General features: G+C 37.0%; 5 protein-coding genes across 11 annotated transcripts; 3 read left to right on the top strand and 2 right to left on the bottom strand.

Annotated features, from left to right (window-relative positions):
- Positions 1–8,315: 8,315 nt before the first annotated feature.
- On the bottom strand, positions 8,316–9,609 carry LOC306855792 (POU domain, class 4, transcription factor 3-like; the record flags this gene model as incomplete). Its single annotated transcript, XM_079394668.1, has 2 exons — positions 8,316–9,227; positions 9,514–9,609. 2 exons carry the CDS (start codon positions 9,607–9,609, stop codon positions 8,316–8,318), a joined length of 1,008 nt encoding a protein of 335 aa, XP_079250794.1.
- Positions 9,610–17,231: 7,622 nt separating this feature from the next.
- On the bottom strand, positions 17,232–31,433 carry rbm27 (RNA binding motif protein 27). Of its 4 annotated transcripts, none has more exons than XM_079395048.1 (21): positions 31,228–31,433; positions 30,553–30,671; positions 30,250–30,368; positions 29,805–29,884; positions 29,160–29,356; positions 27,900–28,205; positions 26,517–26,738; positions 25,574–25,747; positions 24,879–25,025; positions 24,640–24,781; positions 24,229–24,382; positions 23,837–24,040; positions 23,452–23,592; positions 22,824–22,949; positions 22,625–22,699; positions 22,203–22,370; positions 21,926–22,030; positions 19,824–20,021; positions 19,640–19,723; positions 19,400–19,540; positions 17,232–19,280 (listed from the first exon to the last, which is right to left on the bottom strand). In XM_079395048.1, the coding sequence occupies exons 1-21, from the start codon at positions 31,284–31,286 to the stop codon at positions 19,191–19,193; spliced, it is 3,051 nt and encodes a 1,016-aa protein (XP_079251174.1). In that variant the 5' UTR covers positions 31,287–31,433; the 3' UTR covers positions 17,232–19,190. The 4 variants fall into 4 exon arrangements, with proteins under 4 accessions (XP_079251174.1, XP_079251173.1, XP_079251176.1 ...); XM_079395047.1 differs by having other exon boundaries at positions 24,870–25,025; positions 31,228–31,428; XM_079395050.1 differs by lacking the exon at positions 25,574–25,747 and having other exon boundaries at positions 31,228–31,414.
- A 3,312-nt stretch (positions 31,434–34,745) lies between these two features.
- lars1b (leucyl-tRNA synthetase 1b) lies at positions 34,746–61,047 on the top strand. Its single transcript, XM_079394600.1, has 32 exons — positions 34,746–34,840; positions 35,199–35,320; positions 35,401–35,488; positions 35,575–35,655; positions 36,755–36,892; positions 37,040–37,201; positions 37,306–37,418; positions 37,926–37,989; positions 38,076–38,143; positions 38,303–38,528; positions 38,879–38,966; positions 39,407–39,483; positions 39,648–39,701; positions 40,719–40,859; positions 41,078–41,155; positions 42,162–42,247; positions 42,460–42,525; positions 42,650–42,732; positions 43,089–43,227; positions 44,859–45,071; positions 45,386–45,443; positions 45,929–45,992; positions 46,224–46,407; positions 47,863–47,953; positions 48,193–48,333; positions 49,125–49,265; positions 54,289–54,399; positions 54,742–54,852; positions 58,031–58,135; positions 58,616–58,711; positions 59,692–59,824; positions 60,319–61,047. The coding sequence occupies exons 1-32, from the start codon at positions 34,835–34,837 to the stop codon at positions 60,522–60,524; spliced, it is 3,534 nt and encodes a 1,177-aa protein (XP_079250726.1). The 5' UTR covers positions 34,746–34,834; the 3' UTR covers positions 60,525–61,047.
- Positions 61,048–62,026: 979 nt separating this feature from the next.
- LOC306855645 (PLAC8-like protein 1) lies at positions 62,027–70,961 on the top strand. Of its 4 annotated transcripts, none has more exons than XM_079394435.1 (5): positions 62,027–62,343; positions 62,631–62,787; positions 62,945–63,128; positions 64,198–64,334; positions 70,405–70,954. In XM_079394435.1, the coding sequence occupies exons 3-5, from the start codon at positions 62,951–62,953 to the stop codon at positions 70,534–70,536; spliced, it is 447 nt and encodes a 148-aa protein (XP_079250561.1). In that variant the 5' UTR covers positions 62,027–62,343; positions 62,631–62,787; positions 62,945–62,950; the 3' UTR covers positions 70,537–70,954. The 4 variants fall into 4 exon arrangements, with proteins under 4 accessions (XP_079250561.1, XP_079250559.1, XP_079250560.1 ...); XM_079394434.1 differs by having other exon boundaries at positions 62,062–62,343; positions 62,739–62,858; XM_079394432.1 differs by having other exon boundaries at positions 62,063–62,343; positions 62,739–62,787; positions 70,405–70,961.
- Positions 70,962–89,354: 18,393 nt separating this feature from the next.
- Positions 89,355–99,908, top strand: LOC306856298 (glutaredoxin domain-containing cysteine-rich protein 2-like; the record flags this gene model as incomplete). The annotated part of the gene is made up of 3 exons (XM_079395477.1): positions 89,355–89,678; positions 97,283–97,492; positions 99,735–99,908. The coding sequence occupies 3 exons, from the start codon at positions 89,355–89,357 to the stop codon at positions 99,906–99,908; spliced, it is 708 nt and encodes a 235-aa protein (XP_079251603.1).
- Positions 99,909–113,613: the final 13,705 nt, after the last annotated feature.

Here is a 113,613-nt window from a genome sequence, read left to right as displayed (position 1 = left end):
AAACTTGTTTACACAAGTGGGTGGTGATGGCGCAGTGGATAAGACACATGCCTTTGGTGCCTTTGGTGTGAGAGACCCGGGTTCGAATCCACTGTGAGACACCAATGTGTCCCTGAGCAAGACACTTAACCCCCTAGTTGCTCCAGAGGCGTGCGACCTCTGACATATATAGCAATTGTAAGTCGCTTTGGATAAAAGCTTCAGCTAAATGAATAAATGTAAATGTAATGTAAATGCAAACATGGTCAAGATGTGGCCTTCAACACCTCGTAACATCCTGTTACTCAAAATCATTATGGTTATTTTTTATGATCAGTTTGTCAGTTCTCAGGAAATCAGGACAATATGATTTCAAAATGATCTTAATTTATCTTATCTTAAGATATTCAGTGAGCGCATCATTGCAAATGATGCCAAATTGAAGCTTCGTAACCAACCGAGTATACAGTGCTGTGCAGATGTTTTAGGCCACTAGTATTTGCACCAGCTAAAAAATGGTTTTAAGTCCGTCATTTCTATCTTCTGCTGTAGTCTGTCAGTAGGAAATATCAGTATACATTTCCAAACATTCATTTTGCCATTAGTTTTAATAATCCAGTGAGATTTTTATTTGCACAGCAGCCAGTGCTGATATCTGATTCCATCATCATGCTGGAATGACATGACGAAACGGAACAGACTAAATCCAGAAGAACATCTCCAAGATGAAAAATCGACCTGAAAAACTCCGCTCAAGCGCAACGAGGGCAAAAGCTGCTTTAAACGCAAAGGATGGTCATACCAAATGTTGATATAATTGAATTAATAGAAGTTAAATGATAAAGAAAATCTATTTATATTAGTTTTGACAGCATCCTCATTTTACAGCATTTTTACACACGTGCCTAAATCTTTTAACAATACTGGAGCTTTGCAGGTAGGTTTCTTGAAGCGTCTTGGAGACGTTGCCACAGTTCTTCTGGATTTAGTCTGTCTCAGTTTGTTTCTTCGTGTCATTCCAGACAGACTAGATCAGGGATGGGCAACTTCGGTCCTGGAGGGCCACTGTCCTACAGAGTTTAGCTCCAACCCTAATCAAACAGACCTAAACCAGCTAATCAAGGTCTTCAAGATCACTAGAAAGCTACAAGCAGGTGTGCTTGATTAGGGTTGGAGCTAAACTCTGTAGGACAGTGGCCCTCCAGGACCGAAGTTGCCCATCCCTGGACTAGATGATGATCAGATCAGATCTCTGTGTGGAGCACTGGCTCTTCTCAGACTTCTGCAAACAAAAATCTCACTGGATTATTACAATTAATGGCACAATGAATGTTTGGAAATGTAAACTGATATTTCTTACTGACACACTACAGCAAAAGATAGAAATAACTGATTTAAAACTATTTTGTAGCTGGTGAAAATACTAGTGGCCTAAAACGTTTGCACAGTGTATATGCATAGCATTCAGCAGTCGTGAAATCAGGTACCTCTGGCCTTCAAACAACCAAAGTCTTGAGAAACCCGAGCAGACAGACAAAATGATGAAGACTATACTTCTGCTCACATTAGCTGTATTTGCCCCCAGCATTCCTGCGAAACACAGCGAAATTACTTTACTGGGAGAGCTTGATGATGAGCTGGACATGGCAATGAAAAATGTCCCAAAGATGACTGAGGTAAGATTTAACTAAAAGATACTAACTAGTATAGTAACTGTAGTAAGCTAAAACTGTCTATACTTTAATATACAGAGCAGAACGTGATTGCAATGTTCATTTTACCTGTTATTTCTAGGAAAAGAAAATCTTTCAAGGAAAGTGAAAAGACTTTACCAGGAGAGCTTGATGATAAGCTGGATATTGCAATGAAAAATGTCTCAAGGAAATTAACTAACTAGTAGGCTATAGTAAGCCTAAACTGTCTACCTTAAAGGGGTCATATGATGCTATTTTAAAGATCATTATTGTATTTGGTGTAACAGAATATGTTGACATGCTTTAATGTTAAAAAAAAACATTATTTTTCAAATACTGTACATTATTGTAGTTCCTCTATGACCTGCCTCTCTCAAACGCTTTGTTTTCTACAAACGCTCTCCTTCCGACGAGCACAGTCTGCTCTGATTGGCCAACTGACCGTCAACTGACCTATACGACACATTTGTAAAATGGTGCTGTAGAACCATACGAGGAACCCTATTCTCCTCAGGCTTTAGACAGGTTGCTCCACTCTTATATGTTTGCTATGAATAGGAATTTACTACAATGGCAAAAGCTGTTTTGAATCAGTGCATGCTTTTCTGAGGTCAAAAAGTCTCATGTGGGGACCCTGGAATATTTCCTTATAGGGAGGCCTTGGGGGCAAAAAGGATGAGAATCACGTTATCTTCAGGAAATACACTCTTTTCTAAAGTCGTTTTTGATCCTTTCCCCAGCTAGACTAAGAGACTAAGAGAGAGTTACAGAACCTTACACGGGGCTAACAGGTTCTTTGTATGGCAGTGGTGCTATATAACACCTTAACCACGCTGAAGAAGCACTGCTTAACAGGTTTATTACAGTATAGGGGTGCTATAGCACCTCAACCACCCCAAAGAACCGCTGAAGAACCAATTTTATGTGTGTGTGTGTGTGTGTGTTTGCGCACGCGCTTTATGCAGCTCCTGTTTAAATTCACAGTGTTTTCTGGGAATCGATCCCTTGGTGATCTGTGTGTTACAGCACTGTGCTCTACCAGTTGCACTACTTTTGGGAGGAAATACAACAACAACAAAAAACTTTGTGGTCTTATAGTGGACCCAGAACATTTGGCAACCTCGTCAACAACATTATTGCACCAACTTCTACATCAGAAAGCACCTCACATTCTTCAGAAAATATTAAATCTAGTGCAAATGGTCTTTCTGCTTCTATTTAAGATACACCTCCTGCTTTCACTTGTGCTTATAGCAGTGACATGTACACCAGTGCCCCGTAGTGGGAGCTCATGAGAAGATGTGGAGTGATATAACCACACTGCATGGGTGTATGTATTATTCAAAGGCAATTCAAGAGCCAAGTGTGCACACGTCCCACAATCTGGCACGCTTTTAAAGGGGTGCGAATGATCAGATACCCGTGCCTATCAGCCACAGGGTCAACTCTATTACAGTTTTCTGGTGTCATGTAGCCTGGACTTACTCTTCTCTGGTACCTGGGTTAAGTTAGTGTATATAGTGGGTATGTTAATGCAGTTCCCCTGACTCCTCACCAGTACGGTGTGACTGTAAGTGATTCAGGTTTGCAAAGCAATAAAAGGTACAACTGAACTCAAAAGATTTTCTTTTTGTCACTTCTTGTCCTAAAGAGCTTCAGTTTTAGGTATTTCTGTGTATTTTTGGACTCCATTAAAATGTGTACTAGAGTTTTAAAATCTTTGCCCATGATATTTTCAGCATTAAAATCTGATAGGGATGATGCTATTTTAATATATATTTATAATTATAATATCCACTATAAGTAGCATGGGTATATTTGTAGCAATAGCCAACAATACATATGGGTCAAAACTATCGACTTTTCTTTTATGCCAAAAATCATTAGGATATTAAGTAAAGATCAGGTTCCATGAAGATGTTTTGTCAATTTCCTACCGTAATTATATCAAAACTTGATTTCTGATTAGTAATATGCATTGCTAAGAACTTCAAAGGTGATTTTCTCAATATTTTGATTTTGTTTTTGCACCCTCAGATTCCAGATTTTCATCTCGGCCAAATATTGTCCTATCCTAACAAACCATACATCAATGGAAAGCTTATTCAGCTTTCAGATTACATAGGTCTAAATCTCATTTTCAAAAAAAAAAAATGTGTGTGTGTATATATATATATATATATATATATATATATATATATATATATATATATATAAACATAACTTTTTTTTTTTGCTGTTGTTTTTTTTTCAGAAATCATGTTTTTTTTATTGTTACTATTGTGTTTTATTTTGTTAGTTAGCTGTTTTTTTATTTAATTTAATTTTTATTTTATTATTGTTTATCATTTTAGTTATTTAACCTAATCAAAATAACCCAACTGCAGTTTGATTGAGATTAATTGGAATGCACAATTAAAAAAAACAAGAATTTTGAAAATTTTTAAAAACTTTAGTTATCTATTTTTGCAAATGAACTCTCCATATATATATATATATGTGTGTGTGTGTGTGTGTGTGTGTGTGTGTGTGTGTGTGTGTGAGTGTGCATGTTTATGTGGTTTATGAGGACACAAATTTATATAATGACATGGGTATGACAGAGGTATTACAATATGAAGGTGGTTTATGAGGACACTGCCTATGTCCCCGTAATTCAAAAGGCTTAAAAAACATACTAAATTATGTTTTTTTGAAAATCTAAAAATGCACAAAGTCTCCTGTGAGGGCTAAGTTTAGGTGTAGGGTTGGTGTAGGGCAATAGCACACACAGTTTGTTCAGTATAAAAACCATTACGCCTATGGAAAGTCCCCATAAACCACAAAAACCAACGTGTGTGTGTGTGTGTGTGTGTGTCTGTGTGTGTGTGTGTGTGTGTGTCTGTGTGTGTGTGTGTGTGTGTGTGTGTGTGTGTGTGTGTGTGTGTGTGTGTGTGTGTGTGTGTGTGTGTGTGTGTGTGTGTGTGTGAAACAAACAGGTAAAAAGTAGGCTAAGTCTTAGTGTTTAATGTCCTCATTCCATATTAGGCTATGACTTACGTGGTTTGTAATAATTTTTAATTATTGTGTTGGCATTCACTAGCCTTTATGCGTAAACTGCAGCTATTTATTTATTTACTTACAAATAAATTACAATATTAGGCTACTTAGGTTCACCACAATAAAAAGTTTGGCAAAATCAGACCGGCTACGAAAAATGAGCCACCAATAGGCTACGCCAAAATGTCAAATAGTTACGCATTGTCTGTAAGACTGATAGATACTCGAGTAGGCTACAAAGACATACTAACACAACGGAGTCCGTTTAAGACACGCCCAAAATTCACCTTTGAAGGACAGCCTCAAGTTTCCCGGTAACAGTATCTCCTCGGATAACCCCGTGAGTTATCTCTCTGAGACACCGCGGGTAAACGCGTAAGGTGGCTCGGCGTGTGATGATGATAGGAACGGACTAATAAAGCACACCGGGCTCGCTGTCTGCCTCTGGCTGCATTCTCATGTGTTGCTGCCGGCGCTGTATGAATAATTGAAGCCCCGGTGTCTTAACTCTGCCGGTCCCGTTCACAGAGAGAGAGAGAGGAGACATCTTCCAAGAGACCTCCACCCTCATTCTGTCACATCTTCTTTACTCTGAAATAAAAACATGAATTCACTTTCCTCTGCCAGACACGCATGACTACAGCAACCTCTAGTTCAAGTCTTATAAAAATAAAGTTAGTTCTTTAAATAGACTTTTTAACTGTGTTAGGAGCTGGATATAAAGGGGACGTTAAAATATGATTCATCCATTATTATTCTTTATTTCTTTAGATCTTCTTAAGGATTTCTGTTATAGCCTATTCATTTTTTTTTTTTTTTTAAATAAGTAGCCTATTGTTTTTTAAAAAGCATTCTTTAAAATCGTTTGTGCTTATTTGATTTATTTATTATGTTTAATGCAAGTCATCGGAAAATAAATGCTTCCGTCTGAATTCTAGTTCATTTTGAATATGATTTTTGTTTCGTACACAACATGGCCCCAAAAAAATGCCTTTGTAGGACATAAAATAAGGAAATTAATTAAACTCTTTCATATAGTATAATTTCATTGAATTGCCCAGTAAGAGTTTATTCCAATTGGCTACACTTATAGAGTTCTTATGAGGACTGAAATATCCAATACCAATAAAAAAAAAAGTGTTTTAATCTGATTATTGTAAAGATGAGTATTTCATTGGTTCTATATTATTCCATATTATAAGAGGAATCGGTGATGAAAACTCCAATATAACCGAAGTTAAGGCACATTATCTGCAACATGCACAGATGTTCCTTATGACACATGAGTTACTGACCCATAGGCCTCTAGCTTTCAATAGATCATCAATAATTGAGCTGCCAGCACTGGCCACATGCCCCTGCTCTGTGCTCAATTTAGATTGCTTTACACCATTGTTTGAGGATTATGATATAAAACCAAACAAAAAAAGTTCTTAATAATTAATGGTCTGATTTATCTAATGAATTTAACTCTTCTTCATAATCCCATATTTTAAATTTAAATTTGGAGGGCAATTAGGAAAGATTATAATTTAGGCTAGAAAAAATTAATAAATCCGTACATTAGTTCTTTGTTATTCATAAGTATTTTAATCGCTTAAATTGGCATTTCTTTCGTCCGTAAAAGAAAAAAACGCTAAAAAAAACTTGTGAATATTGAATAGGCTTAGATCGTAATATTATGCTTAAAAGCGTAATATTTAATACATTCTGAAACGAATTTGCAAATAATGAAAATATCTAGTTATCGCACAAAACAGAGTAGAACATTATCGACATTAACTCATTAAGGTTCCATTTTTTAATTCACGCAATATTCATAGAGGAAAATAATTAAAACATTTATAGATATCAAGCAAAAACACTTACGGATATCAACCTTGTAAAAAAAAAAGAATAGGCTTGTTATTTCATGCGAACTGTTCAGCTCTAAAAAATCAAACAAGCTCAAATCAAGCGAATTTATCACTTTTAACCTTTTTTAAAAATATAATATACGTATATTTTTATGTAGAATAATACATCACTTCACAATTAGTTCTTGAAACCTGACAGTGAGGCTCTTACCTGAACAGCATCTCTTCCTCCTTCCCTTGAGCCTGAACTAACAACTCTCCCTTCAGCTCTCTGCCTGTTTTATACCAATATACAATTAATATTGCATCGTCATTACTTAATAATTTCAACCCCCTCTGCACAAAGCCGTGACAGACATTTATTATTCAGCAGTGTCTGCTTAAACAAGTCGGAAACCCGAATTAGAAAAGAGGAAAACACGCTTTTCTTTTTGTTCTCTCTATAAATTTCTTTAAATTTGGTGGTGATTATAGTCTATATTATTTCATTAATGTTTAATTGAGCTCAAGAGGCTAATTAATAAAACATCACCAGTTTTAAAAATTAATGCTATCACAATGTTTTTTATGCGAGTAGCTTTCTTTATATAGTTTATGCACATATGCACATATTTAATTTCATCTCCTATATATTGAAATGGGAATCAGACACATTGGTATATTTTTTCATATGTGTAATTAAAACAATACAACATTACACATAGGCCTAAATAAAACTCCCACAAAGGCTTTGCAAAAAAATCAACAATTTATTAAATAACATTCAAAGTCACACATTTTGTAAAGTGAAGTTTAAGAGTGTTTGCAGTGGCTGCATCAAATAGCAGCATTCTTCATTACATCACCAGTTTTTTTGCATATTAATATCACTTCAACTGATGAAAAAAATCGTGACAGTTTGTGAGAATATGTGATTTCCACCATAAATGCATTCACATCAAGACATTCAAACTAGTACACATATTTCATAAGGTAGACCTTGTGCGCAAATTGTATAATATAAATGTTTAAAACACACGTATGCACACTTCAAAATATAATTTCACGTGTGATAATACTGAAACAAAGTTTTTAATCTCCTGGAAATGTATTTAAAGTTTTATCATTTCGAATGAAAGCTTAAATTAATCATCTGTTTTGTTAAATAGTCAATAATAATTTACATTACGATGTCCATGTTAAACAGTGCATGTTGTTGTGATTATTTTATAACCGCGATCTGCTAAAATAATTACTGTTTTTTTCAGCGGCTCGCGCAAATACATTGTAACATGAACACTGTAATGTAAATTAATCTTTTTTTTCAAGTTTGTTTAAAATGTTATTACAGTGTGCGAATTATTCGGCCTTCGGTGGTTTGAGAAAATCCTGTCTGCAATTTTCGGACATTTGAGGTTTGTCGATCTCGCGCAAACCGAAATTATTTTTGCGTTATTGTTTTATGTAAACTTCGATATTAATACTTACTGATTGTTACCCACGGCCACGACTTTATGAACTTTTACTGTAACTTTTGTCATTACTGAAACGCTGCTAAAATATCCAAATGCATATTTTAGCACCATTTGACTTGTTCCTGAGAGAGGTCAAGCCTTTATTAGGGGCCCCGAGACCCTGGAGTAATTCGCACACTGATCCCATCATTTGGAGGCGATATGAAATGTACTTGGAGACTTTATAGGCTTCTAACGATTAAAAGAAAAGATTTAGATCCCTGTGGTGTTCCTAAAATGTCTACTTTGCTCTACTAGTGCACTGCCGAGTACTTCATCCTTTTCTGTTTTTGCCGCTGATTACAGAACCAAACCCGAACCACGTTCTTCTTTAGATCCAACTTCTCCGCGATTGCCGCGATTTTCTCCGACGACGGTCGCGGCTGGATGGAGAAATACGCCTCGAGCGATCGCTTCTCCGGAGCCGCGATGGACGTGCGCTTTCGTTTCCTCTCGTTCCCGTTAAAAAGCTCCGGTTTTCCGTTCTTCTCCCGGTAAGCCGCTTCAGCCTCCTCCAGCCAGGCTTGGAGGACGGGTTTGAGCGCGATCATGTTGTTGTGGGACAGGGTTAGGGACTCGAACCTGCAGATGGTGCTTTGGCTCAGCGATCCGACCCCCGGGATCTTCAGGTTGGCCAGGGCAGACCCCACATCCGCCTGGGTCACTCCGAGCTTTATCCTCCGCTGCTTGAACCTCTCCGCGAACGCCTCCAGCTCTCTGGGATCAGACTCCACGTCGTTGACGCACGCCATCCCGTTGTGGACCGACAGGGTGTGCGGGTGGCCCATGGCCATGGCTTGGTGCAAGTGACCCATTTGCAGGTGGTGCTGGTGGGCTTGAGTGGTCATCACCGACGGATCCGGCGGCGCACCCATGCCGCTGACCGATAAACTGGAGGAAATGTGGTCGAGCAGATCCCCCTCCAGAGTCTGGTGGCTGAGGTGGCTGAGGTGGTGGTGGTGGTGGTGCGAGGGCAGGTTGGATGAAGGGTGGGATATGGGCACTGTGGACGAAGAGGAGGTGCAGGGCACGCTGCTCATGGTATGGTAGGTGACGTCCGTCTTGAAAGGGTGGCTCTTGCCGTGAGACGCGATGTCAGCCGCCGCCAGAGCTTCAGCGCGGGCCAGCAGACTCTCATCAAAGCCGCTGAATATATTGCCCTGGAGCTGCAAGCAAGAGCGCGCATATGGAAGTCAGTGGGGAATTGTGTCAACTCCAGATTAAAGAACATTCCCAAGCACCCTCCTCAAAGCACAGGTCATAAAAATTTATATGAAAGCGGCAGCTTTGCTTGGATAGGCATGTGGGGGAGAGAGAGAGAGAGCGCGCGCGTGAGCTCAGAGGAAAGATAGGAGAGGCTGGGGAGGGATGGATGGATGGATGCCGGAGCAACTCAAAACACCTCAAAGTGACAGAACGAAGACAATACGAGGAGTTTAGCGTGAGACGTACCTGCGGGGCAGGCAGGCACACCCGCCGCATGCCCTCGGAGCTCGGGTGCAGCGCAGGGTGCATGGAGAAGTGCTGCTTGCCGTTCATGGCCATCATCTTCGTTGCGCACCTTGCAGGTGAGTGGACCTGACATGGAGGCGACGCGGCGCTCTGGCTCGACGCTCCTCGTGTGTGCTGTTTCCATTGGCAGCGCCTCCAGGGCTCTCCCCCCACCACCTCCAACCTCACACCGCCCTCCCGCCTCCACCTGCTCCTCTATTCAACTTACAGGTGGTCAGACGCGCAAGCCTACTGCACCACAGGACGAAATAGTTTGACAGTATTTCCAATACTTTATACTTCATCAGTGAAGTGATTGTTTTAAATGGTGATACTACTATTAACTACACACTGTTTAAAAAAAAAGAAGCCTAGTGGCTTATTTGTTTGCTGGTTATTTTACGGACATTTCCGTTAATCCTAAAACACAACGCAGTGTACTGCATGTTGGCTATTTATTAGTAGCCTACTTAAAAAGCAGATGTTAATGCCTTATCCCGCATGATCATATTCCAGATCTCTTTATCCTCCTCAATTAAACGTAACTACCTCAGGCTACTATCAGCGAGCAGTAAGTATGAGTTTACTGAGGGGAACATTTTAGTTATGTGTTCCCTAATCTAAAGTATTACCTTTAAATGACACTTAACAATTAATATATTTTTTTCATTATTTTAAATTAAATAATATGTAATTTTAGTTTCAGATTAATGTCTTAAATGTTAATTAAATTGATAATATAATGATATTGCTAATAGTCAAGTCACCGTTATTTATAGCGCTTTTAACAATACAGATTTATATCAATACAGATCCAATATCAAAATAGGAAAATAGTTTGTCGATCATGTAAATAATTATTATTTTATTTTCATATCGAAAAACAGACTAGGCTATAATAATAATAAACAGATTATAATAATAATGTTAAATGCGTTAATTATATTAATATATATTACTATAATAAAAACAAGTGCTAAAATGAAAAATCAAATGGAAAATCATGTTTGTTCTTAATTGTATTCTACAAATTATATCAGTATATTACATGAAGGCGGTATTAATGATACGTAATAATTGGCTATTTATTTTTTTTATTCGTATAGTCAGTATATCCAGAACTATATTATCTCACAGTTAGCTCAAGGAATAAATCAAATGTGTAATAAAAAAAGGGTTTTGTGTGTTTTCAATATTAGTCCAAGCATTTATACCTTATTATCCATTTATTGTACATCATTAAAAATATGCAGTGGCCCATGTCGCGTAAAATGTTTAAGGTATTATTTAAAGTAAACACAAAATATATGACTTTTTTTTTTTTTGAAAAAACTAAATCTATTTTTACAGGAAATCTTCTTGGCAAATACTGATCACCCATAGTATCTTGTTGAGGCTCACAATGAATGGCACAAACTTTCACCTTGGCTGACCCCCGGTCTTCACTGACAGACTTGCTCTCATCTAACCTGCTAACAGCTTGAGCATGAAAAGTAAGCCCTCAAAAACACTTTGACAGCTCTATGAAATTTCATAAAGATTCATGAAGCTCTTGTCCTTTGGTACGAAAGTCAAAAGAATGATTTGTAACTCTATGTTAGAAAGAATCATACACAAGAGTTGAACTAGCAAAACAAAGTCATTATATAATATCAGATACATAATATACATCAATTTTAGTGTGATGGAGCATTTTATACAAACACCACTGAACCTCCCAAGCAAGACTCCTCCAACTCAGTGTGGTTTGGTCAGTAAATGAATGGCATTGCTGTTGGCCACTGGAAGTAAACACCTGTTCTCCCTCCATGGCTGGTTGATGTGGTGACCATGCTGGTGGCTGCAGAAAGAGAAGCCAGGCAATGCAGTGACACAGATGCAGCATCCGATCCCATCCACCTCTCCTGTTCCCCCAGACGCTCAATTATTCATCTGCTATGTGGCGGGCATCCATTACCTCTCTGGCATATTCTCATTCATTACGCAGATTAACAATGTGTACTTTTTTTTAAGTATTGGCAAAATTGTAAACAGTCTTGTTGTGCCAACTGTGTCATGATATTCCCTAATCTTGTTTATGATGCCTTTTATATGATAAAGTCACGTCCCTATCCTTGTCAAGATAAAGTTTCAACTCATGAATATTTTAAAAACATAACCTAAAAATGCCCCATTCATAGCTCATCGGTTCATCTTGATTTACATGAACGCTTACTTTTCCGTACTGTGAGTGTAATCTTGAGTTGAGCTTCTAAATAAATTGCATGTTTTGTTAATTGTGTTACTTTTTATTTCTCGGTTTTAACAGTCATAGTCAAAAGTTTCTTTGAGACTGAATAAAAAAAAAAACTGCATACCATTTGAACTAACTTTAAAAAAAGTACCTGTTTTAAAATATGGCGTAACAATTTATAAGATATATAAACAAAAATACATAGATAGCAATGGGTCAGTGACATGGTGCATCTTTCTCCTTCGTTGGGACAACAAACTTTTAGCTTCTCAGAAGCTGGAGCTACTTTTCACTGTGTATGGATTTCACATGATCAAATGACCAATGTATTCAATTTGCCATGTAATTTGTTTGTGTAATATTTAGGTAAATAAACAACAAGTTAATATTAAATAACTTTTTTTAACTTTAAAATATAAATATTTTGTCAGCAAAAATAATTCACAGCATGATTGTGTTTTTTTAAACAAAAAGGTTGAGTAAATGATTCAATGACTTATTCATACAGACAGTGGCTGCACCCAAATCGCTAGGGACCCTTAAAAAATGTAGTATCCATGTGTACAGTATATAATTCGGACATACTTAATTCCTCATATTGTCATGTGACCTACCAGCCTCAGTTGCATCTCTTCACTGTCATTCACAAATCCTCTGCCATGGCCTCATGGGAAAGTAAAGTGAACTCTTCAGAATCACACTGGATGTGCTAAAACATCCAGGTAATTTGTGTCTACTGTTTTATGAATACTCGTGAATTAGATTTATAGGCCTACTCTTAATCTATTTTCACATACTGTTTTTTGTCTGCTATATAGTAGCAATTCTGTACACAGTCAGTCTCTTTTTTATTCCTGAATGAATCAGCATTTGTGAATGAACTGGTTAGTGAATGATTAAGATGACTCATAAAGTACTCACTTGTTGATTTGAGGTTTACAGATTTCTCATGACTCATAAAGTACTCGTTTGCAGAATCGAGGACTGGAACTGCAGCCATAGGAGCACTCAGAAAATTCAGTAATTCTTAAGTTTCAATGATACAACCTAAATTAATAAGTTTCAATGGTAAAAGTGAATGTTTTTTACAAGCCAACCCTATGTTTATGGTGATTTCCAACATAAGGTAAAAGCAACTAAATTGTTGTATAATAACAATTCAAAAATTAATGCTATTTGTAAAAATGCTTCTTACATTTAAAAGTAATAATTAGATTATTTAACTAAATAAATAGATTACTTAACTTGAGTTACTTGTGATGCACACTGGTTGTTTTTTAATTGATGGTTACATGCATAACCACCCAATGTTGTCATCTGTAAGCAAAACTTTTCGGGTCGGGTCGGGTCGGGTCGGGAAGGGAAGGGAAGGGAAGGGAAGGGAAGGGGAAGGGAAAGGGAAAGGGAAAGGGAAAGGGAAAGGGAAAGGGAAAGGGAAAGGGAAGGGGAAAGGGAAAGGGAAGGGGAAAGGAAAGGCTTGTTGAAAAAAAACAGCATATGCTGGTTAGGTATGTTTTGAAGCTTGACTGCTGGTTTGAGCTGGTTAAGCTGCTTCTTAGCTGGTCATGAGCTGGTTTAAGCTAGTCATGTGCTGGTTTAAGCTAGTCATGTGCTGGTCCTGACCAGGAGCTAGTTGCTTATGACCAGCTAAGGACCAGCTCAAATCAGCAGTCAAGCTTAAAAACATACCTAACCAGCATATGCTGGTGGACAGGACAGGACAGGACAGGACAGGTAAAATTAAGTAATTGTTTAAAAAAAAACAGAAGCAAATGCTTCTGTGTTAAAAGGAACAATCAGGTCATGATGACATGTACTGCAGACGAACTAAACAAACAAATTATCAGACGGGTTGAATGGTGACCATGTGTCACTGGGCTTCTGTAGCATCTGGTCTCACATTGCATGCATGGAAAGATCAACCTCACCGTGACTTCACAAGTCTCTCACTCTGATAGCCGTGCATCTGGCCACATCATCTCAAAACCTCCCATTGTCATCTAAAAAACCGATCCATTATTTAAGGGTTGCGATGTTATTTGTGGGCTTGTCATCAGCCGGTGACAACATAGCACTGATTTCAGGTGACATGTTTTATTGATTTGGTTTTGGTGAGATGTGACAGGAGTTTGCTCTTCTGCAGGCATTATAGCTCTGATCCACAGAACGACCTCGCCGTCGTCGTCGGTGTGTTTGCTCCATCCATTTCCATTCATATCCAGGCTCCAAGCGCGCTCTGAGTGCTTGTCGCTCCAGCAGCAAGGGATGAGAGAATAACGAGTGGGTAAAGCTGGTGGTTGACGTGCTGTCCCATGGGGCAATCAACACTGCTTGCATTAAATCAAATCGACTCTGAGTGTTTTTCACTTGGCTTCCCAAAGTAAGGGACGGCTGTGCATTATTCATAAGCATTTGAATATGTCAAAGCCACTGAAGCCAAATGAACTTTTACATTGTGATGAAAGTTTGGGTAAGATGGGTGGGATATGTTGAACAAATATAAGGCCGCAAGACACAATGTCATGAGCAGCAGCCAGCCGGAAGTTGAAAGAAACATATTTGAATTATTTAGAATCCTGAACAATATGACAAATCTGAATGCGACTGTGATTTTGCTGTGTAGAATGTAAACAACATTTCTATCAACCAATCAGCTCTGTTTGTTTCTTCTTTCAAGCTGCATAATAGCCTGTTGAAAATCCCTCAGATTTCTGCTTCTTCGTTTTATTTTGAATATATGTAATGGTTTATTATATTTAATAATCATAAATTGTGCATAAGTCAATATTATATAAACTTTTTCATGTCTCCAGTTTGTTGTCAAACATTGGCTGTAATAATAATAAAAAAAATAATAATAAAATAAAAAAATTCAAGTAAAAAAATAATGAATGTGTAATAGTGCATATTTAGCAACATTTATTTATAGCTCAAACGGTAAATTAAATAATAAAAAAAAAAGTGATTTTCAAAAGGAAAAAATATAGAGGGATGATTTTTGTACAAACTATCACAGAACAGTAATTTGAAGTAGTCAGTAAAGTTGCATCAAGAATAGTAAATTAATAATAATAATTAAATAAACACACAAAAAAACTATACCAGCTCAACTGCTTTCACTAATTAGTCAACTACTATTCCTGTTCAGCAGCTAGTTAATGCAATTATCTAATCAGCCAATCACATGGCAGCAACTTAATGCCTTTAGGCATGTATGGTCAACAGATCTGTTTTGAGCTGATAGAAAGACAACAGTAACTCAAATAGCCACTTGTTACAACCGAGGCATGCAGAAGAACGTTTCTGACACAGAGATGGGGTGAGCAGCAGAAGACCCCCCCGGGTGCCACTGCTGTCAGATAAGAACAGGAATCTTACATGGACTCACCGAAATTGGACAATAGAAGATTGTTAAAAGTTTGCTTGGTTTGACGAGTCTTGATTTCTGCTGAGACGTTTGGATGGAAGAGTCAGATTTTGGTATGAACAACATGAAAGCCTGGATCCATCCTGCCTTGATTCAAAGGTTGAGAATCATTAAAAAACCACAGCCTTCCTGAGTATTGTTGCTGACTGTATGGCTACATTGTACCCATTTTGTGATGGCTACACTTTCAGCAGGATAATGACTGTCACAAAGTTCAAATGATCCCGCACTGGTCACCAGATTTCAGTCCAATAGAGCACCTTGTAGGATGTGGTGCAACGCGAAACATCCACCATCTCATCAGGAGCATGCTTAGACATTGTGTAATTTGTACTGCCCTAACGTGCCTGTATACATACCTGACAGTGTATATACTGTAAGTAAAGATTTTAATATTTCATTCCAGATCCAATACATCCGATACATCACTGTTATAATGCAATTAAGCTGCTGAGAGGAAATGGTGCAAGTCTAAACACTGCTGACCTTAGAAAGTACCATTCTCTCTTGTCCACTTTATCCTCTAGAGTTTCCGCTGCCAAGACTACTAATCAAAACAAAATCAGCAACACCTCTGATACCCAGAGACTCTTCTCCATCATTCTCTTTCTTATCTTCCAGAGAATGAGTTCTCCAAATTGCTCTTTGCTAGCCATCCAACAACCTGCCCCTTAGACCTCTTTGCCCCTCCCACCTACTTTAGGAGATCTCAACAATATTGTTACCCTCAACATGTCCTTCACTACTGAAAAAAATATTTTCCTTCATAGAACAACCTACGTGACAATAACCAGTCTGGCTTCAAATGCATACACTCCACGGAGATTGCATTGCTGAAAGTCTTCGGCTTGCTCCAAATCATCTGTTCTTAGTCTGCTGGACCTTTGTGTGACCTTTGACACTGTTAACCACCGGATCCTCCTGGTGGTTTCAGTCATATCTCACTGGCAGATCTTTCAAAGTCGCATGGAGAGGAAGGGTGTCTAAGTCACATCAGCTAATCACAGGGGTGCCTCAAGTTTTAGGTGACATAAAAGGGTGTTTGCTCCTTTTATTTTCTCCATTTATATCCTCACTGGGCACGATCATAAAGGCACATGGCTTCTCCTACCACTGCTATGCAGATGATATGGAACTCCATCCTTCATTTAAAGCTGATGATCACACTGTCTTAGCTCATTTCTCCGCCTTCCTTTCAGACATCTCTGCTTAGATGGAGCTCAATCTTGCATAGACAGAGCTCCTTGTAATCCCTGCAAACCCATCAGTTGACCACAACATCATTGTGCAAGTGGGATGTATAACACTAACACCAACCAGGACAGCAACGAACTTGGGGGTAGTGTTTGATGACCAGCTGAGCTTTTCACCCATAACTCAACGTCCCGGTTGTGCAGGTTAGTGCTCTACAACAAGAAATCAAGAAAATCAGACCCTTCCTGTCAGAATGTGTCAGTTATAACTACCAACCCTAACCCTAATTTAAAGACTGGACTACTGTAATGCTCTATGGGTGGGCCTTCCAACCAACTTACATAAGCCTTTGCAGATAATTGTCTAGTGTTCAATCAACCGAACAGCTCCCATGTCAGTTCTGTCGCTGGCTTTCAGGTCCACCACTGGAACAGCTCCTACCTACTACAAATGTATCCCACCAGCTAAGGTCACTAAATAAGTGCCTTGTTGTTCCCTTGCCTCAATGAGGCAAAATGTCACTTTCCATAACTTTCACCCTTTCAGTTCCTCTCTGGTACAACTGCTGTGACCATCACATCTTTCCAGAACCAGCTGAAGACACACCTCTAGCTGGTTTCCTAATCTAGTCGTCTCATAAATCTTGCATTGTGTTGGCTCTTTGATGAATTGCTTTGTTCCTCTTTTCTCAACTTTTCAGTCGAAATGGATAAGTGTCTGTTTACGTCTTAAGAATTTCATAAAAACACACTATAAGGTGTTTTTCTTTAAATGTAGTATAATCATTCACTCAGAGCACACAAAGAAAAACACACACAACTGTTTCAGAGGGGAATAATTCTTGGAATGGATCATGGAATTTTTCTCATTTTTTTCTCTCTTTTAGCAGAGATTTCTCTTTTTCTTTTCTTTTTGTTTGTTGCAAATCGTTTTATTTTAGGCCAATTGGAACTTAATCTTTTTTTCTTTATATTCCTCTTGCTCACCCCCATTCCAATATCTTTATTGATTAGCAAACATGCAGCTGTTAGAAATCCATTTTACAAACAAAGAACTGAAAAATACATCCATAGATTTTTCAATTTACAAACAGTAATAAAGTCAAAATCTATTTACGCTAAATGTATGACATTGTACTAATGTGGTGTAGTAAAACTGTTGTACAAATGATCAAAATCCATTCTTTAGATTCACACACAGTCCAGAGTCGTCCTATTACACTCGTGTACAAAACCAACATTAAGACCTGCCAGATCTTATATGAGTTACTGAGAAACTGAACCATTGTGGATATTGAGAACATATTGTACAATCAATCGGAAAGAGTGGGGCAAACAGGTATATCACTGAATGTTTAGATTCAAACGGGATAGTAACGTGCTATTAAATGTCACATCAACAGTATATTTAATAAAGTCTCAAAGTTTTACACTGGTCCTTCTTTAAAAGGAACTATAAACTTATATCTTAATCATTTTAGCAAAGTATGTAAATATGATTATTAAAAAAATATATATGCATTCGTACATATATTTTCTTTTTTCCAAATGAGCACACGCATACAGATGCCAGCATGCTATTGGATAATATTTAAGGTTACAGAAACGGTATTTAATTTTTTTTACCCAATTCTGGAGGACCAGGCTTTTGAAACGAGTGGAGCGTCAAATATGACCAAAAAAAAATCTTCAAAGTATGGTGTAATCATAAGATTGCTTTAAAACACAAAAAACAACATGATGTTTAGTTTGTAACACGGTCACTTAAATAAGCCTCTAAGAGTCATGAATGTGATTCGTTCAGAAATTCATTAATTCTAATGGCTAAAATAACAAACAGAACAGTCATTACTACTGCAACCATTTACAAAATATACACAAAAAAATACAAATCTCATAAAACGTCAGCTGCACACTGACAATATAAGGCGTAAATGAAGTGTAAATCAACTCGGAATACATTCACAACACCTCTGTTCATATGTTACCTAAATTAATCATTTTCTCCGACTCTCATCCAAAGCTCTTTTTGGTTTTGGAACATCACATAGAAGTGAGAAATATGAACAGTCGGACACACTGACCAAAATGAGGTATGCCACATATCTTGCCACATATAGAGTATATATTTACAGAATGTGGCACATTAATCTTGAGGAGGAAAAATAATCCACCAGGGGATATATATATTGCCTAAACTTTAGAGAGCAGATACAAAAGTGTTTTGAAAGGGTTTGACATCGTTAGGGCATATTGTTTCTTAACAACTGAAAGAGATGCCTTTAATGGGAGCGATGCCAAATGAGTGCGTCCATTGGGAGAAATTCTACCACAGGCCAAAATGGCACAAAGTGCAGATGAAGTTTCATGTTAAATCATACGTTGAACTGGGAAAATGCGAAAAACAATTTAGGTATAAAAAAAAAAAAAAAAATTCAACAGTAGTCACAAATGTTGTGAATTACTGATATCTGGTCATGCACAGTGAAACAAAATGTTTCCTAGTTGAAACATTTTGCATTCACTCTCAGCAAAAGTGAGAGTTTGATATAGAATGCAGATTTCAGAGTGACAGAAACACTGCAAGTCCCCACAGATGTCTCACATTCTCGCATATTCTCCCGTATGGAGAATGCTGTTAGCGGTTTCATTTTTTCCACTTCTCCAAATACTGAAAACCGTCCTAAAAAGACTCTGTCTTAATCAAATATGCTTAAATTAGAATTCACAAACAGAAACTAAAAATGAGAGTCCTTGAACAAAAAGTAGTCCCGTTTCCCCTTCCTCATCGCCTCCATGAGCGGCTCTCATATTCATCATCTTCGTCATCATCTTCTTCCTCTTCCTCTGGAAGCAGAAAGGGGCTGACTGGCTCCTAGAAGTATGAGTAAATATAAGAAAAAACATGCGGTATGAACAAAGTAATAACATACACTGAATACATAACACTGCTAATCATATATTTAAAAATGTGTAATCTGGCTGTCTAATTACCGTCATTACATGAATTCCTGCAGCGTTGACTTCTTCCTTTGACTCTTCCTCTTCTGGTTCAGTGGACACGGATGGAGTTTTAGGTTTGTACCATGAGATCTGTAAAATTCGACCTTTGAACTTCGCCCCTTGGTTTGCAGCCTGAATAAAAGATGATTTAGTGCCGTTAATTTTAACTAACATCATAAAACAGTTTACATTTAAAACTAAAGAAATCAAACATTAAAAAAGCCACAGTACGTTTTCTGCTTCGCTTCGGGTTTTGAAGGTCATCACGACACTGGTAGCATCGTGGTCATGAAGTTCCTCGATCTCGCCAAATTTCTACACAAGCCATATGGGTTGATCATAAATTTGGTGATATACAAATACAATTACATACAAATGCAGATACAATCCCGCACTATTGAAACTCAAGTCTTACCAAAAAATGCGGCAGGAGCTCCTCCTTCTCTTCCTGTGTGAAGCCAATGATAGTGAGGGCTCGAGGCCGGTGGTCTACTACCATGTGATTGCCTCCTCCACGCCCCCTCAGGCTCCGCCCCCTGCCCCTCCCTCTGCCTCGACTTGGTGCTGCTGGTGGCTTGCCCCGCCCAGCCGGGATCAATCCCAACCATGTTGCCTATGCGATTTTAATACAAAGGGAGGATGACTGGATGTGTTAACAAAACGTACGACAAAAAAAATATATAAATACTATCATGATATAAAAGTGAACAATGGTAAAACATAACTACATATGCATACATGGGTTTCAGCAGGTTTTATGAAAGTGAATAAGATTTTTAAACACCTTTTTAAGACCAAGAAAATGGTAACTTTTACTGTATAGTCTCACAAGACAGCAAAAAAAAGTAACGTCCTTCAGAAGGTCATGTTTTTCAATGCAAATGTCTAAAAATGTATCAATTTTGTTTTTGAGAAATTGATCAAAACGAAGCGAGTTTGATTAAATACAGAACCGATATCTGCCAATGGATTCAGAAAATTCAACTTCAAATCAAATTCAAAGGAAAAGCACGTTTTCATACCCCATTGACAGATTGCTCTTGTTTTAAGCCAAAACTCTATTTTGTTCAATTTTTTCATTTTGAATCTCAAGTAAATTATTCTTGATTTAGGGGTGCTCAGATATTTGTATTGGAAAGCCACAAAAATAATTAGAACAATATACATTTTTGCAGTGAATGCAATATTTAATGTCATTGCTTCATGAGTTTCATGATTGCATCTTTTTTTTTTTTTTTTGCCTTAATTTGTGGAAGGGCGAACAGACTTTTAAAGACCCACAGGAACCCTGTATAAACACTTAATCGAAGTACATTTTCATGCATGTTTGTATGCATGTACATACGTGGTCAGAATTGTTGGTACACTTGGTAAATATGAGCAAAGGCGGCTGTGAAAATAATGTGCATTGTTAATCCTTTTGATCTTTTATTCAAAATAAAAATAAAAACCTAACCTTTCATTGGAGAATAATTCTGACCACGTCTGTGTATATACACACACACATATACACATACATAACTCTTTTGCATTTTGATATATTTAATATATTATAATTATACCCAACAACATACATTTCAGATATACTACCAGTCAAGAAGTTTATACACACCTACTCATTTTATATTATTACTATCGTTCACATTTTAAAAGAACAAGGTAACAAAGCTATGGAGGAATGGGAATGGTGTAGTGAGAGCTTCTAAACTTCCAAAAAGTACTAGACTTTGAAACTTGCCTAAACTTTACCCTGACTGCAAATTAAAAAATGATAAGCCACGGAGTGACAAAAGACACACCAAATGCTGGTCATTTCTCTTTCATGCCCTGACTGAACAGTCTTTCAGCTGGTGCAGTTTCTTCCATTCACTCTCTTCCCTCAGTCTTTCGCTCATTTCTTACATGGGAGCAGATCAAACTTTAATGGAATGAGAAGCATCAGCGTGCGGAGAAGGATGTGTGTTGTTGAGGAACGGGTCCTTGGGGTTTGGGAAGTGCTCAAGAGTTAAATGTGCAGGAGATGAAGTGTAATGACATGCATATTTCACACCAGCTAATTTAAGCCCAGTGCCAGCAGTGCTGTTTCTGTTGTCACTCTTGTTTTAGGGACGCTTATGTTTGGACTGAGAGTGAGACTGTGTTTGAGTGAAATGGATTATGCTGGCTCTGGGTGTGCACATCTGTCTCTCGTTTAGGCTAAAATCTAAATATTCTGACTGACTGAGTTAGGACTCTAATCTTATTCAAATTAACCACTTCTAGTATCACACATTTGTAGATCATGATAACCACAGGTAAATCCATGCATCACTAACACAGTAAAAAGTAACTATATGGTTTCTACTGTTCTGTAAAGTATAAACACACAACAACTGCTAATAGCAGCGTTTTAACAACACTATAACAGGCTTAATTTTCTTCCCAAAAAATATGATTTCTTATTTTTTTCTCCCTGTATATCAGCATCGACCACTGAAAAACCCTTATCAGATGTCATAGATCAGAGTGGCCACTTACCTCCACCTGCAACTGACCCAACCTCCTCTTCAGGTCTGTGGTGTCTTCTCCTGACGTCAACTTCTTATGGAAATCCAACTCTGCGTCAAGCAACTCTTTCTGTGCCTACAGATGAAATAACAGTTATACTTGAATTCAGTAAGATCTTATAAAACAAAGGTGGCAATCTATGCAACTAGAGATGATGACAATAAACAGATCTCCTAGACTATGATCTGTGCTATGCCACCAGAAGCTTCTTTCAGCAGTAACACCAGGTCTATAAGAGTTGTCTTACATCTGTTTTTGACTTTGTTTGTGTGGTGTTGGCAGTAGCTTGTGAGGCCGGGCTGATCTCATTCTTCAGCTGAGAGATCTTGTCTGTCAGTTCTTTGAGAGTCTTCATGATGTTGGCTCTCTCTTCTGGCTTCATCCCTCTGTTCTTTTCCAGGCGGTTTATCAGCACCTGCAGAAGACGTTTCAGGTTTAGCGTTACATCAAACTGCATGTACGAAGCCTCTAGTTCAGTTCTTGTGTATTATATTCATTAAACTAAAACTGAATCAGGACAAGCCCAACTTAAAATGTGGAAAACAATAATTAGTAATAATAAGAAAAAAATAAGCAAAATAAATGCATGAATAAATGAGTTGGTGCATTCAAGATTTCAGCTTTTTGTATATAAACATGTTTTGTTAAACTTTAGTTATTTCTTCATACCTTCTGACATTCAATCTGTTTTTCAAGCATTTCTTGTTTCTTCTTCCTCATGTCTTGCTGCAGTTTCAGCGCCTCCTGAAGGCCAGAGGTCAGAGGTCACGTTAGCTCACTCATAAATACAATCCAGACTGTGCAATCCAAGCAGGTGGAGCAGCTGCTATCGGCTTACAGAGGTGAGAAGGAGAAAGGAAATACTTACATGCTTCTTTTTCAAAACCTCCTGAGCTTCAAGCGCTTTGCCTGTTTTTCCCAATGATTTTGATGCGGTTTTCAACACCATGCGTGAGAACGGACCCTTCGGTAAACTTGAAGGTGGTGTCAAACCCTTGTTTAACAGAGAAATTACAGTAAGTGTTGACTGATTATGAATACATTGTGTATAAAAAATGATAAATAAAATGGTTCCTAATTAATAACTGCGCAGTTCTATTAATTTCTAATACTTGAGCAGCAAATAAGCATATTAGAATGATTTCTAAAGGATCATGGGACACCGAAGACTGGAGTAATGATGCTTAATTTAATTTTGGTATCACATGAATGAATGACATTCTAAAACATTCAAATAGAAAAAAAAAAAAAAAAAAGTGTCTTTTAAATTCACAATATTACTGTTTTTTTGATCAAATAAATGCGGCCCTGGTGAGACTTCTGACAAAAAAAAAAAAAAAATTCTTAATTATACCATACTTTGGTAGTGTATATACACATACAACTATTAGTTGACCTTCAGGAAGAAATTAAAATGCTCTTCAGGATAAGAACGTCACATTCTAGCATGTATTCTCTCAGTCAGATGTGTGCAAACATTCATGTGCTTTCTTTACCGCTGAAGGCTCCTGGCTAGGGCTGGTAGGTTCAGTGCCGCCTGTGGTGCCCGTTGTGCCTGCGGCTCCTGTGGCAATCTGCTGTTTTGGGAAGGTATTATTCAGCACGTAAGATCCTGCTATGTGCTGCTTATTAATGATCTGTGAAAAAAAAAAAAAAGAAATTCAGTCAAGGAATGTAGACAAATGGCAAACAAACTCTCATCCATGGATAAAAAATAACATGATACTAATTATTCATTTTTGGGTGTACTCTGACACAAATGTTTCAGTCAGGGCTGGTCAGTAAAGAATCTGTTTCCCAAATATTAGAACACAATGAAATGTAGGAATATAAATTTACAGCACATTCCAGTTTGAATTTTCTCACACACTTCTGACAGACCTTGTGTGTTGTGGGATGTTGTTGTCCGTGGTTTGTGCTCTGACTGGGTCCCTGTTCCTGTGTGTTAAATGTGTCCTCTCTATGCCAGTAGACTCTGATGAAGCGGTTATTCAGAACGGCTTCGGTGCTGGAGATGGCCCTCCGAGCCTCATCATTAGCTGTGTACTGGATCAATGCTGCCTCAGGGTCGCCCCCAAACACCACCTGTAGAAATCGCAGGACAGGATGCAGCTTTACTTCACAATCTGCACAATTACTACAACAGTATTAGGTGATCAAAAGCATTAAATGACCACAATGACATACATTAATTAAAAATTACACTTTTGAGAGTGTACTGAGCATAAAATGTATGCAGTTGATATCCAAGCTAATCTATATAGAATGTGTACCTGGATGTTGACTATCGTTCCAAACTTGCTGAAGTGCTCATTGAGTTTGGTGATGTTGTTGAGCTCCCGGGGGATTTTGCGGACCTCTAGTTTGGTGTTTACATAATGGTTCTTTTTCGGGAAGGTGGGTTTATGCTGGTTATTGAAATTTGGTCTGTAAAACAGAAAAAAAAAACATTACACCACAAAAACAGGGCATCCTCCTCCGTTATCATTAGCGTTTTCTTCACGCTCCAGGATTTCATTACATATTTTAATGTAACACACACTACACGTCAAAAGTTTGAACTCCTGTAAATTTATATATGTATATAAATATGCATACATTTGATATGATTAGCATATTTTAAAAAAAAGGGTACACTAGAATGTGTGTCTGAGGACACTGATCTCAGCTCACTCATCACTCACTTTTCCATCCAGGGTTTTTTGGCCTGTGGTCCATCTGTAGATGGCAGACATCTCTTTCTGTTCTCCTGCTCAGAGTTGTACCTCACCTCGCTACTTGACACACTCTTGACGGATGGCTCTGTCTGGATTACTATGTTAGCCGCTAAAAACACAAATAAACCAAAGTTCAGTTACATGTTGCCAATGTGAACGAGTTTAAAACTTTGATGTGTGTGGGACTGATCTCTCACATCTGATACCTCGTGAGTTTTGTCCATCCCCAGAGGTGAGGCCGATGAGATTAGGTCTCTGCGTCTGGATGCGAGGGATGAAATGGCGGTACTGAGCTCTGCCTGGCCCAGTCAGTCCCGGAGACTCTGGGTTATAGGCCTCAGGATCAAAGCTGTCTGTATGAGACACAAAACAGACGTGTTAAACTATATGCACTGCATGCAGGGAAAAAATAAGTAATAGATGTGGCTAACAAACCATGTAGCTTATTTCCCTTTATTTAATAATAAAAAGTCTGCAAGCACTGCCTCAAAATTGAAAAAAAAATTATAAGCTCAAAAGCTGCAAGAAGTAAAATGCAGCAACAGCACAACTACATGGTCAGAATCTGTTACTGCAGCCTTCAGGAAAAAATAAATAAATAGTACACACAAGACCAGAACCACCACCAACAGAAAGAGGCTCATTTTTCTTTAAAGGGGTCATACTTTCGTCCCTGAAATCCAATTAAAATGTCAGAGATGCTGATAATAATAATAAAAAAGATTTCAGATGGATGGGAAAAACTGAGTAACAGGAGTATCTTTGCAGTGCATCAAAACCAGACATTTTCTTCCAAAAGAACATGTTTTCCATGATGTGACCGCTTTAAAACACACTTATAGACAGTAAGCTCTAGAAGCACCATTGCTCAAGCTGAGAACAGAAAAGCGCAGTGGCTTACATTCAGAGAGAGTGTACTGAGGGTGGAGAGAGGCAGAAGTGGAGGAAGAAGAGGAAGGAGGTGGTGGTGGTGGTGGAGGAGGAGGTCCCACTGGAGGCAGGGCCAAAGGGGAAGAGGTGTTGGTTCTGGAGTGAGGTGGAGTGTCTATCCCAGTAGCTGGGATTAGACGAGGCCCTAGAACAAGACAAGAGCAAACTGAACCACACTCTCTACAGCTAACTTTAGGACAATCAATTCAAATTCATAAAAATTAACAATTGAGAAATGCATTTACCGTATTAGCCAGAATGTAAGTAACATTTTTTTAATAATCTGAAACATGTTGCAGTTTAAATTCCAAAGCGACTTGTATAATGCAATTAATGTCAAAAATGCAAAACATGTACAGTGCATTTCCCACACGCAGGTAGTATCAATTTTGCTTTAAATAAATTAGTTTAGGCTTGGCGTTTATTATAAAAGTTGCTGCTTATGATGAAAGCCACTATAATTTATGTATGTTTTACAGTTTACACTTTTATATTTTTTCATTCATGTTTTGTTCTGAATACTGTTAAATTCAAAAGGACTTGTTGTAGAATGAGGGAAACTAAAAAAAAAATAAACATCCCATAAGTGTACACGTGTAAAATATCAGAATCTGTGACTAAAACTGAAGCATGTTTATAGTGTTTTTAATGTTTGGTTTTTGTTTACTGGTGTGTTGGATTATTTCTGAATGTAATAAAATTGTTATGTGTGTGTGTTTATGTTTTTTGGTTTCTTCTCTCAAAAATGCAATTTTGACCTTGCATGCTTTTTATTTCAGGTGCGACTTATTTTCTGGAAAATTCTATTCTGATACCTACTGTTGTAAGATTTTAATTGATGAGCAATAAAAAAATACTTAAATGAAACTGAGGAAAAAGCTAGTCTAGCATGCTGAAATCAAAACGACACTTACCTGGCATGGGGTAGATGCCTGGAGGCGGAGGCTGTCCGTGGGGAGGGGGCAGCGGCATGGGCATGCCAGGAGGAGGTTCTGTCATAGGCGGCATGGGCATCCGGGGCAGGCTTGGTGGGGGTGGAAACGGGATCATGGTAGGAAGTGTGACGTCATCCACGATCAGAGGGTCATTACCGTGGTCAAAAGGACAGAGATCGCCTCGTATGCAAAATCCTTTCTCTGCCAACAAAAAGAAACCCACATTAAAAATCAACAATACCACCGTTTTTCTAAAGCACTTTGACGTTTGAGCCTGATACAAGTATTTCATACAAATACTTGTCAAGGTGGATGAACTTTTGGTCATTCTTCTGTGGAGTTTGCTCCATGTAAACAGTGCTGTATGGATCGTCACATCTCTTTCCTGTCAACTTGTCAAATCACAGCTTGTATAATAAGATCAGGGCTAATCGAGCTAACCATCCATCCTTCAGGCATCCCTGTGGACGTTCTCCTGCCTCTCCCAGCAGTGTGACAAATACCCTCGCTCCAGAAAGACGGGGTAGTAAATATAGTCACTGCCGGTTTAACACAGCTCCCAGAAGGCCATGCAGTGAGACTGCAACACCATAGTCATTAGCGATGCTTTAGAAACAGACACCCCGAAGAGTAAAATGTGTCCTTAGAGATCAAGACACATGAGTGTTTCTGATGTGTTATACATCATTGGACTTAGATTTGAGACATCCAATGGCTCCAAAATGTATTTGGACCTTAATTATGGAAATATCAAACTAAGTCACATTTCTTGAAGAAAATTAGTACAAGTGCACCAAGTTTTTTCACAAAATGTTTGTTAGGTGCTTATTTTGTCTTAATTTTGAACAGTAAATATATTATTTTAATCGAGCAAAAATGCTTTTTGTACACTTTCTGGATGTCAAAGATTAGTCGAACATGTTCGTATTTAATGTAATGAACTACACCTGTGGTTATTCTAGAACACCAGTGTGTTCAGGTTTTCACCAAAAAAAAAAAAAAAGAAGAATTCACTGCATTACTAGTTAAAGGAAAAAGCTCATAAGACAGTTTTTATCTAATAACCTCGAGAGAGAAAGAGAGAGAGAGAGAGAGATTACAGATAGACACGCATTAGTCTTTTTTTAACTTTATCTAATCGGATTTATTTTTATTTCAATTGTCATAATTTTAGTGCTTAAGCTTATTTAAGATCTAATTTTCATTAAGTTTTTCATCAAAAATTCATCATATATAACATTTTATTTTAGCTTTATTTCAGTTAACAAAAACAAATTTTAATAGCTTTAATTAACAACACTGATTAGAAAAGTCAGGGCAAAGTCACTCAAGCACCATAATCCCACCAAACACGTGTCTTACCGTCGTAGTCTCTGCAGCGATGTTTAAGCGCGCTGCTCTTGTTGAACGTCTTGCCGTCTGTGTGGTTGGTGAAGTATGTAGACCAGCTCTCTGTAGTGCTGTCAGGCAGGTGAGCCGGTGGTACCACGGTTACGGCGTTGGGGACGGCAGGGCTCCCTGGGGGGGGGAACTGGTGCTGAGGAAGTGGCAGAGGGAGCAGGGGGGGTGGATGGTTTTGCTGGTGGTGTGGGTTACCCATGTGGGCAGAGGATGGGTTGTAAGGCTCTGTGTCTTTCCGCTCCTGCTCAAATTTGGATCTGTGCTCAACTGAAATAAAAGCACATTTAAAATCAAGACTTGTGTGTTGAATATTCGCTTGCAAAGAAAGAAATCTTGACAGTTTAATGTTACAGTCAATGGCATAAAAAAGTATTTAAATATATATATACTTAAAACTACTTAAAAATAAAGGTGCCAATTCAAAGCATTTATGTTGGTTTCAAACAGCTTTGTACTATTTTTAAGAAAAAATAAATAAGTTTAATAACTCTTAAAAAAAAAAGTCAAGTATTTTTTGCTTGCTTACAAGCATTTCCATATTCACCTTGCATACATACTAGTCTTATATTCTTTTGATATATTTACTTATTTATTTTAAGGTAAAATACATAAACAAAATAATAATAATAATAATAATGTGTATATATATAAATAATCAATTATTAAATAATAAACACATTTTACAAGAAACAAAGCCTCAAAAGCATTAAGCTCTTTGGGGCTTCTCTCTATATTCCTCCTCAAAAATGGCTAATTTTCTTCGAATATTAATATGCAGTTTTGTTTCCTATGAAATAATAAACAAAAAATTATGCCAAAGTACTTCCTTTTCTTTTCAAAAATTGTATTCTTTTAATAATATCAGTTATATCGCCCTAACATTTTTATACCAATTAAAAATATATTTTATTTTATTGGTTTATTTAATAGGGACCATGCATATTCATGAACATTGTTGTATAAAAATACACCATGTAAATATGCCAGAATTAGTAACAATAACTACATTAGAAAAGATGTGTATTTAAGTCCTTCCATGTTTGAATTTCATTTGTTTATGTGTTTAAGAATTAAATAATAAATCTGGCCAAAAAGTGAGCATATTATGGAACGATTACCCATTTCAATGAAATACATTTGTAAGGACTCCTCTGCTGCACACAAATGAACTTAAGTTTAGGGAAAAGTAAAGTGACAGAAGTGATTTGGGACGGTCCTCACCTCTCCTCTGATTGTGCTCTCTTTCTCGGCTCTTTCCACGGCTGCTACTGCGGCTACGACTCCTGCTTCGACTGTAGCTTCTCCCCCGTGAGCTTCCTCCTCGCCGCTCATGACGATCTCGGTATGATTCTCCGCTCTTTCCGTGACGGTCCAGTTCCCGCCGCTTACGGTCGTCTCTCCTGCGGTCATCTCTAGCCCTGAGTTTAGACGTATAGATACAGTGCGTCACTGATGTGTGTCTGAATGATATATATTTGACTGCCTCATGTCCAGTGTGAAAGGGTTTTGAACACATATCATGAAAGTTCCATGGAATAATCTGAGGTTCCATATTTGAACTTTTTTTTTTTAAGAAATTAATACTTTGAATGAGCAAGGATACATTATATTGATTAAACTCAAAAGGTGACTACAAAGAATTCTCAACTTTCTATTCATCCTGGAAAAAAATATATCAAGGTTTCTGGAAGAATTCTTTTCAACATTGATAAGAAGAAGAAATGTTTCTTGAGCAGCAAATCACCATATTAGAATGATTTCTGAAGGATCATGTGACACTGAAGAATAAAAAAAACAACTGTAAACTTTAGATGTACACAAGACCCAACACAATCAGAAGGAAAACAAACACTTTTGAAGACCAACCTTGATTCATTGAAGTCAGAACGATTCCTTAATGGGCTTCTTCTTCTTCTGTTATCCCGATCATCTTCAACATGACTAGTCTGAAAACAAATGTAAATGTGTTAATAACACAATTGATTTATTTACACTATCGAGGAGTGTAGTGCACCACTATACATGTCAAATCAAGTCAATTTTATTTTTATGCGCCTTTAACAATACTGTCATATAATGGCATATCATCACGCCTTATAGTTGCATCTTATAATGCTGGGAGATAATACAGTTGACATTTTTCAATGCTATAAACAAGCATTTTGCTTCATGCGATTATACAGGAGAATTTGAATACACTTATGTATCCAGCTTTATATTTAGAGGGTTGTAAGAATACCATTTACATTTCACAACGTTATAAACAATAAGAAATATCTTATGCTGTTATTTTATATTACTGATTATTTACCTCGTCCTTCTCCTCAAGCTTCTGCACTGGGATTTTACTCTCTTCTTTAGCAGCTGGATTTCCCAAATAATTTTTGGTGGATAGACATTCAAAGAGTTTATCGACAAACCCTGTAGTCTCTGTGAAACGAAGAGAGCAATGAATCAATTCAGCAAATATCCAACGCGCATAATAATCTATTTAGATCATTCATATCCGACAAAGGGCCTGAATTCACTAATAATTGCATACTTATGTGCACAGCTATTCACAAGAGTTTCTAAATTTAAAATAAACAGCTATGTGAAGACTTTATACCGATACCTTTCTGAAGGAAAACATCCAACTGATCCGCACACAACGCTCGGAGTTCTTTCTCTGGTTTATCCTTCTTTACTAACGCCACAACGTAGTTTGCCAGTGCAGATGGGTCAGCATCACATCTGTAAAAAAATCTCAGGTTAATCTCATGTAAATCCACACATGCAAGAGACAAGAAGTCTCTTGTGTAACTCAAAAGTCAAGTGTATCCATGCAGGTCTTCTAAAACAACAATTCACAACCTAAGTGCTGTTTACTAGTAGCTTTTCCAAGAGGATGCATGGAAATCAAACACATGACAAGCTATCATCTAGTGCAACAACCACCAAACACACTACTGACTTCAAAAATAAACTGTCTGCCTGCTGATCACACATGCCAAGGCTTTAAAACTAAAATAACTTGTGTCCTGATCCGGTTTTGGCCCAGTCTATGAAAACTATCAGGCTGTTTTGATGACCACCAGCAGACCCTCTTACCTTAGCTTCCAGTTTCATGTTTTTTATCTGGAAGGCGTGTTAGAATTCTAAACAATATGATCTTAAGTATGAATACAACTGTTAATTAAACACCAAATCAAAGGAAACGGTATCTATTCGCTGAAAGCCAGCTAAGCTGTTAGCATGTTAGCGGCGCCAGTTAGCTTCACTGTTTCAAATGTCACTGTTCATCACTTACATGGGTTCAAGAAGTTTAGCCAGCCAGGATTTCAGACCGTCAACATTTTCTATAATCATCCTGACGCGCAACTGATTAATACTGATAAAAGGCTGGGTGTTTATGCGTAACTCCTACTAGCATCGTCTAAACACACTCTGGGCCTTCTGTAGTCACTAGCGCGTCGGAGGAGCTGCTGGAGGTTCTGAGCAACGTCACAACGCAGCGGCGGCAGCCAATCACAGAGCTGCTTTAACCTTGGTGACCCCCAGTCCTTCACTTTTCACTTTTTTTTTTCAGCACTTTTTTTCCCCAACTCTAAATGCATAAAAAAAATAAGACAGTAATGTAACAGTGTTTAATGTTGTCATTTATTCAACAAAAATACAAAACACCCCTTCCAACTATTATATTATTATATTTCATTTATTTTATGTTACCTTTCTGTTGTCTCACTTATTATATACTTTAAGTAATTTTATTCTTGAGAGTTTTACATCATAGCTAGCCTATTTGTGACCACAAAACCAGTCTTAAGTGTCAATTTTTCCAAATTGAGATTTATGCATCATCTGAAAGCTGATCTTTCCATTGATGTATGGTTTGTTAGGATTGGATAATATTTGTCTGAGATACAACTATTTTAAAATCTGGAATCTTAAGGTGAAAATTCTAAATATTGAGAAATCACCTTTAAAGTTGTCCAAATGAAGTTCTTAGCAATGCATATTACTAATCAAAAATAAGTTTTGATATATTTACGGTAGGACATTTACAACATATCTTCATGGAACATGATCTTTACTTAATATTCTAATGATTTTTTTGCATAGCCAAAAATACATCAAAATTATAGATTTTTCTTTTATTGCACCAGAAATATACCAGTTCTTAAGACAGGTTTTGTGCTCCAGGGTCACATTTGATATTGAACTCTCTTTGTACCATGTTTGGATGTTCATAATATTTCTGAGAAGAAGAAGAAGAAGAAGAAGAAGAAGAAAAACTACACACCCCAACAACAACAATAACATGGCAAATTAAAATTAAATTACAAAATTATTATTATTATTGTGGCTTTTTGAGGATAGTTGTGCTATGACTTCTACAAGTGATCAGTTAACTGGGAAAGTGTACTGTACTGTGCATAAATATACAGTCATGGCCAAAAATATTGGCACCCTTGGTAAATATGGTCAAAGAAGGCTGTGAAAATGAATCTGCATTGTTAATCCTTTTGAGCCTTTATTTTTTTAAAAATCACAAAAATCTAACCTTTCATTGGATAATAAGAATTTTAAATGGGGGAATATCATTATGAAATAAATGTTTTTTTCTCAAATACACGTTGGACACAATTATTGGCACCCCTAGCAATTCTTATGAGTAAAATATCTCTGAAGTATATTCCCATTCATATTCACAATTTTGAGCACTCCAGGGTGATTATGAACATGAAATTATCCAGCCATGGCTTCCTGTTTCACAGAAATATAAATACAAAGCCCAAATTCCCTTAATCATCCACCACTATGAGAAAAACCAAAGAATATATTTCTTATGTGTACTTGTACTTTATCGAGGTTCTGTTGCTTGGAATATGGTTCCCATAAGAAAGAGTAACTGTACATATGTATTTCAAAGAAAATGTGAAGATATGCTTATAAATATGTAGATATTTTATGAGATGTATAGTTTGTGATGTTATAAGTGAATTTGTGTGTGTGTTTTTTTATCTATTTGTACAATTGTCTGCTTTGGATTGAGTTGTGGACCCCTGGAAGACTAGTAACCACTCTGTGGAAGCTAATGGGGATCCAAATAAACAATAAGGGAAAGGGGGAAAGGGAAGTGGTGTGTGGCCAAGTATAGTGACCCATACTTGGAATTTGTGCTCTGCATTTAACCCATCCAAGTGTACACACAGTACACGACCACGACCTTCAGGTTACAAGTCCAACTCTCTATCCATTGGGCCACGACAATAAACAATAAACAATAAGCAACAATGTGCAGCAAAAGATAATTCAGCTTCACAAATTAGTGAAGTGGCTTTAAGAAAAGCGCTAGAGCAGTGAAAATTCTCATTTCCACCATCAGGACAATATTTAAGAATTTCCAATCAACAGAAAAATGTTACGAAACTGCCTGGAAGAGGACATGTGTCTATATCGTCCTAATGCACGGTGAGAAGGAGAGTTTGAGTGGCTAAAGACTCTTCAAGGACCACAGCTGGAGAATTGCAGAAAATAGTTGAGTCTCGGGGTCAGAAAACCTTTAAAAAAAAATGTCAAACCGCACCTACATCACCAGCATATTCAGTTGTTAGACACGACTGGAGCTTCAAATGGGACTGGCTTCTATGGTCAGATGAAACAAAAAAATGAGCTTTTTAGCAGCAAACACTCAAGATGGGTTTGGTGAACACAGGGATAAAAAGTACCCCATGTGTACAATGAAATATACTGCTGTATTTTTGATGTTGAGGGCCTATATTTCTGCTGGAGGTCCTGGACATCTTGTTTAGACACATGGCATCATGGGTTCTATCAAATACCAACAGATAAATAAATCAACAAGTGACTGACTCTGTTAGAAATCGTATAATGGGCCAAGTTTGGATCTTCCAGCTGTACAATAATCCAAACACAAACCTCAAAAACAACACAAAATGGGTTACTGAGCATAAAACCAAGCTTCTGCTATGGTCATTCCAGTCCTCTGACCTGAACCCTGTAGAAAATGAGTGAACTGAAGAGAAGAAGCACCGTCATGGAGCTGGGAATCTAAAGGGTCTGGAGTGATTCTGGATGAAGGAATGGTCTCTGATCTCTTGTCAGGTGTTCTCTAACCTCATCAGGCATTAAAGGAGAAAATTTAGAGCTGTTAAACTGGCAAATGGAGGTTTCAAAAAGTATTGAATAAAAGGGTGCCGTTAATTGTGGCCAATGTGTATTAGAGAAAATTCTTATTCTCCAATGAAAGGTTAGATTTTTGGGAATTTTGAAAATAATAGATCAAAAGGATTAACAATGCAAATTAATTTCCACAGCTTCTTTGATCATATTTACCAAGGGTGCCTATGCAAATTAAAAAGATACAAATAAGCAGTTAAAACATATTAAAACTTTGAATATGATTATTGAGTCATCTGTAAACAGAGATTCAGGGTGATTTTTTCCCCAATCCCCTCACTTGAGTCAAAACGAAATGTAAAACATGTATCATTATTATTATTATTAACATGTATTATTATTATTATTAATTTTTACTTTCTATTATTATTATTAATTATTTTACTTTAATTTATTTTTCTTTGTTTATACTCTAAATCCCTCGCTGTATGTATATGTTGATTGTTTTTACTCACTGTTAAGTCCAGTGGTCAAAATGCTTTAACAGTATGTTTTTCAATGTCAAATGTTACTTGCAAAATGTTAATAAAAATAACTAATGAGAGAGAGAGAGAGAGAGAAAAGATATCTATAGTACTGTGGCCCTACGAACTACATTACCCATGATACAAAGCGTCATCCGGCGGCGACGTTTGCGTAAGGTGTCATCAGCCGGTTGCGCGTGGGTTTTATTCTTCGACAAATCCTGCTGAAGTTACAGCTAGTAAATCAGAATGACGGTAAATTTCATTTATACTAAGCCGTTTTAATGGTTTACACTCTTTACCTCATGCGGTTTAGAATATTGCCTGCTTCATGATCTCAAACAGCAAAAAATTAAATAAACCGGTCCATTGAGCAGCATGGCTTATCTTTAGCAGCTAGCTTCTAGCTTTTTACTCTGAACAGATGTCTAGATGTATATTAAAGTTGTTAACTAATTACATATAATTTGAATGTACTAATAGCTAATATACCCAATATGTAGTATGGTAATATATTAATGAAATTATATAGATATGTGTTTATTTAATATTTTGTATATGCAAGTTTAATGAACTGATTTATATTTTGATCTGGTGTTATGTCTCATTCCAGGAACGCAAAGGAACAGCAAAACTTGACTTCTTGAGGAAGATTGAGGAGGAGGTTCAACAGAAATGGGAGCAGGAAAAGATTTTTGAGATTGATGCTCCAACCTCCATTGGGGAAAGTACAAAGTGAGCCTGCGTTTATATGTTTTCCGAAGGTTTACATATTATATTCATGACTAATTATGTGTTCTTATCTGTTTACCCAGTAAGAACAAGTATTTTGTTACGTTTCCTTACCCATACATGAATGGGAGACTTCACCTTGGACATACGTTCTGCCTGTCGAAGTGCGAGGTGAGTCCGAAATCAAATTAAAGAAGCTATCCAAGATGAAATGCCATAGCATTTATGACTCAATTATAATCTCCAATGTCTTGTAGTTTGCAATAGGTTACCAGCGGCTGAAAGGAAAGCATTGTCTTTTCCCATTTGGACTTCATTGCACTGGGATGCCCATCAAAGTGAGCAGATTAAAAGTTCTGCACCTCAGATCTGTACACGTTTGTCATCAGCAAATATGTTTTATGTTTAAAGGTCATTGCACACGGAGTCTGTCCATGTGCAGTCTATCCAAATGCATGCTACGGATGCAAAAACGCAGAAAATCAAACCTGATCCAAATTTTTTTTATGACGGATGAACGTTTCGGAGGCAGTGTGTAAAGGTCATTGCACACTGAGTTTGAAATTTTCGCATGTTAAAAAATAAATACGACCTCATGTTATATCAATCAGGTTTACACACTGCCTCCGAAACTTTCGTCCGTCATAAAAAAAATTTGGATCAGGTTTGATTTTCTGCGTTTTTGCATCCGCAGCATGCATTTGGATAGGAAAGGATGAGGAATGCGAAAAAACGGAAAAACGCACGTGAAAATTCAGACTCGGTGTGCAATGACCTTACTCCACTTTTTATTGAAAATAGGCTCATTTTCCAAAACCGTTATCATCTCGCTCAAAAATGACCAAAGAGTTTCGATATTTTTCCTATTTAAAGCTTGACTCTTGTGTAGTTACATCATGTACCAAGACTGACGGAAAATGAAAAGTTACGATTTTATAAAAATAGTCCCCAGCTATATCATAACTAGTTATATCATTGCGCCTGCTGCACCCATGGTACGGCAGCAAATTTCCTTGATTATTATTACGCCGTAATGAGAGTATAGTTCCTAGCCATATCGGCCTAGAAAATCGCAACTTTTAATTTTCTGTCAGTCTTAGTGCACGATGTAACTACACAAGAGTAAAGTTTTAAATAGGAAAAATATCGAAACTCTTTGGTCATTTTTGAGCGAGATGCTAACGGTCTAATCCGATTCAATGATCTATGCTAAGCTACGTTAAACGTGCTACCGCCAGACCCGGAGATCGGCTGAATGGATTCAAAAACGGTAAAACTCACTTGTTTAACTCTTGGGGAGTTGGAAAATGAGCCTATTTTCCAAAAAAATAAGTGTTCCTTTAAACATGATTGACACAACGTGACGTCGTATTTATTTTTTAACGTGCAAAACTTTGGGATGAACATTTCAGACTCTGTGTGCAATGACCTTGACAGGCATGTGCAGACAAGCTGAAGAGAGAAATGGAGCTGTATGGAAACCCGCCGCAATTCCCTGAGGAAGGTGAAGAGGAGGAAGAGCAGAAGATCATCACCGATGAGGTCATCATCAAGGACAAGTCGAAGGGCAAGAAGGTAAATGTGTGCTATGAGGAAATAATAACCTAAATGTTGTAGAACTGAATCCCCACAAGGGTTGATCCAAGAGCTGTGTACGGCGTATTAACATATAATAATTAAAGCTAATAAAGTGTACTTGTTTGAATGTGATGGTCTTGGCAGAGCAAAGCTGTAGCAAAGTCTGGAAGCTCCAAGTTCCAGTGGGACATCATGAAATCTCTGGGGCTGCGGGACGAAGAAATCGTGAAGTTTGCTGAAGCTGAACATTGGCTGGATTATTTCCCCCCTCTTGCTGTAGAAGACCTGAAGAAGATGGGCCTGAAGGTAGTGAAAGTTCACCTGAATAATAGTAATTCTGGCTGTTACTTTGTAGTTTAAAGATTTGACATTTGTGTCTGTAAATGAAGTTTTTCTCACTGATGTTGTAGGCTGATTGGCGGCGTTCCTTCATCACGACCGATGTAAACCCTTTCTACGACTCTTTTGTGAAGTGGCAGTACGTCATTCTGAAAGAGAGAAAAAAGATCAAGTTTGGGAAGAGGTATGGTTGCAATATTGAAATACATTTTTACATATCAATCGATAGTTACAACACCGAAGTTTAATAATCTTTGCAGAAATGTAAGACTTCGTCAGAGAAAAGCAAAATTTGTGCACAGTACACATTATTGCCAAAAATGAAAACTAAAATTAGCTGTTCTATGCAAGTTATTTTTAGGTTATCTCGAAAAAAAAAAAAACTGACTGCCACACATTCACCTCAAAACATTAGATTCATCCGCGCTGCAAGCAAGATAATTCTGCACAAAACTGCAATTCCAGGTTTTCAAACAGAGATGGAGACAAAGAGGCAAAACTTACGGACTGCAGCTTTAATTAGTTTACACTTCTCAGACATCTACTTAAACATATTCATAAAATATAAATGTTTAACTATTTATTACATTTGTTTTATTTAATAATTGTAACTTTATCACATTTGTTTTGTTATCATAGTTTTATTTTTAAATTCTAAAATGTTTAGTTGAAACCTTTCTTGCTCTTTCAGATACACCATTTACTCTCCCAAAGATGGTCAGCCCTGCATGGACCATGACAGACAGACAGGAGAGGTGGGCACTGTTTTTAATCAAGAAATTCCCTATGTGCTGTACAATAAGATGGCTGTTTGTATCTTTAGTAATGTTCTGTGTCGCAGGGAGTTGGTCCTCAAGAGTACACCCTGATTAAGATGAAGATTGTGGAACCTTACCCAGCAAAATTGAGGTACAATTCATAATATGATAATGAATAATTGTCATATTCGTGTATCATGGTACTCTAAAGATGGTCATGCTATGAGCATGGTGCCAAAAACATGGTGTTTGTATGTCATTTTGTTTGAACTCTGTTTAAAGAAGGTTTTTGTTTTCTAAATGTGTACAGTGGCCTTAAAGGCAAGAAAGTTTTTCTGGTGGCTGCGACTCTGAGGCCTGAAACCATGTTTGGTCAGACGAATTGCTGGATTCGGCCAGATATGAAGTACATTATATTTGAGACGGCCAGCGGTGACCTGTTCATCAGCACGCAGCGGTCAGCCAGGAACATGTCCTTCCAGGGCTTTACCAAAGAGAATGGAGTGGTTCCTGTCATCATGAACGTCATGGGCCAGGTTTGTGTCTTTTTCTATGTTTGTGTATTTTTTTTTATTCATTCATTCATTTGGAGGTGAGATTTTTATAACATTCACTCAGTGAAAGTGTGATTTGTTTCATATGTTATTATATTCAATTTCAATATGTTTTGGTGTATTATAAAATAACAGTACTTTTTAAATTACATTTTTATTACTTTTAAGAAAAACTTTACAAATTTTAATCTTGACAATGCAATGCATGTTGTACCCAAACTTGTCAAGTATTCTCAATACTTTTAGTGAAATTACACAATTTAATTCACAAACTGAATCAAGTTTATGCACACTGACTGCTCATTCACAGATTCCCTCTCCCATTTTTTCAGGATATCCTCGGCTGTGCGTTGAGTGCCCCCCTCACCTCATACAAGACCATTTATGCCTTGCCAATGCTCACCATTAAAGAAGACAAAGGTACCTGACACCAGCCCACAGTATCGTCGCATCACATTACCCCTGCACAGACAAGATACATCTCTGAACGGGCCCGCAGGGCAATGCCGCGTGGTTTCAATAGTCGAAGTGAGAGCGGTGTTACTCATTGTGAAGCTAGGAGAAATGGAATATGGAAATGTCCATAATGGATGTTCCCGCAGGCTGCACGGACCACATTACTCCAAACACAACCTGCTCCTCACCTAATATGATTCGTCAGTTATTCTTCTTATACCCAGGGCTCCTGTTTTCATCCTGAAAAGGCCGTGCCCAAATTGATATGTCAGATATTTCAGTATCGATCACTGGTTGTCTTGACTGTGGGGGAAAAAAATTGTTTTTGGAAAAATTGTGAGGTGGAGCATTTAAAGTGCGTTACCTTATTATGGAGTTTGTTGAAATCTAATTTGTCATGACAGGAACTGGAGTTGTCACCAGCGTTCCGTCAGATGCTCCTGATGATATCGCCGCTCTGAGGGACATTAAAAAGAAACAGGTGTTGTATTTGTTTTATGGCATTTCATTTTCTATTCTTGATTCGATTTTGAGTTCTTTCAATGAGGGAAATTCCCAGAAAAATAACTGTAGTTCAGATAAGGTGAATGTTTCTGTTGCAAAAATGCCTGAACGTTTTTTTTTTTGTTTGTTTTGTTTTTTTAGGCTTTGAGAGAGAAGTATGGAATTCAAGATTATATGGTTCTACCATTTGAGCCGGTAAGAAGCACCTTTAAAGCCTTCATCCAAGGCTCAACTATAAGAAAAGCCCAGTGGCGGTTTGACAGTTCCAGGGCTACATTTAATAATAAAAATTATTTATATACAATACATGTACTGCAGTACTTCCATAGTGTTGAGTAGTGCTGCACAGTTTGGGAAGAATGTAATGTGATTTTTCTGACTAATAAATAAAAACATGGCATTCTTGCACAATAGCAACATTAATATTAACAGTACGCAAAATCAATTGACAGTCTAATGTTTTCAATTGGAGAATGTAAATCAAAAGGGAGTCTATTAACTTTTGTATAAATGTAATAATTTTTTTTTTAAATTAGGGTCCCACTTTATATTAGGTGGTCTTAACGAATATGTACTTTTAAATGAATAATTTAGTACAATGCACTTATTGTGTACGTTTTTACTTTGTACTTATATTTTAAAAATACCTGGATGTAATTACATCTGTAATTAATTTCTGTAATTACATTTATAATTTCACTGTTGACCCATCCCTTACACCTTAACCCACCCTTAAACTTACCCATACCACCAAACCTGTCCCTAACCTTACCCGTATCCCACCTCGATAGCAGCAAAAGTGTTTTGCAATACAATATGAACACAGTTAGTATATTGTACTTATGTTTTGATGCAAGTACATAATCATTAAGGCCACTTAATATAAAGTGAGACCAAAATTAGTTTAAGAATTACTTTTTTTAATTTATGCATTGTTGGGAAAGTAGCAAACAAATCAGTAAAGTTAATTTCAAATGGCTTGTTATTAAAATTATTAATGTTGTGGTCAGATTAGAAAACATCGGTTGCCAAGATGTTTCAAGAAAGTGGCTATATATATATATTTTTATCTTCATAGCTAACAAGTCTGGGTTTGCAGCTTTATAAAAATGACTCGCTATGCTTGTCAGATTACTTCATGGATTGAGTTATTTTTCAAAACATCCTAGATTCTGTGCGTCTGAAGTGGCTTATGGTTTTCTGTTCTACCAGGTACCTATCATTGAGATTCCAGGTTATGGGAACCTGTCGGCTCCTCTGGTTTGTGATGAACTAAAGATCCAAAGCCAGAATGACAGAGAGAAACTGGCTGAGGCCAAAGAGAAGGTCTACCTCAAGGGCTTTTATGAGGGCGTAAGACAATCTGAACACCAACATCACTTCAATTCATAATTTTCTTCCCTAATATACAGTAGTACCATAGATGAATGCATATAGTGGCACTTCATGACATATGCTTATTTTAGATGCTCATGTTGGTGGTTAGAGTACTGTGTGTTTGCTTTAGATACCTGCTAAATGACAGCTTATTCCTAAGATCTGAACAACTTTCCTGAACTTTGTTTTGCAAGATCATGTTAGTGGAGAGTTTCAAGGGACAGAAGGTCCAGGATGTTAAGAAGCCCATTCAGAAGATGATGGTGGAGAAGGTTGGTGGACCATGTGTAATACATGACATGAAATAATGAACTTGTTTTAAATGGGACGGTTTAGATGGCCCATATTATAGGACGATATGGACCTCATACTCAAGGAAAAACAAAAAAAAACACCCCAGTATTATTTCAGGGGCCCAAACTGAGCTGAAATATTTAATTTGGTGCAGTTGTTGATGTGTATATGGCCAAACATAAGATGATATTCTGATTGTAGCATTGCAATCACTTGCTGAGATGCCAAATTAGTTTCCACAGATGTATAAATGCGTACATAAATGATGATTAATAGTGAAATAAATAGTAAATGTTAACAGAATTTAAAAAATATATTTGCAATCCATTTACAGTTCAGTATTACAAACCCGATATCCAATTAAGGCAAAATGCTTAAGTATAGGAAAATATATACCATTTTCTCAATTTGTAGTTGTCCCAATAATAACTTTGTAAGATGGTTTTTAAATGCTCTTTTTTTTTTTTTTTAAATATCATATCTCTGCAGATTTTAATATGGGGGCAAAAAAATATAATGCAATGCAACAACGATTGATTTGAGAGATGAACATAAAAGTAAATATTCCTCTAAAGCCTGATCTATTTGATACTCATATTTTAACATGATTTTTCTAAACAATTTTCTTTGGATAATCAAGTAAACCTCAGTTGCTTTAGTCCGGTAAATGTTCATCTTAAAATATTGCTGTAAAAAAATTTCTACATTTGCTTTATAAAAATCATTAATGTTGAAAAAGACACAATCTGTATCGCAACCTGAAGGTGGATGTTTTTAAAATTATGCTAAAAGCCCTTTTACTTCCTAAAAAGGTAGATTGTGTACAACAAGATTTTGATTATGCTAATCATTTAGAGGCCTTAGAAGTTTGTGTATTTTATATATATATATATATGATACAGTAGACTTTGTATGGTTTCAACATTAAATTGAGTTGTGAATCAAATTTTTTGAAGTCTAACCCCATTTTATTTCTTTTGTTAGGATGAGGCGATGATTTACATGGAGCCGGAGAAGCAGGTGTTATCTCGGTCTGCAGACGAGTGTGTTGTGGCATTGTGTGATCAATGGTCAGTGCAGAAAACTCTCTCTTACAGATGCTACATGCTATTTTATCTCAGAACGCATGATAACATCCACTACCATCTTAGTAGTATATTCGCTTCCTCTTTAATCAAATCATTCCCTATCCCTGTGATCTTATGGGATTTTAGTGCTTTCCTAACGTGGCGTCCCTGCTTGATTTGACTTGTCAGACAGTGACTGGCTCTTTATCTGTCAGGTATCTGGATTATGGCAATGAGGAATGGAAAAAGCAAGCTACGGGTGTCCTGGAGGCTCTGGAGACGTAAGTCTCACACTTTGTGGCATTGGGAGATTACAGTGGAAATTGTCAAGTTGCTGTGTGGCACAGTTGTTGCTGGAGAGGCTGTATGAATGTGTGAATACTGACTCTATGCTTTGCTCTTCAGGTTCTGCGACGAAACCAGGAAGAACTTTGAAGCAACATTGGCTTGGCTTCAGGAACATGCCTGCTCCAGAACGTATGGGCTAGGTAAAACCAGATTATCTGTGTCACTGTAGTTAACCAGCTTTGTTGCCAGCTTTTCCTGCATCCTGTTGGATTTTTCTTTTAAAATAAATTGCTTGTAATCGTTTGGCAAACTGCACAAAGTTTTCTTTGCGCAAATCCTTTTGAAATCACCTTAGATGGCCGCCTTTGTGTGAAGCTTATCTTAATCAAAGTGGATTTGTAAGGACAAGGCCCATCTATATTTCTTTTGTAATACTCTTTTTCCTCGTTCCTCCCTTGCTTCCAAACCACTCAGCGATTACCATCAGCAATTTTCATTCTATTCCTTAGAGAGAACCTTTGATTTTGTACTTCTTTTATGTGTTTGGTTCCCATAGGAACCCGGTTGCCATGGGATGAACAATGGCTCATTGAGTCCCTGTCGGACTCTACCATTTATATGGCTTACTACACTGTGGCACATCTCCTCCAGGGAGGGGTCCTCAACGGACAAGCGCCCTCGCCACTGGGAATCAGGTATTATCTACTTTTCCAGAAAAAGTAGGACAGTTCAAAAATGCAAAACGATGTGAATTATAGAATAAACAAGACTATTCTAATTAACAAATTCACATAATGCAAAGTCTGTAGGATGAATATGGAAGCAGAATAATGACAATAGTTTTTGAAACAAAGCATGCTGAATTCCACAAATCGGAAAACAAGATGCATTGCAATTAAGTGCTTGCATTTTAATGCATTGCATTTTTAGGTCCTGAAATGTAACATTATTTAAGCTGTGAATATTTTCGATTCAAAATATTTCACACACATTTTCATAATTTAAAAATTCAATAATTCATTTTCACCTTCCAGAATTCACTTCCAAAATATTCAGTCTGTTTAAAAATACGATGTATAATATTCGACAGGCAAATTTCAGTCATTTATTTAGAATATTATGCGTCGTATTTTTAAACGGATTGAATATTTTGGAAGTGAATTCTGGGGTGGGCTATATGACCAAAATGTTATGTCATGATGCGAGTAATTTTATTTCACAGTAATGATATATATAAAAAATAGAAAAAAGATCTGCACATTGTTAATCTCCCTTTATTCAAAAATTTAAAAGTAGAAAAGATTCGGTCCTAGACCTTCGTCAGGCAAGCACACATACATACAAAGGCAACAGCTCAATAAGTACTCAGATTCAAACAGAGTTCCAATTGATAACACCTGTTTGCAATCAAAGTCAATCATGTGAACAGATACAGTATCCCTGCGTTCCATTCGGAAGGACTCATCCCTATGCCAAACAACTGTTTCTTGAAGTGCCCGTCTGCGTCATCATCCGTCATCATGCAAAGGATCATGGGAGCCCGAAGTGTCCATCAGTTGTACCCTTCGAAATCCTTCATTCTGAAGGGCCCTTTGAAGTGGCCAGTTTTGTGCACTGCGGTTTGGAACGACCCTTCAATATGGCGGCCATGATTGTTTTCACTCCGAAGTGCCCTTTTAGAGGGCGATTATATCCCGTTTGGAATGCACCGTATATCACAACTAAAACAAAACAACCACATTGAGGCAAAAATTTAAATACAAATATCAAAAAAATTCCCTAACCATCATAGGACAACACGTACAGTACAGTAAATATCCACACCGGTGCGGTGACTGACCACCACACATTCACCTCAAACCATTAGATTCCGCCGAGCCGGAGCACACCCCACGCAAGGGCGATAATTCCGCAAGCAGCTGTAATTCCAGGTTTTCAAACAGATGGCGACAAAGAGGCAAAACTTATGGACTGCAGCTTTAATTTAAAATTAATTTAACAAGTAATTAAAGTAAAATTTACATGTACGTGTACCCTAATATCTGCTTGCATTTAACAACCCCACAGTGTTCGGATGATAAATCCAGCAAAAATATAATGGAAAATATGCTATTAAATTGAGTAAAATAGAAATTTAGTGAGAATTGAAAGATAAAGTTTATGTAAAATGTGTCGGACTCACTGTGAGTCAAAGTGAGAACAAAAATAACATGGGAAATGTCGTTACTGACCATCTGAATATACTGCCACACATATTCATTGTTACTTGAATAAAAAAGGTAATCCACAAAAAAGTGATAGAGAAAAACACATTTCCTCCCGTTAGAGCCGAGCAGATGACGAGGGAGGTGTGGGATTACATCTTCTTCAAAACAGCATCTTTTCCAAAGACGGACATCCCAAAGGAGAAGCTGCAGAAGCTCAGGAGGGAGTTTGAGTTCTGGTACCCTGTAGATGTGAGAGTATCAGGGAAAGATCTGGTGCCAAACCACCTCTCCTATTACCTCTACAATCATGTAGCCATGTGGCCCAATGACAGGTACGCTGCACTTTACTTATTTTCAAGAAAATGCAGTTTACATTACAAAAAGTAATGTATTGCAATAAAAGTACATTTTTCTTCTGTATCTCAGCTTCCCCTACATTTTATTATTGTTGTATTTCCTACATCACAACTATTACTACTTAATTTAAAGGTGATGGCAATATTTTTACATTAACCAGATAAGAGAAAGTAATATTCTAATAGTAATATAACTGGCTAATTTCAATTTGTCACCCTGATGGATATTTGCATTGCTACACTTTTTCAGGCTTTGTGCTATTTTATTTATTTATTTTCTTTCACGATAGTGGCAAATGGCCAAAAGCAGTACGTGCCAATGGTCATCTTTTGCTAAACTCTGAAAAGGTGAGATGATATTCCTCTTCCGTCTTTCTTGTTAGGAAAGACATGCAATGAGTTTGCGCTAACCTTAGCTACATTCAATAAATTGTGCTCCAGTGTAATTGTGAGGACCACATTTCTGAGAGTTTCTTTACAAATCTCTCAACAAAAAGTCCATAAATGACCATACTATTATAGTATTTATTAAAATTTTGATTTGGCTTTTATTTTATATTTTCAGCTTTTAATTTGTTTTAGTAACGTTATGGACTTTTGTTGTTTTAAATATTTCTTTTTGCCTATTTTTTTATTTTATTTCAGTTTTGGTCATTGTAGTGCTTAAACTTATTTTATTTCAGTTAGTTGGCAAGGCAACATTTCTAAATGTGAAGTTTTTTTTTTTTTTCAGTGGTATTTCAATTAACAAAATAGTTTGTTCCTCTGTGTTTCTGAACACATGTTGTGGATGGCCCTCTTCAGTCGTCTAATTAGGTGTTTATATCCACCAGATGTCCAAGTCCACTGGTAACTTTCTCACTTTGAGTCAAGCCATTGCCAAGTTTTCAGCAGATGGTAAGCCCTTCCTAAATACTGGTTCTTTTGAAGGCCAAACACTTTACATGCGGTCAGACTCTTACTGCAGCAGGAGTAGGTTTAATCCCGAAGCATGTAAAGTATAACTTTGTGATCCCCTCGAAGAAGATATGTCTGTTTATGTGACCTGTTATGAATGTAAATGCCATAAACCTCATTCAACCCATGCCAACCTGTCTGTCTCTGTCTGTCTGTCTGTATGTGTTGTAGGTATGCGTTTGGCTCTGGCTGATGCGGGAGACACAGTGGAGGATGCTAACTTTGTCGAGGCCATGGCAGATGCAGGAATATTGCGTCTCTTTACATGGGTGGAATGGGTGAAAGAGATGATCGCCAATCAGAACAACCTGAGGACCGGACCAGCGGACACGTGTAACGACAGAGTATTTATTAGGTAACACAAAGTGCTGATAGAAGTCTGGAAAAAAAAGGCTTTCATGTAAAATTAATTTGTTTCCATGCAGTAATATAGTGAATATATTATATTGTGGTATAATAACAATAATAAAAGTGTACTGTTAAGTAGAGAAAATGAAAAAAAAAAAGAAATGGGAATAGGTACACTACCATTCAAAGGTTTGGGTTCTGTAAAATTATTTTATTATTATTTTATTTTATTAATTTTTTTCCTGAAAGAAATCAATGCTTTCATTCAGAATGACAAGTTAAAAATCAAATTACAAATCAAAAAGTAACAGTAAGGACATTTATCATTTTACAAAAGATTTATGTTTCAAATAAATGCTGTTGTTTTGAACTTTCCATTGATCCTGAAAAAAATGTATCATGGTTTTTATACAATATTAAGCAGCACACTGTTTTCAACATTGTAATAATAATAAATGTTTCTTGAGCAGCAAATCACAGGGTTTCCGCGAAGTCATAAAAAGTCATAATACGTCTTAAATTTAATAAGAATTTTAGGCCATAAAAAGTCATAAAAACGTCTGGATTTTCCATACAAGGTCATAAATTACATTTAGCCACGTCTTAAATTGATATGCTTGTTCATTCATTGGTTCTACCATCGCCTTTTCCCCCCTGAAAATGCGCAGGCGGCATTCATTCGTTTCGCCTGTTGTAGTTCTGTCTGAGCGTTCCAGAACTACAAGGTCCATGTGGCAGTGCAGCAAATAGACTTGTCATAAGGACTTTCACAGAAACCCGAGCGAACTCCCAACTGCCAATGTTCTAATGTAGCCTAGGCCTACAGTCTATGTTCGCACAGTGTTGCCAACTTAGCGACTTTGTCGCTAGATTTAGCGACTTTTCAGACCCCCCTAGCGACTTCTCCAAAAAAGCGACTAGCGACAAATCTAGCGACTTCTTTGACAAACCTTAGCGAGTCTATGTGAATGCTGGTACTGCCGCAACGGCGCGAGGTCAGCGCGCACGCACGTCTTTCTCTGCATCTGGTCATAAAAAGGTCTTAAGTCTTAAATTTGACTGACTAAACTCTGCAGAAACCCTGAAATCAGAGTGATTTCTGAAGGATCGTGAGACACTGAAGACTGCAGTAATGATGCTGAAAATACAGCTTTGCCATCACTGGAATAAATTGCACTTTAAAATGGTCAAAAAGTAAAGGCTCTCAAAAATTTTTATTTACTAAATAAATAAAGCCTTGGTGAGCTTCTTTTAAAAACAATAAAAAAAAATAAAAAAAGTCTTACCAACCACAAACTTAGTGTATATATATAGAACAGTCAGTCAGTTACTCGTTCATCAGTCATTCATTCCTAACGGTTTAGAATTGTTGACTGCTAAATTAAGGCACAGTTTTAATCTGTAAAAGGGTCTTTATATTTTATCTATTTATTTCCACCTGATTATCTATGTCTGTCTGCAGTGAAATGAATTCCAGCATCATTAAAACAGAGCAGCACTTTGAGAGAATGATGTACAAAGAGGCGTTGAAGAGCGGTTTCTTTGAGTTCCAGGTAACTCATACACCATTACATTCACCATCCTTCACATCAACATCCGTTGGCTAAATAATCGTGGTGTGGAGTCACATGGAGCGATTATATTTACATTAGTAATATTGATTAAAAAGGACAATAACACACCACGTCACTTCAAGAGGCTGCATGTGTCATTCCATGATATGTCAGGAAATTTTCAGCAGTGTAAACTATGGCAGCGAGGCTATGTATAACAAGTTTTTGATTCTTTGAAGGCCACCAAGGATAAATACAGGGAGTTGGCCATCGAGGGCATGCACAGGGATCTTGTGTTCCAGTTTATAGAGAACCAAACACTCCTGCTGGCTCCCATCTGCCCCCACCTGTGTGAACACACCTGGTCCCTGCTGGGGAAGGTGAGACCCCCTCTACGCTGCAGGACAGGTTTCCACTAAGGAATTGCCTGCTTACTCCTAAACCATAACATTTCACAGCCAATCATAGTATTGAGGAACTACAGTAAATAGCATTCTCCACACATACAGTACACCTTGCAGTTGTTTGTTTCAAAGACACAAATAAACTATATGCAACAGATACAATCATGCAACGATGTCATACTTTTGACAATATTGTGAACTGACATTCAATTAATTATAGTTAGAAAAATATCCTTATTAGCTAGTTTTGGTTATCATTATTTTTGAGGATTTCTTTTTCCAGAATATAAATGGGTAGTTGACACATCGATGTGTCCCATGGTGTGACGGAAAAATAATAAAAAAAACCTAACATTGAAGATTAACCTCTTTCATGTTATTTGTAACTAAGAATGAAGATACATTTTTCTCATGTTATTTATTTATTTATTTTTTCTACATTTTTGCTATGTCACACAATATGACACAGTCCAATTTTAATTTGTCAACTATCCAAATAAGAAATGTTAAAAAAAAAATATGGAACCTATTTAGACTAAAATTGCATTCCGTGGTATATCCATTCTTGCGTTTTGTCCACTCAATTTTTACATTTTAATTTCAATGCTCGAAGATTATATTCCTTTAAACAGCTGATAACAACTGGCTGACTAAACATTATTCCTTATGTTAATTTTTTTTTTTAAAACATTTAGTAGAAACAGAAATTAAACAAATCTTTAACTGAGCTGCACAGTTAAGACTCTATTTATTTTCTCTCCTTACAGAGCAGTTCTATAATGAAGGCTCACTGGCCTACAGCCGGTCCAGTGGATGAGATCTTGATTCGATCCTCGCAGTATCTGATGGACACTGCCCATGACCTCCGTCTTCGCCTGAAAGCTTACACACAACCGGCCAAGGGCAAGGTATGGACTGACCACACTTTTATGGATTTTGAAATATGTCTAAATTTAATTCGGCAGACCAAAAACCCAATTTAAAATAAAACAATGTCTTCAGGAAAATGGAACGAAAGTGCTAAAATGCTGACTTGTTTCTAGGTTTTGGCCTACAAAAATGCATCATCTCTCATCTAGGGCTGCGACGATAAATTGATGCAGAATCGATTCGTGGATCGATTCTGAGATCTTCCGAATGCATCGCCATTCTCTTCTGAAATCGATTCTTAGCATAGATTTTAACAGCAGATGGCGCTCTAATCTAGTTTTTATCCGCACACTCAAATGCTCATGAAGAAGAGCGCTGCAGAGCGCTTGTGCTTTCAGCTGAGTCATGGAATTTCACCTCTGCTCAGAATGCTTTTATGACGCGAGATTAATGTAAACAGCCCACTGTGAACACCCTTGTAATTCACTTCAATCTTTTAGAATTTTATGAATGATTATTTCAGGTTCAAGTGTGTGTAAGGATTTGGAAACTAGCAGAGTACGGCTGTTTGTAAAGCATGCAGCGCCATCTGCTGTTCAAAACTAAGCTAGAATCGTGATTCATTTGGAATCAACGCTGAATCATTTCTCGATTCGCGATGCATCGATTTATTTTCCCAGCCCTACCCTCATCACTTTATTAGAAATTAAAACCACTAGAGTTCAATGTAAAAAGTATTTATTTTTAAAGTTTTCTTCTATTTGACGTCGACTTGTTTTCTTTCTTTGTCATTATATTAAGAAAGTCAAGTGTATGTTCTCTTAAGTTTTCCTGGGCCATGCGGAGTAAAATGTTCATAACAGGGTAAAACTACCCATGCGACATTCATGGGATCCTTACCAAATTCACATGTAACATACCAGCTTATTGAGAGTGAGGGAACCTGTCAGGAAATTAAACTGTTTTGGCAAAGCTTTGCATATTATAGTGAAACGGCACACCAAGCCAACATCAAAGAACTAGCAATGATGAAATCCGACTGTGTTGCTGTCACCACATGTCCTCTGTGTCTGGGCCAAAAAGTTGTGTTTGAACAAACAAAAGCTACAGCCGACTGACAATTAGCATGTACATTCTGGGCCTGCGTGAGCAGTAATAACGCTCCGCACCAGCAGATGGCAGTAGTCTCTATTCGTCATTAAAGAAGGGAAACCAAAACTAGGACTGAGCATTTTTGTAAGTGCAATAGGGCGATATGACCACAATAAAAGTTTTCATATAAAGATATTAAAAAAAATTTTCTCTTAGAAATGCATATTTGACTAGCTTAAGTTGACCGTAGTAGTAGTAGCTTGAATTTGGATGCCGATGTAAATTTGTTGATTATCAAAAACAGTAACATCTGTGTAAAAAAATTAACCGTTTTTATATGGTGAAATTTAATTATTCTGAGTTTTATTACGATTAACCATTGATCTTCCATAGTAGAATAAATTTAGATCATGATAACCACAGTTAAAACCACACATATGGCACCTCAATACCATGGTAAAAATCTAACTATATGGTTTCTAGGTATTTGTGTGAAAAACAGTAATCTACATACATTTAGTATAAATACACAAACACTATGCTTAATCACAAAAAATACTGTAATTGTATTCCATTACTCCTTTAATACATTTAATGCATGTATACATTAATATAATAAAATTCAATATGAATATCCCACATTTCCGACACAGTACCATGGTGCAGTAAATCCATTGTAAATGATGTTGATTTGTAAATTGAAAAGCCTTCTGACTGTATTGTTGCACAGTGTTTCTCCTGTTTGTCATTTGTATGGAGTGAAAACCATATCAAATCCTCCCACAAATGCACGTGAGATCCACATGCGCGCACACAATCCACAAATGCGCGTGAGAGATCTACACGCGCGCACACAATCCAGAAATGCACGTGAGATCCACATGCGCGCACACAATCCACAAATGCACGTGAGATCCACATGCGCGCACACAATCCACAAATGCACGTGAGATCCACATGCGCGCACACAATCCACAAATGCACGTGAGATCCACATGCGCGCACACAATCCACAAATGCACGTGAGATCCACATGCGCGCACACAATCCACAAATGCACGTGAGAGATCTACACGCGCGCACACAATCCAGAAATGCACGCGAGAGATACTATACAAAACCCCTGAAAAACAAAAGAACAAAAACACATTGTTTTTAACAGGCATTGTTTGCACAAAAAAATTATCGGAACATCGACATAATCATATTGCTTATGTAGGCTACGTGCATGCATGTTAGGATAATAACAAAGCAGAGGAAATGTAACTGTACAGGAAAAGGCCAGCATTTGACCTTTTTTTATTATTATTATTATTATTATTATTATTATTATTTGTCAGAAACTTACCTATATTGTTTAAGGCATACAGCAAGTATAGCCTATATGTAAAGAAGCAAAACAAGCGCGTTCATATGGGAAATCAGTAGTACAGCCACTGCTCAGTTCAGCTGATACGGCTTACACCAGTTCACCGGTTAATGAATCACTATATAAATAAAGCATTTCCTGTTATTCGTGTTATTTGCAGAAATGGTAGTTTCTCCAACATTTAAAAGATAGACTAATACATAACAAATGGAAAGAAGAGAGAGGAATATGATCGGACCTGGGACTCAAACTCCTGTCACTAAAAGCAACACCATATAGTCGCAACGAGTGCAGACCAGGGCACTACAGAAACGTGATATTTGCAACAAACAGCTCACTGCATTTCACAAAGACAAAGGATAATAAAATTGTACAATTTGTGCACATAAGACAAAGATGAAGATACATGTGTTACCAATGAAAAAAAAAAAAATCTTAATATCACATGATGAAATTCCAAATATTGGTCGCAATGTTTGAAAAAAAACAGGGCCCTTAAAGTGGATCGCCATTCAGATCGACATTCAATTACACATGTCTGACCGTCTACTTCATTCTTTCCATAGGTCAAGTGTACAGATAGGCTTGTGCGCATGCGAGTTAAGGCCACGGAATGACAGTCTCAAAAGAATCCTCAAATACAAAAGCACGTATTCTTAAGGCAGAACACTCATTCAAAGGACTCGCGATTTGTTGTGCATGAAATAATGGGTACAACCGTATTTGAGGATCATTCTGTGAGCAAAGAAACAATAGTGCACTTGCCTTTGCTTGGATTGCATGCGCGCGCGTGTGGATCTCTCGCGTGCATTTGTGTATCGCCCTGTGGATCCTTCGCGTGCATTTGTGGATTGTGTGCGTGAGTGTGGATTTTCATGCATTTGTGGGAGGATTTGATACCGTTTTCACTCCATACATTTGCCTTTAAACTAGAGTTATTTGTGTTCTTTGCTGAATTCAAGCACTTCACACTGGATCTCACAGTGCTGTTTAGTGCTCGCGCGACCGAGACTCACTCATCAGCGAGTAACGCATCTACTGTAGTGAGCTGTGCTGCGCTGCTTTGAGCCGATAACTTTGAGCGGATAACTGTCCATATGGCACGGTTCAAATGAGCGCATAAACATTATATCAAATATTTATCAAACTCTTCATATCGTTTTTATCGAGGAAATGTTGTGTAACAGTCTTTAGGTACCTCTGAACTTTAGGAACTGCACCTCCTAGTGGCCAAAATTGCCTATGTTTGCCCATTTCTGTTGAAATGTTTATTCTAAAATCTTATTTCTGGTCACTCTTTTAATAATGCGCAAGTCGCAGCAATATCGGAGTCTGCTGTGCTTGGTCCTGTAATAGCTGCCTGCAGCTATATTTATAATAATTATGATAATACACAATTAGAATTCACCAAACTTTGCACTCAGGAAAGGTCAGTGGCTAATTTCTCGGATTGAATGCATGGTTGCATAGCAACTAGTTTTAAATGTGATGTTCAAAACCTCAACCCTGCTAACGCAACATTAAAGTTTGAGTAATTTATGAAGATTTTCAGTTAGGTTACTTTATGGTAGCTACCTGTTGGGTTTGTACATGAAATTAGTAGCACTATTCATAAAATCCTTGTAACGTTAAACTATTAGAGATCTTGCACCTCCAGACCCCAGCAGTCCAGCATGCTGCCCAACCCCACCCAAACATAATTGACATTAAGAATGAATCAAGTTGACAGCTGTCATGTAGAGTGAGTTCAGTGTCCCAGACCTCCCCTGACAGAGGAGTAGTGCATTATCCCTCGCTTTTAACATGGGACGGTTTCCCTACAGTCTGTTTCTAGCTTTGCTGAGCCTTATGTAAGCGTTATGAGTCAAGGCTCCAAGGAGGGAGGCTTTTCTCAGTCCTGTTGTTGGGACCATGTGGTAATGGATGTCGCTTTGAATAAGGAATTGTTGTGCTGATGTGTTTTAGAGGGTTTTGGATTCTGAAGGAAACTGTACTGGTGGTAACTGGATATAAAAATAAGAATCTAAAACTGGATATAAAAGTAGGGCTAGAGTTATTAAAAGTATACTTTTGAAAACTTATTTTATTAAATAAAATGTTCAAATGTTTTATAAGCTCTGGGTAAAAGATGTCAAGATTTTATATGCAGTAGTAGTAATAATAATACTAATAATAGTAATAATAATAATAATAATAGTAGTAATAATAATATATGACTACCCATTTATGTAAAAATGACTAATAGTAAATAAATGGTTAACAGCAGTGTTACATTCATAGATTTTAAGTGTATTTTTGAGAACATTTTCAAAAAAATATTTTTTTTTTTTATAAAATCTGAAAATAATTATAAAAAATTATTTCTACTACTACTACTAATAATAATAAATCACTACCAGTAGTAGTGATAATAATTTACAATTATATAATTATGAATACATTCATATATCACAACCCCTTTAAATAAACCCATTGACATTATAAAGAACAAATGTTTAGTGTATAGAATTCTTGACATTAAAAATAATACTTTATGATGTTGCTGCACTTATACCATCTTATTTCTAGTTTTAAGTTTTGCTTTCCTTTGTCTATCACAGAAGGGAGACAGCAAACCACCAGCTAAGCCCACACACTGCACCATCTACGTAGCAAAGACCTACCCGCCATGGCAGCACAGCGCCCTCTCTCTGCTGGGCAAACATTACAAGGTATAAACAACCTAATCACCTCTCTCATATCAAAGTGTACAAACTGAGATAATCTTCACATATACATAATTTAATATATACATATACAAATTCACATAATTTGTTGATTCCAATTTCTTTTTGATATAATTTTTTTTTTACACTATCAACTAATGCTGTAAAATACACCTGTCGGTTGATGCATTACTATGATATTAAAGGTTCAAATTAACAATAGTCCAAATTCAATTGCTGTTCATTTTTCAACACACAGACTTCTTGGAATGTCATTTTTGAATTCGGAGGGTTAAGTTTTGATAGGCTGTCAATCAAACAGCAGTTTTTTCCCATCGTCATTTCTAGAGCAACAATGGAGCTCTACCTGACAATAAGGTCATCGCCATGGAGCTGGGTGCCATGCCGGAGCTGAAGAAATACATGAAGAGAGTGATGCCCTTTGTAGCCATGATAAAGGTAGAAGAGTTTGGTCCTTCAGTATGATCTTTTAAAAACTGGGTCTTAGATTTACGAGCATGGTCAAAGGCTAGCATCAACAAAGACTGTGCCCAAAAGAGCATAGTCCTGGGCAACGATTAATCGATTAATGTCACACCTTGCATAAAAATGTTGTTTATATATTAAATATATTTATATATTATATAAATCATGATTATAAATATATTCATGTAAATATTTTCAAAAATATATACTGCATGTGTCTTTTTATATACATAGGCCTAATAAATATATACAGCGCATACACATATATTTTATAAACAAAAACTTAAAACTTATTTTGAATGCAATTAATCATTGCCCAGCACTACAGTAGCTTACTACCAGACTATTTCTGCTGTATGTATATTAATTTGACTATATGCACAGAATACTGTGATCGTTGCTAAAATATGCAATTTATAGCTTACTACTTGGAATATTGTATTCCACAATGCGATGTACTCAGACCTTCTATTTATGTGACAAATATTTTTAAACTGAAATTTCCTGTCTTTTTTCATTATAACAGAGATCTAGGGGCTATGTAACTACCATATAAGTTTCAACACAGTCAGTCCACTGTAAAGTGCACACAGCCTGCATAAAGTTGCTGTGTTTTTTCACGAGCCGCTGTGATTTCCGTAAAAATATGACTTCCGAACAATTCAGTCACCGCCTTCAGTCACCATCCCGAGCACCGCCTTCCGTCCTTTTGCCGAACCTCCAGACAGCATGGCGTCCATGAGCAGCAACAACATGGAAACATGTCGAAAAGGTTCACTTTAACAGACGAAACCAGATCTGCCGACCTGTAACGTTACACTCTTCACTCAAAGGATGGACGATCTGACAGGACTGTTACTATGAGGTGGATCACGTCTAACATGTATAGTAAAGACAAGCTCACCGTGTCTATCTAGTCATGATGTAAATACATTTCAATTTCAGCAGGCAACTATTTTTACTGCTACAATATTATTCCAGCCACAATTAATCACAATGTATACAATTACAAATGATTATAAATGAATCGTTAGTTTGTTTTACACGCATGCACACAGACATTATTTCATACACAACAGTCGTGAGATGCAAGAAATCTTCAGATGCACCCATAACAGCAAAAGAATACTTTATTGAACCTTTTCTGATAAGAAGTGTGCGCTGCAAACACGAGCTTTTATGACGATCGTTTCTGTCCAGTCCGCTCGTTTTATCGTATTTAACCACAGCTGTCGTCGGTTTTTGTCTGGCAGTGGCAGTAGGTATGCAATCACATTTCTAATTTGAGGCTTTATTACGTCAATTCTGGCACCCAACATCACAAGAAGATGATATTAGCTCCTTATGTAGCCGAATATGCTTTGGTTTGAATGGGCCACCTCCAGGGCAATTTTCCCTTTGTTTTGCTTACAGCTTAGCGCGGTGACGTAATTGTGACGTCGGTGCTACATGACCCTAGTTACCTGTGGTTGGCCTAGCGGTGCGTCACTCAGAAAACAACAGGCCAATCAGAAGATGGGCTCATGAATATTAATTAGACAGGCCAAATCGACCTGTTTTTACCAGAGATCATGAGGAAGGAGCTGTAAAAATATATTGAGATTGTTTCTGGTACTTGTACCGCGAATATATATTCTTAAGGACATCAAAACCTAAAATAAAACTTCAGAAAGGTGTACAATATGGGACCTTTAACATTTTATTCTGCAGTAATTGGGAGAGTAGTATGCAAGTATGCTTCAGAATTTTTTGTTTCCACAGTATTTGTGGCATATATTTGTGTAAAAAAAAAAAAAAGCAATAAGTGAAATAAACACTATATACACAAAACTGTATATAAATTGTTTTTCTAAATGTTAATGAACACAATTTATACCAGCAAGGAGCAAAGACAATTTTAATATTACAAAAGATTTCTTTTGTCAAAGTAAAGGCCCTGATATACTTCAGACGAAATCGAAGAACGAACTGATATGATGTCATTTCGAACACAATCAGGCCGAAACGAAGTTCGTTTTGAGTTTGTTTCGGCAGTTCGAAACCGCTCACCAAAGCGAACTTTCTGGGGAGTTCTTTTTGGCTCCTAAACACCTTTGAGCTACCATTGGTCCGTGGCGATTACGCAATCAGTGGGTGTGTTCTGTGGAACCCCCCCCCCCCCCCCATTCAACAAAGGTCAGGCAGGGGAAACATCTCCAAGTCACTAGCAACATAAGTACACTGTGTCGAATAGCTGAGCTGCCACAAATATATCCGCACCTGTACGATCGCTCGAGGAGAGAAAGATTCAGAGAAAGCATTTAATTCCTAGAAAGCAATTGCAACGAAGCTTGGTGTCGATTACCCGGAGTTATGCAAAAAGCGATGTAGAGAAACATCAGATGCAAGTTTTCCAAAGCCACGAAAAGAATGAAACGAAAGAGTAAAGATATAAGGTAGCAAGTACCAAATACATGCGTTTCAAATAAATGTTACACCATACTGCTGCTGTTCTTCTTTCAATAAGCAAATTTAAAAGGTATACCGTAAATGAAATGCTAAAAGAACATACAATAATAAACCTTTGTTTTTATCAAATTATGACAACACATAAAATATAAAAACGTGTAATAATTTATCCAGTTTAATAAAAGACCTAGATACACATTGCATCGTTGTTGTGCTTGGGGGGCATACGCGCGAGCGTCGCAACATGTTTACATTAATCTAAACCCCGCCTCCAGCAGTGCGGGGGGTGTTGGAATGTTCGAAAACAGTATGCCGTCGCTCAGCCTTTTCGAACTTCTTTCTGCCCTCAAACGAAGAACGAAAACGAATTTCGTTTGAAGTATATCAGGGCCGTAATACTGCCTTTTTTTTTTTCCTGAAAAAAAAAAAATCACAGTTCAAAGTTTTATAAAAATATTAAGCATCTCAACTATTTTCAAAATTAATGATGATAAAAAATGTTTCTTGAGCCCTAAATCAGCATGTTCAAATGGTTTCTGATTTTTGTCACACTGAAGGCTGGATTTCAGTAATGCAAACTATATAAATAAATATTTATTTATTTTTTAAACTTAGTTGAATTGCTTAGCAACATTATTGAATGAAATGTGTCATTTATATGCATTTAAACTGGTCCTGTTTCTCTCTTGCGGTGTGTTTCCAGGACAGTCTAGAGAAAAACGGGCCCAGAGTTCTTGATCTAGAGCTGGAGTTTGACGAGCGTGCTGTCCTACTGGAGAACATCGTTTATTTGACTAATTCACTTGAGGTAATAGCGCATAACTACATGAAAAGCAAACTAAATGTTCAGTTCTACAAAACCAAAGGACAGAAAACAGGAAAGACCCTAACTTTCATAACACTTAAAATCGAAATTGACCATGTATGGCTTAATTAATGTCCCTGGTCTTTATTGTACATGACTCATCAGTACACAATACTGTAAAGAAAAATAAGTCAATTCATTTGAATAATTAATGCAAGTAAATAAAATAAAGCCACTTCTTCAAAACAAGCAGATTATTTTCATTTGAGTATTGTTTTACTCTAAAATACAGTGCAAAGGTTTCTTTTTTCCCCCTCATTTTAGCCACTTTTCTTTTGTAATAACTGAGCTGCGGTGGTGAAAGCACTATTATTAGCGGACTCTTGGTCTGACCTCATTGTTAGTTGTTTCAGGCAACAGCTAAATGATAACCAGTGTCATTCTTTCTCTGACCCTGCTTCCCTCTCTGTCTCCTCCCATCAGTTGGATCAGATAGACGTTGTGTTTGCCTCTGAAGCGGATGACAAAGTAAAGGAGGACTGTTGCCCTGGGAAACCGTTCTGTGTCTTCAGATACGAGGTGATGATGAGAGCCCACTGAGGCCCCGTCATAGCTGCTGTGCCATCTATTGTTTCTGTTTTTTTTAATGTTGATCTGGCCTGTGCTGCATGCAGCTAGAGACAGACTCATTTTAGAAGCATGCTGCACATCGCTAATGCTTCTTAGATGCATCTCAATATGGTGTAGTGTACAGTGTTCATTCAGACATAAAATGTTTTTGCCAGGCTTTTGGAAATATGTTTAAAATTGTAATGTCCAGACCTGGAAAGATATGGAAATTTAATAGAATAAAATAAAGACTTTGTTTACAGCTAATTGGATTTAAACTGAAAACAGTTGTGCTTAAAAAAAAAAAAAAAAAAATATATATATATATTGAATGTAAAATGGTATTGTATCAAAGTTTCTGTAACTGTTTTCATTATTGACAATAATCAGAAATGTTTCTTGAGCAGCGAATCAGCGTATTAGAATGATTTCTGAAGGATCATGTGACACTGAAGACTGGAGTAATGATGCTGAAAATTCTATTGTTTTCTGTTTTAACATAATTTAGAATGTAATATATTCCTGGGATGGCAAAGCTCAGTTTTCAGCAGCCATTATTCCAGTCTTCAGTGTTGATTGTTGATACAGAATTGATTTTAAATGGGACTTTTTGTAACAATGTGAAATACTTCTGATCAATTGCAATGATCAATGCATACTTGTTGAATTTATATATATATGCATACACGCATGCATGCATACAGATATTACATATAATTTATATTTGTCAGAAGCACAACCTATATAGGTTGTGCTTCTGACAAATTTAAGTCTGTATTTTATATCTGTATTAATCTAATAATCATAGACCACTGAAAATATATTGGTCAAATGGCTTGGGGAATCCTGTATATGGGGCAGAAAGTGTCTCATAAACCATGTCTCATTATCTGTATGATGTAGCATCCATAAATGTCCTCTTCAGCTGTGACCTCTGTTTTCTTCTATAGCCTGGAGTGTTAGTCTCGCTTGTGAACCCTCAGCCTGCCAACGGTCTGTTCTCCACCAGGATTGACATCCGACAGGGAGACAGCAAAGACAGCATCATCCGCAGACTATCCCGAGTCAACAGAGGCATCAAGGGTAAAGAGTAAACTTTAGCCAAGTTGAAACTGTTACAAGGTTTTCACAAAAGTGTTAAAGGGATAGTTCACCCAAAAATGAAAATTCTGTCATCATTTACTCACCCTCAAGTAAACCTGTATGAATGTCATTGTTCTTCTGAACACAAAGGAAGCTATTCTGAAGAATGTGGGAAACAGAGCAGTTCTGGGGCACCATTGACTTCCATAGTATTTATTTATTTTTTTTCCTACTATGGAAGTCAATGGTGCCCCAAAACAGCCTGGTTACAAACTTTCTTCAAAATATCATCTTTTGTGTTCGGCAGAACAAAGACGTTCATACAATGATGACACAATTTTCATTTTTGGGTGAACTATCCCTTTGAGATATTTAATTCAAGGCAATAAGCTAAAAACACATTTGAAAGTATAACTGAAGTATCCAAATCTTTTGATGCTACCGTATGCTAATGTTGCCATTGTTTTTAAATAACACTGTTGTAAAATTTGTAGATTTATCCAAAGTGAAGCTGATGCGTTTTGAGGACCCACTCCTCGGACCTCGGAGAATCCCAGTTTTGGGGAAGGAAGAGGAGGGTAAGATCCCCATCTCAAACAGTTCAGTCTTCCACATCAGCCTGCAAGAAAACAAAGTTCATATGAGTGATAACGGCCTGAAAATGGACATCGGGGACACTTTAATATACCTGGTCCAGTGATGTCTGACAATTTGTTACTCCCCCCCCCTCATATGATTATCATGACATACATCTGCAAACAGTATTGATTTTATTGACTGCTTAATTTAGCTCGCATTTAGTCTCGGTGCATGTAGTGAACTCCTCTCTCTGCATTTGGTAAGTGTTGAGTTTAAGGGTCTGAAGTTTCTGTATAACATCAATATATTCATATCCATTTTCTAGCTTTTTAAATGGTAAAAGAACTTTACACTCCATTCATACACATACATGGCATTGGAAATATTCATATTTTGTGGACTCTACATATGACATTTGAAGGTCTTATGTACTTTCATAATGTTTATACCAGTCTATTGCTTTTCAATTGAATTTATTTTAATCCGTCCGCTGTTTTAAATAGTTTGCATACAGCTACAGTTGACCAATTGAGGATGTTATCTTTTGAGTGTAAAACCTTAAAAGCTTTGTTTTCTTCCTTGCTTCCCCCTGTTAAAATATATGTATTCAGTGAACACTTAATAAATTAATGCAAGTAAAATTTATGTTTGTTTCCTTTTTTTAACTGCATAAATGCCAGTCTGGATCATTATCAAGAATTGCTGGCATTTTCATCCTCATTACTTGGTTCTGATATAATTAATAAGAAAAATGCCACATACTGAAATGAATCTGTTTTATTTAGATATAATAAACTATCACTTGAATAAAATAGCTAGCCATTCATTCATCACTATTACACTTTAATTGTTTATATTTATAAGAATATAGGCAAAAACAAATGATCTTTTTTAAAATTAATTCAAAATAAGTTTTTTTCTACAGTGCTTCATGTACTTTATGATAAAATATAGAATGTTTGTTTATCTCTGCACTTTCTATTCAACCCTGTAATGCTGTGACATTTCCTTTAAAAATCATGGTTTGATCTGTGACAATTTTACTTTTGTGTGACATTGCAACAAAATTATTACTGAAAGTTTTTATATTTTTTTCCTCCCTCAGTTTTAGGAGTATGGGGTATGGTTTTAATACTTTTATTCAGCAAGGATGCATTAATTTGATCACATATAATAGTAAAACGTGCAATGTAACAAAGTATCTAAATTTCAAATAAATGGCATTCTTATAAAGTTTCGATAAATTAAACAACCCCCCCAAAATATGAAGCAATAAGAAGAAATGTTTCTTGAGCAGCATATTAGAATGATACTGGAATAATGATACTAAAATGTAATCTTTGCATCAAAGAAATCTATATATATATATACATGCATATAACAGTTTTTTTTAATTGTAATAATATTTCACAATATTAATGTTTTAGTGTATTTTTGATCCAAAAAAACTAAAACTTAAACTTACTAATCTGGTAGTCGCCCAATGTCTTTGGTTGTTACGGCTATGGCATTTTGACACTGAGGTAAGAAAATACAAATGTACTTTAAAGGTCATACGTTTAAAAAAAAAAAAAGTTCAGACACAAATAGCACTGAAAATGTGCCAACTAGGAAGTGCTATGAGGGATGTAACTCTATTTTCTGGCCAAGCAAGCCGTAGCAGATATGAAGCCGGCTCATTTTTTACAGTCGGATGCAAGTGGAGACCAGATCAGCCACAAAGAAACACGTTCAGATGGACGCTTACATGCACTTGAACAGACTTGGGTGACATATAAGCGAGCCGTTCTACATATGACAGCTACATGCAATGTTTCATTAGTGGATGTGACCCAGTTTGATGTGCGTTAGCTTCGGTGCAGAAGGAAGTGATGCGAGACATTAACCTCAAGAGAACGTGCAATTCTGCACTGTATCATCTCTCACAGGCTGTATCGCTGGTAAGCTCTTGTTTGCGTGTTTGAAGTGTCATTTGCAAGCTTTTGTTTAATATTGTTGTGTATGAATTGTACAAACCAGTGGGATACATGTAAGTAGGCCTGCAGTCCCAAAAATGCTTGATTGTGTGTTTTATACTTGTATTTGAGTTGAATTCTGAATTGTATCTGCTATTGTGTGTGATGAATTTCTGCTTGTGACTTGAGAGTTAGTATTTGAATGCACTTGAGAGGTGTTTTCATTTGTGTGGGGCTCTCCTGTGTGTGTGTGTGTGTGTGTGTATATGAAGGCTTATCAGCTCACAGCAGCTTTCTGTCAGGGCTTCTTGGCCAAGCGGCTATCAGAAAAAAACACACTACTGTCACCATAGGAAACTCACCCCTGTCTCTTCCTTTAGTCTGTTGTCATTGTGAGGGATTGTTCTGAGCCACTTTGACATTCACCATGTAAGTGTTCACCTCATTAGTATGCATTTCATTTGTTTAATGCCACAGTACTGTCAAAACTTTCAGGGCAGGTAAGGACTTCCTTTTTACTTGCCTTTTTATAGGATTGTACGTCTGTGTTTTTGTTCTGAAGCTGCTTTTTGTGTATCGCCTTCAGAACCAAATGGACGGTTCTGGTGGAAAAGATATTGAAGCAAATCCAGCAGGTAATGAGAAGATGGAACTTCCTGTTCTGACTCAACCTGGCCTCGGAGTGACCACGTCAACAGTGACCACCATCACTCAAACAGGAGGAGACTGGAGTACAGGACTGTTGGACGTGTGCGGTGACACCAGCACGTGTAAGAGGATGTGCTTGAGAGAGAGGATTGATAATGCCATTGAGTCATATGAGTTACAAGTCGCTTCTTCAAGAAATAAAGTTGCAAATACAACATTTAAACTCGCTTTTACAAGATATGCAGTCGCATTGTGATGTATAAAGCAACCTTTAGAGGTTTAAAATCGGAAATTGGGAGCGATATAAGGTTGCAGTTGTGAGAACCAGGGACTTTGTGAGATATAAAGTCACAGCTATGGAAAAAAGTCACATTGAGAAATTTTGAAATCAAAATTGGGTTTCAAAATAAAGTTTGCAATGATAAGAATCTAAGTCACGGTTACAATAAAGAAAACCAGTCACACTGAGAGTTAAGAAGTCGCAACTATGAGAAACAAAGTTGTACCTCAAGACTTAAACTCACTTTGCAGGACTCGTGAAAGACATGCTTTTTTGGGCTTTAAACAATGATACAAATACCAGTAAACTGGCTACCACAAACCTTGCATGATTCATTTCACTGCATGTTAATAAATGCATGCTAAAAAGCAACTAGTTAATACTGAGAATTGGTCCCTAAACTGAAGTGTTACCCTTATTATTTTATTAGATTTCTGAATTACATTAATTATAAAATGTAAATCACAGTTAAACGTGACTACAATTCTCCAAAAGATATAGAGTATCCTGCTTCCTCAGATGAAATACTTTACAAATCGCATAAATTACTTTTTAAATTACAGCTATACAGTGGCTTAGTCCTCGAACATGTGTTACTATTCATTATATATTCATATATAATTATGGTTATTTCCCTAATCCAGTAGCTTGTGTACCGTTTCACATTCATTAAAAGTTGACATTCCTTAATGATTATAAATTGTTAATGATTTTCCATTAATTTATTGTAAACCTGGGCATTAATCAAAATTCAGCTTTTTCCAAGGACATTTATCTTTCAAAGCCATATTTATCAGAATTTGATCCTCTTTGCAGTCAATCAATATAAGCAGTGTTAAACTAATTTCAGATAAGCTCATGCTACAGATCCCAACCCGTGTTTCACAGCATCTCTCTTCTCTTCTGTGCAGGTTTGATGGGTGCATTTGTGCCGTGCTGTTTGGACCTGAGTCTGGCTCATCAGTATGGAGAATGCATGTGTCTGCCTCTGCTGCCTGGCTCCACGTTCGCCATGAGGGTGGGCATTCGAGAGCGCTTTAAAATCAGAGTAAGGATTCAGCAGTAATTGGGAAAAAAGTGAATCAGTTCTGGATATTGTAAATGCTATATACACTCGCCTAAAGGATTATTAGGAACACCTGTTAAATTTCTCACTAATGCAATTATCTAATCAACCAATCACATGGCAGTTGCTTCAATGCATTTAGGGGTGTGGTCCTGGTCAAGACAATCTCCTGAACTCCAAACTGAATGTCAGAATGGGAAAGAAAGGTGATTTAAGCAATTTTGAGCATGGTTGTTGGTGCCAGACGGGCCGGTCTGAGTATTTCACAATCTGCTCAGTTACTGGGATTTTCACGCACAACCATTTCTAGGGTTTACAAAGAATGGTGTGAAAAGGGAAAAACATCCAGTATGCGGCAGTCCTGTGGGTGAAAATGCCTTGTTGATGCTAGAGGTCAGAGGAGAATGGGCCGACTGATTCAAGCTGATAGAAGAGCAACTTTGACTGAAATAACCACTCGTTACAACCGAGGTATGCAGCAAAGCATTTGTGAAGCCACAACACGCACAACCTTGAGGCGGATGGGCTACAACAGCAGAAGACCCCACCGGGTACCACTCATCTCCACTACAAATAGGAAAAAGACGCTACAATTTGCACAAGCTCACCAAAATTGGACGGTTGAAGACTGGAAAAATGTTGCCTGGTCTGATGAGTCTCGATTTCTGTTGAGACATTCAGATGGTAGAGTCAGAATTTGGCGTAAACAGAATGAGAACATGGATCCATCATGCCTTGTTACCACTGTGCAGGCTGGTGGTGGTGTAATGGTGTGGGGGATGTTTTCTTGGCACACTTTAGGCCCCTTAGTGCCAATTGGGCATCGTTTAAATGCCACGGCCTACCTGAGCATTGTTTCTGACCATGTCCATCCCTTTATGACCACCATGTACCCATCCTCTGATGGCTACTTCCAGCAGGATAATGCACCATGTCACAAAGCTCGAATCATTTCAAATTGGTTTCTTGAACATGACAATGAGTTCACTGTACTAAAATGGCCCCCACAGTCACCAGATCTCAACCCAATAGAGCATCTTTGGGATGTGGTGGAACGGGAGATTCGTGCCCTGGATGTGCATCCCACAAATCTCCATCAACTGCAAGATGCTATCCTATCAATATGGGCCAACATTTCTAAAGAATGCTTTCAGCACCTTGTTGAATCAATGCCACGTAGAATTAAGGCAGTTCTGAAGGCGAAAGGGGGTCAAACACAGTATTAGTATGGTGTTCCTAATAATCCTTTAGGTGAGTGTATGTCTTTTTGGAATTTTCAGTTCAATTGAAAATAGTGCTAGTTTACTTCTGCCAAAATTAGCAGGATTCTGAAATTGATTTGATTGGTTTAGTAGTGGGTTTTTTTTTTTTAGCAAAGTGCACACTAATGTACATATATACATACAGTAATAAAATACAAAATCAAAGTATTTAAGGACACATTTTATAATTAACAATGTAATCAAGAAACCTAATATAACCTGAATTCCAGGAAATGTTTGGATATTTTTTAAATTTGAATAAAATGAAAACTAAAAGACTTTCAAATCACATGAGCCAATATTTTGTTCACAATAGAACATAGAGAACATAAATGTTTAAACGGAGAAATTTTACACTTTTATCCACTAAATGAGCTCATTTCAAATTTGATGCCTGCTACAGGTCTCAAAAAAGTTGGCACGGGGGCAACAAAGGGCTGAAAAAGCAAGACATTTTGAAAAGATTCAGCTGGGAGAACATCTAGAAACTAATTCAGTTAATTAACATCAGGTCTGTAGCATGATTAGTTATAAAAGAGATGTCTTAGAGAGGCAGAGTCTCTCAGAAGTAAAGATGGGCAGAGGCTCTCCAAACTGTGAAAGAGTGCGTAAAAAGATTGTGGAATACTTTAAAACCAACGTTCCTCAACGTCAAATTGCAAAGGCTTTGTAAATCTCATCAACTACAGTGCATAACATCATCAAAAGATTCAGAGAAACTGGAGAAATCTCTGAGCGTAAGGGACAAGGCCGAAGACCTTTGTTGGATGCCCATGGTCTTCGGGCCCTCAGACGACACTGCATCGCTCATCGGCATGATTCTGTCATTGACATTACTAAATGGGCCCAGGAATATTCGAGAAACCACTGTCGGTAAACACAATCCGCCGTGCCATCTGCAGATGCCAACTAAAGCTCTATTATGCAAAAAGGAAGACATATGTCAACATGGTCCAGAAGCGCCGTTGTGTCCTGTGGGCCAAGGCTTATTTAAAATGGACTGTTTTCAAAGTGGAAAAGGGTTCTATGGTCAGACGAGTCCAAATTTGACATTCTTGTTGGAAATCATGGACGCCGTGTCCTCCAGGCTAAAGAGGAGGGAGACCTTCCAGCGTGTCATCAGTGTTCAGTTCAAAAGCCAGCATCTCTGATGGTATGAGGGTGCATAAGTGCATACGGTATGGGAAGCATGTTTGCATGTTTTGGAAGGCACTATGAATGCTGAAAGGTATATAAAGGTTTTAGAGCAACATATGCTCCCCTCCAGACCATGTGTATGTGCAGGACAATGCAAAACCACATACTACAGCTATTATAACAGCATGGCTTCGTAGTAGAAGAGTCCGGGTGCTCAATTGGGTCCAGATCTTTCACCTATAAAGAACATTTGGCACATCATTAAACGAACTCTTCAGCAGCTGGAAATCTATATCAGACAAGAATGGGACCAAATTCCAACACCAATACTCCAGAAACTCAGAACCTCGATGCCCAGACGTCTTCAAACTGTTTTGAAAAGAAGAGGAGATGCTACACCATGGTAAACATGCCCCCGTCCCAACTATTTTGAGACCTGTAGCAGGCATCAAATTTTAAATGAGCTCTTTTTTGTGCATAAAATTGTAAAATTTCTAAGTTTAAACATTTATGTTATCTATGTTCTATTGTGAATAAAATATTGGCTCTTGTGATTTGAAAGTCTTTTAGTTTTCATTTCATTAAAATTTAAAAAAACGTCCCAACATTTCCAGAATTCGGGGTGTTGTAGTAATTTTATTTGTCACATACACAATTATACAGAGTATAACCAGCAGTGAAATGTAGGTATTGAGGAAGAAATGCAGCATAACATGAGGAAGGGGGGGGGGAATAACCCCCAAACTATGCTCCTTTGGGAGTACAGTGTGAGAACAGGAAAAACACCCCAGCAACAAAAGCACATAATCAATACAACATAGACACACGGCTTTGCAACAAGGGAGGTAATCCAGCTCCGGCAAGCAGCCATCCGGTCCTGCAGCCATTCTCAGCGAGGTATTAGACAATAGATGAGACGAGACGAGAGAGCAAATGATGAGGCGCACCTGATGTGAATAGAGTCTCATCACCGCCGATGTTTAAATGCTGAGCGCGCCTCTCCTCGAGAGACCGGTCTCTTCCCTGTGTATGCACGCTGGTGTCCTCGTGGGTCCAGGAAGGGAGCGTCGAGAGTGGATGGACCACCGCACACGTGAGATGGCTGACGGGCCAGGATGCCGGGCCGTCGAATCCCCCGGAAGTGCCGCGGACAGAAGATGGATGAAGCCGCTGATAAGAAGCCGCCGCCACTCGCGCCCCGGCCCTGAGAGGGGAGCGCGTGCGGCCACCGGACTCCGCCCCTTACCTGGACCCTTCCTTTCCGAACACTGCCCTCCTGCACGAACCCCGCAGCACGACGAGGACACCAGACTCCCTGTTTATTTTGGACATTTTTACCCCCTTTGGACACTTCATTTGATTATTTTGTTTAATAAAAACCTCTCCGAGGCCTGACGCCACACCCACTGTGTCTGTCGTTTGCTCCTCCCGCCACAATATATGTGTGTATACAGTATCTCACAGAAGTGAGTACACCCCTCACATTTTTGTAAATATTTTCTTTTCATGTGACAACACTGAAGAAATGACACTTTGCTACAATGTAAAGTAGTGAGTGTACAGCTTGTATAACAGTGTAAATTTGCTGTCCCCTCAAAATAACTCAACACACAGCCATTAATGTCTAAACCGCTGGTCACAAAAGTGAGTACACCCCTGAATGAAAATGTCCAAATTGGGCCCAAAGTGCCAATATTTTGTGTGGCCACCATTATTTTCCAGCATTGCCTTAACCCTCTTGGGCATGGAGTTCACCAGAGCTTCACACGTTGCCACTGGAGTCCTCTTCCACTCCTCCAGGACGACATCACGGAGCTGGTGGATGCTAGAGACCTTGCGCTTCTCCACCTTCCGTCTGAGGATGCCCCACAGAGGCTCAATAGGATTTTAGTCTGGAGACGTGCTTGGCCAGTCCATCACCTTTACCGTCAGCTTCTTTAGCAAGGCAGTGTTCGTCTTGGAGTTGAGTTTGGGGTCGTTATCATGTTGGAATACTGCCCTGCGGCCCAGTCTCTGCTTCAGTATGTCACAGTACATGTTGGCATTCATGGTTCCCTCAATGAACTGTAGCTCCCTAGTGCCGGCAGCACTCATGCAACCCCAGACCATGACACTCCCACCACCATGCTTGACTGTAGGCAAGACACGCTTGTCTTTGTACTCCTCACCTGGTTGCCGCCATAGACGCTTGACACCATCTGAACCAAATAAGTTTATCTTGGTCTCATCAGACCACAGGACATGGTTCCAGTAATCTATGTCCTTAGTCTGCTTGTCTTCAGCAAACTGTTTGCGGGCTTTCTTGTGGATCATCTTTAGAAGAGGCTTCCTTCTGGGATGACAGCCATGCAGACCAATTTGATGCAGTGTGCGGCGTATGGTCTGAGCACTCACAGGCTGACCCCCCCTACCCCTTCAACCTCTGCAGCAATGCTAGCAGCACTCATACGTCTATTTCCCAAACACAACCTCTGGATATGTGGATATGACGCTGAGCACGCGCACTCAAGTTCTTTGGTCGACCATGGAGAGGCCTCTTCTGAGTGGAACCTGTCCTGTTAAACCGCTGTATGGTCTTGGCCACCGTGCTGCAGCTCAGTTTCAGGGTCTTGGCAATCTTCTTATAGCCTACGCCATCTTTATGTAGAGCAACAATTTTTTTTTTTTTCAGATCCTCAGAGTTCCTTGCCATGAGGTGCCATGTTGAACTTCCAGTGACCAGTATGAGAGAGTGAGAGCGATAACACCAAATTTAACACACCTGCTCCCCATTCACACGAGACCTTGTAACACTAACGAGTCACATGACACCGGGGAGAGAAAATGGCTAATTGTGCCCAATTTGGACATTTTCACTTAGAGGTTTACTCACTTTTGTGGCCAGTGGTTTAGACATTAATGGCTGTGTTGTTATTTTGAGGGGACAGCAAATTTACACTGCTATACAAGCTGTACACTCACTACTTAACACTGAAGAAATGACACTTTGCTACAATGTAGTCACATGAAAAGATATAAAATATTTACAAAAATGTGAGGGGTGTACTCACTTATGTGAGATACTGTATGTGTATGTATATGTATTTATGTATGTATATATATATATATATGTATGTATTATATATGTATATGTATGTTTGTATATGTACAATAATTAAGTGCTTGAAATAATGTAGTGCTAGCAGTAACCTTTTCAATTAAAAACAAATTAAAACAGCATAGAATGAGCATTAGCATAAATGGCAACGTTTCCTGTGAATGTGCCAGCTATGCTCAATCTAAGATGGATGTGCATACCAAAAAAATCACCCTAATGTGAGAACCAACAGCTCAAGTCAGATATTCCTGTAGCCTGGAGTTTCTGCTGAACAGTGGATTATAGTGACCTGAAAAAGAAGTGTTTTACAGTATTTCCTTTAGGTGTAGAGATTTATCTTTGAATTATCTTGTCATAAGCTTCTCATGTTAAGAAGTAAAACACGTCCAGTATTTGACAGAAGATTCCTTAAATGAAATTATGTAACTAGATTCCTTGACTTGGGTGGGGTGTTAAATCAATATCAGGGAAACGTATCCTTAGAAATCTACAAACTCTAATTTGTCTTGCTATATTACATTAAGAATACATTAGAGTGTCATGTGTGTGTCTCTAGGGCAGTGTGTGTGAGGACTGGACTACGGTATACTGCTGCTACCCTCTGGCCCTCTGTCAGATGATCAGAGAGATGAAGAAGAGGCTGAAGACACAGATCTACACCATTTCTACCGCACTGGAGAGCTCCTGAGACACTGTGTGTGTACACAGCTCAGATTTTCTTCTCATCCGTGTTTTTGCCAATGCTAAAAGACTGAAGGGCCGTCTCAGCTGTCAGGATGTTTATTACCTGGGGTCCTGAACTTCACGCAGGGTTAGACATATCAGTAACTCTCTGCTTGAAGATTGATGCCACTGACATTTCAAACTGACGGAGAGATGGAGTGACAGATGGATGGAGAGACGGATGAGTGGAGAAGAGGTTTCTAATGGCTTCTGGGACTGTGTATGCTTTGATTTCAGATTGCTCTCTCACGGCACATATACATATATAGATTTCTCTACATGAATTCAGTCTGGACTGTGTCTCTTTTTAAATTGTGTTTCAAAGTCAGTTAAAACTGATGTGACGTCTCATCTCTCATTTTATCTCAAATAAAGTGTATTATAAAAATCAGCCAAATCTGGTCAGATTTACTTAACTTCATATGAAATTTTACATTATTATATATATATATATGTATATATGTATGTATGATCAACCTGGGCTTAACAATTAAACAATAAATAAATGATGCTAGTAATATTACATTATATAATATATATTATATGCATAATGTAAGTTTAGAGCATTATAAATATAAAATAACATTTTGAACGTAAAAAGCAGTAAATTGTTTTCTAAAATGCCTAGTTTTGACACATTTACAAGTATAAGCTTTTTTTTTTGTCACAAATCCCTTTTTTTTTTTTTTTGGACGTGTTGCCTTATAATTGACCTTTTTCTATGTAGTACAGATTGGGGCTAGTTGTCACAAGGGCAATATTTCAGTAACTATCCATCCATCCATCCACACGGATCTAAACTGTTTCTTCACCATTTCATCCCTCACAACCAAGACTTTAAAGTATGTGTCTACTTTGAGACATATTCACTGCAGTAAAAAAAAGTCTAGCAACCTCCCCTATAAATAATTTAAATCATCCATCATGGTTCTCAAGGATTGTATGTCATCTAAAAGCCCTGGATTCTCCCTGTTCTCCTTGTCCAAAAAGTGTGTGTGTGTGCATTTCTGTAGAGGGCACTGTTGTCACACACACTGTCCTCGGGTGAAGTAAAGCCAGTGTGTGTCTGTGTGTGAGACGACAGGGTTGCCGTCAAGGGTTTCCTGTGAGGCCCCTGGGGGACATGAGGCCACTGGAGCCTTAAGCACTGCAGATACAATACCAGAAAAGTGAAAAATGAGGACAGGACAGGAGCAACTGCGAGGAAGGAGCATTCATTTGTTTTCCTCAAAAATCACTGAGATCCTATAAGCTGCTTTTTTGGAATATAAGGAGTTTTAATCACATTTTATTTCTCTTGAATGCTGTCAAGATCACATCCGATCATGAAATATAACATTGGTATTAAATTAAAGAGATGCTTCTTTCAAGTCATGTCGGAATGATCATGTTTACAAGATGAATGATTTTTATCTTATTTAGTGGAACTGGGTTAAAGAAACAGTTTAATTTATTTGAAAATACATAAAAATGAAATTCATACATGTGAGTTGAATGCACTCTCTATGATAACCTGGTTTTTCATTTCAATTCAAAGTCATTGATATTTTTTCATCAAGTCATAAATATCATAATGAAAAAAGCCTAATGAAAATTATGAAATTCTTGAGGGGAATTTTTTTTTTGAATAATCTTGTATTATTATTATTATTAGTAGTATAACAAAGTCCATTAAACAAAACTGCACTGATTATTAAAATTTGAAAAAAACGTGTGTCCATCAAATTAAAGCTGTCATGTCTTTATCTTTTTTTACAAACATTATTTTTATTCATCATTTACAAAACAAAAAAAATTACCTTGAAAAAAATGTATTAACTTTTTTTTGTTTTTTGTAATAAAAAATGCACTCAGATGGGTCATAAAGTGTATACGAGAATGAAAACCATATAAAATCCATATCAATTCAACATTAATACAAATTTTCTTTCTTTACTGTAGACACTCATTTATCAAATAATAAATTATGAGTATCGCATCAATTACACACCTAATGTGCTCTTCATTTTAATGTAATAACGGTTAAAACCCAACTTTGAAATATTAAAATGACAGATATGCTTATTTTATTCTGACTAAAATCAGAATAAGGGTCTAGGAGCATCCATGGCACTTTGTGGAGCATATGTGCCCCAGAGAGATGTGACGTCTCTCAGTGTTTATGTGTGTATCTCCTTAGCAGCCACGTGTCCCGTGCTAACAGCCCCATCCACAGCAACAGCTCGGGCACCTGGGGTAGAAACCATCCCATCCAGTCCAGCACGCAGCTGATGGACGGCCAACTACTGTAGATGTTTGAGTGCCTGAAGCTTGGATCTGTTCAGCAAAAAACAAACATGTTTTTATCTTGTTCAGCATAGATGTGTAGTCTCACTGCAGAAGGAGATGTAGAAGGATCAGTCAACCATTCCTTTAAACTGGGCTTTGGACCAGAAATACTGTATATTCTGCATGGTGGCATGTTGTGGGTTTTATCTCTTGCTCCTCTGAAGTCTCGTCTTGACTCATGTTGTAAGTCTTTGAAATCCCAGCGCTGATGTGTTTGGGTGTCTTTTAGAGCATGGTGACATACAGGTCACGTGGAATATTTTATCTCCTCATAATGCCTCTGTTTTGAAGTCTACTATATCGGCCCACTCAATAATGATTAGTGGTTTGTATCTGTAAGGTTCGGACAGTCAGAGTTTGACAAGTTTGTGTTGTCCACAGAGTTCGAATAGCCTGTTAAACATAGAGAAACATGCATCGACCTACATTTGTGCAAAACTCAGTAAAACATCAACTTTTATTTCATTGACTAATAAAGACTTACACACTACTGTATGTTATGACCACAAGAGACTTTTACCATAGTGCAGGTCCAGTTCTCGCTTATACCTAAGTATTAACTATGACTTCTGCCTCAATAAACTCCTAATTTGTTGCTTATTAATAGTTGGTAAGGTAGTTGTTAAGTTAGGTATGGGGTAGGATTAGGAGATCTAAAATATGGTCATGCAGAATAAGGCATTAATATGTGCTTTGGGTACTGTTAAACAATCAATTTGCTAGTAATATGCATGTAGTTATTAGTGAGAATTGGTCCAGTTTCTGTGAACTAATACATTATGACGAATTATTTTCTGACATAGTAAACTTGCTCAGAAGCCCACCTGGTACAGCACTTTTGCTGAGCTACAGATCCCGCAAATCACGATCTGTGATAAAGACTTGTTTAAGCAAGCTAAAATTATGTGATATTATGTATTATGCTTTTAGTGCACTGGACATTTCACTTTGAAAATGTGACGTAATATCATTGAAGTGAGTTTGTGGTTGAACTAGCCGTTTGTCCTACCAATGGAAAATTAGGAAAATAAAGTCATAATTAAAATCTAGTTCCAAAACAACTTTGGACCCTGTTGACTTCCATTGTAAGGATTATATAGTTTTCCATTATAATGAAAACGTTGATTTGTTTAGAGCTCTAAAACAAACCAGTTAGGTACTTGTTATTCAGTCAAGGTCGTCAGTGATAAGGATGCTGTCTCCGTGAGCTGTCCCCAGTGCTGTCTCTTCACTGCTCATCTTGATAAGCAACGATTTCCGATAAAACTCAGTGAAGCTGCCGTGAAAGATGATCATATCTTAAACACTGTATGATATGAATTGTTTTTATTTTTGTACCTGATAATTTTCTTAACTAGATTTTAAGTTAACAAGTTAATACTGGAGTATTCTAGGAAAATGATTCCAAATGCAGCTGATGAGCTTGTGAAGTGAATTATGGGTATTATTTCTCTGCATCACAGTGCCCTAGTAACCTTCCTTTGGACGCTATGCATCAAGCTCACTGAAAGTAGAGCACTGAAAGAAAAAGTGGTTAGTGACAGAACAAGACAAACAATGATAGCATATAATACATCATGAGGAAACACACACACACACACACACACAAATGGGGAAACAGGAGAATATTTTTCAGCCACTTAACACAAGGAATCTGGGTTCAGCACTATAATGTGCTCAATACAATACACAAACTGTTTACATTGAACAGTGAAAATAATATAAATCTTTTGTGACTTGTTTATGTGGCATTGTTAATTAATTATGCAATATGTAGGATACACTGTATACTAAGCATGCTACGCACATTTTCTGAATGCGCAGAGTAGCTAGGTAATCTGCAACATTTTTCCATATGCAGTATACAGTACAACAGAACATGTTGTAATGAAATGTGCTTGACCTTTCCATTTTCAATCAATGAGATGACTGATTTTATAAATATAACTACAGGAATGTGTGTAGATCCTATCCTATCCTGAGCTGTGACATGAAGAGGAGCAGAGAGGAAAAATAGAAGTCCTAAAATATCTACTGTAATATGATGAAATACTTGCCATAGTACACTTGACTCTGCCAATAGAGTAAAATGACTCTTGTGATTTTGTAATTATACAGCATTCTCCAGCAGGGACTAAAACAAAATCACTGCTATAACTACCTAGACCTGTGATTTGATGTGATTTGTACACATTTAGATGTCAACTGCTGTCAATGATGATAGAGCTCTGCATTTTCAGTCTGATTTCTGCATTTTCAGTCTGATCTTAAAAGATTGCATGGCACATTTTATAATGTAGCATGTTTTGTGACTATCACAATGTGATTCAGGCTATGAGAAGAGACACTTAGTGGAGGATCGATTCTAAAGGCACAGATTTAAAAGCATTGTTGCAAAATAAATAAAAGTCATGAAAATGGTCATGAAAAACCGTGGTGAACAAATGTATGATATGAGCCCTTTAAAATACAGTATATGTCAATGTTATTTAAAGGTTCACAGTATTGAAGAGGTGAGCTTATCATGTCATCCACCTTTAGGACTGGATGACTAGAGGAATCTCCTTACAGGTCGGTGGTCCTTTTGAAGCTCTCCTCTCCTGTGAAAGCAAGACTTGCTTTGAAGTTTACTCAACGTGACATCAACCTAGTATCTCAATTCTCGCACCATGGGTGATCCAGTGAATATTTCTGCAGATATCAGTTGCTTCTCTTCCCGATATGCTCCAAACACCAAGGTGGAACATCCCTCTGAAGTGAAATGGGGACTTTTAGGATTTTTCAAGTCCTTATAGAAAGAGGTTGAAGTTAACTCTAAAGGTCAAGGAACATTCATATCACCCTGATAGGTTTTCAAGGCTCGAGTTACTTTCCCTGGAAATGACTTTTAATATGCTACGATAAGCACAGCCTATTAAATCCCATGGCCACATCACATAATATGCATTAAAAAGAGAGATAGTAGTGAAACGCAGTGTGACGTTATTAATTCTTTCCTGGAAGTAGTTCTCTGAAATGCACACAACACTTGCCTGAGCCTCGTAAAAAAAAGTGCATGTCAAAAAAGGCATAAACCTGAAAGTGCACTGGTCTAAAACTAGGGTGATGCTTTAGGGGTGCATACGAGAGAAATTAAAATATTTTACAGATGACATGAGAGTCAGGGTACAATAGAAGGTCCTGAGACATGAGCGAGTGGCCGTCAGTCAGCTCTCCAGCACTGATGTGAAAACAGAAATGGGTTAGCAAAGAAGACAGACAGAGAGAGAACGTGATAAAACTGACAGTGAAGTGAATCAAAAGGAGTGCGGTTGGAATAATAAAGAGAGAAAAAAATACCAGTCAGCAAGAAATGGAGAAACATGGTCTTTATAAGAACCTCAAGAGGGGAGAAAGCAAGGTTGAGATAAACTTTAGAACAAAAGACGAGTAAGCAAAAGAGTGCTTGCCCAAACAAAACTCACGCCATGATGCTTTAGGGTGTTGTGGGTGGATGTCAGGGTGTTACTATGCTATCGTTAAAATGTTCTGAGGGTTCGTTTCAATAAGCTGTGTGCACGTTTCAATAAATTGTGTACACGAATCCAGGCACTGGTAACGACCCTGGATCACTACACATTGGGACAATAATTACTCAGTTTTCAGGCAACGTCGCTCCTGGAGTGCCGATGTCCTGCAGAGTTTAGCTCCAACCCTGAAAAAACTTTCACCTGCCTGTAGCCCTAGTTATTCTGAAGACCTTGATTAGCTTGGTCAGGTGTGTTTGATTAGGGTTGGAGCTAAACACTCCAGGACGGACGTTGCTTACCCCTGGTGTAAAACATCGCTGGGATAAATATACCTTTACCTTTTTGATATTATTGTTGAAGCTCTTTAAGCATAGTTCTATTACATATCCTTACATGACATTTCAGGCGAATATTAATTATAAAGAGCTGACAATGCTTGCCTAAGAGATCAACAAGTGGGCTTTCGAAGTAGATGATCCTGCATTGAGCAGATTTTTGTTCTGCGACAAGTGATTGAACAATTGCTGGAATACCAACGGATCTCACTAAACTTGTCAAAGCCTTTGACTCAGTGCACTGAGAAATCCTATGGAAGATAGCCCGGGTTTACGGAATTCCATCTCCATTTGTTGAAATATTTTGCAAAATTTACCCGGGCTCTTATTGCTGTGTAAAGATGCAAGAAGCGGTAACTGATTTCTTCATGATCAAAACTGGTGTACAACAAGGTTCCGTGCTTTCACCGATGTTATCCCTCTTCATCATAGACTTCATCGCCCGCCACTCCATCAGCCGCCTACACATCGGCATACCTTGGACAGTTGGAAACCCCTTCCTTGAAATTATCGTCGTTTTCTGCCTGACCCAAACTGCCCTATGAGATCTCATTATGCCCCTAGAAAATCAAGCAGCCAGGGCTCGACTCTGAATTAGTGGACAAAAGATCATAGTTGTTCGAATCAGTTATGTAAACTCGAGAGTACCGATTATAATTGATGGAAAACAAGTGGAGGAAGTTGCAAACTTCACTTATCTGGGTTGTGTTATCTCCTCAAATGGGGACGCAGAGCGAGATGTCATCTGCCGCATCGACAAGTCATCTCTCGTGTTCCAACGACTTTGTCCAATCTGGAATTCGCCTTCACTCTCTCTGCAGATTAAACTGTGGCTCCTGTCCACGATCGTTGTGCCGATGGTGACCTATGCGTGCGAGACCTGGAAGATGACAGAAACTCTTGAAAGTTGGACATTTTCCACCTCTGATGTTTGCAACACGTCTTCAAGATCACTTACCAGGACCATGTTACGAACATGGAAGTATACTGATGCACCAACGCACACCATCTCCGCGACCATCCCTGAACGCTGTTTTCGTTTCGCTGGACACGGCTTACGCCTTCCTAACCATCGGATAATTACGATGGCCATATCCTGGTGGCATGCACAAGGCAAACGAAAACAAGGAAGCCCAAAAATCTTTTATGGAAAGAACTTTTATGGAAGACCTGCAAGCATTAGCCATTCCATACGAGGCTGAAGTTACGGCCGCGGATCGAAGCCATTGGAGAATGTTGCCGTCCTATTCGCTGAACAGCCCCGGTGGAATTAAGGTAATTAATTATAAATGGTAACTAGATGTGTTCACCACCTGTCTAGCTAGTGATGTGTGTTTAGGGTTGTTGCTCAGTTGTTTATGTAAAGTTGCTAGGGGGATAGGGGCTGTTGCTTGGTCATTGCTTTGCAGTTGTAGGGTAACAGTTAGTAGGCATTGCTATGCATTAACTAAAGTGTTCTTGGTGGTTGTTAAGTCATTGCAATGCAGTTGCTAAGGCATTCTGCGTGGTTATAGGTTATGGATATCAATGGATATATATGAATGGATGTCAATGGAGGAGAGGCTTGACTATGATTTAAGGTCCAACTCTCTCTATTAAGAAACCATTAACTATGACTTTTGCCTCAATATACTCCTAATTTGCTGCTTATTAATAGTTAGTAAAGTAGTTAAGTTTAGGTATTGGGTAGGATTAGGGATGTAGAATATGGTCATGCAGAATATGTGCGTTCAGTACTAATAAACAGCCAATATGTTAATAATAGGCATGCTAATAAGCAACTAGTTAATAGTAATAATTGGTCCCTATACTAAAGTGTTACAACAAAAATAAATAAGAAAATATAAGTAAATAAGTGAACAAATCAATGAATAAATGAAGAAGGGAATCAACCACCTTATACCTGCCTCAAACTGTCCAGTTTTCCAAAGTACTGATGTGAAAGGCTATGGACCAAAAATTAATAATATAAAGGGGTTATATTAAAAAAAATCACCTCATGAAAGAATATCAAGAAAGAATAACATGAAGTCTGTAGGTCCACATCTATTCCGGCGTTTAAGTAACTTCTCCCTTTTTCGGTTACTGTCCTCATACTGTAATTACTGCAATGGTTTCGGGGGTTTTGGTCATGTGCTTCTTTTTATAATGTCTTTCATTTTGTACTTTTCTTTTCATTGTCTATTATTGGTTTGTCAATCGTTTCCAGGTGCTTATTGTTAGTCTCATGTAACAATTTAGTCTGGTAAATTTAAAGCCCAATCCCTTGTCAGGTTCTTATTAGGCTGTGATTGTCGTGAGACAGGCCAAAGGAAACCCCAAACTGATCAAACAAACTGCTATAACTCCTGACCAAAGTCAAGACACCTGCCTTGAATCCGTAACAACCTACAAGCATCTCTGAAGTAAATATTCAAAGTTTAGGCCAAAAAAGTACCTGCTCTCTTCTACATTTTCTGGTTTGTTATTAGGATGCAGTGTAAATAGTATTTTCAGAAAACTGTTCAAAGTCATATGAAGAATATGATTAAAATGAACGGCTGCAGTTCGAAAATGCAAATAACTTGTCACGCTGTTTTAAAATAAATCTCACGAAACCCAACCTTTTTAGTGCCTGTGTGATGTATCCAAAGCATTCTACAAAGAAAAGTTCAGTAATTACTACTTTTGGGGGGCTTTTAGTCTCACTGTATCAAACACACCAAAAATTAACAATGCGTTTACCTTTTGTCATTCTTCTTGTTTCCTTTTTTTTTTTAAAAAAGAGCAATTTCTTGACAATAATAGGTTCATTACAGCAAATTTAGGATACGTCCTCTCTCACATATAATTGTTGTATTAAAATAACAAACCCCAAGCACTATCGTGACATAATATTAGTTCAAAAGAAAGTCACCCCATCCAAAAACAGCCAAAATAAATGTATTTATTATATTTGTAACTGGCCGTTGAGCAGGTCAGGCCTTTCTAAGAGAGTTGGATCCAGGCTTCAAGAGCACATGGAAATCGGGTTTACAGCCTTTTGTAATTGAAGCTGCTTTTTAGAGGAGTGAACAGCCAACTACTCGCTCACATTAAATTAGCTTCAGTGCCGCAGTTACACAACCTCACAACATGGTCACTAGCAGACGTTTTTTGTGTAATGATTTATGACTGAGATTCTCGTTACCTGTACGGACACCAATGAGGTGGAAAATTGCTGTGCCAATTTTTTTTTTTTTTTTTTAAGATTGATGCATAGCAACTAATGCATTCTTACAACGGAGCACTGAAGTAATATGCCAAAGTTGACTAAGTTTACTTCAGACAAACTTTAAGATCTGCAAATATACAGTACGTCTTTATTTGCAGCTTTATGGCACATAATGGGGATTTAAGTCTCTATTTGTGTTTAATAATTACAGGAATTGCCAGGGTTTTTTTTTTTTTTTTTGTGTTGTTTTAAGCATGTTGCTAGATGGTTGAGTTTTATTATTTTTAAAGAACATCCCGAACTTTACACACACTACATACTGTATATAAAATGAAGCACCTACTATAGCAGATGTAAAAAATCAAGCACTTAGCAATGAAGTCTGCATTTACAAGCATGCCATCTTTGCAATAAGTCAGTTTGTGAAATTTAAATATATTCGATTTTTTGTGAATGTATCTGTTTACCAGGCAAAAAGTCTAAATGCTTAAAAAATAAATATGACAAGTAAGTACTATATTTCACACTTTACTTTAAGGTCCAATTAACAAACTATTAAATATGAATTTTGCCTCAATAACTCCTAATTTGCTGCTTATTAATAGTTAGTAAGGTAGTTGTTAAATTTGGGTATTGGGTAGGATTAGGGATGTAGAATATGGTCATGCAGAATATGTATGCTTTACAAGCACTATCATAAACAGCCAATGTGTTAATAATATTCATGCTAATAAGCAACTAGTTAATAGTGAGAATTGGTCCCTATACTAAAGTTGTTACCATACTATAATACTTAACACTTAACTTTAACATTCAGCATCTCTGCCACTCAAGACTTTCAATTGTTTTGTCCAGAGCACTTTTCTACAAAACCCTCTCCATCTGTGTTAGCCAGACGCTTGTGAATAATTCAGTGTAATGCATGAGTCCTTGCCAGTGTGTAAATGTGCTTTTCTCCCCATCGCAGTCTCCATCTTTAGCCTTCCCAGGCCCGGCACTGCAGGACGTCTCTACAACACGGGTAGCAACCAATGAGCTCGCAGTGTGTAGGCGACAACCGTGCTTTTAATAAGCATAGCCGTCTGAACCAATTGCCAGAGACCTTGGCTATAGCAAGTTCACAAGGTGTAAAATATGTTAAAATTACAGTCCAAGTATAGACCTTCTTCAGCATAAATGCTATACCATAAGCAGATAGTCTCACAAAGGCTTGAGACATGATTGGTTGGCGAGGCCCTACTACAAAGCAAAGTTTTCTACAAAGGCCTACTACAAATCAAATATTCTTTCTGACTGTTGGTCAGGTACTATTAATGAATAACTCACAGAGCAAGTTTCTGTGTTGAATCTTTTAGGTGCTGCCACAATCAATGAGTAACTTAGAAAGAACATGTAAGGTGGAGAGAAAGGCCATGGTGTTTAAAGCAGAACTCAGTTTTTGGGCCTGTCCCAATACCCAAACTTGAGGTTTTGCACTTTGCACTCTACTTGCCATGCCATGTTTTTAGTATTTGGCCTAGGAGTTCAAGTAGGTGTGTTGAACTTTTGGGACACACTTACAGTTTTTCAAAAATGCAAGTAGTTTTTACAGAGCTTTTTTTCTGATTGATTTAGATTCGTAAATAGTTTTCACTATATAATAATAATAATAATATAGAATAGTTTTCAATGGCTACACTCAGAATTTTATGAAAAATCTACTTTTTCAAACGGGTCCTAGATGGGTAGTCAGATTTTCACCAAAATTGGCCCAGATAATTTTCAGACAATGCTGGAAAAAATTAATCAAAAGATTTCCATTAGAACAAACCGTTTTCGTAAAGCGAGCTAAAGAATTTGACGTAAATTTGCACAAAAATGGACATGAGGCTAAATCTTCGCAAAGCTTTAGCGGATTCTTACCAAACTTGGTATGTGTTATAACAAGCATGACCTGAGGGCACATGAGTAGTTTCGGCACAGTGCCACCTCCTGGTCAAAATATATAAAAATCGAATTTTTGTTTATAATTTCAGAACAATTTCAAATGACCAAAAATCATAAGATCGATCTAGTTAGATTCAGAGCAGCATGCCGAATTAACGATACCCAATTTTCCTTTGTCAGCCATTTTTATTGAGTATTTTACAAATGCTTTCATATAGAATCATATAGATTTTCATAGTATCATATAGAACCACTTGTAACATGGGAAAATCATATTTCCCATGTCACAAAAACAGCATTCTTCCATCTTAGAAACATTGCCAAGCTTCGAAACATTGTTTCTGATGCAGAAAAGCTAGTTCATGCATTCATGACCTCTAGACTGGACTATTGTAATGCACTGCTAGGTGGTTGTCCTGCATCTTCAATAAACAAGCTACAGATAGTCCAAAATGCAGCGGCTAGAGTACTTACCAGGTCAAGAAAATATGATCATATTACCCCAATTTTACAGTCTCTGCACTGGCTACCTATTAAGTTCCGTATCATTTACAAAATATTATTACTTGCCTATAAGGCCCTAAATGGTTTAGCTCCTGCGTACCTAACTTGTCTTCTACCACGCTACAATCCAACCCGCTCCCTAAGGTCGCAAAACTCTGGACTTTTGGTCTTACCTAGGATAGCAAAGTCCACTAAAGGAGGAAGAGCTTTATCACATTTGGCTCCCAAGCTCTGGAATAGCCTTCCTGATAACGATCGGGGTTCAGACACACTCTCTCTGTTTAAATCTAGATTAAAGACACATCTCTTTAGCCAAACATTCACATAATGCATCTTATAATCTTGTACTGCAGTTATATCTGATCAAATGTACATTATTATTATTATTCTTTAGCTTGGGTTGAACAAATCATTTTTGCTTAGATGGAACAGCAGCTACGTTAATTATGTCTCTATTTGTTTCTCTGTTTCTGTTAAACTAGGAATTACAGAAGCTTCAGTCTGGATCCAACCCTTAAATGATCTGAGATGACCGAACACCTGAGAAAAGATAATGCCAACCCCCCAGAGGACTTCGGAGGATGCCAATGCTCAGACAACATACAGAATTACCAAATTTTGCCGTAAGTCAAACATATTAAGGTTCTGCAATATATAAATATATTGTGGAAACTTAAATTCCTGTAGAGCTGCTTTGCAACGATTTGTATCATAAAAAGCGCTATACAAATAAACTTGAATTGAATTGAACTTGTGGGAAAGTTATGAAAATGTAAAAATTTGGCACACAGATAGAGGACAGTCTCATCATTAACCACAGCAAATTTGGAGTCTTTAACTTGAACTCTCTAGTGCAAGCAACAGGCCAAATTTGCACTCATGTTTCTGCTAATTACTTTTGAACTGTAAGGTCTAAAAGCAAAATTCAGTAACGCTTTACAATAAGGTTCATTAGTTAACATTTGTTCACTACTTTAGTTAGCATGAAATACGAATGAACAATACTTCTACAGCATTTATTAATCTATTTAATTGATTGCTAATTAATGTTATTTTCAACATTTACTAATGCATTAAAATCAAAAGTTGTGCTTGTTAACATTAGTTAATGCACTGTGAATTAACATGAACTAACAATGAATGACTGTATTTTCATTAACTGAGATTAACAAAGATTAGTAAATACTGTAATAAACACATTGTTCATTGTTTGTTCATATTAGTTAATACATTAACATTAAATAATGTAACCTTATTTGTACAGTGTTACCCAAAATAACTTTTTTCCTCTCATTCCTTGGCTCCTGCCATGTTGAACGCATAGTGGAATGCATTTCAAATTTCTGTAGTCAAGATTTTTCAAATTTTCCTACAAAATTATAAATGTTAAAGACTTCTAAAATAACAGAAATCTTATCCCAGTACTGGGGTGAGATAGGCTCTTTGAATAATTTTAAGTTTTGTGCAAAGACAATACATTTGTTTTTCTGCTCTTCCTGCACATATATCTAAATACTAAATACTTAAATTCTACTATTAGCAGTATTAGTGACAATTAGTGATTAGGTGGCTCATTAGTGTCAGACCTGTGTCCCCATGTCTTGTGTTTCCCTCCCTCTTGTGCCCATATTTGATTAGTTCCTGTTCCTGTCCCCGTCTAGGTTCATTATTAGTTTATTTGTCCCCAGCCGTGTTTCATTAATTATCTAGTTTTCCCCAGTGTTTATAAGTCCTGTGCTTCCCTGCCTCTGTGTCCGGTCTTAATCATCATTCGGTGTTTGTCTGATCCCTGTGCTGCATGTTTCCTGGTATCTTCATTAAAAGTAATGTTAATTGTTCTCCTCGTCTCCTGCGTTCTCCTTGCTCCCAGCAAAACGTGACAATTAGGTGGCTCATTGCTTTGTTACGATTTATTTTGTAGAATCCAGATTCTATTCTATTCTACATTCCTGTTGTCTCTGCTTTCACATTGAGACCGCCTTAGAAAAAATTGGCCACTCTCTGTTACACTGTTAGCTGAGAGCTCCAGCAACGACCGTTTGCATCAGTTGTAACTGCCTACTGCACACTGTACTAATCTGAATGTCATTAAGCAGATTCCCCATGTCTTTATTCTTATCTCAGGAAACACATGAGGCAGAGAAGTAAATCTGCTTGTTTAGGGGAAGAATGGCCTGACGGCCAGCCAAATGGAAGAGCTTATGGGCTACAATCCCATAATGGACTAGCGACGAATTGAGGGGAGTAACGAAGCTGCTATGTGTAAATGCTTGGTTGCCCAAGTGCAGCCAAGCATTGTGATCTCACAGAGTCACAAACTTGTGTGGCAGACCAGGATTCATACTGACGAAGTCTAACGTTGGCAGCTGACCTGCCATTATCCATTCAGTCACAGCCAGCTTGCTGCAGGTGCAGTGGTGCTATAAGGCCGGAGCATTAAGGTGTTGTGAATGTTGCAGAAAAACCAGGGCAAATGAAGATGATGTTGAAGATCATTGTGTAAAAGGTGAAGCTTTTTTTATTTTTTTTATTTTTTTACCAAAAGCTTTTGGACTGCTTGACTAACTGAGGGTTTCATCCTGAGCAGGGGTGAGCAAAGGGGAAAAAACCCAAAATGCTGTGATCCCTCTTCAAGTTAATGAATTGTGGGTTGAGAGGAAAAGACTTGCAGGATGGCAATTTCATCTCCTAATAAAATATACATATAACAGTCAGGTGCTTGAAATAAAAATTATAATTTGACATGGTCTGTATTCACAAATATGTTTTTGTTAATTGTTCATCAAGTTCTGAGATCTATAATTACTTTAAAGTTTTTTTTCTTCTGTTATTTTTTTTTTTTAAATTGCTGAAATATTTAATTTTGCCATTTTTAAAATATCAGAACAGACATCTGGTAGTGCTTGAATACTACTACTACTACTACTACTACTAATTATTATTATAATAACCATATACCTTTTATTAATGGGTAATTAACAAACATTACATATTTGTTAATCCATGTGTTAATAGAAAAGTCAAGAAACTTTCAATCATTCAAATGTATACAGTGAAACATTAAACTTTACACTTTAAACACATCTCATCCCCTGTGATTACCAGTGCAAAATCATAGTGTACCATCTCAGTTTACTCTGACAGAGTCATGAATATTTTGTATCTCTTGCAGCTGCTTTGCCTTCTTCATCGCTGCAGGCAGAGCAGTGAGTTAAGAGCCGCCTCTGGTTTGTTGGATGGTGCGAGCGCACTAATGCCAGCTTCAAACAAATCAGCTGTCATATGTAATGCATCAGCCTGTAGAACACAAAATACCATCACTCTGATTTCTAGCAGAATCCCCAATGTTCGGGCCAAACATACATTTTTAAATTATGAGAAAGCACACTTTGTGCTTGAAAGTCTGAAATTTTCGTATGCGTTTTTTCGTATTCATAATCCTAAAAATTTGTCACGCGCAGAAACCTTGCACACTGAGTCCGATGCGTGGTATCCGTTGCGAAACTAGCCTACTAAATGGAGTCTTCAGGCATTGAGGATGATTTTGTTGTCCTCTCGCTTCCTAAAAAGAGAAAAAGAAAGGAAATATTGGGTCCATCCAATCCTAAAATATAGTGACGACAGATAGTTCAAGTTCAAGGTCATTGCACACTAAGTCCGAAATTTTCAATACCAGATACTCTAGCCTGCATCGAAAATAATTAACTCTTTCCCTGAGATGAAAGGTTATGCCATCACATATTTTTGCCCAGCGGCGTGTGCTTTTATGACCATCTGGAAAATAAGGGACTGATGACATATCATCAGAGGCATCATTAAGACAACATCTAAAGCACAAAGAAAAATGATGTCCCAATGGAGGTACCCCGCAGGAAAATACAGTCTCTTGTGACAGCTGAAAATAAGCATGCATGCAGATTAATAATCATTTAGTACAGCCTAGTTGGAGACTTGACACCTTCAATGAGTCTTTTACTGAGAGGCACACAAAACAATTTCTCACATGAATGATTTCATAGTAATAGCAGATATGAATACAGGGAGGAAAAAGAGGCAAACCATCTTAGCAGTTGGTTAGAATGCAATAACAGTCAACTAGGAGGATAATTGCAAGATGGATGTTAGAATGCACAAGGGTTAATGTCAGCCATTTGTTAGATAGCCTACTGTCTCAGTAAAATGGCTCCCTGATCTCAGGGATTTCTGCTGTTTTACACACTGAAATCTGCCCAGAAAGAAATAGAAATGATGCTAATAGCATTTAACTATTAAAAACAATGCCATCAAATCTTTGTAGGAATTTGACCAATCTGTTGAAAATTAATTTCAATTCCAAGATTGTATAATCATAACTTTATTGATTTGTTTTTGAGTTTTAGTGTGTGAGTTTTATTCTTCTATCATCGTAATAAATGTTAAGAGATTTCCATACCAAAAAAAAGAAAAGAAAAATAAATAAAGTGATTAGTCAATCAATCAATCATTACATAATTAAAAAAGAGAATATTATTAAATAGTTACTATAGTAATTTTTTGGAAATATTTTTTACATACCTTTTTAACCTGCTTTTTAATTAATTAATTATTTTTTTATTATTAAAAATATATATTTATTTACTTATTTTTTATTTTTTAAATACAGAGCGTAATTATAGCAATTTAACAATTTAATTCATCAATCAGGCCTAAACTGCAAACGATTTCTAACATATAATACATCATATATGCATAATTTTTACATGCAGAAAAAAACAAAAACAAAAAAATGTTACATCAGTTACATTGTTGAAACAATTTATGGCACAATTCCTTTATTACACAGTTCAAGCTAATCATAATTTGAAATTTGGAACTACAAGTAGTTAGCTATATCTTAATTAGGGTGACCGTATCAAAACTGAATGAGGAAATTTATTTTAAATACAGCAAAAACAACATATATATGTTGTTTTTCCCGCTTTTTCGTATTCCCCATCCTTTCCTATCAAAATGCATGCTATGGAGTATATATAAGGAGTATATATATAACAGAAGCTGAATATATAATACATGGTACAGGGAATCGAATCATTGAATGTTTTTTTTTTTTTTTTTCTCCTCAATGAACCAATTCACTAGAATGAATCAGACTCACATAAAGTATGTCCCAATTTGCATACTTCAGCACTATTCTATGTTGTTTTGTAGTATAAATAGTGCAAGTATAGTGTGTTCACACTAAAAAGTCCCAAAAAAGTGCACTATACCCAGATGATGCACTTAAAAACCAAAAAACAAAGTGTGAAATAATGGATACTTCATGCACTCAACTGTCACAGCTTAAATCAGTGGAGGGGAGAGGCTTTCATACTCTGGTTATGAATGTGCATTAGTGCATACACTCACCGGCCACTTTATTAGGTACACCTGTTCAATTGCTTGGTAACACAAACTGCTAATCAGCCAATCACATGGCAGCAACTTGCATTTAGGCATCTAGATGTGGTGAAGACGACTTGCTGAAGTTCAACTCGAGCATCAGAATGGGGAAGAAAGGGGATTTAAGTGACTTTGAATGTGGAATGGTTGTTGGTGCCAGACGGGCTGGTCTGAGTATCTCAAAAACTGCTGATCTACTGGGATTTTCACGCACAACCATCTCTAGGGTTTACAGAGAATGGTCCGAAAAAGAGAAAATATCCAGTGAGCGGCAGTTGTGTGGATGAAAATGCCTTGTTGATGTCAGAGGAGAATGGGCAGACTGGTTAGAGATTATAGAAAGGCAACAGTAACTCAAATAACCACTCGTTACAACCAAGGTATGCAGAATACCATCTCTGAATGCACAACACGTCAAACCCTGAAGCAGATGGGCTACAGCAGCAGAAGACCACACCGGGTGCCACTCCTGTCAGCTAAGAACAGGAAACGGAGGCTAATCGCACAGGCTCTCCAAAATTGGACAATAGAAGATTGGAAAAACATTGCCTGGTCTGATGAGTCTCGATTTCTGCTGCGACATTCAGATGGTAGGGTCAGAATTTGGCATAAAGAACATGAAAGCATGGATCTCATCTTCTGATGGCTACTTCCAGCACGATAATGCACCATGTCACAAAGCTCAAATCATCTCAGACTGGTTTCTTGAACATGACAATGAGTTCACTTTACTCAAATGGCCTCCACAGTCACCAGATCTCAATCCAATAGAGCACCTTTGGGATGTGGTGGAACGGATGTGCAACCGACAAATCTACATCAACTGCGTGATGCTATCATGCCAATATGGACCAAAATCTCTGAGGGATGTTTCCAACACCTTGTTGAATCTATGCTATGAAGAATTAAGGCAGTTCTGAAGGCAAAAGGGGGTCCAACCCGGTACTAGCAAGGTGTTCCTAATAAAGTGGCCAGTGAGTGTAAGTGTGTAAGTGTGTAAGTGCATAGTGTATAGTGAGTCATTTGGGACACAGCTATAGGAGTGTAGGAGTGATGAGCATTTAGGATGAACCAAATCACTAGAATGAATCAGACATTGAAAACATGACTTAGCATGAGTAGCATGCATCTGTGATCTCTACATTTCTGTCCTCATGATCCAACAACTTGCATTTAAAACAAAAGAGATATTGACTTCATTTCATACAAGTATATACAGTACTTTTTATTTCAATCTTTACACTGGGAAAAAAAAAAAAAAAAATACTGAGCGCACCCATAACGATATTACACTCAACATAACAGTAATAGTAAGGAACTAACATAAATTACAGGTAATGCATAAGCAATATAGAGGCACACCTGCTTCTCTCCTTCAACCATCATTATTTGATGAAACTGTGAGGTCTCAATTTCCAACTCTCCTGTTGTGCACAAGATCCCCTGCTCAATAATTCATCAGGGCTATGGAAAGCAGCTGGACTGCCTGAGTCTCTCCTCAATACTTATCTTCCACAGTTCTTCCTCCTAATCGTTACAAGACCATTGGGAATTTCAGCTGCAAGAGACCATGGAGGAGCTTCAGAGGCACCCAGACAACTTGATCGAGGGCAAGCCCAGGAAGGTGAGGTTCAAGCTGGCCTCGTCGTACAGCGGCCGGGTGCTGAAGCACGTGTATGAAGATGGACAGGAGCTGGACAGTCCAGAAGAGCAGTACCCTCACAGCTTCATCCACACCAAGATGGAGATGGGACATCTGTGTGGCATAGAAGACATGCAGGACCAGAGTTTTTACCCCCCGACAGGCCTGATCGCCCAGAGGATAAACGTCTATCGAGGAGTGACAGGATGCAACTCCCTGGCGTGTGGAGATCTCACAGAAGGGGATAATAAAGTAAGAACGCACTGCAATGAAAATTAGATTGCTCTCTTTGGACTGAACTTTGTTGCTTATTTTAGAAAAAAACATTCAAAAGATTAATACCGTACATAAATTCATACAGTACTTATATTAACTGAAGTAAATTGACTGTTCTCTTCTGTGATATATATATTTAATTCCTGTATTGAAACTGTCTATATATAATGAGAGAAAAAAAAAACTCATAAAAACAACATTCTTGAAAATAAAACTATGTAGTGTATTATAATAATATTAATTCAAATAATAAAAACTGCATTCTGCTTATTAATATGGGGCGGGGGGTGTGTGGAAAATCTAAAGCCACATGTTCTGATCAAGACGTTGAGATGCAACCAACATGCAGAATAAGCAGGTAAAGAATAATAAAATAAAAATAGCAATATAAAATTATATCATACAGTTTATGATATAAGAGGCCTGTCAAGGTTAGAGTCCATAATCTTATATCAGATGTATTGAGCTTTTTTTTTTTTTTTTTTTTTTTTACAAGGCAAGGTTAATTCAGCTTAAGTGCAATGGCATTTATGAATAAATAATTTTAATAATATTCTACTTAAAAATATATATATTCAAAAACATAGGTACCCTCACATGAATGGAAAATGTAAGAAGATATGTTATTAGTTTTTAATTGAAAATTACACCACATGACATTTTGAGAGTCATTAATTTAAATGTTTCTTAAAAATAGTTCTAAAATATAATGTCCTACCAACATGAATTTAAAGGATATTTCTAAGAACAACTTTAATTAATATTAACAATCTTCTTTGTCACTGATACTTTTACTATTGTTCATAATTAGATTTATGGATTTAAACAACCCCTCCCCCCAACTTACCCATAACCGACCAGCTAAGTATTAAATTTGTGTAACCCACCTTTGTTCCCACTACGGATATGAAATATGAGCAAAACCTCAATTCGCTCTTATTGCGGAACGCTGCAATTTCTACTTCTCTGATTCTTGCCTGAGAGACATATAATAATTCCAAAACTTATACTGAAGAGGTCTGAATATCATATGGTTTGGGGCTCTTTTGACTTGAGCGAGTCAGCAACCATGCAACAACCACCGAGAACACACTAGCAACCATCTAGACCATGCTAACAGGACCCTATGAAAGACTTCAAGATTTACCAAGACGGTGCACTCCTATTACTTATGAATAGAAGAAAGTGCAACGTGCAATACAACAGATTCGTCCCACTTTCTCAAATAAAAGAGCCAATCGCTAATTGGTAAAGTCATCGTGTCACTGCAGCTACCTTTAGATTTCAATGGTGATTTCAAATATGAAACTTATACAAAAGCTTGGCCAACAGCTTTGGAGAATTTGATGTTTCCCCATTGAAATGACTTGTCTTAAAGGGACTTTGGTTCTATAAACCAATAAGAAGTTTAAAAATGTCACTGAACAATCAATTATTATTACTGATGTTCTCTTCACTAATGTTATAATCATCACTTTCAAAAGACGCTTCTGTTTTTTCAGTTGAATTTGATTCTGATCTGCAGTGTCTGCTGATTTTATCATGGTAGCCTACTGCTTAAAAGTTTCATTATATTTAATAATGCTTTGCAGTGTCAAACATCATTCCAGCCCACATAAGTATAATATCTATTAATTTCCCCCACTTTATGAGCACACTGGAATGAAAATTGCCCGGTTCACAGTCATTTCATTCCTGTGGGACATTTTGCAAATCTTGCAACAGTAACTAAGGTGGGCGAAGTTTAGAAAATGGTCATTTGATGTAGGCGAAACACAATGTGTGTTTTGTAAGGATTCCTTATTGTCCTCCTCATTAGGTTTTGTTCTGGCATTGAAAAGTAAAACATTTCTTGCCAGATTTTCTCTTGTTTTGTCTTAGTCTGTGGTCACAGAGATATTTATGAAGTCTCAGTTTTTATGCCACATTGTTACTAATTCATAGTTCCCAGATCTAATAATAGACCCACACTCCAACACAGCTTCTAAACATAGGCATGCAATTATATCTCATCCGCATAGAAATTCTCAGCTTTCCTTTCCATTGTGAACTGTGTTGTGCTTCTCTGCCTCAAATCTGAAAAAGAAAAGAAAAGAAATATCACTCAAATATATAGACTGAACAAACATAATCAAACAAGTTGGATCTTTAAATAAGACTGAAGGCTAATTTGCTTCGTTGTGTTGTATTAAGCTTACATTTTCATTAAAATTTCACCTGACATGCTGTTGAAAGACTAAACTGTCAAAGATTCTCTGTTTTGCATATCAGCATGTCAATAAAAAATTTACAGGATATTTATCACATTTTTCAGCATCAGATCCCCGACATTTAATCTAATCAAATTTATCAATGTCTCAGAATTGTAAAAGCCAGCCATGGGACAGTGGGTAATGAACAGGCTCATGACGCATAAAGGGCATTTGGCTCATGGGGATTTAGGCTTCAGTCTGGCCTGCGTCATGTCCTAATCCTGTTTCCCATCTCTTGCCCCAGTGGTTTCCTTTTTCTCTTGACTTGTGCTGTCCTTAAAAGACTTAAACATTCCAGTAAAATAGATCCAGAGTAAATACGATTAACATTTTATATTGTTTTACCTGCACTATGCATATTACAGGATATTACAATGTTATTTAACATAATGCAATGGTGGGCTCATCAACAACAATAACAAACATTAAAATACAAACATAAATACATACATACATACATACATACACTGCTATATATGTCCCATCAATTATAAGGAGTGAAATACAGATGCATAGACACCAGAGGAACTAAGAGCATGAACAATCCTACAATAAGTGCTGTTCAAAAAACCTGTAGACTTAGTTTTAATTGCTCTAAGGCGTCTGCCTGAAGGAAGAGGCATAAAAAGGTGTCTGGTTGGATCTAAAGGATCATTTTTAAGCAAACGTGAGACATAAATATCATCAATAGTGGGAAGATCATAACCAATAATTTTCGAAGCAACCCGAGTTATATTATTAATCTGACTTCTCTGCTGAGCTGTGGAGTTACCAAACCACACTATAAGTGAAAAAGTCAGCATGCTTTCAATGACAGCTCTATAAAAATTGAACGTGCCAACTTTAGATATGCCACACTTTTTAAGCTGTTTTAAGAAAAAAAAAGCCTTTGATGAGATTTTTTGATAATGCCTCTTAGGTTGTCATCCCACTTTAACGTTGCTGAGATGGTAGTCCCGAGAAACTTAAAACATTGAACATTTTCAATGTCCTGACCATTAATAGTCAATGGCAAAACAGTATTTGTCCTCCATCTGAAATCAAACACCATTTCCTTTGTTTTTAGGACATTCAACTTCAAATTATGAGTGCAACTCCAATCAAACAGTGTAGAAACCTTCTATAGTCCAATTCGTTATCATTTGTTATTAAAACAATCAATATAGTGTCATCAGCAAACTTAAAAATGTACACTGAATTACAATGTGAAAAAGAATCATTAGTGTAGACAGAGTACAATAATGGTGACAATACACATCCTTGTGGGGCCCCCACACTTATTGTCTTGAGACTTGAAAGTATATTATTAATTTTAACTACTTGGGTTCTATCCAAAATGCAGAAAGCAAGGGAGTGTTGAATCCCCAATTGCTTTAACTTATAAAAAAGTTTAACTGGAATTATTGTATTAAATGCCGATTTATAGTCCACAAAAAGGACTCTGGCATAAGTATTGGGGGCTTCAAGATGTTGCAGAATTGAGTGGATACACAGAGCCACAGCATCATCAACTGACCTATTAGCCTTATAGGTGAATTGGTGAGAATCCAAACAGATTTTAGAAATTAGATACCTAAGCACCAATCGCTCAAAGATTTTCATAGTAACTGAAGTTAGGGCCACTGGTCTGTAATCATCTAAGCAACTAATATTTGACTTTTTGGCACTGGAAATATAACCGCTGCTTTAAAACATGCTGGGACTCTGCATACTCTTAATGACCAGTTGAATATATCAGTGAATACTGGGGCAAGGATGAACGCACACCACTTCAATGTTGCAAATGATATGGAGTCAGGGCCTGCTGCCTTTCTGCTGTTCTGCCTCTGCAGCAGATTCCTGACTTCATATTCCTCTATTTTAAAAGAAGGACTCATAGTACAGAGCCAGGAGAGCACCATCGGCTGAGCAGCCTGTGCCTCCATTGTGTTTTCAAAGCGACTGTAGAACACATTAAGTTCATCAGGCAATGTAATGTCATCAAAGGTAACTTGAGAGATTTTATCTTATAGCCTGTGATCTGCTCTAAACGTTTCCATACACCATAGGTGGCATTGATCTTCAACTTATTTTCTAACGTACACTTATATTACTTATATTAATATTACTTTCAGTAAAACATTTGCATTGGGTTTGTAAATGCTGTGTTTATGCAAGTTTTGGCTTTAGTTTTTGTTACATCTACACCATACTGTCCAGCAGGGGCGTCATGCACTCATTATTTTTGAGGGGGCACAAGAGAGGGGGGGTTGTTGTCATGTGACACACAGCAGCCACAATAGCACTTATTTTTATTAAAAAAAATATTTTTTCTTCAAAATATTCCCAAACGCATGAACTATATCATGAAATATCTTGATTGTCACCTAGATTTTGATGGTCAAAGTAGCCAAATGCAGTCTATTAACTATGCATAAAAACTTGTCTGTTTACTTAAGTGACAGATATGGGTGATGCCATTACATACTTTTAATACGACTGACTTTATATTTAATGTGAATATCGAAAACGTAAGTTTGGCTACTTATCATAACACTTTCATTGTACAGAAAGAGAGCAAAGAACATTACATTATCAAAGAAAATTTTCACTGACAGTCTAGAGTGCAAGCACTCTCAAAAACTCCCATTAAAATCACTGAAGCTGTTTACACTATGAAATTAATATTTTACTTACAGATTCATACACACATCTGCACTTTGTTGTTTATAAGAGAGAATTCGCCAGAAAGAGGTATTCAGTCAGCGAGCGAGTGAAGAAAACACCGGCATTTTAGCGATGACTCATCTGAATGCCTCTGATTGGCCATTGCATTCATAAACTCAACAGAATCGTGTGTGATTGGTTATAATGCACAGTCTGTCTCTGGCTCAGCACCAGCCAGCGAACGCAGATTTGAATTTAACAGCTGATGATATGACGTGCTGAACAATTTAATCACACTGGTATTATTTATATTATCATATTATTCGGCTATTTTTTTGTCTTTTGGAAGCTGCATTCATAATACACTTGGCTCAAAAATCTGAGGGGGCACGTGCCCCCTCACTTTGAATGGGCATGACGATTATAAACAGTCATTTTGCAAAGCAAATGGTTCTGTTGATCCAAAGCTTCAAAAAGGTTTGTTTTTTTCTCTTCAGTACAGCATCAAAGTATAACAATTTATGAAAATAACAACATATTTTACTCCAAACTTGCATTATAGCATCAATCGAATTTTCTGTGCGAGAGCACTTTCTGGCATTGAGTATGAATGAAACAGATTACGTGTAATAGTTTAGCACTGTGGACTTTTCATGTCATTGTTATCGCCAGTACCGATATACAGTATCTTACAGAAGTGAGTACACCCCTCACATTTTGTAAATATTTTATTATATCTTTTCATGTGACAACACTGAAGAAATTACACTTTGCTAAAATGTAAAGTAGTGAGTGTACAGCTTGTATAACAGTGTACATTTGCTGTCCCCTCAAAATAACTCAACACACAGCCATTAATGTATAAACCTCTGGCCACAAAAGTGAGTACACCCCTAAGTGAAAATGTCCAAATTGAGCCCAATTAGCCATTTGCTCTCCCCGGTGTCATGCGACTCATTAGTGTTACGATGTCTCAGGTGTGAATGGGGAGCAGGTGTGTTAAATTTGGTGTTATCGCTCTCACTCTTTCATACTGGTCACTGGAAGTTCAACATGGCATCTCATGGCAAAGAACTCTCTGAAGATCTGAAAAAAAGAATTGTTGCTCTACATAAAGATGGCATAGGCTATAAGAAGACCCTAAAACTGAGCTGCAGCATGGTGGCAAAGACCATACAGTGGTTTAACAGGACAGGTTCCCCTCAGAACAGGCCTCGCCATGGTCGACCAAAGAAGTTGAGTGCACGTGCTCAGCGTCATATCCACATATCCAGAGGTTGTGTTTGGGATAGACATATGAGTGCTACCAGCATTGCTGCAGGGTGGGAGGTCAGCCTGTCAGTGCTCAGACCATACGCCGCACACTGCATCAAATTGGTCTGCATCATTGTCATCCTAGAAGGAAGCCTCTTCTAAAGATGATGCACAAGAAAGCCCGCAAACAGTTTGCTGAAGACAAGCAGACTAAGGACATGGATTACTGGGACAATGTCCTGTGGTCTGATAAGACCAAGATAAACTTATTTGGTGGTGTCAAGCGTGTATGGCGGCAACCAGGTGAGGAGTACAAAGACAAGTTTGTCTTGTCTACAGTCAAGCATGGTGGTGGGAGTGTGATGGTCTGGGGCTGCATGAGTGCTGCCGGCACTGGGAAGCTACAGTTCATTGAGGGAACCATGAATGCCAACATGTACTGTGACATACTGAAGCAGAGACTGGGCCGCAGGGCAATATTCCAACATGATAACGACCCCAAACACACCTTCAAAGTCGACTACTGCCTTGCTAAAGAAGCTGAGGGTAAAGGTGATGGACTGACCAAGCATGTCTCCAGACCTAGACCCTATTGAGCATCTGTGGGGCATCCTCAAATGGAAGGTGGAGGAGCGCAAGGTCTCTAACATCCACCAGCTCCATGATGTCGTCATGGAGGAGTGGAAGAGGACCTCAGTGGCAACCTGTGAAGCTCTGGTGAACTCCATGCCGAAGAGGGTTAAGGCAGTGCTGGAAAATGATGGTGGCCACACAAAATATTGACACTTTGGCCCAATTTGGATATTTTTACTTAGGGGTGTACTCACTTTTGTGGCCAGTAGTTTAGACATTAATGGCTGTGTGTTGAGTTATTTTGAGGGGACAGCAAATTTACACTGTTATACAAGCTGTACACTCACTACTTTACATTGTAGCAAAGTGTAATTTCTTCAGTGTTGTCACATGAAAAGATAAAATAAAATATTTACAAAAATGTGAGGGGTGTACTCACTTCTGTGAGATACTGTACCACAACACCCCTATTTAACACAAAAACATTTTTAATTATATTACAATTATTGTTAATACCAATATATCAAAACACTCCTAAATTGCTGTGACAAAATAGCATTTTAAAAGCAGATACACAAAATAATAACATAGTAAGTTCATTAGTATTATACATTACTTACAATGTGATTACATAACAACAATGAATCTATGAACCGTGTGAGACTGCATGAACTATATTCTATGAAAACGTACTGTGGGGTACATGGTACTGTGAGAATGTCTTTGCACTTTGGTACTAAGTGACTACTATGTTCTAGTACCACATCATTAAAATGCCTTGGATTACCATATCAAAGACAGTAATGGTACAAACTTTGAATATTTTGCTTAGCGATTCTGTGTTTGTTCACATAGGCACCAGTATTAGATTTTGGAAAGATTATTATCTACACCAGCAACCTGAAGATTATTCGAGCTCCTCACAGAAGAGGAGAATCCGGAAGGAGTCCTCACCGCAGCCGGGACAGGAAAGAAAGTTCACCAGGACGGGAGTCCCGGAGCAAAGGGAAACATAGAACAGAACATTCCCGCACAGAGGAACCAGACGCAATGACTGAACAAAAGGTATAAACAGTCTGAAGTTCAGTAGACTGTAAATACTCTGTCTCAATGCTCTTTACTTCTGTTCTACTAGACCGACTTTAATTAGTCTGCTCAAACCATGCGTACGGTTAGGAATCTGAACAAACTTTGACATGTAACTTGTAATGCTAAAGACATGTATTATATCTCAAATCTTTGGACTTTTGGAAAAGCATGCTGTTTCAAGTGATCAGACAACAAAACAAACAATCCCATAGATCCTGGTGACATGCTCTTTTCATTCGGTACCACTGAAATAGCTATTTTGATTAATCCATATGCCATTCTCAAAGAAGATAACATTGGTTTTATCACTGTTCATTTATCTGTATGGCTGTGGTACAGTATATTTTGTAGTTTGTCAGAGCTCCATTCTACTTATAACTTATAACATTCACAAAGCAATGATTAAGACATTTGCAGAATGTTGTGTAGTGCTGAAATACAATTCGTCATGAATAATGACTCTTTTCTGAAACCCCACTGAAAATAATGAACCATGTCATGAATCCTTGTACTGCACATTTCACTTCCATAAATCTTTTACTCTAATCAATCTTTCTGTTCTGTCTTTTACGAAAGAAACACCCATTGAAACATTATGTAAATATGTACATTAAGACCAGAAACAAGTGGTAATAAACCTCAATGAAGCAATAGAGTTTTCTCCAAACAATTCTGTTATTCAGCTTTAATAAGGTCAAAAGATTAACTCGTTTTATCTAACTTGCATGCAGGATTCTCTTCAAACTATAACTGACCATACAGAAAGAGTTTATGATAATGACTCTATAGCATGCACTTTAGCATAATTTTAAATACAGTAGTTATTATGGAAGTAATACAATATAAAACGTGCAAATCGAATGTAATATTTTCAGAAAATGAATTGCATTATTTACAGTGAAATAAAAATGTGGTCCAACTTTAAATGAGGTGTCTTTAACTATTGTGTACTTACTTAAAAATAAATAAATAGGGTAACACTTTATTTCAAGGTGTCCTTGTTACACGTTACATGTACTTACTATTATAATAACAATAATTTACTCATAATTACATGCAAATAACCCAAAGCCAAATCCTAACCGTGTAGTAAGTACATGTAGTTAATTAATATTACTCAGTACTTAAATGTATAATTACACTGTAACAAGGACACCTTGAAATAAAGTGTAACCATGAATAGTATAATTCTGCTCATCTCATTCCCCTCTGTTGCTACGCAATAAACCTGTTGATTGTATTGCACTTGCCTCTGTGTCCTGTGTTTATCTGCTCACAAAAGTACTGTTAAATGTACTGACAAGCATTTGTTTTATTTTATTGTTTTATTTAAAGTATTATATCGGCACTTGTAAGTCATGTAATGTAGACCTAATTACACATTTGAATAAAATATTTCAAACGTGCTTAAAAAAAAATAACTAGGCATTATTAGATTAGATTAGATATAATGCACTTTAAGAGGACCTTTATTTTATTAATATTATACAGTAACTGAGTGTTACTGTTTAAACATGTAAGAATTAAAGTACACTGCAAGTGTACATTCAATACAATTAAGCAAGTAAATAGTAATTATTCTGTCCAAACCTGTTTGACTTTTATGAAAGGACATATTATGAAAATTAAATTAATGCTGTTTTTTTTTTTTTTACTATACAATAAGTAAATCGACCCTTCAAACATAAGAGTCAATTGTGACAGATTGCAATAGCTCCTCAGTTTTAGTGGCACATGGACCAATCATCTCTTCTGCTTTACTAGTTATAGCACGAAATAAACATGAAAGAACCTCAGAAGGTGTCTCGTTTCAACCGTGGAATGACGTCAATACATACCATACCACATACATACCATTTTTCAAGTTCAAATCCATCGAAAATAATCTACTCTGAATTGTTTGTTGGAAAAAATGGCAGATTTGCTGTTATGATTGGTCAGATTTGCTGTCAATCAAGTTCCTGGCAAAGGGTGAATTGTGTCCAATTCACCCTTCTTCAAATATTCTTTAAAATATTTGCTTTTGTGTTCCACAGAAGAAGGAAATACAAACAGGTTTGGAACATTAGGGTGAATAAATGATGAGCGAATTGCCATATTTGGCTGAACTTTACCTTTAAAACATGAAAGGGCAACAAGCTGCAGGCTTGTAGTGTGCACTTGGCTTCATCATTTTGCTTGTTTGTTTGCTGTTTGTTTACTTGTTTTGTTTGTGCAGCAGGAAGCAGGCTCCTGTGGACAGTGCGGAGGTTCAGGTTGTGCGCCGTGCTCCCTCTGTCATGGCAGCAAACTGTCCATGCTGGCCAACCGCTTCAACGAGTCAATCAGAGAGCTGCGCTGTCCAGCGTGCAACCCCCACGGCCTAGAGCGCTGCCAGTCCTGCACACACTAACACATCTACTGCTGGCAAGCTGTGTCGGATGGAGATCAGATCCTTTGAGGTGTGCATGAAAGTGCATTTTGGATTAGTGCTTAAATATGAGAGCTTGAGGGCGGAATGTGCTTCTGGAATGTACTGCGATGAAAGTTAATACAGATTCACCAGACAACCGGTTAACGATTGATATGAAATCAGGAAGGAACTGGAAACTCAAACTGAGGAAAGGAACAGCTGAGGAATGGGAGAAAAAGTTTTAATTACTTTATGAGGGATATACATTGCACATGATACTGCATATGAGACATGGATATTTTTTTTGAATATGAACAAATTAAACACTATGGAAGCTTGTTTCCGCCACTGAATATGAATAAAAAAGGTAATTTGGACTTTCATCTTAATTCTGACTTTTGCTCACAATTTCAAGTTGACATCTTGCCATTCTTGATTTTTTCTCAGAATTGCGAGATATAAAGACATAAATTCAGAATTGCTTGTTCCCACCACTGAAAAAAAGGTAATTGCGTAATAATTGCGTAATTGCTGGTAATAATTCTGACCATATAACTCACAATTGCATGTTTGTATCATGTAATTCTGAGAAAAAAAGTCAGAATTGCAAGATGTAAACTCACAATTGTGAGATAAAGTGTCATAATTACCTTTTTATATTTTTTATCATGGCGGAAAAGGCCTTTCATAAACAAAACTACAACTTTGGTGCAAATAAACTGATAGCACATTTGAAATGTTGTTTAATGACTATCATAATCATAACCTTTTTTTTTTTTTTGACAAAATGATGATTCTTCATTAAGTGGAAATTTTTCTATACTCCTATGCTGATTTTAAATGGGTTGGGGGTGGGTGAAAATTAAACTCTTTTCCATATTTTCCTAAAGTAGAATTTTAAATTAATTTGATATTTATGTATACACACACACACACACACACACACACACACACACACACACACACATAAGACATAAATATAACTCCAAGCTTTTAAAAGAACAATTGAATTTCCAAAATATATCACATCATGAATCAAATAGTAGCTTTGTTATGTATAATTACCAAACATCAGTCAAAAGTCTCCTTTTTTGAAGAATCACCCAAAAAACATATATGTTTTATGCATTTAAATGCAGAAACAACTGGAACAGTCATGACTACATGCATTGCTGGTGTGTTTTTGTATCACTGCTTGTCATTTGCCATGTATAGCAATTAAAGACTTTGCTGTAAATCTGATTAAGAACACGTCTTGTTCATACTGTAGTCATTATTGTTGTCTCTATTGTTGTAATTCAATACTGCAAAAGAATGAATTGATATCAAGGTTTTTAGTGCATTTTATAGTACTAAACTGCACATCTCTGTGATTTTTCATGCATTATGAAACTTAATTTCAGTAACTCCTAGGACTAATTTTAATGCTGTCTTGTCAGATTTCTTAGTATACAAATTAAAAATAACTGAACATTGAAAAAAATGCAATACTTGAGGGCCATTATTGTTTTTTATTGCTTTTAAATCTGAAATGGATTCAAAGGTTTCAGCTTTTGTTTTTGAGAGAGATTTCATGCTGCACAGCACAGAGCCATAATCAATAAAGTTTCTGACCTTCAATTCTAATAACAACACAGATATTGGCAGATTTCACATCGATGAATAAAGCTGCATACTGTAGGAGCTTGCAGGACGAGCTTCTTAATAAATTTCATTTGCAATAAATACACATCTTTAATTAGCCAGGCAATCAGAAACTAATGACAAAAATATGGATTTTTTTTTTTTCAGACTTGATGTCTTTTTATATTCTCACATTATATATGCAAGGTAACAGGCAGCATACCCCCCTATTATCTGTGGGGGGACAGCCAGGGGTCCCACTTAGGTTCTCTAGGGTATAATCTATTCATTAGCCCTATCCATAATTTTTTTTTCCCTGGGTCCAGTGAATTTAAATGACAGCACTGGTAATGGGGACTGCATTTCGGCTCATCCAGGAACTAATGCTATGTGCCAAAAATGGGTACAACCACATGAAATTACCAGACAACTAATTGTAGTTTTAGTTAATTTTGGCTTGAAGAAGATATTCATAATTGCCCTAAATTATTTGGCTACTGTATTGAGCAGTGCAGAGGCAAAGCTATAATTATTGTTCCATTCTGCAAAAACTATTTTTCTGACATGATGGATGTAAGAGCTTCCAGTGCAAGCTTCTAGAATGAGAAATCAATGTCATAAAGTTTCAGCGCCTGACTCAGTTTAATAGTGTTTGTTTTCTGTTTTTATTAAGTATCTTTATTTTCTAAAAGCAACTTTTATTCTAAGAAACTTCTAATCAAAATACTGTGAAACATACCCAGTGCCAGTGTTATGCAACCACTGCATTTTATAAGCTGAGAAAGTAATTTGTGTGTGTGCGTGTGTGTGTGTTAGTTTTCAGTTAGTAAGATTTAAGTACTGAGTAATATTAATGAACTACATGTACTTACTATGTGGTTAGGTGTTTATTGGATTAGGGTTACTTGCATGTAATTATGCATAATTAATTGTTATTATAACAGTCAGTACATGTGTAAAAAAGACACAAGTGTTACTTGCCAGTGTTAATTGTATGCCATGTATTTAAACATATTTGTAATCACAAATTTGTAATGATGAGTTTGAATTTAAAACATTTAAAATATATGATTAATGTAATATCAATTGGCACACTACAGCTTCAACCCAAATTCCAGAAATGTTGGGACGTTTTTTTTAAATTTGAATGAAATGAAAACTAAAAGACTTTCAAATCACATGAGCCAATATTTTATTCACAATAGAACATAGAGAACATAACAAATGTTTAAACTGAGAAATTTTACACTTTTATCCACTAAATGAGCTCATTTCAAATTTGATGCCTGCTACAGGTCTCAAAAAAGTTGGCACGTGGGTAACAAAGGGCTGAAAGAGCAAGATATTTGGCAAAGAATCAAGTACTGTACATGTGCTTTCGTATGTTCAACACATCAAAATTTTCATGTAATATTTTTAATGCACAGTTTTTACATGCACTTATTAAAGTGTAATTTAGTGTGTTGAGAAACATAGTCATGAACCTGTACTATCTTTAAAAACTTTTAAGTGGCCTTTTATTTCATTAATGTATTATCTGCAAGTTTTTAAATATACTTTTAAAATTTGACGCATATTACAAGTCCACATTCAATAAAGTGAAGTGCACTTCTGCAGAATACTGTATGGATCTTGCTAACACCAGTTTTGAAGTTTAGCCAAAACTCATTAATGTTTGCTACGTTTCATTTATAGCCAGATTTGAGATATTCCCACTTCATAAGGTAGCTTGATTGCTCAGTAGATGATAAAGGCCTGAGGAAACAAAATTGCAGCAGTACCAACCAATGGATTTACCCAGTAGTTAAAATGACATCCCAGTGCACTGTAGGAAATTTTGACTTTCTGAATAGAATGGAATGCATTAGACCCATAACATTTCAGCTTATTAGCCTGATCTGGCATCTTCAAACAAACAAATCTCTTGGAATTCCACTTCTCATATCAAAAGAGTCAACATGTCAATGAAACGCAAGGTTTGTTCAACATCATTCTTCCCTCACACACAAAAACAAAGAGAGATAGATGAATGTAAGGCTGTCAGGTTGCTCTTTGCTTTGAAAAAGTGGATTTTCTCAACCTAACCAAGCCAAACTTCGTCTAGTTAGGCAGCAGCAGAGTGTACAGAATGACAACAGTCTGGAGCGGGGGTGAGCAAGACTGCGGCTAATGTTTTGACAGGTCTCTGTGATGTCAGAAAGTCGTACTGTGTCAAGGATCAGAGATGCTTAATTGTTTGTGCTTGACAGGGTAGAGGTGGTCAGATGTATGTGGTGGTTGATTTGTTGGTTAAACACCTCCGGTCTAGTACTCCCCAGAGGAGACATCATGTTGTTCATTATATGAAAGCATTTTAAGGAAATATTAGAGGTGACCTGGTCACAGAAATGCACAGTTGAACAGCAGCTCTCTGTTAAATGTGTAGGTCATAAAATTTGACTATTACAGAGAAACAATAATAACTGTTCATCAAGTGAAATGGTCCATATCTCAATTTTGTAATATTGTAAATAGTCAAATGACTAAATGGAAAAACATTGAATATCATTAATGGGTTATTTTAGCGTTTCACTCAGGTCTGTATGAAATGAGACAGATCTTGGTTTGTTTGACAGAAAGATCTTTGGCTAAACAGACAGAACTGGAGAACACTGAAGCAATGTGGTCCAGACAAAAGGAGACATCGAAAATTATTTATTTGTACTTACTGTTTAAGAACGTGTTTATCTGATATTCCCCCCAAAAATCCACCCCTTTTTAGACGGCATCCACATGAATATGACATTTCGGAAAACTTGAGTTTTATCTGCAGAAAACAAACCCCCCCCAAAAAAACTTCAAAGCATTTTTCAAAACTCTGTTTTCTGTGATATGATGTGAAGATTGTTCAAATTTAGCGTTTTTTTTGTTTGTTTTTTACAGTGACATCATGAACAGTCAGGCATGATCTGAAATTTGATGGGCAGCAATTTGAGAGCAAACACTGATTTATTTTATCTTGGTTGGCTCTAAGTTTGATGACGTTTACATGTCAGATAACAAAAGCCATCTCTCCACCAAGTGTAATTACCAACACTCTTCTCCACAACTAATCAGTTGATCTTGCTTTGGTGAAAAAGACAATTGCTTTAATAGTGCTGCAAATCAGCAAAACCACCTGCATTCTAGGTGGTGGATTTGGAATCTGGCAGCTGTTCCATTGCTGTTTAGAATGGTTGACTGGCTAGACTCCCTTCCACAAAAATAAAATAAAATAAAATAAAAAATAGAGAGAATAGTGTTAGAGGTTCAGATTTATTTTTTAATATTTTTTTGTAATATATTTTGTTAATATATTAAAAATACAAAAGCAATTGCCACTTTTCATATTAAAATGTGACAATATATAATAGTTACTGTATACCATAATGTTGGCAATTTTTATATTCAATAATACAAAATATAGATGCATATGTTTGTGTATAAATATACTGTATATTGAACATGTATGACCAATAAATGCATGCAACTATAAGGAAACTATGTATTGTGATATTAATATTTTGTAAATTTACATTTGTAAAATCTCGTTTTCCACCTACCATATTGCCATGACTTTAACAGGACATCCAATTGCCCAAAAACCCCTAATTTGTTTGTAGTAAACACGTTTTTCCCCCTATATGTAATCTTACATACATATAATACATTGCCAAAAGTATTGGGACACCCCCTTCTAATGAACAGGTTTGACTACTTTAGTAATTTCCATGATTACACATCTGAATGTTTAAATATACTGTATAATGATATTCCAGGGAATTGTGTGCTTATAATTCTATAGCAACAGTTGGAACGGAACCCTTTTCTATTCTAACATGACAGTGCCTCTGTGTATAAGGCAAGGTTCAAAAAGAAATGATTGATTGAGTCAGTGTGGAAGAACTTGACTGGTCTTAATCCCAGCTGAACACCTCTGATGTGACTATAAATGCAGACCTTGAGCCAAAAACTCATCACCAAACACCAATGATTGTACATATTGGTAAAGTAATTTTAGACACTTCCAAAACTGTTGCGACAGAGATGGAAATAATTGTTTTAAATACATTAATTATGTTCCCATCTTTGTTCCCACAGTTTTGGAAGTGCCTTTTTCTTTTCTAAAGAAAGGGGTGTCCCAATACTTATGTCCATATAGTGTATGTATAAAGGTGTTTGGTGATGAGTTTTTGGCCCAAGGTCTGCATTTAAAGTCAAACCAGAGGTGTTCAGTTGTGATTAGGACTTGGCTTTCTCCAGACCAGTCAAGTTCTTCCACACTGACTCAATCAATCATTTCTTTTTGAACCTTGCCTTATACACAGAGGCATTGCCATGTTAGAATAGAAAAGGGATCTGTCCAAACTATTGCTATAGAATTAGAAGCACACAATTCCATAGAATATCATTATATGCTTAAACATTAAGATTTGTACTCATGGAAATTACCAAAGTAATCAAACCTGCTCATTAGAAGGGGGTGTCCCAATACTTTTGGCAATATACTGTAATGTACATACATACATATCTATGCAAACAATAGACAATAAAGTGAGATAAAAGATTATGAATATGTGTTGTAGCATTTGGACCAATCAGACACATTTATTTATTATATTTAATGAATAATCCAGCAAACCCTCTCATTCAACAAACAATCTGTGAGGGTCTATGGAACCTCCCCCCCCCCCCCCCCCCCCCCCGAAAGAGCACCATAAAGGGCTCAGTTACCACGGCAACCATCTGATAAGACTGTTTTATTGCTCAAAAGTATGTGATATGTGACGTGCCGTAAGAACGGACCCTTCTGAAACCCACGCAATGCCCATACAAACAAAACTGTCACTCATAGACAAACCTTTCTACAGATAAACATGCATCCCAGGATATTGTGTGTACGATTTTAACTTGTATAGTGTCTCTTACATTGTATTTTGTTTTATGCATGCTTTATGAGTGAAATACTAGTTAATGTAACCCCACCTATATCGTGTCTCCTAGCAAATTAATGCTCATTTGATGATGCACACTTTGGTCGATACCACCTTCTCATAGAAAGCCAGGTGTATGTGTAATTTAATCAAAGTATAGACTGCCAGAGCCTTTCGAACCATGCATTTCGAATCCCAATATTTTCAGCCTCCCGCTTGGAAATTCAGCCTTTCTCATTGGTCAAGCCCATTTTGAAAGGTGTGACTCTTCCCTGACTTTAAAGGGCTCATGCACAGGTCTGCCTCTCTTCTTCTGCTAAATCTTCCGATTGCTGACTGTGTGGTTGGACTCATGGAGCGCCTGAGCCGGTGGGAGCGCACCCGGCAGGCCCCAACATAGAGCCATGTGCGGTCTCCCCAGCCTGGGGAGATGGCTCCTGACCACTGTAATTTAATACCACTGGAGTTCATATTAGCTTAACCCTGGAATTCACCATCATGGAAAGGCCCTCACTCAGACATTTCTCTCTCCCCGCTCCCGGCAGTCTCTGCATCTTCATCTATGGATTGCGGCCTGCAGTTCCACTGCGGCACACAGGGCCAACAGGCCCCATTTTACACCCAGCCATGTGCTTACTTAGTAGAGAGGACTTTCTCAACCCCAATAGAGTCAAGAACAACCTCAGAGTTTCAAGAGATTGCAACTTCGGCCATCGAATTGAACCATCCAGACCTTCTTCAGAAGCTTCACGGGACTCTCGTTCTCGTTGCAAGTATCCAAATGCAAGTATCATTCCTTGCACCACACAGAGGTTTGTTGTAAGCTATCGTATACTGTGCTTTGAATTAGAGACTGATGGTTCTTTCAGATGGTCAACTCAGCCTCATTTCCCCTGTTTCTGTCCGGTTTCATTCATCCAGTCTCACTTACCCTTCCCATGTACCATGTATGTGTGATGTGTGTGTGTGTATATGTATGTGTTTGTTTAGTGTTTGCGATTTAGTTAATAAAACGTTGTACAAAATACATATGAGCATTTGTTTCTGATTTCCTGCTTGCTACAAAGTCAATTTAACGATTTCGTTCTTGTTACATGCTCTGAGTAGTACTGTACCTTAAAAAGAGTATTTCTCTTACCCTAGAAATTAAGATTTCTTTGAATTCATAAATAATCAATACTGAGCATTCACTAGACGACCTGATCAATTGATTGTACTGTAAATTCTGCTTAATCAAGCTAATTTTATTAACTTATCCAAATATTATAATTAATTCTAAAGAATTATGATTAATTATTAATATTCCCCTTTGAGCTAAGATTACTACAGTGTTCAGCTTTATACAAACCCATGCAATAACCCAAATTAACTTATTTTATTCAATACAGGTATGCAAAAATGTAGAGTAACACTTTAGTATAAAGACCAATTCTCAATATTAACTATTTGCTTATTAGCATGCATATCATTAACATATTGGCTGTTTATTGGCACTTACAGTAAAATATGTAAATAACTTAAAAATCAAATTTTAGCTGGTGAAAATACTAGTGTTCTAATAATTTTGGCCACCACTGTATTAAGCGCATATTCTGTATGACACGGTGGCCGAGAGAGCTTAACGCGCTGCAACTTCAGAAAACACATGTAAATAGAAAAAGCTCCAGCAAATCAAGAAAACATCATCAATTTGACAGCAGGTGCTGCAAATGCTCACAACACAACCAAATAAAGAACTGTATTTGTAGCGCATTTCTTTGTTTGGTTGTATTGTGAGCATTTGCAGTGAGTTTCTTTATTTGGTTGTGTTGTGAGCATTTGCAGCGTGTGTGTTGTCAAATTGACAACGTTTTTTTCTTAATTTGCAGGTGTTTTTTTCTATTTGCAGTGGGTTCCTTTATTTGGTTGTGTTGTGAGCATTTGCAGCGTGTGTGTTGTCAAATTGACAAAGTTGTTTTCTTAATTTGCAGGTGTTTTTCTATTTGCAGCGCATTGAGCTCTCTCGGCCACCGTAGTATGACCATATTCTACATCTCAATACCTGAACTTAACAACTACATTACTTATATTAACAAGCAGCAAATTAGGAGTTTATTTAGGCAAAACTTGTAGTTAATGGTTTGTTAATAGTGAGAATTGGACCTTATAATGAAGTGAGACCAAATGTGACCCTGGACCACAAAACCAATCAAAAGTAGTATATTTGTAGCAATAGCCAACAATACAGTGTATGGGTCAAAATTATTGATTTTTATTTTATGCCAAAAATCATTAGGATATTAAGTAAAGATCATATTCCATGAAGAAAAATACATCAAAAATATATCAAAACTTAATTTTTGATTAGTAATATGCTTTGCTAAGAACTTAATATGGACAACTTTAAAGGCGATTTTCTCAATATTTTGATTTGGTTTTTTGCACCCTCAGATTCCAGATTTTCAAATAGTTGTATTTCAGCCAAATATTGTCCTATCCTAACAAACCATACATCAATGAAAAGCTTATTTATTCAGATAAAAAAAAACGTACACTTTATGACTAGTTTTATAGTCTAGGGTCACAAATTGGGTGCAATTTTTTGTCTTCGTTGCAATATATTTTTATATGTAACAATATAACAATACATTGACCCTGTACATGTATTCTAGTACTTTATAGCTGGTAAACTAGTTTGGACCAGCTATACACCATCAACCGTACAGCTGGCTTAAGCTGCTTTTAACCAACAAAGAATATAATGGTCCAGTATTAAAATGTAGATAGTAATGACAAAATAGCATTGACATATATTAATAATAAGTGCTATATAGTGCATAATGACCCAAATAGGTTTATTTCTGGCATGTCTCTACCAGGTAATTAAGTTAACTGGCTTAAATTTTCTTTCAGTATGGAAATTCATGCTGTTCTAAGCTGGTGCTTTCCTGAATTCATTTTACAGGGTTCTGTTGCATTGTTTGTTTATGTTTATTTGCGTGTAAGTCATGTACTTAATGCAATTAATGCCAGCAATGTTTTCACAGATACATTAAAAGTCCTTCATACTTTATATAGTTTCCTGACATCTATGTATATGTATGTTTAGGGGTTTAGGGTGGTCTGACAATTTCCCAGCACTGATGTGAGCAGCTAGACACCATCATAGCCATCTAAAGGCCCTTTTTATTTCATCATAGAGCAGCGTGACTAGCATTCACGTAATGAGAGCCCTGCAGCTGGAGCTCCAGTCATTAAATGGAATGACAACCCCCTGCTCTGAAAACACAAAGCTCTCCTGCTTCGCTTCCTTTGGTGAAGACAATTAACGTAAACTGCAACCATGTGTGCTATTGTGTACAACACAATTTCATTATTCATTTATTTATTTGTTTAGAAATTATGCTCACTTTAGTCATTGGAGTGCAAGAGTTTATACCAGCACTACATGCTGAATGTTAGATTTTAGCATTGCACACTTCACTAACATTAAAAAGTTTTTCATGAAGTTCTCTAGAAAGAGTATTTGCAAGTTTTAATTGCCTGTCTCTCGCTTCCTCAACTAGCACTGAGGATGTCTGCTGGTCATTCCCTTTGGCCTGCTGTTGCCATGAAGATCAGGGTGCCTTTGCCTCTGGGTGGCCTTGTTATGTTGTTGGGTCATCACAAGCCTAATTATTGTTTAAGTCTAATTGACTCCATTAGTCCTCAATATTAGGTTGAAAACAGTAACAAATGTTTAATGGATCAGCAGTGAAACTACATTTAGTGATGCATAATTCCTCTTGAGGTCAGTTTTGAATATTAATTAGTCACATCACACAATTAACCAGTAAGGAGAAAAAAAAAAAAAAAAAAAAAAAAAAAAATTTTGAAAAAGGGGATTATGGACCAAAGGGATTTCATGATGGGGGAATAACCAGGGGTGTGTTTACCAAAAGCAAGTTCACAAGTCATTACCAACATCGTTCAACAATTCAGTGTTTCCCGAAAGACATGAGAATTAGTAAATGACAATATTTGACTTTTTGACTTGAATGATTGGGTTCTATATGTCTCCTGAAAAGCAGCTTTTATTTATTCACTTGAAAATCCATTTCAAATAATTTAAATTATATGTATAAAGAAAAGCATAAAGCAAAATATCACAATATTGAATGTTGAAGGCTAAGTAGCATACAAACAAACAAACAAACAAATAAATAAATAATAATTCATCCAGTTTGCCACAGTAAAACAGAGTAAAAGTAAAAATATGTTCTCATTCAGCATCGAATTAAATAGCACTTATAATTTGCTGATTCACATTCTGACTATTTAAAATGGCCAAATGGTTTCAAATTATGTTTGCAATGTTGATGTGAGAGGAGCACATGGGAGTAACTATTAGATATGTATGATAAACCGTTATAAAATGAACAGTCATACTTTAGTTTGGGGACCAATTCTCACTATTAACTATTTACTATGACTTTTGCCTCTATAAACTCTTAATAATAGTTAGTAACGTTGTTGTAAAGTTTGGGTAGGGGGTAGGATTAAGGGATCTAAAATATTATCATGCAAAATACAGAATGAATATGTGCTTCATACTAATAAATACTAATACTAATAAGTGTTAGCAAATGAACTTAGAATGAAACTTTAAACATTGACATTAATAGAAATGTTATTGTGACCTGTTAAGCTTGACAATTAAGCACACACAAAAAAACAAAACAATAAAAAAATGCTAAAAGTGAAATCAACGCTATTCTATATTCTTTTCTGAAGCTTTGAGACTCTTCTCTATGTGCATTTGACACATCCATATCACTGTGCCATTCTTTAGGATATATGAATATTACAATCTAGACCCTGTTCACCCATGCATGAGTACAGAATAATAAAGCAGGCACGTTTTCTGTTTCTATCTAAGCAGGCACAGCATCTATTGTGTATGTGTGTGGTAGTGCTTTGTGCTGAAGATGATGACAGCATGGTTACTGTGAAAATAATTATATGATCTATTATTGAACTCAAATGAGTATGCCTTATGACAATGGCATTTATTACAGTTGCACTCTATTGTCTGATCCAAAGAGTTTCTTCATTGCCACTGTGTGACACCGATTCATTAATGAAGTGATTAAATGTGCACTTATGCAATGCCATAGTGTTTGAACAGGAAGTGAATGTTGTCACTCTCTGTGCTGAAATAAGGGGATATTAATTAATGTCAGCTCTCCATTATTGAAAGGATTGTTGCATCCCAGCTCTAGGATCATCTCTCTTTTATATGAGCTGTTTCAATCAGGGTTTTGTCTGTATCATATTGTTGAGACTGCACTTGTAAAGATTTCTAATTATTTATTAGTAGCTGCCGACTCAGGTCTTTTATCAATACTTGTACTTTTAGATTTAATTGCAGCATTCGATACCATCTCACACCCCATACTGTTAAGTAGATTGGAGTCCATTGGAATCACAGGTACAGTTTTGTGTTGGTTTCGTTCCTATTTTACAGATCATACTTAATTTGTGCAACTTAAACAGTTTAAATCAAATCCTACACCTGTTACCACTGGTGTCCCACAGAGCTCTGTTCTGGGACCTCTTTTGTTTGTTATTTATCTTTTACCAATTGGTTTTCTTTTTGGGAAATATGGGGTTCAATTTTATTGTTACGCTGATGACACCCAACTTTATCTGTCTTCTAAACCTACTACGGTTTTTCCTCTGTCTTCTCTTGTTCAGTGATTAGATGAAATAAAAATTTGGTTTTCATATAATTTTCTAAAACTTAACAGTGATAAAACAGAAATTCTTCTTGTCGGTTCGAGTCAAGTCAAGATGTCTGTCTATGATAAATGACAATTCTCTAGTTTCTGTATCCAAACAGGTTAAAAGTTTGGGTGTAATCCTGGACAGTACTTTATCATTTGAAGCTTATATTAACAACGTTACTCATTCTGCAATTTTTCCAATACGAAATATTAATTGTCTTTGTCCTGTACTCTCAACAAAGAGTACTGCTATCCTTGTACATGCTTTAGTAAAAAATTGACACAAATTGACAACTGTAATTCCTTGTTTTATGTACTCCCTTCTAAATCTTTACACAAACTCCAGCTATTACATAATGTGGCTACGCGAGTTATTTCCAAAACTTCAATATCCAAGCACATCTCTCCTGTGCTACAAAATCAGCATTAGCTCCCTGTTAAATATCACATACATTTTAAAATCTTGCTTTTAACTTATATACCCCGTATATGGAATTCACTATTGGTGGATATTCATAATAGTCAAAGTCTTGTGGTTTTTAAATCTAGACATCAAACTTATTTATTTAGGCAGGCTTTTATGTAATGTTTAGTTGTAGGTAGGTTGTGTTGCCCTATTGTTTGATGATTGGTTGCTTTATTGATGACGTAAGATGTCCTTGAGTGTTGTGTAAGGCACCTGTAAATAAAATCTATAATAATAATTATAATAATAATAATAGTACACATGGATCTGAGGAATTTGTGACATATGGCTGGTTCTAAAGTGTTCAGTATATTTACATTTGCACACAGTCTGGTGTAAACAAGAAAAATATGCCCTCCTAAAGAACAATATGTTTTTACTGCTAAATTGCTATTAATTAACTTTTGTTAATTTGATCTTGTTTGAACGGTTTTATTTAGTTTAGTTAGCTTAGTTCTAATTTTATGGTTTTACTTTACTACGTGATGTATTTAAATTGAGCTTATAATTATTTTAAATTAACCCTCTAATTAAGGCCTCTAAATTATCAACATGATCAAAACTTCACTGAAAAACGTCATGCACAATCTGCAAGCCTTCTGTTGTGTAACTTTTTTAGCAAGTAAGGGCCTTTTAGTACTTCTAGGGCCAGATTTACTAACAGCTTGAGCCAGAGCAAACTGTCTTTTGGCGTTAAAATAGTACTGCCAGGATTTACTAAAGACGTGCAGTGACGAATTAGCACTGAAAAGGCATGGACAAAGTTGTTTTTACGCCCTACCTTATTGAATATGCATTTGAAGGAATTTCCCTTTCAGACCCAAACTTTTTGGGAGGAGAATATTAAAATTAATCACACAATGCCAATTATTAACGTTTGCGCTCGTTATATTACTGGTATTTGCACCATTATTTAACGC

This window comes from Barbus barbus, assembly GCF_936440315.1.
Source record: "Barbus barbus genome assembly, chromosome: 36".
Classification (NCBI taxonomy): Eukaryota; Metazoa; Chordata; class Actinopteri; order Cypriniformes; family Cyprinidae; genus Barbus; species Barbus barbus.
Note: the sequence above shows the minus strand (reverse complement) of the source record. Positions and strands in the feature narration are given on the sequence as shown.

Coding starts and splice junctions, on each gene's coding strand:
- lars1b (XM_079394600.1), top strand. Junction 45,993..46,223: donor TGCCAAGTTTTCAGCAGATG/GTAAGCCCTTCC, acceptor TATGTGTTGTAG/GTATGCGTTTGGCTCTGGCT. Junction 58,712..59,691: donor TCTGTGTCTTCAGATACGAG/GTGATGATGAGA, acceptor TTTCTTCTATAG/CCTGGAGTGTTAGTCTCGCT.
- rbm27 (XM_079395047.1), bottom strand. CDS start 31,286: ATGATTATAGAAAATGTTGACGGTCTGAAATCCTGGCTGGCTAAACTT. Junction 22,371..22,624: donor AACAGATTGAATGTCAGAAG/GTATGAAGAAAT, acceptor CGTCTTCTGCAG/GTGCTGATAAACCGCCTGGA. Junction 19,541..19,639: donor CCCGAAGCGAAGCAGAAAAC/GTACTGTGGCTT, acceptor TCTTTTATTCAG/GCTGCAAACCAAGGGGCGAA.
- LOC306855645 (XM_079394432.1), top strand. CDS start 62,951: ATGGACGGTTCTGGTGGAAAAGATATTGAAGCAAATCCAGCAGGTAAT. Junction 63,129..64,197: donor GTGCGGTGACACCAGCACGT/GTAAGAGGATGT, acceptor TCTTCTGTGCAG/GTTTGATGGGTGCATTTGTG. Junction 64,335..70,404: donor GAGAGCGCTTTAAAATCAGA/GTAAGGATTCAG, acceptor GTGTGTCTCTAG/GGCAGTGTGTGTGAGGACTG.